This window comes from Eupeodes corollae, chromosome 2, assembly GCF_945859685.1.
Source record: "Eupeodes corollae chromosome 2, idEupCoro1.1, whole genome shotgun sequence".
In the NCBI taxonomy this organism is placed as follows: Eukaryota; Metazoa; Arthropoda; class Insecta; order Diptera; family Syrphidae; genus Eupeodes; species Eupeodes corollae.
The window spans coordinates 80877359-81021537 of NC_079148.1; the positions used below are offsets into that span (position 1 = coordinate 80877359).

The window sequence follows — 144179 nt, forward strand, 5'->3', positions numbered from 1 at the left end:
ATTAAAAAGAGCTGCCAAATTCTTTATGAATAACAGCTGTGCCTAACCTAGGTGTTAAATTTAAACTTAAGTTCAAATAGACTGGGGTTTAAAATATGACTATGAGCATGCCCCTTAAATTTACGTTCTTTCGATTTAATGTACCTAGCGTTGTCCGTTGAAGTTCGGAGTAAATACAAACACACCTTATCTGTCATAACATCGTAAGAGGTGTGCTTACATTCACGTCCCGTCTTACGTTAAAGTTACTACTTTACTTTTGACGAGCAAATTTTTTATTCAATCAAGAATTAAACATTTTGCGATCAATTTTTTCTTCCTTTCATTGTCTGAGAAATAAGTACTAAAAAAACAATTAAAAACCTACTTGAACTACTTCCATATCATAAAATACATAAGTTAAATATAAACATATAATAAACCCATGAGTTTAATTATCAATAATGTCGAATAAATGGCAAAATCGCACCGAAATTGGTGGCATTCTACGCAAAGGCAATTCTGCCTCATCCAACCCGGAGGCAAGAAGCGTGGATTTGCTTGTCTTTGGCTATGCCTGCAAAATATTTCGAGACGATGCTAAAGCCCGCGAAATTGATCAAGGAAAACATCTTATTCCATGGATGGCCGATGCGAACCTAAAGATCGACAGGTTAATATTTTATTTTACGCTAAATCAATTCCGAAACAAAATGTTTATATATTTTTTGCAGAACACCAATCTTATTTAAAAACTAGATTTTTATTTATTTTTTTAATAATTCTCATCCGAAGCATGCATGATGATTATCAAAGTGCATGAAAGTGAATTTGAAAAAGAAACAAATTGTGTGTTATGTGATTTAAGGAGGATCGGATATAGGATGTGCGGATTTAAAAAGAATGGAAAAGTGACATTTATTTCCATGAATGTATCCCCCGTCTGAATCTGGTCAACTGCCTGTAAGAAAGGTTCAGCTGTAAATTTGCATTGGGAAGTGCATTTTCTCTGGTCTTAGGTAGAAACTACCCACACATTTCCTTGTTTCACATTTTTGTTCCGCAATTTTGATTATTGCAACATCATTCTATAGCAGTTGTAGAAATATATGTTTTGATTTCTATGATAATAAAAATGTAAAACATTTTTATGCAATATAGATAATCATATGAGTCATAGACGAAATCGGTAATAAGAAACGTTTTATACACAAATTGTTCATGTAACGAGAACATTTACGTTTTTCAATGAACAGTTCGTGCTTTCTTATAGAGGCAATCAATAAAATCCAGAGTTTAAACTAAGATTTTATAAGAGAATAAAAACCATTCCTATTCCTTATCATTTAGTTCGGTCTTAGCCTCACTCACTAATCACGGTCGCGAACCGATGCATGGCTCCTATCGAGCACCCCAAAGCCTCATCCGTCCCCGTTTACTTCATCTGTCCAGAAGCATATTGTAACACGTAGTCGTCTACCAAAGAAAATTCTAAAAAGGACATGTTGAGATCATTGAACCTAGTTGACTTTTGACCTTGCCATAGGAATTTGTTTAGTCCCTGGAATCGCCCTTCTTTACGGGCCTGCGGACTAAAAAACAATGATATTGTGTAGTTGCATTTGAGTACTTGTGCTTTTAAATAATATATACACACTGATATACGTCTAAGAGAATAATAATAAATAAAAACATCCAACAAATTTAACCACTTGTTAACAACTTTTAAGGATTAGATATGCCCCCAAAAAAAGGTTTAAAATCAACGTTTTTAATCGTCTCTTCTAGACTAGTTGCTTTTGATGGTTTATATTTGCACCATTAGCAAAATTCAAGAATAACTAGTAATATAAAAGTTATTAAAAAAAGTTCTGCTGAACTTATCGTAAAAAATATACAACTAAATTTGATAAGGATCAATTTTTCAATCATCCGTTAAAAACGAGATTAATACAACTTATACTTAATATAATATAATAATAAGATTGAATTTCTGTTACTACCATTTCATCATTTGTATTGTTAAATTTAAGTAAATATAGGTCCAAATATTTTCTGGCCTCTTTTTCCTGTACAAACAAATTTTCTTTTTTCCTACGAAAAATGCGAAAATTAGTTAAAAATTGCTAACCTCAAGACGTCAGTAGTTCTTAAAAATGACACATGCTACTGTGATTGGTATTACAATCCTGCTGGAAATGGAGGCATAATATATTTGATCCAAAAGATAAGGCCTACCGCATTATAAGAATGACATCAAAAATGTTTATATTACCGTGATCTACGGTCGTTATGGTGTTCCTAGGATTTAGTCCATCATTCTTCTTCCTTCTTGCATAAATCCGGCCATCAAATCCAAACAAATTTATTTTGGTTTCGTCGCTGTACAAAATATTTTTCATTTTTTTTGACTCCTTATTTTTGGTTGAAGTTGCGAATTCAATGCTTTGCTTTATGTTTCTTTTACTTTGTTATCTATTCTTCCGTTTAATTATTTTCTTGCAAACGTCGGCGAATCGTTCGGGAGCTAACATCCAACTACAAATTTGTTTTTCCTCTGATTATTTTTCTTTCGAGGGAAAGTGAACTTTTCTTTGGACGTCCTGTTTCAGTGCGGTTTTTGTGTTTTATTTCGGTCCTTCAATACTGGAGCCACAACACACGGAGAACAATGATGTAAAAATTTCGTAACTGCTACTTTCATCCCTCAGTTGCAAAATCAAACGGCACTTTTCTTCAGAACAATGTCTTGTCAATAAAAATAACTGTGCTTTTTTTGAAAGAAAATCGAAAAATAATTGTAAAATTAGAAAAAAATTGTGGAGTTATTACGATAGAATTTTTATAGTAAAGAAAATTTGTTGATTCACTCTTATTAGTTTGGCCAACACTGTATATATTGGTATTCAATTTTTTCAATAACAAACAGTTTTTTGTTCAAAAAAAGATTGTTTTGAGTTGTGCCCTTTCTACCAATATTAAAATTTTATTTTTTTTTTATCACAGGTATCAATACAAATAAATGTACATATGTATATCGTCCGGAATAGATAGCGCAGGGCTGCTAGGCCCATATGGCTGTTAAAATAATAAATTTATATAGTGTTAAGAAATATGGTTAGTTGATCGTTTTGAGTAAAAAAGTTGATTTTGAAATGTGCATTATGTAAATAGGTTTACGTTTATTTAGTAGCGGGAAAAGCAGTGAGTTATCTGGATGAATAGTTGTATCTAGGAGTTCTTGTAACGGTGGGATGTTGTTTGCAAAGTGTATTCTTGTTAATGGGCATCTTTGAAGATCATGGTCTAAGGTTTGAGTTTCCTGACAGAAGCTGCAAAGTGGTGTAGGTTCGTTTTTATAAAGATGAACTTTGTTGAACAAGGTATGACCTAGCCTTAACCGAGAGAGCTGCACTGATTGTAATCGGTTCAATGACTCGTTGTAGGTCACTTGTTCTAGGGCTGTCTTATGTTGTCTTAAAAAGGAATTGGAGTTATTCCAACGTATTTCTGCTTTTCGTCGTATATTGTCTAAGACAATTTTGAACATTGAAGATACAAACGGGAGCATTTCGTTTTCTGGAATTCCTGTGTGTCTTGGGGACCATATTAAGTGAATTCTAGCGAAGTTTTAGTGGATAATTGAACGTAGAAGATGAAAGATTGATGTTTTGTTTTTGTTGTTGAGTATCTTGCGTATTTCACTCAGTCACTGCAAATAGCGGTTGTATCATGTCTTTCGTTGGCAATTTGGAATGCTTCAACCAATGCCATTAACTTTCCAACAAAAGGTCTTTGGTTTGGGGTTGTAAGTTTTTGTGAGAGGATCTTGTCACATTTCTTGTCGTATCTATATATACAATAACTTATTGTTTCTTCTGCTATCGAGGCGTCTGGTATAGTATGCAATTAAATTGTCCTGTAGTTTTTTTTTCAGCTAATTTTTTTCTGTAGATGTCGGGCGGTGTTCGTCCCTTCAGCGTTTTGGCTAGAGATATTTCAATGGTGCTTTTTGGGAAAAGCCAAGGTGTTGAATCGATGTCCTAATTTACTGTTTCTGGTATAGTGATATTAGTAAATGGTATCGGATAGAATTATAGAGTGCACTTTTTATTTTCGTTTTTTTTGGAAACTGTGCAACCAGATCTGCAAATTTCGTGTAGCAGATGTTTGCAGTCAATGAGGCTTTGTATAACAATTTTGGTTTGTGTACTTTGTTTAGTTTCTAAAAAAAATGGTTTTGTTTGTTTCGGCCAACAAAGCATCAATAGGTGTAGATGGTAGAGCTCCAATAGACTTTCGTAGTAGTGCATTCATTTTGATTTGGATCATCTGATCGTTCCCATTTGTCCAGTGTGAATAGATGGAAAGGCTATGTTGTGTGGCACCCCCTATGAGGGCTTGTGCTATATTTATAGATGTGTTCTGGTGCGGTCCTTTGTGTTTTTGGCAGATAATTTTGAGTAGATTCAAGGATTTATTGAGCTTCTCAGTTACAGCCTTCGCGTGTGCATGCAATTTCCAAGTTTTTTGAGCAAATCAGACCAAGAATTCTTAATTTTTTTTTAAGGGGAAAAGCACAGTTGTTAAGATTGATAGTTGTGTTCGGACAAGATCTTTTTCTGCATATATGCAGAACTTCCATTTTTTCATCAGGTAGTTTAGCCCCAGTATTTGTGCACCAAGTTTGTGCTTTCTGTATGATTTGATTGAGCGCATGGGCAACTTCTTCTGGGCTACCAGAACTTAAAACGAAAATGTTGTCGGCGAATGTTTAAGTTGATTTGATTTGTGGATCACCAGTGTTCAATTCATTTAAAAGCGAATTTACACACACCGTTTTCGTATGTGTTGTCTAATGAATAGTAGTCATTTACACGTACCTTTATTCTACTGTTAGACATGAAGGAATAGATCGCCTTCAATAAGGTTGAATATATTCCCCAGTCGTGGAAAATAAGTTACTTTTTCAAAAGCCTTTTCTGAGTCCATGGACAAGAGGACTGAATGGTTTAGTGAAGCTAGCTCTGTATGCATTGCTTGGTCAAGCATATGGTCTAAAACCGTGTTGTCCGTTGTTGAGACATTTTTCAAGTGTCCATTTGAGTCTATTACCAATTATTTTTTCAAATAATTTGGATAGAACGGAGAGGAGAGAAATTGGGCGGTAATTTTCGATGGCGCGTGAGTCCGTGTTTGGTTTTAGTATAGGGATCAGAGTAGCTTTTTTTCCATTCATGCGGAAATGCCCCGTTTTTCAAAATATTATTATATAAGTTGACCAATCTTACCATGACCTCAGCTGGCAATTTTTGTATCAACCTAAATGTTATTTTATCAGAACCTGGCGTAGAGCCTTTGGTAGAACGTAATGATTCTATAAACTCTGTTAGAGTAATAGCTGGACTCAAAGCGGTTAAAGAAAAGTCCATTGAAACGTGTTTTTTTGATGTAGGATATTATGGGAGCAATTTATATCGGAACTGTACCCAGCCCATTTCTCTGCAAAGAGTTGTGCGATATCGCTTTGATCAGTTACTAATGTTGAACCTTGTTTGACGGAGGTGATGCTACACCGAGAGTGATTTCCGTTTATAATCTTAACTCTATTCCAAAGAGTTTTGGATTCCATAGTTAGATTGATGGACGCCAAGAAATTTGTCCAGGCTCTTTTAGCTATTTGTTTGATTTTTGCAGCCAAATGTCTATATGAAATAATATTAGTGGAATTGGGATTGCTTTTTAGATTCCACCAAGCGCTTCTTTTCTCGAGGGTGCATGGTGGGTGAGAAGAGGGAATAGAAGTGGCTGCAGATTGTCTAAACATTTTTCTTACGTTTGCTGCTTCTTTGTTAATGTTTTCAGACCTAGGAAAAACGCTTGAAATTTGGCCTGCATTTTGTGAAAATTTGAGCCAGTCAGCTTTTGTTTCTTTTTTTTTTAAGGGTGTACGGTGATCCTGTATCAATTATTATTGGAAAGTGGCCACTACATTCCAACGAGTTATGGGTTTTCCAAGTGGCATCAGTTGCAATTGATGGTGATACAATTGTCAAGTCAATGGCAGTAAGTGTGTTTCTTGTAGAGAAATGCGTTGGTGTGGCTTATTAAAATAAGTAATGTAGTTTTAGTATTTCGATGGTGCTTTTTCTACAAAAATTTTAGTTTCTTGTAGAGCGATTACTTCGGGATTATATTTTTGAATAAGAATATCCAAGTGTGGAAGATTATTGAAATGTCATTGGATATTCCATTGAAGGATTTTTATATTAAGTTTTTTGTTCATATTGGTTGTTGGATTATTATTTATTTGAAATGTATTCGTTGTTGGCAAAATTAGTTGTTGGTCAATATTGATGGCCGTGGGCTTCTCTGACCGGAGGGAGGGCATGGGGGCTGTTCGCCTGGAGTCCCTGTCCTCTCCCCTGTCAGAGATGTCCACGACCTCCTATACGGAAATAGAGTTGAATTATTATTCATTTTCATCTGTATCTGATGTAGATATAAAATATAATTCTTTTTGTATTAAATTGTTTGATATAATTGAAATTTGAGAATTTTGTGTGGTGCTTGTTTCTGGGGGTTGGTTTGTTTTGTTAAGTATTGAAATAGTTTTGAGTGTTGGTGGCAGTGTTTCTGAATAATCGGTAGATTTGTAGGTAGTGGGGAAGTGGAGGCTATTGCTTCGGATGTAGGCATTTTCGGTGGTTTTGGGGATGAATTTCTTTGGACGGTTGTTTTGTAGTTTTGGTGGATGTATTTATGTGATTGTCTTTTGCTTTATTAGCATCTAGATTATGAGTTTCTGTAGTCGGAAGAGTTTTTTTTCAGAAATCTTAAGACTTTCTCTGGCTCTTAATGAGTACGTTCGGACTCTTAAGATTAGTTGAGTTGGGTACATTTGACTATAAGTGCGTTTAGCTTCTCCCATACTGCACTTGTTTCTTGTTTTAATTGTTAAGATTTCCTTGTTTTGGAGATATTTTGGACAGGTTTTATACGAAGAAGGGTGGGCTTCAGAGCATTAGCATGGTTCGAGTGCATTCGGTGGGTTCATGAGGTGGTAGGCTGAAAATCTCATGGGTTGGGGATGTACTCCAGAACTTTTGTTTTATATCAAGATTGTCGGAGGATATTGATAGCGATCGAAAGTGAAAAGCATAAGTCCCGAAGGACGTAGGCCGCTTTCGGTATTTTTTTTTGGAATTTCTAAACCTCGATTACACACAACTCCTTTTGAGGAATTTATATTGCCATGAAGTTTCACCGTTACAGGGATCTGGCCAAGATTAGAAATTCTAAGGAATTTATCTGCGATTGACTGTGATTTGGTAAGGATCAAAATATTCCCATCTCTAAGTTGGGAGATATTTTCATAGTCCTTACTCACAGCGTCAATTGCTTTATTAAGGATAAACACACTTATTGATGAAAGGGGTTGTTGTTCTTCTTTAGGAGAGATTATAATAAATTTAGGGTTCTTAATTTTTGAAATGTCTGGAAGTAGAGGGAAATTAGTTAGCGAAGAGTTTTTTTATTCTTTTTGCACTGGGCTTCGAATTCGGGGGCTCCGCCAACAAATAGAATCTATTCCCGTTTTTTTTTTTTCTTCCTGGCTCCGGGGCTATTTTAATTGATATGGAAACTTAACCTCGCACCAAAAATTAAAGCACGCGGTGTCAAACAAAGTTTAAGACAAGAGCCCTGTGAATGGAAAAAGAGAGAGATGGATATATCAGACAAGAAAAAAGGTTAGAGATAACCACTACACTAGGAAGGCCAATATTAAAATATGTATAAATTAAGAACGTTTTTAAAAAATAAAATCAGTAAAAACCTAATAGCAATTTTACTAATATTCTCGATCTGCTTTTAATAATTTTTGTCACAAATTTGAAGTTCACAGCAAACTTTACTTTTAGAAATAAAACCATTGAATATGTTTGAAATCTTTGGTCGGCTATCAGTAAAATCTATTAGTGAGAATTGAAACAAGAGCAATCTGAAAGGTTTTACTGATAAACGTTTATAGCAATCAGTAAAGTTGCGTCATTAAATTGGAGGTATTAAATCACCACTTCGTTTTTACTGTTGATTTCATCAGTATTTTGGTGAAGTTGGAAAGCTATCAGTTAAATGAAATATAATTTTGTTGCCACTTTGCAGTCTTCAGTAAATGTCAGGAATAAAATACTTACAACGTATTGATGAAATAAATTTAGCTTCAAATTCATTTGTCTTTTTGAAAATACTGGGCATTAGAATTGTATAGAATGAAAATAAAGCTTTAAAATGTTCAAAAATGTAAATAAAATTGCTGGAACGTTAGAATTATGCTGTTACGACGAAACCAAGGATAAAGCTTCACACAAATTTAAATTTTAAATCAATGAAAAACACGAAGACAATACTTTTTTCTATACAATTATTTGATATTAACATGAATTAAGCTATTGATTGCCTTAATTTTAATTTGCAATATTTTTTGGATATATGTATAAGATTATTACATCTGGGTGTTGCTTTTTTTATCGATGTTGATCGTCAAATAAAATAATGTCTCTTTTTTTGGATTTGTAAACTTATATCATTATCTTGTTACCAGGTGAAATATATCAATTGCTTACAATTAACCTGTTCAAATTCACCAATTACCATACATAAACCAGCAGTTGCATAGAATAATTGCGTTACTTAAAAAAAAACTCTTTTACACAATATATTCGATTATTTAATCAAACTGTCATTTTGAAATTTTATATATGTTAGTAAAATAATCATTTAGCCTTAATGAAATGATCTTCTGGGGAATATGTTTTATCGAACATTAGAAAAAGTGATTAATAATCAAACTGAAGAATAAACTAACGGATAGTTGAAAAATTGGCCTTAAGTAAATAAATAAATACATTTATGAATCATAATTAAAGTTTAAATATTTTTTTTAATTCAAAAGCTGAAAACTATAAATTTTGATCGACTTCTGTTTCACTTTTTGATTTAAATACAATTATTAATTGCCAAAAACGATTTTTCTTAGTCTCTTTAAAATTAAATATACATCAATATTTTCCTTTATGTTTTTTTTGTCAACCGCCTTTTATCAAATTTCTAGCACTTTTATCTAATTTATAAAAATTTGTTAAATTATTATAATTATATAGTTATTTTTAGTGTCCTGTTTGAACAAAATATATTAGTAAAGTAGATGGCCTTTTTTCTACGGTCCTAGTTTCCAAACAGGTATCCGATTTTGAATTTTGTTTTGTATTTTATTTCTTCTGGGTTGGTTGGTTTAGGTTTTTTTTCAAAATTGTTAAAAAAGAACAAACAACGGAATATGGAGTTGATGGAAATCCGGATCAAATATAAAATTTCATTCTACATAATCTTAAAAGAACACATGGCATACAAATCAGGCCAAATTACTGAAATAACTAACTAAATTTAAAGAAAAGGACATCAATTTATTCTAAATCCACTATCATAAGATTTTCTCTTGGGAGTTTAAAAAAAATGTTAAAAAAAGAACTTTATTATAACAATGCATTGAAATGTTAAAGCAAAAAAACTTTTGTCTTATTTTTAATGGGTGTTGCTAAATGCTTCCTTTTTTCTATGTAAACAACATACAACTTCAACAGAGTATTAAAATAAACAAATATTTACTTTCGCCTTCGAAAAGGAAGTGCGCTCAAAAGTAAAAATTAATATGTCCTTAAAAACACAGGATAAGTAAAATCTCAGATCTTCAAAATACTGGTTAATTTCGTAAACAGTAAACATATAACTTTAACTGTATATTTATTGCGTTCTGGGTTAGTAGGGAATATTTTAAAAGTCACTAAAAACTTGATAATTTTGGGTTTAAAAACACAAATAGATTGACCAGACAAAACAATGATCGATTATCATTCGGTTTAAGTTTAAATATTATTGAACTATTCGATACAAAAAAATACATGCGGATAACATTACAGAAAGGACGACGAATGGGCCAAAGGATTCGCTTTTGAATTTTTCAACAGTTTAATTATTTTTTTACAAACAGGTTATTAATCTTAAAATCGGCTTGGTATGTATTCTCCTTATAAAAAATATTTATATATATTTTTATTTAATCAATATTTTATGCGCGTTTTTGACAAAACAAAAAAAAAATGAAAAACAAAACAAAATAATACAAAATTGTGTGAACTTCAAACAAAAAACGCAAATGAAAATTCAAACCAAATTTCGTCTTTTTTTTATTCTAAAAATGTATTTTTATTTCGTTTACCTTCTTTTTATGATTTGTATAATGTGGGGACACATGAACACACACATGCAAATGCTAAAAAAATACCCTAGATATGATGTTAGAGGCGCTATATACGATCTAGCCCCATATGAGCCTCCACCTGGTGGCTATGGCAATCGTTTGGATTATCTCAGCTCTGAGGAACAACGTGCCGAACAACTCTGCGAAGAGGAAAGATACCTTTATCTCTATCGCAATGAACAGGATGAGATCTTGTACCAAGGTAAGTGTTACAAGTGCCAACGATAAATTTGCAAAAACAAAAAAAGAAGAATTTTTGAAAGGTTCAAGAGAAACAAATCATTTTAGTTTCCCTTAAATCACTTTTTAAACTTAATCAAAACGAACGAAAACAAAACAAAATTGCTGTATAAACCCGAAAAGCATATATTTTATGAATGAATGAACTGTAGGCCTTAAATCTTTGTAAGCACAGGCGCGTAAGTATTTCCAGGTAGAAGATAATATGGATGGGCTTTTCAATAGGATAGCAACACATATATCGAAAGATCGAACTCTCTTGCAAGGTAATTTTGTCGTTTTAATACATTCAATAACGTATATTTCCAGGATTTTACAGCACTGCTTAAGCCATCCGCTTTTGAAAGCGCAAAACAACCGTTTAGATAGTATCTCGACTACAGATCCGCACCTTTTGTTTTTATTTCAAATTCATTTATGAAAATAAATAAAAATCTATGCAAATACATCTTTTTTTCTCAAAGGAAACTAAGAAAACATATTTAAAAAAATTTAAAATTGAATCCACAAACCATACAATTAGTTAACACCTCTCCCATAATCCTTCCAATGCTCTCTATAACTTATCTCTAATTTTGCATTGGTCAACCTTATATTTTTGTTTTTATTTACAAATAAAAAACATTTTATAGAGGAGGAACTTAAACGTTTGCAACAAGAGAGCGGCGATGATTCAACATATAATCAGGTGCAATTCAATTATGATACACCATTGGGACCGAATCGAGATGAAAATCCTTCTGAATTTGGGGCCGATAATGAACCCGATAAAGTCTTTTTGCTGCCGAAAAATTTCGAAGTGCCAACTTCAATTCAACTGGTAAGTACGTTTTGTTTTTATTTTTATTTTGAGGAGACAAAAATACAGCTCTTTATCTTATGACATTTTTAAGGGGTTATCATTTATTCAAGTAATGTCTGGGCTATCAAGAGAATAGAAGCGATAGCTTTAACATTATATTAAAACATTAAACACGATGACTTTCAATAAACCTTACTTTGCTGACAGACGCGAGGTTTTTTTTGTAATTAATAGCAATTTTATGTTATCTCATTGAGTTGTTTTTTCCAGTTGTCTTATTTTATAAGGAAATGTTATGGCACGTGCTAAAAATTATATTTATCGATTTCAAGTTCTCCATCTAAAATACTAATTTAAATATGCAGTAAACAGAGTTTAAGTTTGAGAAAAAAAATGTATTCTAGGTTTAATCTTACTTTTCATCTCCGTCTTTTCTTTCCTTAAACGCATTTGCCTTTGAAGTGGCAATAAAAATACATTTATACATGTATCTCTCCGATTTTATTATTTTGAATTATTGTTTTTTTTCCTGTGTATTTGTTTTGCTGGCTTTCATATTTCCTGTTATCCCTGAATTTTAAAATTTGGTTGTATTGTCTTATTTAACAAGTCTTTTTTAATCTTTGAAAAATTGCACAGCTCAGGGGAAACATTTTGGATTATAATTACCCAACCGATTGTTAGCATTGACGTAAAAAAGTAAACATATTATGGAGATAGTTATACGTTGATTATTTTTAGCTGACGCATTTCGAAAATAGGAAATTATTTATTTGTTATTATTTTTTAGCACAATGACTTGACAATATTATAGTTGGAAAGTCCATCGAAAACTGATAGGTTAATTATTAACAATAAATATTATAAATAACAAAAAAATTTGTGTAATCTGCAGACATTTTATGTCACAACAGTTACAAGAGCCAACATTATTTCTTTTTTTTTTTGAAGCTAGAGCATGCTTTTGAATGTTTCTTTTTTATATTACGCACAGACTGAAATGGTTATTACTGTTCTTAAAAAAAAAACTAAGCACGGCTCTATTTTTATAGGAGATATTCATGTGCATTGGTTTTGAGCCCACTACCACTACATCCAAATATATTTTTACAAATATATAAATTCAATAAATTTTCTATCACTATTACGACTTTTACGAAAAAAGTTTATTATATAATGATTTTCTGTTAAAAGGATAATGAGCAAAAATTATGATACTTGGTCTACTTTGTGCCAAAAAAAGACTTATAACACTGATCAGGTACTATGCATTTTACGAACGTGCAAGTATTTTTTGTATCATATAGAATTAGAGTTGACTAAAATAAGCTATCAAAAACTAAGAAAAACGCTTTTTAAACTGATGAATGACCATCAAGAATTAAATTGTTGACATTGCAGTCAGCTAAGAGTATGAACATATTTTAATGTCAGGCCCAGTATAAATATCACATGAATCGGCCTTATAGGTTTGTTGATTGTACAAACTGTCTCATCGTACAAGACGACACCTTTTTGCTATTTAACTCAAAAATCATCTTTTAAATGGTGTAAGTATTATAAACTGCATGGTTGATAGACAATGTGTGTTTTTTCACACGCACACTAGAAATAAAAATAAAATACCAACATGAAAACATTTCGCTGAAATTTTATGTCTAATAATCAAAAGTGATGTTCTTGAACTAAGATTTCCAAAGTTGTGTATTTCAATTATGGGCACTAAATGCACAATTATTTCTATTCATTTAAATTACTAAATCGAATTAAAAAAGTCGAATTTTCATATTACTAAGAGAATTTTTCGTCAATCAATCAATCTATCATTGTTCATTTACTTTGAGGTCCATTTTTTTTTTCATCGAAAGTATTCAACAACATTTTAATGTGTTTCATTATTTCAATACAAAAAACTTTTATCAAACTTTAATAATCCATGATGTAGTCAGTAAGAAAAATTTCGTATTTTATACTATCAAAGATCTGTGAATTCTCAGAAATATAAGTAACATTTCGCATACAAATATTTCATTCTCCTGTTCTGTCAACCTTGCTGAACAATTTTTTAGAAATATGAACCGGCAAATCGAAAAATACTTTGAAAATGTTAATTTTCATTCATTCCAAAGGAAAACTAAGTTATCTATTTGAAAGGTTGAAAAGAATTAATTTTTCCACCATCCATTTTTTTTAAATCAAGTCGTTAAAAAGTTAGATAAGATTCGTTAGAAATTTGTGAATACACAACCTTATTTTTTCGAATTGTTTCGACATTGCGAAGAAAAATTATTTTTTGTTTTCAAAATATGTACCCAAATTACACAGTATCATCACAATACCAAGCATCAATTCTGAAATATATACTGGGTAACAAGAGTAACGCACATATTTGAATGGTGGCATTCATCAATTATATCGTTTAACATTAATCATAATCATGAAACAAATAAAACCATTGCAAAAACTATTTATTGTTTTACAAATCATGAATAAATTGATCGCTAACAAACATATTAATACAAATAAAACACATAAACTCAACGACAAAATATATCCTTAAAAACTCATGTTATTAAATAATTAAAAAAAGCTCTTCGCATTAGTATTCTAGGTCCTTTGCCTGCTCCCACGAGAAGCATTCTCTTCCAAAATGCCCGTAAGCACTTGTTCGTTGGTAGATCGGTCTACGTAAATCAAGATCGCGTACAATACATCCTGGCCTTAAGTCAAAGTTCATCTTCACAATCTCCAAAAGTTCTTTCTGTGATCGGTCTGATGTTCCATAATCAAACACACTAATCGAAAGGGGTTCTGCTACACCGATAGCATATGAAACTTGCACCAAACAACGCTTGCAGAGACCTGCCTTAACTAACGACTTGGCAACCCACCGAGCGGCGTAAGCAGCGGAACGGTCTACTTTAGTGAAATCTTTGCCAGAGAACGCACCTCCTCCATGAGCACCCCATCCACCGTATGTGTCAACGATGATCTTTCTTCCAGTTAATCCTGCATCACCCATTGGTCCACCAATAACAAACGTTCCACATGGGTTTATGTGCACAACAGTCTGGTCGTCCAAGTATTTTGATGGCACCACTTCTTTGACAACCTTAACTAAGACCTCTTCGCGCAAGTCATTAAGAGAAATTTCATCCGAATGTTGGACCGACACAACAATAGTGTGTACACGCTGGGGTATTGTTGATCCTTGCTTTAAAATGTACTCGCAGGTGACTTGGGTCTTAGAATCTGGTCTGGCCCACCAGAAAACACCGGATCTTCTTAGTTCTGCAATTTTTTCATTAAGCCTATGCGCAAGTACAACGGTCAGAGGCATGCACTCGCTGGTCTCATCAGTAGCATAACCAAACATAATTCCTTGATCTCCAGCTCCAACATCATCTTCTAACCTATTCACATGAACTCCAGCTGCAATATCGACGGACTGTTCTTCTAATGCAAGTAGTATGTTGCAGGTTTTATGATCGAATCCCTTTGAGGAATCATCATAGCCAATATGGTTGATTGTATCACGAACGACTCGTTGGTAGTCGACAACAGCCTTAGATGTTATTTCACCGCAAAGCAATACCATTCCTGTTTTAGCCACCGTTTCACAGGCAACCTTTGCATATGGATCTTGTTGCAAGTGAGCATCTAAAATGGCATCGCTGATTTGATCGCACATCTTATCTGGGTGGCCTTCTCCCACGGATTCTGATGTAAATAGAAATGGTCGACCTTCTTCTACATTGTGGATGTCAGTGATGCCATTTGTATGTAGTTTAATTTCAGATTGTGGCATTTTAAAGTTCTTTTTATCTTTAAATTATCTGTAAAATATAAAACAAATGCGAGGGAAAAATGAAACGGTTGGAAACGTTTACTGATGCTAATAAAGTCGATATAAAATTTTAATTTTTTTGTCTAATAAACAAAAATGTATTTCTTAAAAAATGGTCCTTTTCTTTAAATCCATCATTAATTTCCAATTTTGAAATGAATTTATTTTAAGACCTTTAAACAAATCTTCATTCTTCACGTTCTATTTTGTTTGTATGTTCTAAACGAATATTGAAATGCTGCAGGTGAGTACATTCAAGTAATGCACTAAATTTAGCATTTCGTCAATCACTTATAAATACCTACATTTTAATTATTTAATTATTCTAAATAACTTTTTCAAAAATTTAAGAAAAGCTTTTCGTTGGATAAAAACTAGACCTCTTCACTAATATTTCACACAATGTTTACTTAAAACGGCATTGACATACATTCTAAAGCAATGATTGACTTAAAAGTGACCCAGATGAGTTCGACAAAAAAGCAAAATAAGAAAGTGAAAACTAAGAAAAAACTGTAACATTCAAACATTTAATTCCCACTTAAAAGAACATCAAAGCTTATTTTTGAGATGTTTCATTAAAATGTATTTAAAATGTACTCCTTCCAACCGCTGTCCTTATTTTCAGTATAAACCTTATTTCACCCAAAATCCATCTTAAATCACATCAAAGATTCCTTTTAACAGGAATTAAATAGTTTTTAAAAAGGAATTAAAACTAAAATGCAATATTTAATTGAGGCAACTAATTTCTGTGAGAACACAACAATATTCAAACAACACGAATAGTTTTTCAGTCCTTAGTTAATACTAAATGCAAAGTCATTCATTTAAAACAACAACTAAACATTTAATAGCGAAAACAACTTACATTGCAAAACCTATATTATTATTCTTTATTCACTTGTTTCGCGATGGATGCTGTATGTATGTTTCCGTTGAATAACCTTCAGGCTCGCGATCGAACACACTTTTGATGAATAATATAAAAGTTAATCTATATATACCGAATTCTGAGGATCTCGCGGTCAAGCTTGCGAAAAAAACACTAAGGCCTCTCATTGAACTTTCTTCCATTATCAGTTGTTGTTTTTTTTTAAATTAAATTTTTTTTTAGTTCAATGATGAAATCTTTTTCCTTTATTTCCAGCCTGAAACGATGAAACAACACGCAATCGTTGAGAAAACTGCTCGATTCATATCAGCACAGGGCCCACAAATGGAGATACTGATTAAAGCAAAACAATCAAATAATCAACAATTTGATTTTCTCAATCTAAATAATACTCTTAATCCGTATTACAAGTTTGTGCTGAGTGCTTTAAAAAGTGGAACCTATCCTCAACCGGAGTGTGAGACATTAGAGTCTCTTAATTCTGATGAAAAATCATCGAATAATACAGCGAATAATGTTTGTGTTGAAGATCCCTTTTCGCAGCCTTATATACCAGTGCCTACGATTAAATACACGCCTTCAGCCAATTGCGCGTATACACAGTTAATAAGTAAAATTAAAGGTGTGCCATTGCCTCCACCAGAACCAGAAAAACAACAATCGACCATATATACACCCGTGCTCTTGCAACAAAATGCAAATACTGCAACAATTGTTACTTCTGAAAATGGTCAAGCGTCTTTAAATAATCAACAACAACAACAACCTCCAACAAAACTTCAACCGAAAAACGTGTCGAATGCATTAATGCTGGCGCATTACTGCTCTTCGGATACTGACAGCGAAGAACAAACAGAAGATGAAGAAACCAAGGAAAAAGGTGGTGAAAATAACGTAGAACTGTGCTTTCCCATTCCTCCTGATTATTTGCAAAATATTATTGACAAAACAGCTGGTTATGTGATTAAGAATGGTCGTCAGTTTGAGGAAACACTTCGTATAAAAAATGATGAACGGTTTACGTTTTTGTTCCCGGATAATGAGTTCTATTCTTATTATATGTATAAAGTGACTGGAGAAAACAAATTATACCACTCCGATGATGAAGAATGTGATGAAAAGCAAATAAGTGCTAGTGGTAAGTGAAGAACTTTTGAATTTGAGTACTTTAATAAAATTATTCTTATTTTTCTTAGGTCCAGTATCATTCTCAATCAAAATCAAAGATGAACAGCCGGTATCTGCTTTACGACAAGCCCTTCCACAAGAAACAAGCGACGATGAGACTGAAAACAAAATTAAGTCAAATGGCACTAGCATTCAGGTCGGTGATCAAGTACAAATGCCACAGCAGCAAGTACCAGCGCGTAGTGTACCAGAGCATGTTCAAAAAGCAATACAGCTAGTCGAAAGTCAATTGATGGCCAGAAATGCTCAGCTTGGAATACCCACGGTGCAAAACAGATCAAGATTTGATATTGATCAGAGCGGAACAGTGGCACCAAAGGTAATTCAACCCCTATCATCACTTCTTGTTGCTGTAGCAGAACAGTCATCTACAAATCAAGTAAAATCTCACCAAAAAGAACTGAAGAGAGGTATATCATGTCGAATACCTATATATATTTTATTTTTTTTAATTTTGCGAACTCTGGTTTTTATTATTTAAAATTTTTAGCGGAAGAAAAGGTTAAAGACAAATTAGCTCAAATTGCGAGGGAAAAATTGGGAGGACTTATTTCAAAGGAAAAACAATTGCAAATTGAACGAAAGAAGAAAGCGATGGCTTTTCTTAATCAGATTAAAGGTATTTAATATACATATTTTAGAATGTATTTAGTTAGTTTGTAGTAACTTTGATGTTAATTTTTAATTTAAATAGCATCTAAAGCTTTAACCACTTATATTAGGTAATACCTACCCAAACGTGCCTACATCATGTATTCGAAATTAATACTCTTCATTAAAATTTAGTTTTCTTACTATACCTTATTCGCCTCATTAAAATATGTACTGTTTTAAGTTAATAGATTTAAAGTTAAGCTTGTATAGCAAATAAGACAACGTATACAAATGTGAGAGGTCTTGGGTTCGATCCCTGCCTGTGCCACCTAAAAAGTTTTATTCACGGGTACTGCCTCTTGCGAGGAATTGACAAATTCTCCGAGAGTAATTCTTGTCATGAAAAAGTGCTTTCCCAAATTAGCCGTTCGGATTCGGCATATAAACTGTAGGTCCCCTCCATCCCTGCAATTACTCGCACACAGGAATGGTTGAGAGTTGTAAGTCACTAGGCCCTGGTTCTCCACGGACTGTTGCGCCACCTAATTCATTTATTTATTTAGTTACGTTTATGCATTTTAATATTATACACAGAAGAAATAAACATAGGTCAAGGTAAAGTATGTAACATAGGGATAGTAAATTAGATCTTTGTGTTTCGTTGTATTCAGTTTAATTAAAAAGTACGTCAATACAAAAAAATTGGACGTTATGATTCGAAACAATTACTCATTACGAATAATCGTAAAATGATATATTTTAGCTGCTTTTTGAAAATGACACTGAAAATGTTGTCATTTATGAAAATCACAATTTTTTACACTCTATTTTGCTCACAGAAGTGGAATGTTTTGTGTCTGAAATCTATCTAAAACCGATCGTTAATCAGTTTTTCTACTGAAACACACTTTTTTTAATAAGTTGATGCATCTTCGGAGTGACATTTAAAGAAAGCACTACCACTTTTACATTTAAAAATGTTTTTTTAATATTAATTTGTCCGTCTATTTTCTTTGTTTCAAGGTACGTCTCAATCAACAGTTGGTGAATCGAACACATTATTCGCAAAATCAACCGCCGTACAAAAAGACGAAGATGATTCCGATGCTTCATCTATTCATTCCATTCCCATATCATCGTATGGTGATGATAAGTCAGATAATGAAATTTCAACAATACCGTCCAACACCTATCCACCTCATGAAAAAGTGACAATTGAAGATGAAGATGACGACGACGAAGTGCAGTTAGTCACTGTAGAAACTAAGAAGCGACACTCAAGATCTCGAGTGCGTCAGCAAACACAAACTCCCGAAGTAGTTATCATCTCCCCAAAACATTTGCATTCTCATTCTCGTTCTCGGTCTCGCGCAAAACACGCAAAATCTAAAACTCACAAATCAAAAAAGAAGTCTTCCAAACATAGCCATCACCATGGTAAGAAGAAGTCAAAGAAGCGTTCCCGCAGTCACAGCACATATCGAAGCCAAAGTTGTTATTCAGAAGATGAAGAAGAAGCATATTCATCGTCGGATTCATCGAGTAGAAAACGAAGAAAACGATCATCTTCGCATAAAAAGAAGAAATCGAGCAGAAGACACGATAAATAGATATCGTCAGCAATGTTTTGTACAAAGAATCTAAAAAAAGTTTTAAACACAAAGTACATGTTTTATAAATTAATGAAAATTATGTTTTGTAATTTAAAATTGTACAAATATTAATAATTTAATAAAGTAGATGATATTGTATATAATAAAAAAAACTTTGTCCAGTAAATAAGGAGAAAAAGGGGTGAACATCGCATTATTTGACTAGAATGAAACAGCAAAACGAATTAACACAGAACCTCTGGCAATAACATTCAGCCCTATCACGAATGCCATCATAATCGGAAACTTTTACCGAAACCCGACAGAAAACTATTGCCAAATACGTCCGCAGTTCAAAATCTCATACACAGCCCTATCACAAATCCCATCGTAGTCGAAAACTTTTACGAACCCAAAACAAAATATTGTCTAATACGTTCGTAGTGGAAAATCATACAATTTAACATTACGGACAGATTTCTTATTTCGCGATAGGCCTGATTGTCAAAGTTTTATTCCGAAATAGAGCGTATTTGAGAAACATTATTATTACTATCTTATTAATATATAATTAATATAACATGGTAGCCTTAGAATAAACAAAATGAATTAGTTGAAAGATATAAGTTCTGATTACTAAAGGTGGATTTTGAAATGTTTCTTTTGATTTCCTATTCAGACTAAAAGATACATGTCTTGCTTAGTTTGGGGTTCGAAATTTTATATAATAAACAATGCTAATGAATTTTAAAATATTCCAGGTGTCAGGAAAAATGTAAGTATACATAATATAATCTAACAGGTTAAACAAATGAAATTCGTACATAGATATATTTCTTCCATTTAAATAATAATTGTAAAAGTGCAAATTTTCAAAGAATGGTAGTTGAATTTACAAATGTTCGCATCGAGATAACTGTAAGTGTTTCACATGGGCTTTGACGAAAATCGAAATTTTCTCTGGTTGAAGGAAGTGTTATCGTTAAATTAATAGCGGACTAATATAAAGAACTATGGTGCCCTTTTTTTATATAGAATTATTTATTAATTATGAAACTGGTAAAATTCGAAAGTATGACGTTAAAGTGTCTGTTAAAAATGCTGTTGAACGTATTATCCTAATAATCTTTAGTTTAATTGGTACGTTAAATTGTATTCTTTGAAAAATACTTTCTTATGTTGTTGTCTTAAAGTAATTATCATAAAAGTGTGAAAGGAACAATTTTTGAAATATTTAAGAAATCGTAAAAAAATGATAATAAAACACGACATTATCTGTTCTAATTATTTAATAGAAGTATTACTATTTACGAACAAAACTTGGTACCTTATTCGGAAATAAGAAACATTTGAGAAATGTTTTTTAAAGTCTCCACATCAGGGAAACAAAACAGAAGCATTGCTGAATTGTATTTTAATGAAAAATGGGGAGTACAAAATCAAAACAAAAAAATTGTATATAATTTTATTGGAAACGACCCTGCATGCATCCCTTACACAACCTAACACTAAATCAAATAATTTGAATTAAACTTTACATGATTTGATTATATTAATTTTTGTTATCTGTTATTTGTGGAATAATACCAAGTGTATAATTTATTATCACAGGTCATTATGCAAAAATTATTTACCAGCCACGCGAATTACGTCAAACAATAAACTCATGTGCCGATTTAATCTCTGCTTTGATAGTCATCATCATCATCATCATCAAACACTGAAAATATTTTTCTAAAGGTTAAATATTATTAAATGTCCTATTGTACATACATACATATGTAAGTATATTTATATTTATGTTTCTGAAAATAAATATAATGCTCCGCCAGTTCTATTTTAAGATACGCTTTTAAAAAAGCCTCCCGTTGTTGTAAAATGTATTGAAACTTAATTTGTCAAATGGAACTTTATTAATATTTATGTATGAATAATATTTATGTATGTACTCGTATGTATGAATGTACATACATACATATGTCTTCAATAAAAATAAAGGCATGCATTTAGAAGAAAGTAATAAATAATTGAAACTGATGTGTTAGATATTCAAATATAAAATTGTCACGTTTTTAATTGGTTTGCATGCAAAAAAGATGTAAACAAATCTTTTATTATTATATTGTGCCTTACAGCGTACAAACCCGTAATGATATAATATGAATATATACATTATGTTTGTATAATTCATAAAATTAATTATTACGTATTGTTCAAATTGATGATTTCCGAATTAATTCCTTATTTCGAATTACCAAGATGAAAAATAGAAATTGTTTTGCCGTGTATGTGGCGTATACTTAACAACATTCGTTAAAATTAAATATAATATACCTAGAAGAAATTCTCAAACATCGAAGACAACTGTTTTTACAACGTAATTTTATAAAACATGCAGGAACTATCCCTTATAAACATGCTTACGTACATATATATGTACATGTGTGCATATAGTGTGTACTTGAACTTAAAAAGAAACACCCAAGTCTCTTTAAACTTTTTCCACCAGACGAACTTGAATTAATAATTATATTATGCAAGGACTTTTTTCTATTGGACTAGCTGAGCTGGCAGACGTTGTTTCTGCTTACAACATTCACAATTTACAATAGGTATGTAAACATTATGCATAAGCTTTTATATTTGTGAAGCAAACATTAACGATAAATAAAACTAATGGCTCAAAAGACTTGGAATACAAAATTCATGAACGCAAATAAATATCGTTAATTTTGAACAACATTCTGCATTTACTTCATACACTTAGTCCAAAACATTAATTTGTGGTTGTTATTTTCAAAATTCTTGTTTTTAATATATTGCTATAGTAAATACTTATCTCAAAATCAACAAAAAGGAAGCTGCTGTACGGAGACTTTTTGTAATGTGTATTATGTACTTTACATTACAACTAATCGTAATGCCCTCTTGGAAAACAAAATTCTATACAATAATGGCAAGACTACAATTTTTCAGTTCATGATGTATCTACATTCTACATACATTATTTTATTATGCGTTTTACTTAGGAAATTAACTAAAATTGCAATTATTTCCTCTGTGACATAAACAAATTTAATTTTGGTCAGTGTAGATTTCTTATATGTCAAGGACACAGTAAATATTTGATAGTTCGGTAATATTCTGTATACAGAATATAAGGGTGGTTCAGATATTACGATTTTCGGATTTCAGCAATTAGGTACGGTTTCGAATAGAACATATAAATGTAACTTTGAAAAGAAAGCAATTTTAAGAATCAACTTATACGGACACTATTCTATAGAAACGCTGCTTAAGTTGATAAAGTTATGGGACATTAAAACAAATTTAAAATTTTTAAGTAATAAACTCAGCTTTTACTTAGCAAGAAATTGTGTAATCGCTTCAAACAAATAGGGCATTTAATGATTACCAATTACATTATAAGTTTTATTATAAAAAATCATAAGATTTAAGGTGTTTGCATGCATGCATGAATGAACAGCTTCCATTTATTAGTATTAAAGGTTTAAAACTATCTTTATGAGAATAGATAATGTATATTTTAATCAATTCGATTTTAGGCCGTTCAATAACCTTTACAATAAAGTAGACAAACAGAATAAGTCAGCACTTTCTATTTCATTTTGAAAACAGAACTTAAGTTAAAAAGCTGAATGTTGACCTATTCTTACCAAAAGGATTCAGATTAAGATTATTTTCAGTAAGTACCACTAGGCGTTTTTTATTTGGCGTCACATTGTTTTATTTCAACAAACATTATTAAAGAACGAAAAAATAGAATGTTTTACCGTAGAGCCGTTAAGCAATTGCGAAACATTTTGAAAATCGTACATACGAAATTTGAGAACTGCAATACTCGATCTTGAATTCTTACTTGTAAAACGAGAATTTCTCTTTTTACTGAATTTACTGATTATTTATATCTTACGAGGTGGAAACGTTGCACATAAGTTATTACTTAGATACTGTTTAGGTACGTACTAAAATAAAAAAAGTTTTTTTTTTTTTTTTTGAAAAGTGACAATGGTTTTATGCAGTTAAATAAAAAATTGTTAATAAAACTCAATGGCGGTAACAAGCGACTTTAAAAAAAATTGTTCTTGTGATCGAAACGCTACCCTGCTGCTTTTCGTTATGAAATAGCTAGTAAAAGTGTGGACGAGAAAAATATTGCATTACTAACAATAGCTAAAAATGTTTAAATTGTTTTTAAATATAATGTTAATGGCATTTTAATTTATGTATGAACATTTCACCAACATAAAATAATCACAAATATTTACATTATGTAAATTAACCTTAAATCACATATTTTAACAACTATTTAGGCAAAAATCCTTCTTTAACGTTTGAAACTTTAGTCTTTCAAAACTAGATATATAAGGTACTTGAAAACATGCATCAATTTATTATTGATATTTACATGTATTAGTTCGAACGAAGCTTGGCGGTTGGGCAAGTTAATTAAGAAGATTCCTCGAATGAACCTACATATGTACATTATCAATTGAGAATTTGTTATCAATCACTTTGTTGTTGGTGTTATGAATTGAAAGCATATTATTTTATTTTACTATAAAAGAGCAGCTCTTCCACACAAATCGTTTAAAAGTGTTTCAGGGCTTCTACTAAGTAAATCGACAGATTGTTTTTATAAAAATATACATTTTTGGATTTAATTTTCTTTGCATTTAACGTAAATTTTAAGAATACATTTTATTTTAATCAATCATTTTGGAAAATATGAAGTTCTTACCACAGGTAAACAAAAATAACATAAAATAATTAATATGTGTTACGCTATTTTTTTTTTTTTTTTCAAAATTGTGTTTAAACCTTAGCTGTGAAAATAATTGTTTACATTTTAAACTTAGGCACATGTTTGTTATTGCTTTGAAAATAATTGGTTTGTGTTTAAAACTTAGCTGTGAAAATAATTGTTTACATTTTAAACTTAGGCACATGTTTGTTATTGCTTTGAAAATGTTTTTGTGGAAAATAAGTGTGAAATCAGTTAGTATTTTATGTAGGTAGTACAACAATCATAGAAAATTATAAATTAATTTAATTCTGGGCTTCAAACACCACCTCTTTTGAATTCCCGAGAAAGCTGTCTTCACCATTTTTATATTTAATTAAATACTCTTGCATAAAGGTTTGAAAATTCCGTTTTTATTTATAGTGCAGGTACAAGGTTGTCCAAAAGCTGCAATTGATTGGGATTGTGAATGCATTATCTTGCTCTTACAACAAATCCAAAATTTCATGTCTAAGCTGATTGATCTAGTCTTTTTGAAAATTATAAAAAAACAAATAGATTTGTTTGTGTGTTTTTTTAAGAGTCGGTTATATACTTACAATACAAACTTACAAATGTACTTACAAACTGCAAAGAGAAAGAGGATGGTATTCAACTCAGAGTTCCAATTCTTATTAGTTTTTTTCAAGGTTTTCATTTTTTGTAAGAAAACTTTCAAGAAGATTCTTATTAAAAAAATTACATTTTAAAGAAGTAATTTTTCGTCTTATACCATTAATAAGAAGGTAATTAAATATACGAGCTGGGAAATTTATATTCTGAGTTTTTTTTGGATTACTAACAAAAGTAAAATTAAAACTTATTGAAGTCGATAACATAACTAGTACATGTTTGGAATCAACCAAATTTTTCCTTTCTTGATATAACTATTTGTGAAACAAAACTTATTTGAAATCGATACCTTTGCTTGTTCTTGATATATAGAGGACTTAAAGATTTATTCCGAACGTACATACAGGCATATGTTTCTAAAATCCGTCGATTAAAATTCTAGGTACTTGAAACGTCGAGAAATTCGACATATCGACAAGGATTGGGTTTCTAAAAATTTGAATATTATGTTAATAAACAATCCTTTTCTCTCGTTCAAACATAAAAACCAAAACAGTTTTTATGTTTGAAAGACCTATCAAAAAATACTTTTTTTACGACCGTGTTTTAATAAACGGTAAACGTGCTGGAATGTACACGAATTAAGGACAAACCACTGTTGAAAGCACTTAATGTGCAAGAGAGTTGATTGCCAAAGTTAAGAGGTAAGAGTACTCATTTCATTAACAGCCTTGTTGAACTCATAGGTAAATATCTTTTTTTTGGGTTACCAAGATTTTGCCAATACTCTCTGCACTCTGAATTATAGTAGGGGAGCCCAAGAAGGGATTTTGGCATTTACAACAGCGCGGCAGATTAATATACAAGGAGGTACCTAGTACCCCATTGATTACCTCCACCAAGTATTAGCCCCGTATATGTGGCCGCGCGTCAAGGATAAAGGATCAGATTAGTAAAAAATAAATTGATCATCTGAAATTCTCGAGCGCGTAAGATTAAGGTAGGGTAAGTTAGTTACATGCTAAAAAGTGTATATTCCACTAATCTGACAATTTTCGATTGACGATAAGAAGTAGGCAGGTTAGAAACTTGTAAAAAAAACGTCATCTTGACTTTCTCGAGCGTGGCTAAATTTTTTTTATTTTAAAAGTAATAATATATAATCTGACGATTTCCGTTAGCCGAAGTGAGGGGAGGGGCAATTTAAAAAAAATATTATTTAAAATGGAAAAAAATAATTAAAAAATAACGGTGATACTTACAATTTAAATTTATACATTTTTTTAAAGCCAACATTCTGTTTTATTAGCCAGTTTTTAATTCAAGTCAGAACTATGTGTAGTTTTTGAAAATTTTTATTTTAAACTCAAAATTTGAGTAAAAAAATTTAAAAAAAATGTTTAAAGTGTAATTTTTCAATACTTCAAGATTATCTACCATTGTTTTTATTTCAGAATTTATTGCTCTTATTTGTTTTTGATTAAAAACTGAAAACTAGATGATTTTATATCTTTTAGTTTTTGAGAAAATTGAAAATAACCACAACTACTATTAATTTATTTCTTTTTTTTTGCTTGAGTGGTCTTATTTTGATAGTAATAACAGTAGGTGTGAGTGTGGGTGTATACAACAGTGGGGTGTGTGCGAGTTTGGGTGTACGCCACACCGAGGTGTGTATGGGGGCATGCTGCCCCCTGCAACCCACATGCTTGGGCACACTATAGGATTTGGAGTGGGTCCAAGGTGCATTATGTGCAAGGTGGGGAGGGTGAAAGGCTCAATGGATGCAAGATGGTTTGCATGCAAAGTTTTTTTTGCATTTAAATAAATAACTCATAAATGAAAGTTTTGTACTTCAAAGAATATATACTGTTTTCCTTGCATGCTATATTTTTAGCTCTACAATTTGTTAAAAGATATGAAAAAAAAATCTTTCCATTGTCAGATTAGGCGAATCCCTTCAGATAATCGTTAGATTAAGAGACAACACGTTTAAGATATATACATGAACCATATATATCAAAATCTGACGCGCTCGAGTATTTCAAAATGGCGATTTTTTTTTCAAGTTCTAATAATGGCCGCGAGTTTGGGTCACATCCAAATCGTCAGATTATTACATAAGAGCGTTCTTTAAGGTTCACTTAACATCCCCTTCGAAAATCTGACGCGCTCGGTTAATTTTTTTTTACCGTTTTCAACCCTTACGTACGACCATCATGGAAACGGTCAGATTAACATACATATATTTTCAAAAATACGTAGAACATCGATGCTATTAATATCTGACGCGCTCAAGTATGTTCATGCAACTGTTTTTTTTTACATTTTTGAAAACTTATAGCCGCTCCCCCACCGATGAAAGTTTATATATGATATAACATTTTTTTGTTCCTATCATCTAAGCTTCGCAATCCAATAGGTCTTGACGCTCGAGTAAATCCCGATTTAGCATCCTGGGCTATACTATACTGTTAGTTGTAACTCATTTTTTGAAAAAAAGAAGATGTCTCATAATCCACTTCTGTGATTAAGTTGCTCTGGACTGTTATTCCTAAACTAATTTTAATTTTCAGGGTCAGATAGACATCATAGATCCATCGGAACTTCTCCGACCGGAAGCTTCCTTTGCTGATAAACAACTATCACAGTTCCGTGACTATAGTGTAGATGAAAACGATCCACTGAAAGAACGTGTAAGGCAAACTTATCGTGACATGCATCTTAATCAAACTGTTGATTTTGTCAAAGGTCAGTGAATTTTTTTCTATTCAAAAATATACAGTATATTAAACAAAATAATATTTTTAAGGTCGTCGTGAGAAATGGCTTAAGTTTAACACTTTTAAGGCAAATATTCGTGATGCTTTGGAGAAACTTAACGATCTTATTGACGAATCCGATCCTGATACAAATCTTCCAAACATTGTTCACGCTTTCCAGACTGCCGAACGTGCACGTGCAGAATTCCCTCAACACGATTGGTTACACCTGACAGCATTAATACATGACCTTGGCAAAGTGATGGCATTTTATGGGGAACCTCAATGGGCTGTAGTTGGTGACACTTTTGTCGTTGGATGTGAATGGGGAAAAAGTATTGTCTATCGTAATGAGAGTTTCGTTGGGAATCCCGATGGGAAAAATGCAAAATACAATACAAAATACGGAATGTATAAACCTAATTGCGGTCTTGACAATGTTCTCATATCATGGGGCCATGACGAATACATGTACCAAGTTTTGAAGCATAATAAATCCACTCTACCCGAAGAAGCTCTTAACATCATTCGATTTCATTCTTTCTACCCTTGGCACAATGGTGGGGACTATGAACACTTATGTGAACCAAAGGATGAGCTCATGAAAAAATGGGTATTAGTTTTCAAGTAAGGATTTTTTCTAATTTAGAAATAAAATTCGTATTTTAATTGATAAATATTTTTTAACTTTTTAGCCGTTATGACTTATACACAAAAAGTGAACGTTATCCTGATATAGATCTACTTTGGCCGTATTATCAATCATTGATTGATAAATATTGTCCAGGAGAGCTGGAATGGTAAAGCTTTAACCTTTAAGCGATGTGATTTTAATATGTATATATATATTTTTTTTAATGCTGTTTTCTATGCATATAAATTGTCTGTGGTGAATATAAAAATTAAGTCTACAATAAATATCCTTCAAATTGTGTAATTAAAAACAATAGTTTTACTATATCATTTGATCTTTAAAGTACCAGGTGCTGAAAATCTAACAAGTTTTGATTTACAGTGGTGGACACGAATTTATCACATTGAAAAGAGTACAAGTATTTTTCTACTTTCACTTCTTTATTACTTGCAAGTAACGGTTCAATTTTATGTTGTTACCATGCCTACCTTATATGGTAGAAAAAATGTGTGAATGATTAAAAAGTAAAATACCGTTTTGCGAAAAATGAAGATTGTTTGTGATTTGCGTTGTTTTTAGCTGGACATAAATTTAGCCCGTTTTACAATCAAAGAATGCTCCAGGAAGATGGTTTATAATGCCCTTCGCCATTTCAAAAAGTTTGGAGTGATTGAAAACGTTAAACAAAACCCCCGGGCCAGAAAGACAACTACAAATGAAGATCGAATTATTTATAGGATCAAGGATGCGTTTAGAACTCCAGTGCCATTTGAAGGGAACTTTCAACGAACTATGGAGTAACAGTTTCCTCAAGGGCTATAAGACGCCGATTAAATGAAAACAATCTACGTGGGTGCGTTGCTGAGAGAAAACCGCTTGTATCAAAAAAATCTGAAATCTAAATTACAGTTTGGCAAAGCTCACCTAGACAAACTAATTATTTTTTTAGAAAAACGTGTTTTGGAGCGATGAATCCAAATTCTGCCGGTTCGGATCGGATGGGAACAAATATGTATGGCGTCGAAAAAACAGGGAATATGATCCAAGGTTCACCAAGGTTCACAACACGGTGGAGGCAACGTTATGGTCTAAGTTGCTTTTTAATCGCTCGGCGTTGGCCCTATCGTAAAAATTGACACCAAAATGGACCAGAACCTGTACAGAGATATCCTGTTGATGGATCATATGATACCCTACGCAGAAGACAATTTGCCGTTATTATGGCGCTTCATGTACGACAAGGATCCTAAACACACTTTAAAGTCAGTGAAGTGTGCCTTAAAGGTGAATAAAATCGACGTTTTGAAGTGGCCAGCACAATCACCCAATCTTAACCCGATCGAGAATTTGTGGAATAATGTTGAACATCACATTGAACAAAAAATAAGCAATTTAACACAATTGTGGCAGGAGATTCAAAATGCTTCGTATGCAATTCCAAAGTGAAGTGAGGCTTTGGTTGAAAGTTTGCCAAGAAGAATTGCTTCTGTACTGCAAAATAAAGGGTTCCCTACCAAATACAAAGAAAAACTTAGAATTGGTAATGTAACCGAATTCGCTACACGAAATTCACGACGACCGTCGTCGGAATGAAATTGAAAGGCAGTGTGTACTTTGGTTTTTGACAAGAAATTAGGGATGAGAAGGACAGCATATGCTATTATAGGTTTTGATCTTTCTTCCCTTTCAAGGAATGGGGTAAATGGGAAATGCATGGACTTGGAATGGCCATATGTTCCTACCTACGATCTAAATGATCGTAAAGATTCAAATACTTTGGTATTAAGTAAGTACGTAGGAAATTTTTGTATTGCCAATGAAAGTACTGGACTGTTCGTTCGCGAGGACCAAAAGCGCCACCTATGTGTGAAGGCAAAACTTTCTTTCTCTGAGAGGAGACCTTTCATCCAGTGACAGGTTAACATGCAGTCAAGGAAAATATGATAATTCATTTGATTGTTAACCAGCAAAGTCACAGCAACTAGTGCTTAACATTGAAAGATCATTAAAATATCGCCAAATAACACTTTATTCTGAGAAATTAAAAAAAAAAAACAAAAAAAAATCCTTAACAAGCATTCGGAAAAAAACAGGTGGCGTTTGCCTAACACCGGCTGAAGGATTCTCAGTCCTTGGGGTAAGACTGCAAGTATATACATATATGTATGTACATATATATCATAACCCTTTTACAGAAGACCATCTGAAAATTATAAATTCAGAAAGTACGGCAAGTACTAGTCAAGGGGCTAAGACAATTCCCACTCAACTCAGCGACCAGTGTTCGAGTCGCAGGCAAAGACAATTTTATTAATCCATATTTTGTTTTTCTTTCTTTTTTTTAATTGCTTTGTAAAATCTTTTAAATTAGTTGAGTAATTGCAAAATTAATTAAATAAGATTTTAAGATGAAAAGTTGCCTTAAGGTTTAAACTCGAAGATTTTTTTTTGTATCGAGTACTGTAGATTACTCCAAAAGTATATGTAAGCTAAACAAGTGATTGCATGTGCATGTATTGGTGAATTTCGTCGAAACCGGAAGCAGTGGCCACCGCGGAGGAGACATCGGTGAGTGTTTAATACATACATATTTTGTTTTTATTTCATTGCTTATAGTTATACATATATACATAGAATAATTCGGGTAGTATTATTTTATTCAATTAAGAGAATTGGAGATTATTAATTTGAGTTTAGGATTTAAAAGCAACCAAGTTGCCACTTTAAATGAATTTTGAATTAATTTTATAGGTAATTTTTTTTGATTAAAATTTGTCAATAGTCGGGACGATAAGGTTTCTTTCGTTTGAAATATTATGTTTTTAAAATGAATTATTCTATAGTATAATGAACATTGTGAATAAAAAAGAAAAATGAATTTGAATTAGCGATTTTGTTTGAAAGGTAAAGATAAGAAGGATGAAGAGGAGTAAAAGTATGGGAAAGTAAGTAAGGATAAAGGGGTTATTTTAGCGAGATGAATAACCAAGTAGGGAGGGTATCGAACAAACGTTTTCTCGCGCACAACACCACCTAGTGCTAGAGCTGGTAATTTTATTTGTTTGTTAGCGAGGTGTCCTACGAACCACACCTCAAGCTAGTAGGGATGTACCAGCAAGGATAGGCCAAGAAAACCCGTTACAGTAACGGTAAGTAAAATTTGATCAAGAAACTGTTGAATGTGTTAAATTCGTTTCCAGGCGAAAAATTGATGTTCTACATTCCATACTTTTTTCTTCTTACAGATGCTAAACATATTTGAGAAGCACTATGAAAACATAGTGCTATGTACATATGTATATGTAATGTTAATAAAACATAACTAATTTCATTATAAGAAAACAAATTGAAAATTAAATGGTTTTTTTTTTCTTTAACAAGTGTGCCTAATTCTTGTATAATGTATGTAACGGCTGTTGGAATAAAATGAGTGGTTCTTATAAAAATATCCATTAATATTTGTTTACTATTTGTTTAATGTAGATATTATATAGTATATAATTGTACCCTCAAATGAGGCTTGTTGTGTAACAAAAGCAGTATCCATTCATAGAAATAACATAAAGGGATTCAACATCTTATTTGAATGCAATAAAAAAACTTAAAAAAACGCCTGTACTGCAAAACCAAAGCTGCAAACTGTCAAGAGTTAAATTTCTTTATTTGAAGAAATATTATGGATATTGGCAACCAACTGTTGTTGTGTGTCTTAATTCAAATTTGACCACGTCGAAACAAATATATATACATATGTGTGTACAAACTTATGTACTGTACATATATGAGAAACGAAGTTATATACTAAAATGATTCAAACTGTAAATATCTGAAAACAAAGATTTGTACTATAAAAAATCATCATCCAATCCATTGTTAAGCACTCTCTCGGTTTAATGCTAATCTTTCGTTCTTTGTTGTCCTTAAAATGTTTTAAAGATGCAAATTTTAAAATCCTGATGTTGATAATAACTAAGAAAGCAATATTAGAATACAGGACAACTCAATCCTTTCTTTTTAAAAAAAATTCTGAATGCTTGTTTTTAATATATCAAAACAAACTGCAAAGGAATAATGAATCTTATCTATGGGTTGTATGATTGGATAAGTAGGTGTAGAAACAATATAAATATAAATAATAACAATAAAAACATATGATTTATTTTTATTCTTGTTTTTAATCTATAACATTAATTATCTACATGCACAGATATGCATGAATTTTATGAACTGGGTGCTAAGCATAATCTCATTCTTAACAAATGTACTGCGTATAATTATATATACAGTTAAAATTAAAAATATTAATATAGATTAAAAACTTAACTTTTATACAAAATTGAAAATAATCACATAAGCTAGGTTTTAAAATATTTCCTATAACTAAGTTATGTATTTAAATATTGCTCCCTAAGTAAATTTTGAAAGTAAAAAAAATACAAATGTATGTATGTATGTATGTATTAAAATGACATGCTTCAGTTCTTTTTTTTTTAATTTAAAATCTTTGTGAGTCCATTCACATAATAAGCTCAAGAATTAGTTCCAAACTTATTACGATTGCTTGCTGCTAGTTGGCTGGCAGGATTTAGAGTAATTGTTGCGTTGGTCACGTCTGTTTTGTAACTACTGCTACATTGTGAGTCTGCAACAGACCGTCCATCGCCTTCATCTCGCCGGCAAAGTTCACTAAATGGACTGCTAGCTCGTTTTCCCACCATACTGCTCACTGCTTCAATATTTCCAACTGAGTTTGTAGTTTTGATTTTGTTTTGACGTTCTAGGATGTCAGCAGTTGTTAGATCACTAGCTTTAACGATACTCGATGGAATGTTGCTTAGCCAGGGTTTGAGTGTGGATTTCTTTTGAACTGTGGCGGCCTTACATCGACAAATTATATTGGCAGGTTCACCACAAACAGAACAAACTTCCTCATTATTTGATTTTGCATTTGTGCTCGTGTTTGATGTACTGCTAAGCTCCATTTCACTTACAGCATCCACAATGTTTTTGATAGCACATCCGGCCGGTGACATTTTACTTTCTGACTCATCATAATTTTTACTGAGAAGGAGTTTCGATAGAGGTGGTGCTAAGCCCAATCCCAAGTTTCTTTCATGATAAACTTCTGAAATAGTTGGGGTCATCTCTCGATTCATATGTCGCATAATAGTATCTTGAATGCTCTTGGTTGTAGGCTTGGTATTATCTTTGGAAGTGGCACCAATTGATGTACTTGCTGCGGGAAGTGTTTTCGAGCTGTGTTCTTTTTTTCCGTTTTCAATTTCAGTTTCTGCTGGAGCAAAATATAGACTTGAAGAATTGAAAACCAATGTGTTATCATCTTCTGGAAGAGTTAGAGGCTTTCTGCTGCCACTAGCATTTGCAACGTTTGAGGAACTTGTTGTAGAAACTTCTGTGCGAACGCTAAGGCGATCCATAAACATGGATGTAGTCTCTTTTAATCTGTTCGAAAGTAGAATTTGTGCGTTTCCTAGTTTGATTTTCGGCTTCATTCTAAAGTGAGCGAGTGATTGTGAAGGTATTTCAAGCCCCCTCTCAAACTCTGAGTCAGAGCTGGCCGCCGACTCCAATACATTGCTAATGCAAGTGGTTGATGGACCAGCACTTGGCAGATTCCCGAGATTATTGTACACAGGTGCTAACGGAGCTAGTGGTCGAAGACTATCAACCAAAGGTAGGTTCTGTCTTGGGGGTGGCAATGGGGGCATGCTTTGCTGCTGATTAGATCTTCGCAGAACAGTTGCATGGCCCGATCCTTCCCAGTCAGTAGTGGAACTAGCAGAGCTCGAACTATCTGGTCGGCGGGACATGCTTGGGGGCACACTCATCTCCGGAATAACACTATCCCCAAGGAAAGTCATTCCAGTACTGGAGTATAGATTTCGAATGCGGGTTTGATGTGCCAAGGCTAACGAGACGTTTGGATCTACAGCAGTTTGTGTTGTCACTGGTGGACTTGGTGTAAATGCAGCATCGCTTTCCCCTCCACCACCAGGCCGAGAGACTCGCACTGGTCCACGTAGACTTGAGTACCCCAAGCGTGGACCATTTGGTTTCTTGAGGTGACTCTGGGATATGTAACCATCTGAAAGCTCACTATCAGTGGTATTTGCCAAACTTGAATCTAGATTCGGATAGAGAGATGGTAGTCCTACAGTAAGGCTAGGATTTTTTGTAGTCGGAGCCGAAGATTCAGTATCAGTGCGACCTCCATCCGGTTCACCTCTTCGACGGACATACGAAATGAAAGCCCCTCCACCAGCACTAAGAATACGAGGTCTATTAATGGGAAGTGGTGGTAATGTCATGCCAATGCTCATTGATTTCACTGTGTCTGTTGGTGATACACTAGCTTGTTGCGATGTTGGCCCCGATAAAGAGCCAGTTGAAGCACTCATTGGATTCTCTGGTCGAATATCTTCATTTAGAGACTCACAACTACTGCTTGAGTCAAGTCCTAGTGTTTTTGGAGCTTCCTGGGTATCTATATAGCAAAAGTAAATTATTAAAAATTCAGTTTCAAATCAATAAGATCTTACCAAATAGAGCCAATAGAGCTTGAAGTACGAACTGACAACTTCTGCGGTTTGCTTGCTTGCCTGTACGAAGAGTAACCTGGTCTTGACCCACTTCTGTCAAATCAAATCCAACTGATGCCAAAAGCTCGTGGCAGCCTGAAACTCTCCAGAGCCTTACCGACAATGGAATCTCTATGCACGACTCCACTTCTGGACTTCCCTTTGGTGGGAACTGACTGAGAACATTTCGAATAACTGCTATTATATCATCGGCCACATCAATGCTGTTAACGAGCTTAGCCAAGGCCTGAAGGGTTATTGGAGTTAGAGCAAGCAGTGCTTGCAGACTTGCAGAGCACTGCGACAAGCGATCTTCCGGGTCAGCTTGTGGAAAAAATACACTTGAAGGTATTCCATTTGCTGCAGGCTCAAACCGAAATCCGACTGCCATGAGAAGGTCCTTCCATCCATTAACTGGCCCGGCTTTATTCTCTATGCTCTTCTGAGTGGTGTACATGGCATTTTTCTGTCCACGGTGGATCCTTTGGAGACTTTTTTCTACAAGATGCAAACACACTCGCAAGGCATCTCGACATTTGTCAGGAGTTCGTAATAACTCGCATAGGGCATGGCCCATTAAAGCTACTTTGTTTGAAAGCCTAACATTGCCCCCAACTAGAAGAAACCCGGCCCAGTTTGCAGGGTGAGCAAAATGTTTTGTGTGCTGCACTGTCTGCATTGCTTCTGCTAAAGCTCTTTACCGAAAAGAATATTAAAATTATACCAAATTGTGATAAAAATACAATATCTTCAATAATACATACCGTGCAGCTCTAGATCCTTGCAAAAGAGCCGAATAGAAAGCTCGTAGAAGAATCTTAGCAGCTGTTTCAGGAACCGGCCACAGTGAAATGAGAACTGCACCTGCTCCAGCACACAGCCAACTTCCAGCTAAATTTGCCACTCCAGCTCCTGTTATGGGCTCAATGGAATGATATGAACTAAGAACTACAAGTTTTGCATTTAATTTCATTGTCAAGACGTCAGCAGCAGAAAGAATGAAATCTGAAAGCGGTGGAATTTCAATACTTCCATTCGCTAGTTCATTTCCCTCTTCGTCATTCTCCTCATTGTTTGAAGTAGATTGATAGTAGCGTTTTTGTGATTGAGAATCGACAACATCACCGGGACTTAGCACTACTGCTCCTAGCTTCCAACTTAGATTTGCAGCAAAATGAACACACTCTGCAGTCGGCAATTCAGATACCACTGCTTCTTTAGTTGCGTTACAGCTCGCTAAGGCCTTTGATTGCAGCATGTCAGCTACCATTGCAGCTTCTTGTATAGAAGCTGGGGATTCTGACCACCCCCAAGTTTCCGATAGGGTCGACGGGATCCTGGGACCTCCAACAACTAGGGCAGTATTTAGGTTTTCGGCCAGTTCTCTAGTACGAATGGTTTTGCTCTTAAGGCGAAGAGATTGGAGTGAAGGAATTGTGATGATAGAACACCGTTCAGACAAGTATTCTCCATCTTCTTTTGAACTTCTCAAAATTGCAAATGGAACAAGATAAAGCTCATTTTCTAAAACAAGTATGAGCTCTTTCCGGCCTTGTCGAGAAACGGCACCTCCTGAAGGCAAAAGGTCATCAAATGGTTCCCAAAGAAGATTGTAAAGGGTATGTAAACAGCTTGGCCCCTGCCAGGTGGGTAACATTTGAGTGCGTCGAGACCTAGTTGAACCCTGCAAACTTGCGATAGATCTTGTGGAACCTTGTAAGCTCGCTACCGAACCACCCACGCTCCCTAAACTAAACAGTGAACTTAGGGAATAGTTGCTGGAGTTTAGTAAATGGTTTCGATTGACCATACGAAGAAAACCAGCTCTTTCAGTTGAAAAATCGTCAAGCAGATTCTCTGAACTAGAACGCCACCCACTGCCATCACCTTCATGTAGAACGGTGTCAGAGTTAACACCCAGACTGTCCCTTACCATATTTATGTAGATTTCCAATAAGTTTTCAGGACTCTCTTTTACCCCATTGTCAGTAAGCTTTTCACGGGGAATCTTTAAAGTATTTTCATTGATTTCAACTGAATGAAATCGAACGATTCCCTTCTGTGGTTGAAGAAACCACGCAAAAAGCTCGTTGCCAGCCAAACTGAAGTAGAGTACATTAGTTTTGGTCTTGTTGACGGTGTCGAATATGCTTTCGCTACATGTTATCATAGTTTTTCGGGAAATACTGTTTGTATCCGGGCTAGTTCGGGCCTTACATCTCTCAGCAGCCACTAAAGCCTCCTCGTTGCGGGACATAGACACCAGGATCTGCTGCAACATGTGATAGCAGGACGTTTGCAAATCAAACAGCACCGTCCGGCCTTCTGGCGATCTCTGATCGTAGCGAACCGATTCTAGTATTTGAGCAGCTGTTTCCATTTGAGTGCGAGCATTCTCATTATCACCGGAAGCACGTAGAGCAAGGCCTTGAAAGAACATACATATACAATAAAAACACAGTAACAAAACTTACAACTCAAATAGACTTACCTAACTGATGCCTTATTTTAGCTTCATCTTCCGATTTGTTAAGGGACTGTACAATAGCTAAGCCCTGACGAAGGAAATTTATGGCTTGAGCTGTCTGACCCATTTGATGGAAAACACGACCTTTAAATAAAAAAAAATACTTTTAAATTAAATTTATAATAATGAAAGAAAAAATTGGCAGTTACCTAAGGAACCACAGGCGTAGGCTTTGCTTAAACGGTCAGTTGTCAAGGAAAGTTGCTTTTCGAAAAACTTTATCGCATCCACGTAGCTTCGAATGCTTTCATAGACTGAGCCCAAGTTCGAGCAGGCCCTAGCTTGAAGAGACATCACACCAAGGGCTTCACTTATTTCCAAATCCATTTTGTGTAACTTTAGAGCACCATCGTGGTTTCCCATCTGATGGAAGACATTTCCTAGTGCACTAGTAGCATCAGAGACAAGAGCTCGATCACCTAATTCCCTTGCAATCTCTTTTTGATGCTCAAGGCAATTGACTGCTTGTTCGTGGTTTCCAAGGGCACAATGGATGTTCCCCAAGTCACCGTATGCAGCTGCTTTTGCTTCTGAACTTCCAAGTTCATGAGCCACAACAAGTCGTTTTTCTAGACAGACAAGTGCTTCCTGCAAGTTGCCCAAAGCTCTATGACTATGTCCCAAGCCACGATATGCTCTTTCTTGATCTCGATAACTCAAAAGAGCAGTGGCAAGCTGTAGGTGTCTTTCATGACATTTGATACCTTCTTCATAATCACCAAGAGCATCGTAGCAATCACCTAAGTGGCCTAGCGCTCGTGCCCTATCATGCTGGGTGGTTGAAGTATTCACCTGTTCTAAAGTGCCTAATTGCTGCTCTAGGTATCCAATAGCGTCCTCGTAATGACCCATATTCAATTTGGCAATTCCCAGATTACCATATGACTGTGCTTCAATTGCAGAGTCTTGAAGCTCTTGAGCTCGTTCTAATTGTTCTTGATAACACTTGACAGCGTGTGTGTAATTACCAAGAGCCATATGTACTGCTCCAAGATGACCGTGTGCCTTACATTCCCCTGGTAGATCAGCCATTTCTTGACGCAGTGTCAGCTCCTGTGTGTGGTAGCCAAGAGCCTTATCGAACTTTTTTATCAGTCGATGAGCCAATCCCAGTGCTCCACAAGCAGCTGCTTCCATGGGTCTTTCCCTTGCCTGTCGGGCTAAGGCCAATTGCCTCTGGTACATTTTTGCCGCTTCTTCAATCTCAACTGTGCGAATAAGAATATCCCCAATATTTCCAAGTGCTCGGAATTTTCCAGGTAAATGGTTCGTCATATGGGCAACTGCTAAAAAGTACTTTTGACATTCTAAAGCAGCTTGACTGTTACCCAGCGCCAAGTGTGCAAGCCCCAAGTTGCAGTAGGCCCTGCCCATATTCATTTTATCCTGCAAGTCCTTTGCTAATGCCAGATCTTGATCATAGTATCTAACAGCCTCACGGTAGTTACCAATGCAATAATGTGCATACCCCAGGAAATGACATGCCTTGCCCTCAGCCGCAACATCTCCCAACTCTTGTGAGAGCATCAGATACTGTTCATAGTAGGGAACGGCCTGCGCAAACTCCTGCCTAGAACTAAGGCAGTTCCCTAGATTAAGTAAGGCACAAGCTTCACCAGCGGTATCTTTCAGCTCTCTGGCAATATTCAAATGAGCGCGATAATGCATTAGCGCCATGTCATGAGCTCCCAACGCTTGATAGGCTACTGCTAAGTTACCGTGAGTGGAAGCTTCCGCACTGCGATCGTGAACTTCTTTGCTAATAGTCAGCTCCTGTTTATGGTATTTTATGGCAGCTTCATATAGCCCTGCCGCAGAGTAAGCATTCCCAATGTTTCCATATGCTCTCCCCATACCAGCTCGATCGTGTAGTTGTCGAGCTATAGTTAAATGAGCTTGATGCAATTTTAGAGCCGCATCATGTTCCCCAAGCAACTGATACACAATTCCAAGATTAGAGCACGCCCTGCCTTCTCCAACTTTATCGCGAGCGGCAAGTGCCATTTCAAGTTGTTTTTCATGCCACTTTTTGGCTTGAATCGCATCTCCAGCACATCGAGCTGCATGTCCAAGTCCAGCATACGCTCGTGCTTCGATATTCCGATCGCCAAGTTGTTGAGAAATTCGAAGGACCTGCTCATGAAATGTTATTGCCTGGGAAAAATTTCTACGGTAGTGGTGACTCGAACCAAGATTGCTGTAAGCTCGAGCTTCCTCAACTTGATTTCCAAGTTTTCTTGCCAAACGGAGATGTTGGGTATGACAATCGACAGCTGAATCGAACTCGCCCATTGCTAGGTAAACTGCTCCAACGTTTCCGATTTCCCTGGCTTCTTGCAAGCGATCGCCCATTTGTTTAACTAACTGGACACACTGTTTGTGGCTGGCTAGTGCATTCGGGTAGTCACCAATTGCTGTGTAGACGTGTCCCAGTGATGTTAGAGCAGCTGCAGCTGCTTGAGTATCTTTACATTTCATGGCAAGTACCAATTGATATCGATGGGCAGTCAAGGCCTCTTTATAGGAACCCTGACTGAAGTAGGCACTACCCAGGTTCCCATGTGCCCGACATTCGCCTGCAGTGTCTCCCAAGCTTTTGGCAACCGCTAGATCCTGCTGCATGTACCCAATTGCTTTGTCCAGTTGATTTAATGCCCAATGAGCAGAGCTCAAAGCACTGAACACAGATCCTCTTAATTTCAGAGAACAAGACCCAATTCGTAGAGCAGCCTCAAGAACAGTTACCGCCGAATGATATTGTCCAGCTTGCAGAAGCTCTTGGCCTACTACAGAAATTACAACGAATGGACTCTGATCCAAGCTCATAGTTCGTAGTTGCTGGAAGGTTGGCTCAAGGGCATGCTTTAAAGGACTCTTTATCGAAGCTTCAAAAAGGCCAGCAAGTAGTTGTTTATTTTGAGCGTCTTGTGCCAACCCGGCGCTAAATGATGCCAAAGCTTCTCCATATCGCCCCAGGCACTGCAAAGCAACCCCTTGTCGGAAATAGGCCTTCGGCCACTGAGGACAAAGCTCTCGAGCCTTGGTTGCATCTTGCAAGGCCAATGCGAACTGACCTTGCTTTAGGCGAGCCGCGGAACGATTACTGTAAAGAATATAATTTCCCGGATCCAATGAAAGTGCATCTGTGTACAAGGCTACTGCTGTAACAAAATCCCCGTTCTGGCAAGCTGCATTTGATTGGCGGACTTTCTCAAGGAACAACGCCCGATTAGCAGCTGGCAATTCCGGGGTGCAATCGGGTTCATTCTAAAAGCAAAAAAAAACATACATTTATCAGTCTCAAGTAATTAACGGGTTAGCTTCAATAAAAAATGTGAGAATTTCGAGGGAGGGTTAGATGTTCATTGATCATAATGTACGCGAAGCAATCACCCAAACGGCGAATGCAATTACCCCTAATGTCAGGTATTTCATCGTCCGAATGCACTGCACATGTTCATACCTGGCCAACCATCTTACATATAACATGGCGGAGATCCTGAAGCTTCGTCATTCTCATCATCATCATCTGCACCACTATCACCATCATCACCCAGTCACGTTCGAAGCGTTCTATTCGAGAGCATCGAGAAAAGAAAATCTTGTTCAAATTAACCAAAACCAAGAAAAGAGACTGATGATGACGGCGCGGTGCGGTGCGGCGACGCACGGATGGTATCATAGGTGCTTGTGTGGTGCTTTTGTGCTTCTTAAAAGGAATTTAACTGTCATCACATGTGTATGTTTCAAGACCTGAACAAAAACTTGTTGCTTGGTGCGATGCCAAGAATTCATTTCATTAATCGTTTTTAATCACTTATTGCGGATGAAAAGAGCTTGATAATGAAGTGCGGTGTGATGGCAATTGTATAAAATAGTTGATGGCTTATGCATAAGCACAGCACAACGCAGCCACATGTGGAACTTATTAAGTTCTTAGAAGGCCTTCGAGATTTTTAACGTTATTGCAATTGCACGAAATTATATTTTTGACGAAAATAAAATAATCTGCATATAAAAGCGTAGCTAAGGATTTTAGGTAAAATATTAATTGTCTATATCTAATACAAGTTTAGGAATGCAAATTGATAATACTGATGACTTGCAGTCGGTACCACTTAAATAAATGTGACACGAACTTGCTCATATATCCAAAGAGTTTGTTTTTTCTTGTATTTTAGGAAATAAAAATCTAGCTGGAAAATAAGTTTATCATCCAAAATTTAAATGTTATAATAAAAAAAAAAAAATCTTTTTTATCGTAAATTATGTTTCATATTTAATTTTTCACAATTTTTTCTTTAAAAATATTTTTAGAGAATGCAGTTACATAGTGCTTATAAATATACATTTTACGTATGAATTGTGTTAATGTTACCGCCTTTCTGAGATAACTCGTTTTCAAAAAAAAATATATTTTTTTGAAAATCAAAAAAAAAAAAAAAATAACAGCATTTTTGAACATCAAATATTATCAAAACAGTATAAAAGCTTTTCCAACCAGATTTTCGAAATTGTTTTGTTAGTTCTTGACAAAACTTAAAAATATAAAAAAATAGTTCTCCTGGTGCTTTTGTAACATGTTAGTATAATTCACAATTATGAAAATCTCAAAAGAATACATTATTATTAAAGTTAACTCTGTTTTCTGTTAAGGTATTCGAAGCATCACATAAATTTATAAGGATTTTTATGTGGAATTCAATTCTGGTAAAAAAAAACTGTCAATTGGATTATCATAGAAATTTCATCCTGTGTAGACATATGTTTTTTGTATAAAATTAAATAATTTTAAATTCAAGTTCTTCGCCTGTTCTCAATGTTTCAACAAAACTGACCACTAAGAAAAGAACACACATATTAATTTATCTGACTTATCTGTCAATGAATCGGTAAATTTTTTGTAAAAAAACATCTGCCAATCGTGTAAATTGACATGATTCGCCGTGGCATTTTTCTTTTAAAGAATAGCCAGCTATCCATCCGACAGTGAAATTATAAAAGAATTTTGGACAAATTCTGCCATGCTTGTAAAACACATACATACATACATATTTGTTCCTTGTTTTAGGCAAATGCCAGACCGCAGATAGATCTATAGGTCTGACTATATTATATGATCTGATAATCGTCTATACTTATCTTTAGCAAAAATAGATGAAAGTGTCAAAACCACTTTTTTACAAATATCCGCTACTCTTATAGGATAACTAGTTAACACCAATATTATTTTTGATTGTTGAATATCATAAGCTAACAAAGTTAAAAATCACATCCAGCTATTATATTATTGAGTAAATTTGTTTGATTATTTTATAGAGTCCGCCCTCTAACGTTTGTTTCCATCTAGTGCACTGAGAAAACTCAACCATGATTTTTTTAAACAGAAGGATATTTGACTATATGTTTAAATAATGCAAACAAAATTCTATTCAAACCTAATTAGAATCTGTTTAGATTTGGAAAAACTATTTTTTAATATAAAGTCGGTTTAAATCAAAATAATTCGTGTTTGATTTTTATAAAGCCTGTTTTTCATTTTTCTTATTTAAAAGTATTTAAAAATGAACGAGTTTGTCTTGAACATATACGCAGTTTAAATATTTACAGAAAAAACAAATTATGAAATGTTATAAGTCAAACTTAAATCTATTTGAATCTAACTCATACGGAGGAAAAAGAAACATACTTATGAATCTATTAACTCAAACGAAAAAAGATCGTAAAAATTAACTATAAAATAATCGTGAACGAGTTTAGCTCAAACACGAACGAAGTCAAAATATTTACGAAAGAACAAAATGAGTAGAAAAATGTTACATTTAAACTCGAATCTATTTAAATAGAACTCAAACGAAGTAAAAGGATAACTGTAATTGTCTTATGCTTTTTGGCGTTATTCTTAAAATCCATTGACTATAATCAAATGAATCTAGATTGTTGTACGGGTAAGTCGACTTTTTCGGAGTAAATTTGAGTATTTTTTAAAATTTTAGTGTCTTTTATAAAGTGACGATCTTATAAAGTGAGTTAAATTTCAGTAATTATTTAAAAATTAGTGATTCATTGTATAAAGTGATTATTTCATTGAAAAATGTCAAGAAGTAATAACATTGGAGGATTGTTTGAACACGGTGTACGTAATTGAGACAGATTCTGATGTGCACCAAGACTACAAAGGATTGAAGGATTTGCTTGAGGAGTGGAACTTAATTTCATTGTTTCCAGCTTTCTATGGTAAGTATGTTTAAGTTCTTACATTCACCATAATGATTGTCATTTGATATCAATTTTAACAAATTGTTTAGAAATCTTGTCATTTCATTCATTATAATATATTTTAGAAAGCGAAGTTACTCTTGAAAGACTGAGATTTCTTTCAACTGAGGATATTAAAGATCTAATTCCAAAAGTCGGTCCTAGGGCCGAATTTAGAGAAAGACTTCTCATATGGAAGAAAGAAAAGGTATTTACTGATATATACTAGAAATAAACTGAAAAGTAATCTGTATATGAATTATTTTGAAACGTTTGCAGTTTGATATCGATGATTCAACAATTTCTATCGGCACCAAAGTCTCTAATTGGATGTTCAGTTATAAATCGCCAGCAACATCAGCAAGTTCTTTTAGTCTAGCAGATGTAAGTAAACCAATTTACAATTTTAAAAGCCCAGCTACATATTGTATTAATATTTATTTTAGAATTTACTTCATATACTACATCAAACTGAAAAAGAAAAGGCAGTAATTTCTTTTCACGAGAGAAACGGCTGTCTTTTAGAAAAACACCGTCAAGACATGTTTGAGCAATTTCAATAGTGAGTTAATAGATTTCTATTAAAATTAAATAGAAACCGCTTCCATGCCAAATCATATGTGTTTGAGTTTGATTTGAACCTGAATATGTTTGAAATTTTTCTCAGTGTGCTTATTTCGTGAATGGTAACACTTAGTTCATGTCTGATTTGACAGATAATTAGTTTTATCCATCCGGGGAACAAATATTTTTTTTTTTACGCTTAAAAAAAAGGTTGGGAAATATTGTCTGCGATCGACTTAGAGAAGTTGCCGATTTTGCCAAAAAAAATCATCATTTCAGGTGAAGCTCATTTTGATCTTGGCTTGTTATGTAAACAAGCAAAATTTTCGCATTTGGGCCATAGAAAACCCGCACGCATAGATTAAAAAGGCGATACACCCAAAACGAGTCACTGTTTGGTTCGGATTTTGGTCCAGAGGCATAGTTGGGTCATTTGTCGAAAATGGCCGAAATCGGGCCATGTTTAACAAATTTTTGTTCACAAAAATTGAAGAGGAGGATATTCTCAACAACGCGCTACGTGCCACACAGCCGAAAATACACTCGATGTTTTGCGCCCTGTTTGAAAAGAAAAGTTATTTGGCGGAACCTGTATTATGTATCGTACAAAATAAATTGTTAAGAATGTTAACGAAAATTAAGTTGGTTAATTTCGTCTCGATATCGGTAACCAGAAAGTCTGTCACATATTAAGAACATTTGAATGTGAGTATAATTTTTGTTCATTTAGCAATCACACGATCAATCTTAGTGTAATTTTCCTATTAAAGATTTAACATGTTTGAAACACAGCCAAAAAAAAACAACATTTCATGAATCAACAAATTTCAACTTTATTGTAATCGATTTACTTCTAATTTCGCATTTAGGAGCCGCAACGCAATACCAATGCTCGCCTTTCTAAATTGAAAAAAATAGCTGATAGGATCAATATTACAAACGTACATTTTTCAATTATCAATTAAATTAACATTTATATGTTCTTCACATAATTGCGAGAAAAATTGTTTTTTTTTTCAAATAATCAGAATATTTACATTAATCGAATACACTTTTATGAGCACGAATTCAAGTAAATGTTTAATATTAAAAACTTAAAATAGACTCATTGGATTCATTGGAATTCCAAAATTAAAAATACTTAAGTAAAAAAAAAATAACTCAGACAGACGGAATCCTTTCATCGTGTTCCGCTGTCATGTACACCTCACTTAGTTACTTTGCGCGGACACAACAAATAGTTTTCTTCTCTCTTAGATGGTGTTTGTCTACCGAAAAGGCGCCCAGAGGCATTCAAAAGTCATGTACACCTTTCAGTTTAGTGTCCTGAGTTGGAGCAATAAAAACTTAAAATACCGAGCAAAGCTAAAGAAAACCTCAGACACTGTGTATACCAGTATCTGCCTATAGAAATACTATCATACATATGTACATATATATACATAGGTAGCAAACTTTCTAGTATATAAATATTGCATCTTTTAAAGAGGAGATTTTCTCCCATAAAATATTCAGCAATCGTTGGCGTCTGAGGCTGATGCTGCGGCTGCGGTGCGGATGCAGACTGCTGTGTGGCTGTGTGCAGTAGTAGTGTTCCGGCTGCATCAAAAGAAGACACAAACTTCTTTATTCTTTTAAGATACATACCTGCTTGCTTAGTTCTGCACAAATATATTATAATTTAAGACCGCAAAACATTTTTTAAGGAAAAGTAAAATACGTCACCGATTGATCGATCGCGTCGTACGAATTGGTAATGGTGACTCTTAAAAGTAAATGGAATTTCAATACATTTATCGATTTACCTTATTGTGATCAGATGCGTTAACTAAGGAAAAAGTCAGGTTAAATTAAAAAAACCTTTCTGATAAAACACATTTGAACTGCTTTAAGATATGGTCAATATTGGTTCTCTTTATCATTAGTAATTAAAGAAATTAAAAAACTTTGATCTAACATAAAAAAATCAAATCCCATACAACTTTTCAAACATTTTAGACCATTTATTTTGGATTCTGAAAGTAGATACTGGATTTTCTAATATTTTTTTTGAAAGTGGACAGATAAAATAATATACAATAGATGAATTCTTTTGAAATCATTAGTTGCAGCGAACTTTTATGGTAGGTACTCATCACTTTCTAGAATCCATTTTTAATCAATTTTTAACCAATCCCTAACTCACCTTTAAGATATCTCTATCACATCCCAATTTCAGTAAAAAAGTGCAATTGCAGGCATATTTTTTGGCCACATGGTGGTTTAATCTGCTTATGTTGTTGTTTATACAGCAGTCAGTCATACAAATAAACAACAATAGATGGAATCACACTAAGTGCGCAATAATGGCGTAAGTTTAATATAATATTATAAAAAATAAGGTCAATTGTAGGTTGTTCTTCCACATAACAAGTTAACGAAAGCATGAAATGTTTCATATACAGTAGTGTTCATAAAAATAGCAGTGCTGATCACATTTTATTAGATTGTCAATTATTTTAAGAATGGAAATTCTTACAAAAAAATTAACATGTTGCTTGCATCTAACGGTCTTTCGTTTTCATATTAGAGACTTTTAGCTTAAAGTTATACTCTACTTTTGCGGGTGTACACAAAATATTTCAAACTCTCTGGATAAAGAGTGTTTATAAAAATAGCAGTGCTTTTGATTTTATAATTAAGAAGGTTAAAAATTCAATTTTTTTTTTTTAATTTTTAGTAAGTAAATATTTTACTATTTTAAGTTTTAAGTATTATTAACATTCTAGTATACACAAAATTAATAAATATTGGCTCAAAAATAAACAATAGGACGGTCAAGACACTGCACCGAAGCAATTCGAAAACTTATCCAAAAACTGCGTATTGGATAAAAAAACCTACCAAAATATTCCACACATTCTAGGATGCTCAGCAAAAATGGTCAGTAACGCCTTAAAATGGCAAAATGAACCGAAAACGTGTGGGCCAAAAAGGATGACTACTGAAAGAACTGACAGAAAATTTGTTTAGTTAGCAAAACAGAACCCTTCCATAGGCTCTTGGAAAATAAGAAATGGTCTTCAACTGTCTATTAGCGCTGTCACAATACGAAGACGTCTTTTATAAGCGAAGTTACCAGCCTTAAGTCTACGCAAGGTACCATTCTTGACGAAAAGGTATGTGGCAAAGATGATGGAGTTTGTTAAAGCACATAGAGATTGGGCAAAAGAGAAATGGAGGTGGAAGCAAAGCCGTCCTTTTTGGCTCCAAGGGTCGTCAAGAATATGTGCGAAGACCCTAAAATGAAGCATACGATCCACGGTACACTATTAAAACAGTGAAGCATGGTGGAGGAAAAATTATGATATGGGCTTACTTTTCATATTACGAGGTCGGGCCTAATAATCCCATCGGGAGTATAAGAGATGCAACCGAGTATATGAAAATTCTTGAAGAGGTTATGTTACCCTGTGCTGAAGAGGAAATGCCGTTAGTTTGGATATACCAACAAGGCTATGACCCAAAGCATACGTCAAAAAATGCAAAATCATGGTTTGCCCACAAGAAGTTATCCGTTATGGAGGGGCCCGCTCAATCCCCCGACCTTAACCCCATCGCAAATTTGTGCGGGGATGTTAAGAACGCAGTTCATAAAACACAACCCAAGAATTCGAAAGAATTATGGGAAGCAGTGCGTGATTCGTGGAACGCAATTCCAGTCGAGAGGTGTCAGGTTTTAGTGGACTCGGTGCCATGTATATGCGAAGCATCATAAAAATCAATGGTTATGCAACAAAGAACTAATTGTAAGCTTATTACAGTTTTCCTTACTTCTTACGTAATAGATCTAGTACTTTGTCATGCACTGCTATTTTTATGAACAGCCATATATTTAAAAAACGTTTTTTTCTATGACAAAGCTAACGGTAAAAAATCGATAGTACTTAATTTCTGTTAAAATAAATTTGGCTCCATGAAATTACGCCAGAATTTTTTTTGGAAAAAACGCCAGAAAATTCTTCATACAAAATTCTGGCTTTTTTTCCTAGGAAAAAATCCCAAATTTTTCTGGCAAAATTTCGGAATCTCAGGCATTTTTTCCTAAAAATTTTATTTTGAAAAAAAAGCCAGCAATAAAATTTCCTTTTCATGTTTAGGAAAAAACGTCAGAAAACTGTTTGTACAAATAGTTGTAATAAATAAACAGTTTTAATACACATTCTTTGTCTCTATCATCTATTGTAAGAATTATTATTGTCCGCTCCACCCCCGCGCGTACATGTCAGGGGCTGTTTTTTCCTGTTGTGATAAAATGTCTACAATATTGACCAAGTAGCGACTTTTAAAATCCAAAACATTTTCTGGCTTTTTTTCCAAATTGATATTGAAATTAGGCCAGAATATATCAATTGGTTTTCTGGCCTTATTTCCATTTTGGTTTCTGGTTTTTTTTTCCATTTCTGTCTGGCACAATTTATAATGTTTCTGGCTTATTTTCCACAAAAAATTCTGCTTCTTTTTCCATTTTGAAGCAAAAAACATTTTTATGGCGTTTTTTCCAAAAAAAAATTCTGGCGTAATTTCCGGGAGCCAAATATTTTAGTTTGTTGTTCGAAGTTTAATGAAATATATTATGACGTTGAAATTGAAAGCCTTTTTGTTTTATTTGGAGAGCACTCCAATTTTTATGAACACAACTGTATATGTACATACATATAAAGTGTATTTTGGCAAATCTAACATTACTTCTATACAATTACTTTAAAGTGTTACATTTCTTTTGTTCCATGGTTCAATTGATTGTTTTTTGGTATTTTATTTTTAATCTTTTTTCATTGTTTGATGATAAACCTTTCATTAAAAAGGTTATATAAGACAAACAACCCTTAGAGTTTGATTCTAAAGATAATTTATATTTCAATACATTAATCGGCTAAGAAATATAAAGTTGAAAATCCAAATTATTAATTAACGAAATTATATAATTTGAATCGAAGCAGTTGATAACATTTCATTTTGTCCACACGTATTTAAAGAGGGTGAGGGTAATTGAAGGCACATTATATTATTTTTAACACCTTTAAGCCCAGGTCAAAATTTATCAACTTACTCAGCTATAAGTAGGTTCATTTGCATTCCATAACCACGAGAGTTTTGCACCCACTTTGCGTGCACTGATGCTATATTAAATTTTTTTGTTCAATTTGTTCATTAAATATGTATGGATATGATAAAAAACCTCATCAATACGATGATAATCGGTTACGTAAAGTATCTTTAACACAAACAACATCTGCGTTAATGCGGATTTAGTAAAAAGTGAAAGTCCATATGGCATTTAATATTTACACATTACAACAAAAAAGTCATTATCATCCTTGTAGAGACACATATGATGCTGTTGGAGTGTGCCTCGTCTTGAAAAAAATGAGAAAAGCAGTCGTTCAAATTTTATTGATATTTTGTCTTACACACTAAGAAGTGCACAACACTATAGCTGCAGCTTAATACCACTATCAGTCATGTTATAAACAAATGTATGTATTTATGCATTATTTTTGTGTAAGCATTTATACAACAACACATTTACTCCTTTTAAAATGTTAATTTCGTTCAAAAACGTCTTAGAACACACAGAAAACCATTTACGAGGCAAATTTTAGAAATTTTGCTATCGCGAGCTCTCTGCTAGAATATTGACAGTTTTCTTGCTGAGGGTACTCTCATAATTGTGTGCACTTGATAGATTTCTTCTGCTAGCATATTATCAGTTGGCCATGTTTTCTTACAAGCTTTAATTATCCTCACTGATAACTTCCCATCCCGTCTGTCGGTTTGCCTTGCTTAAAAGGTCTGTAGGTTTTCGTGTTTTGTTAAAAAAGTTGTCAATTGAATTATTCTAAAAGATTAAAAAATTACAATATTTTGCATTTGATGAAATAGTTTGATTTCAAAATCTATTTTTGTAAACGAGATTTTTATTCGAAAACCAATTTGTACCAATTTTAGTAGCATTTGTTAAAAGATTTTATTTCTTAAACAAATAAATACAAATTAGATCTAATTTAAAGTCAATATCTTCTATTGTTCACGAAATATCGAGAACCAAACATTAATTTTTAGCAAATATGCTTACTATTTTTTGAAGATTTAATTTTTTTTTATGAAAATATGGATTTATATAAGAAAAACTACAGAATATCGAAAAAAACATTTTCTGTTAAATAAAAAATGCTATTTGAGTCGAAAGTAACTTTTTACCACATTTTAGCATTATTTTTCAATTAGATTTTTCTCAAAATTTTACTGAATATTGAAAACAATATTTCCTTTAAGCTAAAATTAGTAAGAAACCATAATTTCAAATTTTTAAAAAGATATTTGTGTCGGAAATGAATTTTTACCAACTTTTGTAAAATTTTCTTTTAAGTTTCTATTTTTTATTAAAAAACTGTCAATTCGATTTTTCTCAAAATTTTCCCTAATGTTGAAAAAAATATTTCTTATAAGATAAAATAAGTTGGAAGCCATAATCTCAAATTTTTGAAGAGTTGTTTGAGTCAAAATTCAATTTTTAACAACTTTGAGTAATGTTTTTTTTAGGTTTTTATTTTATATAAAAAACTTTTTATTCGTACAATTTTCGAGGTAACAAATATTTTTTTTTCAGTTTTTTTTTTGATTTATAAAAAAACCGTTAATTTGATTTTTTATAAAATATACTTGTTTGGTATCAAGTTACAATATGCAATATAAAACTTAATTCACGTCTCTAATGTTTTTGATTCGTGAGATATTTGGGGTTAACCAACATTTTTACCTTTTTTTTAACTTTTATGGTAAAAAAACCAACACTCAATTTTCTTGAGATGCCTTTTCGCATCTTTCTGCATTATTATCTGTAAAACAAAATTTATTTGAAGTTGATATCTTTACTAGTTTTTGAGCTATGGACGACGAAAAGACTTCGAGAACGTACGGACGTACGGCATCTTTCTTAAAATCTTTTATTTCGACTCTAGGGATCTTGAAACGTCGAGAAATGTCAACATTTTCAATTTGACTAATTGGACCCATTACAATAACAATACAAAAGTAAAAAAAGTATTTTCAAATCAAATTTATATGAACAATAGACATAGTTTCCACTGATTTGCCATGTTTACTCTCGACAGTTGCTCGCAAAATACGAATTGTGTTGGTATTTCGCGAGCTTATCTCGGATAGTTGTAAGCACACGTGTCCACTTGCGAGTAACTTTCAAAAAGACCGAATGTCGAAAGTAATTAGTCAACTCTCTCCAGACTATGTTCACTTGCGGGATCGCTCTCGAGAGCAGCTTGAGAGCGACTCGCAGCACTTTTACTCTCAAATGGACACCCACCTTAAGATTTAAAAAATCTTATTATTAATACAAATTAAAAGAAAACAATAAAAAAAAAAAACACAAAACGCTACATATGATTGCTCAGAACTATAAGTTTTTAGTTTTAAGTATGATAAAATAAATATCCTTTTTTATGGAGATTGATGTGTGCAGCATTTTAAATATTATCGAAAAATTTTAAAATCTTTTTTAAATGCAAGTGAACAAAAAACTAATAGAGCGACTTGGTTTCTCCGTGCGTCGATCCCAATCATAAAATGTCATGAATTAATATTGCATTTGAGTTTATTTGTTTAAATTGGTGGAAAGATAAATCTGTTAGTTATCAAGGCTGGTGAAGGTGAGAATAAGAGAAAATAACCAGCGCCAATGAACTAGAATTTCATGTTCCATGAGAGTACCTACTATAGAAGGGAAGTGTGTTCTTTGGTTTGTATTAATTTTTTAATGTTCGAAATTTAAATGAACGGAAATGTTTTAAATTAAAATAACAAAAACATTTTTAACAGAAAGACACATTTATAAAGATAATTTTAAATCAAGTTATACATTATTATTAATTAAAATGTTAATAATGACACAACTTCTATATAGTACATTTGTATCTCACTTTACAATACACTTCAGAATGCTAGAGAGTAAAAGTGTAAAACAGGCGTCAGTCTACGGTCAAAGGTATATCAAAAGTGCATTTGTTAGTTGTTAGTAACACAACTTAGGCATATCACACGCACAAAATCCAAAATATAAAATATAAAATATAAAAAACATGAAATAATTGAGAAAAGAAAAAAATATATAAGAGGAGTTTACGAAGGTGCAGCACTGATTCTAAAAAATGATTTTAATCCACGTCATAGTTAGTTGTATCGAAATCTACATTTAAAAATTTAAATGTACGGAGGTGATGAGCACTGCCTCTTTAATTCAAATTAATACAAGATTATCAATTCTATTTCACTATTAAGGAGTTGATGGAGAAATATTAATCCATTATTAACACGCTCTTTGTGCTGAGATTTTATAAGAAATTTTATCCCAACGAAGACCCTTATTGAGTTCCTAATTTGAGCTGCGAAATACAATAATCAATTAAATTTATGATTTCTTTTAACTTCTAATAGGAAGTTGTTGTAATTGGTCCGATTTGTCGAATTGAAAATTTTGACATTTCTTGACGTTTCAAGGTCCCTAGAATCGAAATGAAAGATTTTTAGAGAGATGCCTGAGCGCGTGTGTGTACGTATGTTCGCGGAGTTTTGAGAGTCGTTAGTCACTAGGCCGTAGTTCTCAACGGACTGTTGCGCCACCTTATTTATTTTGATATACTTCTGAAATGTTGCCTTTTTGTAAAAAAAATTACAGAAATGGTGTGGACGCTTTAAAAAACATTTCTGAAATATTTCTTTGTTTGTAACTTATTTAGTAAGTTTTCTTCGTGAAAATTGATTTTAAGGAAGTAGCACTGATTGCGTTGTGTTTTATCATCATTAAAAATTAAAAACAAAAAGACATTGGCAAATACATATTTTTAAAACAAGAACTTAAGCTTTATCTTTATAATAATTTATCTTATTTTTTCAAATTTGTGGTATAGCATCGGCTTTTTTTATTTTATTTTTAAAGTATTCGTCAAGTACATCCCATAAAAAAAAACTGTTTTAGTAAGTGAGGTTAAACATGGAAAGACATAAGACATAAGGTTATTGCTGATAAATGACAATCAAAATATTCGAATTTGATTCATGTAAGGCGACAATTGGTACCTAAAAAGCTGTCATAAAAAAAAGTATTATATTCGTTTTCCAACAAATAAGTCGTTTCTGAATAGTGCTACCAGGCGTTTATACAAACGAATGAAATTTGTTTAGTTTTCTTTTAAAGAAAAAACATTCTTGTGACCGACAAAGCTTACCACGTTCGAAAAAGGCACAATAAAGATAAAAAATTTATTAAAATACAGCCATTGTAATACTTTTGTTTAGATATTTCATAGGAACCATTTTGAAATTGCACGATAGCCAAAATGAATTGTGACAATTCCAATCTTAAATTGTTCAACCGAATTGAATTGAGTTGAACCATCTTACACAGACGGAATGAAAATGATAGACTGTCAAGAATATAATAGTCAATTATCATCTTAGCCGATTCCACTTTTGATTTTTTCATAAATAAATACAATATGAAATTCCATTTTATATTAAAAGAAAAACAATTTTAGAAAATAATAAATATGTAAGATGACTATAGGGTTTTTTTGTTTTGTGAATTGAATACAAATTTTAAACAAAATTAAAATCGCTATAATTTTAAATACATATACAATACACATAAATGTATTATATACTAAGCAATGTATACCCAACTTATACAACATACAGGTACAAACTCTTAAAGAGCGGTACATAGGTGTTGTATAGTAACAATCCAGACAAAAATGATGTTGATCGTGCAGGATTTTCTGTGCCACAAACCGATAGACATCACTATAAACCTAAACTACCGCTTCAACCGGTAGGCACTTGGTCGTGTTCCTTATGCAGTGTTTTATTTTTTAAAACACTCCTTTAAGTTCTTTCTCAATTTGGATTAAAATTTCAATTTGAACAAAACTTGAAACAGTACGAATTACAAAAAATTAAAAAAAGAAAAAATAAGTCTTCTAAACCTAACTGGTGGTGTTATAGTGGTTTACCATATTAAGGGACCACCGATTTCGGAACTTTACGACCGTTAAGATGCAAAGAGGTTCCTTAACGATTATCACGAAAACATTTTTCAGAAAATTAACACGTAAGGCTGACATGGTAAAGTTATTTTTTATAATACTTATGTCCTTTCCAAAGTACACCAAATCAAAATAAAAGAGCTATGTGTCGAGCTACAGGTATTATATTGACTAAATTATTGAAAAGTTAAAGTTCAAAAATTTAAATTACCTATTCATCTAGACTCTGCAACTTGATTAATCTGACTACATATATGGGTTCCCATATTCGAAAAATGTAATTTTAACTTTCAACTTTCTTTAACTCATGGCCGATACAAAAATTATTCATACCTTAAAGAGTAATTGTCCGTGCAAACATGTAAACTCATCTCAATGAACAATATCGAGTCCAATCATCGCCAATAACGGAGACAAAAATTATCAAGATCTAAATCAATTAATACTGATGTTGATGTTGCTATATAGACTAGCATAATGTAAATAGATATATGATGGCATCAGAAATTCCAACAATCCAATGAAAACCATCTAAGTGATCTACGAGAGTATTGCAAGGCCCATGAGTAGATACTGGTATGAAGATCAGAGGCAACCAATTTATAAACAATCCAGTTCCAGATTTAGTGCGGAGCACGAGCAGTGCTGGGGCAGTGCAGAGCTCCTACATGTAATCAAATTGGATCAAGTTGCACTTGTGTACAGCATGACTTTCAATCCAACTTAAACATGCCCATCATCATGGGTTTTGTTGTTTTATAAATGTGTGTACCTAACCTACTTGTATAATTTTTATTCGATCCACCAATTTCTGATAACCACTCATGCGAAAATAGACGTTGACATCTTTCTGTTCTGAATAAGCTGTTTACAAAGGGCGACGGGACATGACTTGATGCGACGACCAACAACCCAACCAAGCACCGATGCTGACGATGCGTTGAGGAGGCAGAGGAACTTCTGGGGATGACATCGATACACAAATATCGGCGGTGAATGTTTGTCGGTAAAACAAAAAAGCTAAGCTATGTATATAAAGGTACAATGTATAGCTTGGGTCTACCACGATATCTAGAAATTAATGATCTAGAAAGTAGAAATCTCGAATATGAAAATCTCGAAAACAAAAATCTAGAATGGAAAAAATCTCGAAAACAAAAATCTAGAAAATAAAATCTCGAAATGCCAAAATCTAGAAAAAAAAACCTGGAATACCTTACTTAACCTTAACAAACTCAAAGTTGACAAGTAAAGTTATCAATCATACAATTGCACATTGCTACACATGCACCTTTCTTATTGTTTGCAACTATTTTTATTGCTCAGAAAATAAAATATTGGGTAAACTGGTGTATTTTTGTTTTATTGAGTTTTAACTGTTAAAAAAACAAAAAAAATCTCGAATTTTTATTTTTTTTCGAGATTTTTTTTCTAGATAGAGTCTTTCGAGATTTTTGTTAATTCTGGATTTTTGTGGATTCGAGATTTTTGCGTTCTAGATATTTTTTTTTTATTTTCGAGATTTTCGGCATTCGAGGGAGAGAAGACGAAAGAGTGATTTTAATATCTTAAAGCACAAAAATAAGATTGTTATGAAATTTAATTTGTAAGTTCTGCTAAAGAGAAAAATTGAAATGGGTTCTCAAACTCCGTGTATATTTTTGTATATGTTACCGGAAATGTTTGAAACCTTGGAATTATATACAATTCCTAGGAAATGCATACAGTGCCGAGTCTATTAAGGAAATGTATAAAAAGATTTATAAAAGATTATTTAAAACACATATTTCCTAGGATATGTATATATTTCATAGGAATTGTATACAACTGCTTAACAATGTGTTTAATTAATATTATGTACCTACTATATCAAAAATCTGGAAAAAGAAAATATAGCTACCAACTTAAAATGAATTAAAATGTTTTCTTAACTGTATATTACTTTATTTTTAAATGAAAGAACTTATTTATTTTTACAGGATAAGCTGGAGTGGCACTTAGAATTACATAATATTTTATTTTTGAATCAAAAACATTTTGATGAGCTATAACCCTTCTTGCAAAGACATTTTTTGAATCCTTGTCCAGTCCCAGTCGATTCGCAACTGTGCGTTTGGAAATGTCGGTATTAGGTACTTCTTTGGTATTCAGGATACCTCTTGGGCACACACTGAATTCAGATCTAGAATACAATGGTTTCATGATCCATTCTTTGCTACAATTGTTTCATGATTTCATTTTTTGCTACAATCTCATATATTTATCTGTTTTATTTATAATAACACCTATATTTTTTCGGGCGTCACCAGGAACGGAAACTCTTACAGAATGGACACATTCGGAAACTTCTTGTCCCTTGTTTTTAACATTTTTCATGTCTGTTATTTCAGGTTTTGCTTAGCAGAATGGCAATTTTTTTAACTACTAAATTTTTTGAACACATTAGACAAAGCAGTTTGGATTTTTTGCTACATAAAATATGTACTGGCTGAAAGTACAGTGTTGATCTCACACTGATCTAAATTATTACAGACTAAGATTGGTTCTATAATATTAACTTTAAGTTTAGCCGTTGATGCCTTAGGATTTTCTTCACCATTCTGTGGAAGGATTTCAATGATTTTCTCTAAATCTTCTTCAGTTTCGATTGCGTGTTTAGACAAAATAACAATGTTTGCTTGATCAGATAATTTTTATTGTTAGATACAAAATAGTTTCAGAATTCTAAAGAAGGAAACTATTGATTGCTTTATTGTCAATAGATTAAGCATTTTAAAATATCCCTAAACCATGTTTCATACATACGTACGTGAAGTCAACATGCAAATAAGCACAATTTTTTCTAATAATTTTGTTTTATTTAAAATTTTTGTAAGAGCTGAAATTCAAAGCCTTAAAAGCTCGTTAATAGTATTGTTCTAATGGAAGTATTGAAAATGAAGAAATGATCGAGTTCTGAATACAAAAATTTAATTATGTAATTTGGAAAATATATATCAGCGTGATCGCTGAAAATTTTGCTGAATTTCAGATTTTCTTACAAAAAAAGTACTCGATGATTTTTTTTGAAAATTGAGAATAGATACGTGAAAAGATAGACGTCCAATTTTTTAGTGTATGTTTTCGTTTAAGTGAGTGTTTTATAAATTTATAATTCAAGCATATTTATCGAAATATATTCCAAGCAAAAATCAGATCAGGGATAACATTTTCTGGTGCCAATAATCAGGGGAATACATAAATCCTGAAACAACACCACAAAAGAATTTAAATATTTTTCTTTTAAGTATTAAAATTATTAAATTTCCAGTTAAAATTTTATGTTAACATTATTATTTTTCTTATTATTATTTTTTTTTTTGTTTAACAAACATTAAAAAAAATAAGTGCATAATGTATATGTTTAATAATTGCCTAAGAAAGTACAAAACAAAAGATTTGACGTACCAACTTGATAAATGCAAAAACAAGAAAAAGCCACACTTTAGCTCATCTTAAATTATTTTTTATATTTAATTCTCAAGAAACTCTAACGATGGCTTTTCTAATTACTTCATTTAAAAAAAAAATGCATTTATAAGTGATCGGCATATTAACAAAAAAAAAAGTTCGCTCAGTCAAGCAGTTAAATATTTGTATTCAAAAGATATTTTGCAGATGAACCTAAATGATTAGACCGCTTTTTTATTCAAGGTAAACAAAATACACAATGATGCAGGCGAAAATCCGGTTAATGAAACATAAAGGGATCAGAAAAGAACCTTAAATAAAAATAAAAAACAGAAATACATAGAAAGACAACAACCCAGCTTTAACCAGAGCACAGTTTAGTTTTTTGATTTTTTTTAAAATAAGATTGAAATATAAGATTGGACAAAAAAAAACATAATACAAATGCAATGCAAGTTGACAGTGTTGCCACTTTGTTGGTTTAAATCAAGTGTTTTTACGGATTAAAAAATATTTTTGTATCAATAAGAATCCAGTTATTGGGCAGAACAAAATGGGTGTTACGAGGAAAATAAAAAAAAAATATATAGATACATTTCTAAGTCTTGTATATAGTAAATGGAATTAAATCACAAAAAAGACCCTCACTTATGTATAAATGGGAAAAACCATCTATGTACATATTCCATAAGAATTAAGCTTAAATTATTTCAGTCCGTAATTTGTATTTAGTTTAAAAGATCAATCTATATAAAAGTGAGAATGATTAAGTATTTTAATAATTGCGTATTTTATAACTAAAGAGGTTTCGATTTTGTATTGTTTGTTGAAGGGTAACCCCAGTACCTCGTCTCACAGAAAACTATATAAGAAAACGAACACAAAACTCTTCTGCTTTTGGATTTCATTTAACTTTTTTGTTACATTTGTTTGTCAATCGTGACAGACTTTGTGTGTTCAGGGCTGACGATGACGATAATGATGATGAGGCACTGAAATTTTAGCGTAGGATTGCAAACAAGCAGCACGTTGATTTTATTTTTTGTATTTTTAGTAAAATTATTGTTTTTTCTGTTTGAAGGGTTAATTTAATGTTGAAACAAATGCATGTATCAAAGTGTTTAGATTTACCTCTGAGAAATCCCGTTGAGACATATCTAAAGTTGAATGAGCCAATTTGAAGTTTTTTCTATTCCGTTTGCTTAAGCAAGATAGTTTTGTTTTGGGATCGAAGATCAAAAGTGGGAATGGATGTTTTACACGCCCCAACAAAAATATTACTTCATTTGATAAACATGGTTCTGGTGTGCTGCTTTGAAAATCAATTTATGATGTGTTGTGGATGGCACTCCCCTACATTATCTGAAAAAGAAAACATTATTATGGTCAATTTTTAAATTGCAAATTCAATACTATTGCAGAAAAGTGTTGATATTATAAATAAAGCTCAGTGAAAAAGTTGTATGTATTCACTGCATCTGTGCAAAAAAGATGTAAGGTACCAATTCCACTCGCAACCCAGAAGAATAAAACAAATAGAAAAATACGTTTCTTACTTTTACTTCTTATTTATTTCTAGGCATTTAACAATACTTATCTTTAAATTTATAATAAAACGACTATATTATTGTTTTGTTAAAAATGAAAAAAAAAAATTGTTGCTGTTTTTGAGGAAATGTAACTTTATTTTCTTGATAAAATTAAATTTTTGTTCTTATTAAAGTTCTTTTAAACTACTAAAATTTAGTAATATCAATTGTAATTGTTTATTAAATAATTATTGATTGTGGTATTCTTTTTTGGATGCATCTATTTATTTTTTATTACTTATAGAAATTCAATTGATTTAAAGAGATGTTTAGCATTTTTTTATCAATGAAATTGTTTTTCTTTTATTTAAATATTTTTCACTAGTATAGGTTTTTTTGGTTACAATCGCAATGTATAATATACCTCCAAAATCTATTATAAATGAACCAACAATCGATCACACAAACTCTCTTAAAACCTTGAACACCTATCTAAAAACACACAATACAATTTCTACAATTAATAGCCAAAAACAACCCAATTCACAACACCTTAATCTCCCCAAAAACTCTCAAAGTTCCACTGCAATAACGTCACCTTCAAATTTTAATTCTAAGAGTAACCTAAAAAAAACAACTGATTCATCTCTCATAACAATGGAAACCAAAAACATCTCCCAAAGCGACGATGTTGAAGACATCTAAGAATACAGTCGACTCCCTAAATAACGACTCTGTCGTCCGAAGGTCGAATAACTCAAACACTTCAAAGTGTTTCAATGATTCGACTTTGGGGCGACAGAGTCAACCAAATCACCAGATAAATTCACACCGCAACTTTTCACAGTATAACACCTTTTATACTGCACATAAGCCGCTCCTAAACTCAGCTCGAACAATCCTTAAGATTCTGCAATGGAATCTAAACGGATATCTAAATAATTTTCATGAACTCGAGCTATTGATAAAAGAAATAAGACCACGAATAATAGCACTTCAAGAAACCCACGTTTATGACAACCTTCCAATCAAGACTCCCAAACAATATTCTGCCTATTTTCATAATTTGATTTCTATTGACACTGCAAAACAAGGAGTTGGCCTGCTTGTTCACAAGTCAATCCCACATAAATTTATACCAATCAACTCTAACATTTCAACAATAGCCGTAGAAATAAATCTTAAATTTAAAATAACCATATTATCCCTTTACATTCATCCAAAACTAACTTTTTCTTCATCCGACTTAGAAGACATTAAAACAACAATAAATTCTCCACTAATAGTTACTGGAGACTTTAATTCATATGGAATACACTTTGGGGTTCGCAATCGACAAATAACAGATGTAAAATAGTTGAAAATTTTGTATTAAATACAAATCTTGCCGTACTAAACGACGGTAAACCAACACATTTCTCAACACACAAAACTTACACGCATGTCGACCTAACTCTGGCATCTCCAAAACTCCTCCCAAATATCACCTGGAATAGGTCCGACTTCCTGCACGCAGCGACCATTTTCCTATCTTAACATGCATTAGTTTTAATGATCAATTAACACAACAAATCACTAGAAATTTTTTTTGAAAATAAGCATTATTTATTAAAGGTCTTCGTTTCGCAGCCAACCTCGCTATCGCACAATCTAACAGCAAACCATCCAAAAAATTCGTCCCTTGGTGGAATCCTGAAATCGCTGCCCTCCGCGAAAAAAACAACACCTTTGGAAAATTTATGAAAAATATCCGAATATAACAAACCTTATTAATTACCGTAAGTCCAACGCAATTTTTCGCAGAAATGCCAAAGCGGCAAAAATCGAAAGCTTTAAAAATTTCACCTCAAACCTAAATCCCAATACATCTAGTAAACAAATTTGGTCAGATATAAGAACACTTACAGGCAACTACATACCCCATTCAATAAAAGTAATTGAAACCGGCAATGAATCCCTAACAGATACTTGATCGCCGAACTTTTTTCCAAACACTGTTCTGCTTATTGTAGTGATTCTAACTTTTCTACTCAGTTTCAACAAGCCAAATTAGCATCATTCAACTTAAGACCGACCCAAAATAATCTATCACTACAAGCAACACAATTAGAAGCTCTATTTAATTTACTTGAATTGGAAAGCTGTCTTAGTTCAGTCAAAGGCAAAACACCCGGATATGATCGCGTATCGTATCCGATGCTAAAAAATATGCCACTAAATATCAAAAAGCGACTGTTGGAACTTTTCAATGAAATATACAGCATTCTTGGAAAATTGCCACTATAGTTCTAATCCCAAAGCCTAACAAACACCCTACTGATATAAACAGTTATCGACCTATTTCCCTTCTACCCTACACAAGCAAAGTGTTAGAGAGAATGGTCGCCACAAGACTTTTTTGGTTCATTGAGAAAAACGAACTTACAAATCCAAATCAAGTAGCTTTTAAGCACACCCGCGGTACAATAGATTCACTTCTACATATAGACGAATACATATCAAATAGCTTATCATGCAAGAATCACATCTCAATCGTTTCAATAGATTTCGAAAAGGCTTTCGAACGTATAGGTATACACATAATATTGAACAAACTTGTCAAATGGAATGTTGAACCTAAAATGTTTTATTTTATTAAATCATTCTTGAACAAAAGATCTTTTAAATCCAAAGTTAATAATTGCTTTTCAAAAATCCATGCAAGCGAAAACGGAATCCCACAAGGATCTCCGTTATCGGCCATCATTTTTATTATAGCTTTTAATGACATCAGCGAAATAATATTAAACTTTAAAAATATCGATCATTCTATTTACGCTGATGACCTATATATAATGTCTAAATGTAATAATGTCATCCAATCTTTTAATTTATTAAAAGAAGTCATAAACGAAATCTGTAACTGGTGTTTACATTCTGGTGCGAAAATATCCTTAAATAAAAATAAACATCTACATATAAATTAAAAATGCAATTTAGATGCAAATATTTTTAAAAAGAATATCAAGAGCGGGGCTCTTAATTCTTGATCTTTATTGTTAAGGATACATTTTAGAACTAACTGGAACGTGGCAGACGACCAGTGTTTGAAGTGTATCTTTATTTACATTACTGACTTCGTCAGCATTTTTATTTCTTTGTTCTTTAAATTGATGACTGTAAGGGAATACGATATCACATTCATATTTGTTTGGAATATGAATGTGATTTCATTTCCGTTGTTCAAAAAATTCTTTTATTTTGTTCTGTAGTTATAACTTATATGTAGAAATATTAAATGTTCTAATTTTAATATTGAAATGAATCATGTAAATATTGAGACTGTTAGTAGTTTAAGTATTTTAGGCATAATATTCGACAGCAAGTTTAAATTTAAAAAGCATTGTATTGTATTAGTTAAAAAATTAGCTCCTAGACTCAATATTATAAAATATCTATAGCATCACGAAATAGCCTTGTTCATACCAACACACTCATTACTACAGCAAAAACAATTTTTCTATCAAAAATTGAATATGGGCTTACAATTTATGGCAAGTGTGCTCCTTCTAACCTTAAAATACTAAACTCAACCTACCACACAGCAATAAGAACAAGCCTCAGAGCTTTCCGTACCACACCAATCAAAAATATGATGGCCGAAGTAGAATTTAACAGTATCGCTGAAAGGAAGAACCTTCTTACCGCTCGGTTGGTACCAAAACTCTTTGAAAAGTATAGATCACCAATACACGCAGATTTAACTAAAATTCTAAGACGTAAGAAAATACCAAAACAGTCTTCAACCTTATACGCAGCTGTTTCTTCTGCAAGAAATCTCAATATCCATGCTAAAATAAAATGTACACCCATCGAAAAACAACCTCCGTGGTTACTACCACCCAGTGCCATCGACACTTCCCTGGCAAAATATCCAAAAAACATAACACCAATTGACCCATACACACAACTTTTTTTGGAACTCCTCAGCAAATATCCTAAAAGCAAATGGAATATTCTCTACACGGATGGCTCCAAGCGTGACGAAGGTTGTGGTTTCACAGTTGTCAACTAGCTTGGTGAAATTAAATCAGCTGCAAAAGTTCCGGTCTGTTTCTCAATATTTACTTCAGAAGCTCTGGCAATATACGAAGTCACCAAACTGGGAATAGCATCAAATAAAAAAAACGTTATTTTCACAGACAGTTTATCTACCTTACAAACTATCACTAACATCAAACGCCGCACACCTCTGATAAATAATATCCGTGATAATATCATATCACACAAGGATAAATTAAAAATTATCTGGATCCCTGGTCATACAAACATCCAAGCCAACGACTGTGCTGATAGAAAAGCAAAGGAAATATCAACTAACCCCAACATCGAAATATCTCAATTTAGTCCCACAAAAAAGGACTTAACTAAATACATTAAACAACAATTTCGAACACAGATCAAAGATAATTGGAGTTCATATATACACCACTATACCAGTTTCAACAAAGATTGCTCACCAATAACCTACCCATCAGATACGCCAACCAATATGAACAGATGCTTCATTCGACTTCGTCTAGGACACACCTGGTTAACCCATAGCTACATACTAAGAAGAGAACCCCAACCAACATGTCACATTTGCAAAAACAAACAAATTACTAACTATAAACAATATTATGACAGAATATAACACCATTAATCAACCTTGTAAACAATTAAATAAAGAAAATTTAAGTTTTCTGTTATCAAACTCATCTGCAAAACATATCGAAGACATTTATGACATATTGAAACACCTAAAGGTAGAAAAATTTATTTGATATTTGTAAATAATTATTTCAAAAAAGGGGAGGAAGTGAGAGGTCTCAGGTGATCGTGTACAATAATTGCGCTTTCACCTGACACCCCTGACTTCCTCCCCTCATATTTAATATTTAATTTTATATTAAGTATACATTATTTTTAAAAAACGTTTTGTAAAACTAATTTTTCACACCAGCCAAAAGCGTAGTGCTAGCGCTGTAGCTTGTATAAGATTAGTTTGTAACATTTATATTGCGATTAAAAAATAATAATAATAATAATAATAATAATAATAATAATAATAATAATAATAATAATAATAATAATAATAATAATAATAATAATAATAATAATAATAATAATAATAATAATAATAATAATAATAATAATAATAATAATAATAATAATAATAATAATAATAATAATAATAATAATAATAATAATAATAATAATAATAATAATAATAATAATAATAATAATAATAATAATAATAATAATAATAATAATAATAATAATAATAATAATAATAATAATAATAATAATAATAATAATAATAATAATAATAATAATAATAATAATAATAATAATAATAATAATAATAATAATAATAATAATAATAATAATAATAATAATAATAATAATAATAATAATAATAATAATAATAATAATAATAATAATAATAATAATAATAATAATAATAATAATAATAATAATAATAATAATAATAATAATAATAATAATAATAATAATAATAATAATAATAATAATAATAATAATAATAATAATAATAATAATAATAATAATAATAATAATAATAATAATAATAATAATAATAATAATAATAATAATAATAATAATAATAATAATAATAATAATAATAATAATAATAATAATAATAATAATAATAATAATAATAATAATAATAATAATAATAATAATAATAATAATAATAATAATAATAATAATAATAATAATAATAATAATAATAATAATAATAATAATAATAATAATAATAATAATAATAATAATAATAATAATAATAATAATAATAATAATAATAATAATAATAATAATAATAATAATAATAATAATAATAATAATAATAATAATAATAATAATAATAATAATAATAATAATAATAATAATAATAATAATAATAATAATAATAATAATAATAATAATAATAATAATAATAATAATAATAATAATAATAATAATAATAATAATAATAATAATAATAATAATAATAATAATAATAATAATAATAATAATAATAATAATAATAATAATAATAATAATAATAATAATAATAATAATAATAATAATAATAATAATAATAATAATAATAATAATAATAATAATAATAATAATAATAATAATAATAATAATAATAATAATAATAATAATAATAATAATAATAATAATAATAATAATAATAATAATAATAATAATAATAATAATAATAATAATAATAATAATAATAATAATAATAATAATAATAATAATAATAATAATAATAATAATAATAATAATAATAATAATAATAATAATAATAATAATAATAATAATAATAATAATAATAATAATAATAATAATAATAATAATAATAATAATAATAATAATAATAATAATAATAATAATAATAATAATAATAATAATAATAATAATAATAATAATAATAATAATAATAATAATAATAATAATAATAATAATAATAATAATAATAATAATAATAATAATAATAATAATATACCTATATGTATAAATTTTGAAATATGTAATCATACATTTGGATGCACAATGTTAAAGGAAATCAAATAAAAGGTAACCCTTAACTCGTAATATTCATTTTCAAAATCGTTCATGAAAAAAACGAAATATTTGAGCTTAAAGTTAGGTGTAAAAAGAAATAACTGTTTACTGACAAATATAAATATCTCTTTTCCGGTATACAAGTTTTGAAATAGTTGAATTTGAGTTTTTTAAAAACATCTTGTTTGTGTTTGCTTTTGTAGGCAAATCTTTAAAAAAACCATTTATAGCATACACGTGTATACTTTTGTTATTACTTAAATAAAACTTGTTTAAGGGCCTTTAATTTCACTTTTCAAAAACATAACTTGTAATACAAATAAAATAATCAAATTAGGTAGCACAATAGTCCGTAGATAGCTAGAGCCTTGTGATTTATAAATATCAACTATTCAACCGTTGGGTTTTTTACACACTGAAAATAAGTGAATGTTATTTATAATGCATTCCTGATTATGGACTATTCTAAATACTAGACAAATATTTTTGAAAATTTTTTTAATGTGAATCATATGACATCCAAAATAAACACAACTCAAACTTCCTACAAAAATTTATAATTTATTTATAGTTAAAAAGTCTAAATTTTCAGTCCAAGGTTTAATTTTTATTACGTAGCCAAACAAATCTTTTAATAATCCAGATTGAAACCAATGTTTTGGACATTTTGTGTAAAAAATAACTAGGAAAACCGAATTGTGTTGATTTTGGTGTCATTTGGTTCAGCTTGAAAAAGGCTTCAACTTCATGTACCATTAATATTAAGATTAACTTTTACTTCTTCAACATGGCTGTATTATTATAATTTGTATAATTGGGAAAACAATCTGTGTGGAATTTAATGCTTCCAAAACCCAATGCTGTTTCATATCGTTAAAGCGAGATATACCCTCTGTGCCACTATCTATGAGTGGCACTTGCATCAACGAAAATGAAAATCTGGACATTCTCGGAATGTGCATCAGCAACCACCCTTTTGTGGAGCGATCACATACGGTTTTTTTGAGACGAATGCAAGAAATGTTTCTCTCTGTCTGATCTAACTACAATCTACCAAAAATATATATGCCCGAAACTTGAATACAACTCTCATCTCTGGGTTGGTGCTCCGATAAGTTATTTAAGACTCTTGGACAGTATTCAAAGAAGAGCTTTTCGTGACATTCCACTCGATTATGTCACTCGAACATCGACATAGTAAAATAGCCAGTTGCATTCCTACCCTTGAACAATTTAACCGGTATACCCGCGATTCTAGGAACGCCTAAGTTTACCCCTCAGCCCAACTTCGGCCGTACTATTTACTAAGTACAGAGATTTATTTTTGGCCGTACTTCACGAATGTCGAATGCCTTGCCACGCTCTATGTTTTAATATCATTGTAATTTTCAGGAATTCAAAATCATTGTTGACCGACACTCCCTATCCAACCTTTCCCTCTTTTTCGAATGCTCACACTGTGTCTTTGGCATATTAAATGTATACAAAACCCTTTTCGTGTTCGCTTATTACAAAACAAAAATACGATTATGTTGTAGAGAATAAAATAATACGATCATATACATTTGTAGATGTCGTGAATTCATATATTTTGGTATAAAATATATTTCTTAGTGGTCCATTGGACATTTATGTGTATTTTGAAACAGGATATGATTTTTTCTGCTGAATCCAAAACAATATCACTGTTTATTAATTTTCAAGAGTATTAAAGATATCCCTACTTTTACATCACTATGCTATAAATGGCACATCCATTTAGTATATTAAATCAGCAAAAAAAAATTAAGTGTTATCTTTAATAGAAGCCTTCGTACGTCCTCTCTTAACTCAGCAGTTTAGATCTCACATGGAAATCACATTTTTAAATTCGAGTATATCTTGATACCTATTAATTGATCTCTCGCTTTAGCGGTATGACTTTTGAACGCCAGTTTTTTGTCAACTCTAATTGCTTTTAAAACTTTATTTTTAAAATATGTCAATATACATACATTGCTCACTACTTCTTCTGTTTTAAAACTTGAAAGCATAGTCTGTAAATTTGTATTGTTATAAAATAAACAATATTATACAGGGTGTCCCGTATGTAATGGATAACCCTGAAATGCCGCATAGTAGACTTTATGACCGTCCTGAAAATTAATAAAAAAAAGTTCTATCCCAACCACAAGAAAAGTTATATGCATTTTTTTGTTCAGTGCATTATTTTTTTTTTCTTAATTTACATTTTTGAATACCACGACTACAAGTGAATGAGTTCCATCATTTTTTTTTGCAGGAATAATCTAGAAAATAAAACATTGCCTCAAAAATTCAAACATTCATTTTGGATTTTTGCATTCGAGATTTTTTTTTCTAGATTTTGGCATTTCGAGATTTTATTTTCTAGATTTTTGGTTTTCGAGATTTTTTCCATTCTACATTTTTGTTTTCGAGATTTTCATATTCGAGATTTTTACTTTCTAGATAATTAATTTCTAGATATCGTGGTAGACCCGTCAAAAACGTTATTCTTTGTTGCATAACATTATTTTGGAGATAAAATCATTTATTGTTCGTAAAATATTAGAGGTGACACTTATTTTTTGTATATATAAAAAAACGTTAATTGGATTTTTTCCAAAAATATATTTGTTTGGTACCACGTTACAATATATAATATAAAATTTAATAAAAGTCACTAGTGTTATTGGTCCGTGAGATATTTTGGGTTAACCAAAATGTTCAATTTTTTTTTTATATTGCTGTGGTAAAAAAAACACCTACTACAATTACAGAGTCATTTCTGCATCTTGCTGCTTTATTACCTCTATAACATAATTTATTTGAAGTCGATTTCTCCACTGGTTCTTAGTTATGGACGACGAAAAAAAACTTTACGAACGTACGGACGTATGGACGAACGAACGAACCTACACACGCACGCACAGACATCTCTAAAAATCTTTTATTTAGATTATAGGGACCTTGAAACGTCGGGAAATTTTTAAAGTTTTTAACTCGACAAATAGGACAGATTACAATAACTTCCTGTGGGAAGTTAATAAAGAGAAATATTTAAAAATACTGTAATTAACATTTTTTTATTTTAATTTAATTTACAATAGATAATGTTCTTAAGCGATTATTAAGGACTACAAGTATTATTGACAAGGCGGGCGTATTAAATTAAAATTTAAATTCGGAGTCCATGGATAAAATAACTGTTACTTTCAGAATTGGCTTGGCAAAATCGCATCGTCACCTCCTCGTGGTGCCCGCTGGATAACCAACTAACGACGACCGTTGGATCCTTTGGATCCATGAGCTGAGTCACCTGAGTTATCTTTTCAGGAACTAGGAGCAAAAGAACAGAAATACCGCTCTGAATGCACCAGCTCGCGATTAAATCCAAGAGCGTCTGACACATATTGTGCGGCATACTGGTCAGCGTCTGTACCCTGTGGGTATGGATAGATAGAACTGACCTATTTATAGAACGAACACTAAGTTAACAAAATTATGGCAATGAACAAAACGACTAGATTAAATACCCCAGGTGGCACTCCAGTGAAACTGGTAAATCCACTCTCTTACGAATTCGGTCCTATGGATTCTGGGGAGGACCAATTATTGCTTACAAATATTGAGAGACGGAGTTCAAAGATGCAAAGAACTCCCCCAAAAACAAATTTACTTCAGGGGTTACATCATCGACAACCTCAAACAATACTATAGATGTTATAAACATCAGCGAAAAAGGAACCAAGATCAATGAAGAGATCGACATCACAGATCAACACACCTGAATATAACTGATGAAGAAGAGCTCTTGTTTGAAACTCAGAAAAAGAAAAATAAGCATATCATAAAGAAACGTAAACGTAGTCCCAAGACTATAGTTCAAGAAAAATGTACTAAAAAAGCTTGTAAATACACATCGTAAAACAAAGACAACTGGAAAGTCACAGTCGAAGAAGCTGACGAGTATAGATCTGTCACTGAAGAACTGAGCAAACACCAAATACAATGGCACTCATATGAGAACAAAGCTACAAGGTCAATAAAAGTGGTAGCCAGAGGTCTTCTTTCCTCGTGCTCTCCCGAAGAAGTAGTAGAAGATCTTGTACAAAAAGGCTTCCAAGCCCTTGATGCAGGCAATCTATTTAAGAATGAGACAAATTAAAAACTCCTCTGGAGAATCAATGACAAGTAAGAGATTGCTGCCTTTATTCATGCTGACTTTTGACTGCAAACAAAGTCTCGAGGAGATTTATAAAATAAGATAAATCTTGGGCATAGCTGTTCCGCAGTGCCAAGCTTTTTGTCATACCTAAAAATACTGCAACCGAGAGTTTGCTTGTGTAAAGTGCGAAGGAAAACATGCAACTAAAAATTGTTTTATGAGCAAAGATCAGAAAGCAAAATGTGTGAACTGCAAGGGTAATCACCAGGCAAGCTATAGAGACTGCCCAGTTGCCAAAAAATTCCAAGAGTTCAGAAGCAAAAATACATCTGCTAGAGACAAACCCAGAAACACAGTAAAAAACAATTTAACTGCTGAAAACAATACTAAGAAGGAACCGCCTAAAAAGGCTGTTCAATCTGAAAGCGATGAAAAGAAAGCCTATTCTCAGATTGTTAAAAATGTGCGGAAGAATGAAGAGACTTCCATAAAAGAAATGCTACATCTTATTCTTAAAAGAATTGATAAACAGGATTTGAATATCAAACTGCTAAGCGAAAAAGTCGCTCTTAAAAAACAATAATGGACAGAACACTTAAAATCGCTACATGGAATGCAAACGGTGTTATACAACATTCATCCGAATTAAAAATCTTTTTAGATCTAGAACATATCGATATTTGCCTGGTGTCCGAAACTCATTTCTCCAATGGGCCAAGTCTAGATAATGTAATAGAAAACTATTCATGTTACCACGCTCCACATCCAGCTGACAAGGCTACAGGTGGATCGGCAATTCTTATAAAAGAAAGCTTAAAACATTATGAAGTAGCCAAGTTTACTAGTGAAAATATGCAAGTAACAACTATTAGTATTGGTATGAAAAAGAAAGAGTTTAAGATAGCAGCTACATACTGCCCACCAAGGCGCTCCCCGACAGAAGATGACTATACAGATCTATTTAATATTCTTGGGCATAATTTTCTTGTTGGTGGAGACTTCAATGCGAAACACACCCATTGGGGTTCAAGACTTATATCAACAAAAGGCAAAAGATTTTTCCAAGCAGGCCGTTAATACAATTGCGAATTCTATTCCTCCAGGTCGCCAACTTACTGGCCTTCAGATACTAACAAAATACCAGACCTTATTGACTTTTTCATAGCTAAAGGAATCAAACGAAATATCATTAGTGTCGAAGGTAATTATGACCTGTCATCAGATCATACTCCAGTGATTTTATCACTAAGTGAATCGGAAGTACTAGAAAAAAGTAATCCAAAGCTTGTAAATAAGAAAACAAACTGAAATGATTTTAGAGAAAGGCTTTTAAGTTTTATAAATTTAAGATCTCCCATGGATACAATCGAGCAAATTGACCATGAAGTGGAACAATTTATTGCTGATGTTCAACAGGCCGCTGAAGAAAGTACTCCAACATTTTCTAATAGAAGAAAAAATTAAATAAAATATCCTTTAGAGATAAGAGAGTTGATAATAGAGAAAAGAAGAGCTCGAAGAAAATGGCAAAATAGTAGATTTCCAGATGATAAAACAACGTTTAACCCTATAAGCAACAATCTTAAAAAACAAATTTACAAATTCAAAAATGATTCACTCAGTACATTCCTTCAACCGATTTTTCGCTATGGAAAGCAGCCAAGCGCCTGAAAAGACCGCAGTTACAAAACTCGCCCTTGAAATCTCAAGTTGGGAAATGGATCGGTAACCCGAAAGAAAAAGCTAACCTTTTCGCTGAACATCTTGCGAATGTTTTTAAGCCATACTCATCAAACGCGTCTAAAAATAACTTACAATTTTTTGATAAGATAGATGAAAGTGACTTAAAGAAATAAAAAGTATGTGTTTACATCAACTACCAAATAAAAAATCACCAGGTTACGATCTAATTACTTCTCGGGTTATGAAAGAAATGCTATTGAAAGCCTTAAGCACCGGTATGTCCCACACCATTGGAAAATTGCTGAAGTAATTGTCATACCAAAGCAAGGTAAACCACCTACAGAAGTGACGGCTTACAGACCAATATCGCTTATACCAATTATGGCAAAAGTTTTTTAAAAACTGCTTCTGAAGACACTTAGCAAAATCATACAAGAAAGAAGGTTAATCCCAAACCATCAGTTTGGCTTAAGAAATAAACATTCCACGATAGACCAAGTTCATAGAATATCGGATGTAATAGAAAAAGCATTAGAAGAAAAACAAGTATGTTCAGCTATTTTCTTAGATGTTGCTCAAGCTTTTGACAAGGTTTGGTATGAGGGACTTGAGTACAAACTGCAAAGGGATCTTCCCAGGTAGTACTTTGAAATATTAAAATCGTACATCTCAGACCGATTGTTTAGAGTAAGGTACGATCAAGAATACTCGGAATTGAAAAAAATAGAAGCCGGTGTACCACAAGGAAGTGTCCTAGGTCCTACCCTGTATTTACTATACACAATGGATATTCCAGTTGGTAATCACGCCATAATGGCTACTTTTGCAGATGATACCGCAATTTTGGTACCCGACAAATGTGTCTCTAAGGCATCAGTAAAACTACAAAATGCCGTCGACACAGTGGGAGGTTGGACCGAAAAATGGCGTATCAAACTCAATGAAACAAAATCTTATAAAAATAAGATTATAATAAAACATATAAACTTTAGAAATAAAAAGATAAACAATATTCCAATAATCATTAATAATCAAGCTGTACCTTACGACAATACGGCCAAATACCTTGGAATGATTTTGGATGGAAAGCTTAAATGGAAAGAGCACATCAAAAAGAAAAGAGAAGAACTAAACTTGAAATATAGAAAAATGTTCTGGTTGCTTGGTAACAACTCTGATTTATCAATCCAAAACAAAATAATGCTGTATAATCAAGTACTAAAGCCTGTTTGGACCTATGGAATCCAATAATGGGGCTGTACAAAGAAAACAAATACCGAAATCATCCAAAAATTCCAAAACAAAGTCCTTCGTGGAATAGTTAATGCACCTTGGTACATAAGAAATACCGATCTACATCGTGACTTACAAATAGTAATGGTTGTTGTTGTTGTTAAAAAATACGCTGTATCGTAGAACCAGAGACTACAAAGTCATACTAATACTGAAATGGAGTGCGTTTTGAATATAAGAAACCATGTTCGGAGATTAAGAAGAAACAAGCCTCATGAGCTTATGGTCTAAAAAAACATGGGAAAGTATTACAAGTTTAAACTTCCCCCAAAGTGATTGTACAAAATTAAGAAAGAAAAATCGGAAGTCGATCCTTCAAGATTGGTCCTGATGAAGAGGTGGTTTTAGTGGTTAAGTCCCACTCTAATTGGTGTCGAATACTGCCAAGTGTCTTTTGATGATTTCCTCCTGTCAAAAAAAAACTTTCAGAATTTTAACTATCTTGTAATAACACTCTTGTACAAAAAAATGCAATTTTTTTCCAACGGCTTTATAATTTAAAAAAATGCTTGAACACTTCACAAAAAACTAAATATTATTATATTATAATAAATTGGTTACCTCCTCATTTTGAGATAAAATTTGTTTCTATTCTAAGCGCTAGTAAGTACATAATTGCTAAACATCCAAGTTTACATACAATACATAATCTGAAACCAAACGTTTTTTGAGCACATAACTTTCCAATTATTGACTTTACCAAATGGAAATGCAATTCATGAATCTTAAAAATTACGTTTTTTAATTAAAAATGGCTTCGTTCCAGGTAAATCAACAACCGATCACATTATTACCCTTAGGCACGCAATGAAATAATGTTTAAAATATCTATTTACAGGCTTTAGGACCGTCTTCGATAGCAAAACCAACGCAAATAAATTGACACAGCTATGTTGCCAATGACCAATATAACAAGCCAAGTTAAAATAGCCAGATTGCCATCCAAACCAATGAACATCTTCAATGAACTCCAACAAGGGGATGGTTTGGCCTGCCTCCTCTTCAACCTGTTTTTGGAGAAACTCACCCGTTACTCTGTTACGTCAACAAGAGGGATCATCTTTAATAGGTCCAGTCAGATACTATGTACCTCAAAGCTGATATTATGAAAAAAATCAAGCTCGGTACGCAATAGTGGGTTTGACATCTAGCTCGTATTAGTGAGAAGGAACCAGCTCGGAAAGTCCTCTGTAGGCGATTGGTGTATACCAAGACGCACGACGCCTGAAGTCTGGGGTGTGCAACGGAATAACGTCCGCTCACGATCGAGATAATAAGAGAGGGTCAGGACTGTATCCCGGTTGGCGATGAGCTGACAATGATGATAATGATAATTAAATCACCTATTAAAAAAGGTGATTTGATGACGTTTCTATATTTGAGAGCAGTTTTTACGTATGTAGGTATGTATTGTATAGTTTTTAAACATCCATCGTATAAGAAATCCTTTGTCAAAGTATGATTTCTGAAAATTTTTCGTCTTATTATTGGCACGGTGATCCAGCATAAGCATAACACGAAGAATATAATCTATTTGAAGCTTTAATGTATTGATAAACAGTGGCGACAATGCAGTTTTCAAAATCATCTTATAGTTTGTTATGTTTGGTGGCAGATGAGGTTTTTTGACGAAAATCTTTAAAGTTTTTCAATTATCTCATTTTCATTACCTTCCCATGTCTGTGCTGCATATCCCATTAATTTCAAGATAATTGTAGTCCTTCGTATTCTTTGCCACCAGATCGATCACTTTCAACTGAGTAATTTGTAGAAATAGTAAAAAGCATTACGGATTAAATTGCAAACAACTCCGATTTATTTTTCCCATTCCAAACTGCCAATTTTATTTTCTCTGTATATGTTTTAAAGGAGTTTTGCGGACTTTTAGCTTGTTTAGCTTGTAAATAAAATAAATAAAACGTAATCAACAGTATCAAAAGTCGTTTTGAAGTCAACCAAGAGAACATATAATATTGTACTTTTTGCTAGAAAGGGCTCAACTAGAACAAATAAATGATCAGCTTTGGAATTAACAGTCTAAAACCTGTAATTAGTCCAAAGGATTTCTTGAAGCTATCCGGATTTTAAGACAATTCTGAACAGTTGAAGTGAAAATTGTATACGTGACGTGAAGGAAGAAAATACCTATATAGTTCGATGGAACGATAGTGCTACCTTTTATATGAATTGGAAAAAATTACACATTCGTTAAACTGATTTGGAAATATTTCATTAGTTCTGTACTTATAAAACTCTGCTTCTGTCACCACCAGCTTTAGCAAATGAAACCCCTTCTTCCAAAAGGGGTGAGTCCAGAATTTGATCGGGGAAGCTAGTTAGTGCATAGTGAAACTTAAAACTGTTTGTAGGGTTCTGACAACGACAATATATTTCTTACCGTTTAGCATGATAGCTAGGTTCCAAAACTCAGAAGAGTTTATCGTATTATACTTAAAATCTAAAACTTAAATTAGACTGTTGAAAAATATTAATTTGCAATTTATACTTTTTAAATTATCATTTGGTGAATTAATGCAAGAGTAAAATTTACCAAAAATTTCAATTAATTGATTTAAGTGGCTAGTACACCATAGTTTGATGTGCTAAAATTAGTATACAATGGTTTCTGGAGTCTTATACTTGAACGACTAAAACTAAAGTTTAAACTACCAAGAACTAATGGTGAGTATTATTCCAACAATAAAACAAAACTGCAAGTACATCGTATGAATTGTCAAAAAAAAAAGATTTATAGGAGAAAGTCTTTGTGAATAAGGCGGTAATGTTTGAATATCATGAAACCACGGAAGGGATCGTAGACAAAAACGCAAAAATCTTTTCTGAATGGCTTCGAGTCTTATGACGTGTACGGCGACCATACTGTACAAGCATATTCTAGGACTGGTCTCACAAATGAAACCACAAGTAATTTCAAAACATATGGATCACGGAAATCACTGCCAAAACTCTTATTTGCTTTTTTAACTATGAAGTTAATATGTTCATTGAATGTTACTATAGAAACCCAAGTCAGAAAATACACACTCTCTACTTAAAGGACAAGAATCAAACATGTAACTAAAAACGATTGGAACTTTTTTGCCTGTAAAATTCATGGTTTTTCATTTGTCAATATTTCAAACAAAATGATTTTTATTGCACCATCCCCTGAATAATAGTAAGTCTTCTTGCAAGAGGAGACAGTCAGATGTAGAGCTATTTTTTTTTAAATTTGGATGTCATCAGAATATTATATTAGGACACACGAATTTTGTTTGATCGAAACCAAGTAATTTGTAAATAAAATAAATAGAATAAGATCAAGGTTACTACCCTCTGGTGGACACCAGAATTCATAACAAATGAACTTGAACACTCATTACGAAATTTAAAAGTATAACGTCTATCTTGCAAATATGAGGAGATCCAGTTTATGAAAGTGTCGTTAAAACCTTGCTGAGATAGTTTTAAAAGTAATGTTTTATGAATTTGTATGGAATATAGTAGGAATCGTTACTTTCTACTTTAATATCAATCAAAACTAAAGCAAATGCAAGTTCCGGTCTAGTACTTAAAATGCCTTTCGAGGTAACCATCGTCGATGATTCAATGTCAAGTTTGAAAATATTAAAAATCGGTAGGAGTTTTAAGTAACGTAATCAAAACTATCCAATAAAGTCTAATTCCTATTTTCAACCATTCATTATTTATGAAATTGCAAATAGAATTGGAAGTTATTATTTGTTTATTTATATTAATACACACAATAATAATGTGAAATGGATAGTGCGATATTATCAAAATCACTGGTATTATATTAGTTTTTTAGAGATAAAACAAAACAAAATTCAAATGTTCTTATTTTCGTCTAGAGATTTTGCAAATCAATTTACCTCAATTGGTTTTTGTTATCATGCATCTCTTTTAATTAGTCTTTTTCTAGACATTTTTGAAAACTTCAGAGAAAATTTTGTATGCATCCCCCAAAAAGAAAACAATTAAAAGTACTTCATCGCATATAAATGACATGCAATTAATTTTTTGGGACGCTTTTATCAATCAGTTGATCAGAGAACTACCTTAAAAAATGTGTTCGATTCTTAAGAATTCCTGTTACTATAGAATAGAGCCCAATGTTTATAAAAATAAAGTTAACGAAAACCCCGACGAGGGATTGAGTTTGTTCATATGAATTAACAAATTAAGAGCACAATTTTTATTTCAATTCAGTCCGAATAAATTCTGTTTATGTTAAAAACTATAAAATTAAAACTCTACAATACAAATTCACTAATTAATTAATAATAAATATAGATATTTTAATACATTCTTTTGTTTTCCTATTCTTATGGTAAACCAAGCATGTCCACTTAGTTTTATGAATCAAAAGTTGCTTTAGTCTTTTATTTAAAAAAAATTGAGAGTGAAACTAAGACTACATCTTAAATATTATGTAAATTTAAAATTTGCACACATTCTTTTTTGTTTGTTGGTTGTTTGTTTTTATTTGCACGCACGAAAGTGAGTTTGTTTAAAATATTACACATTTGTGAATAAAATCAACACAATGATTATGGTTTCTTAAACATAACATATGAATTCCTTCATTGAAACTTACCAGAAATGTAATATAATTGTTTGTTTATCCAAAATATAGAATAGTTTTGTATCATATGAACTTAAAACCCGGAAACTGCTATTCCAATAAGTCTTCTGCTTCAGATTGATAGATTAGACATAAACCGTAATTTTTTTAACCAACTTTATTCGGGGTAAAATTCATAAAGAGAATATTTAATAGATTAAACATAAACCGTAATTTTTTTTAACCAACTTTATTCGGGGTAAAATTCATAAAGAGAATATTTAATAGCACATATCTTTACATACATATACATATTTTTTTAGGTATTCGTATTACATTTCTATTTTCAAAGGCAATACAATTTTCTGTAACTTAATTTTGTTTGCATAAAATGCATGCTACACAGATATGTATATTCCACAGCACACTAACACACAGTTAAAGAAAACTTCAACAATAACACAAGATGAAGATTTGTAAATTTAAAAAATGAAAAACACTTATTTTTCACCACTTTTTTCACTTTTTTTAAATTTCCATACACTCAATTTAAAAAAGGATATACATTTTATTTGAATAAGTATGTTTTTGACCAAACACGATTTCTTAAGCAACTTCAAATAAATGCTTCTTTGAAAACAAAAAAAAATACTGAAGGCAAAAGGAACTCCCCACACTCGTGAACAAAAAAACAAGCTCCACAACTTTACACGGAGAAGCCTAACAACAACACCACAGACATAATCAACAAAAAAAAATTCAAAACCATGGTGAAAATTCCAATGTGCAAAAGTTGAATTAAGAGAGATGATGGCCAATTACGATCATGATAATGATGAAGAAGAAAATATTTTTTCCAGGTTTTCACATTTTAAATTCATATTTATCGCCTCTTTAAACTTTAAACATTCATTTTAGTTTACTATAATTTTAGTTAACTATAATGATTGAACTTGAGAATTTTTATTACAGGAATGTAAGAATTTGTATTTATTTCTCTACCCTTCACTTCTTATAATTTTCTTTTTTACAGGGAACGCGGTGTTGCAAGGCAGTTTTGATACCCGTGAATATATTTTCGTATGTAACTCGCAGTTAATGCCAAAGCGAACTGAAGTAAGAAATGATCAGTCCCATTCCAAAAGAGATTCAGTAAGTATCTTGTATGGTTCATTAGATTAGAACAGGTTGTTGTTCAGTTCCACTTTTGTATTAAATGAAGCCGCAAAGGTGGAATAAAATGGAACCAAAAAGACAGGTAAAAGATGGCCGTAGGGAATATCAGCTATGGATGGAATAGAGCGGTGTACCTAGCAAAACAACAAAAAGAATCCATGCAAAGAAAACAGCTTACATGGTTTTAAGAAGATTGGATTGAGTACAGAAAAACAAAATGAAAAGTGAAACGTCAAATGATAGAATATCCACAAAATTTTATAGTTCCACAATTTATCCTGAAAATAGTTGGCAAAATTACTTTATTTTTTAAATTTACAAACTTATAACAAATAAACTTAAGTAATTTTGATAAGAATTTTTGTTGTGTATTTTCTTTTAAACAAACTTCCCATAGGAAATTATTAAAATCTGTCCGATTTGTCGAAATGAAAATTTTGACATTTCTACTTCTAGTTCGTACATTCGTCCGTCCGTACGGATATGGACTTCAAGTAAATTATTGAAAGATGGTAAAAATTGATGCTCGATTCGAAAACCTTGACAAAATTTAAAGATATTGGCTTCGAACTAATTTAATATAATAGTTATTTTTTACATTCAGTAAAATTTTAATAAAAATCCAACACACAGTTTTTTTTCATCAAAATTAAATCTACAAAAAATACTTTACAAAAATGGCAAAAATTTAATTTGGATATCTCGTGAATAAATGAAGGTATTGACTTCAAAATCATTCTTCTTTCTATGATGATTTGTATTGTTAACGTAAGATTATGGTCTTAGATAAATCCAATCTGTATTTTTTATATAAGAAATAAAAACATTAATACAAAACAGTTTTTGAAATCAATATTATTTTGGGATGGGAAATGTGTTAGTAAAATCCCATTTTTATTTCTTATGTATTTAAATTAGGTGAATACCAGCTTAACTGATTTCGTTAACATTTTAATTTAATTTGAATTCATAGAATTAGAAATAAAACAGTTAGATCATTTGATAGTATCAACATTTGATTACTAAGAAAATGATGTACCTAACAATAAAATAGAATATCACAAATAGTTAAATTAAATTAATAAGCTTAAAGTTATATAAGCACACAAAAAATTCTAAAGTTTACTAATATTATGATTTAGAACAAGTAGATTAGAAAAAGATAAAAAAATAGATGGAAAAACTTAAATATGTGCAAATCTTCTTTCTGAAGGTAGCTTGTGAGGAAGTTCTTTGAATTTCAAAAGGATCAGATTCCTACCCTGACAACAGAAACAGAGAAAAACATTCAGCAATGGTATGTGTAAAGCGCGGTAAAATTATTCATTCATAGTTTTATTTTATGAAGAAATAGAACGTTTCGATGCAAAGCATCTTTATTCAAATTAGTTCGTAATAAATAATTATTCAAAAATGAAACACTTTCATATCTGTTCATTAGGCAGCCATTAATACAACACGTCATTTTTACAATCATAGCCAAGACAAGGGTAGGGATGTTCCGATGCTTTTTTTTTTTTGTTAATTGTTTATTTGTGTTCCCTTTAAGTATAAAAATTTGTATCTTAGTTAAATAAACCTAAAAACTATTACATTATTTTTTTTCTTTAAAATTATTCGTACGAGACATAGAGTTCTCAGTTGGCGTTTTTCTTTTTTAGTTCAGAGCTGAGCTCTGAGTAGAGTCTGAGCGAGCAGAGTAGAGTAGAGTTCTGAGCAGAGTATGTTCAGAGCTCTCTGATTTAATTATGAAACAATCTGAGCACTAAACTGATTTTAAATATAGTCTGTTTAAAGGCGTTCAAAACTTTGTTTAATCAAATTAATTAATAAAACAGTCATAGCGTTGGTCCATTTGACGCCTGAAATAAATTTGATTCATAAAAATGATATATGCAATTAGTTTTTTTCTAAATTATCTTTCCCTTTGCACTAAAGCAACTAGCCTCTTCCGCCATTTTCATTGTTTTGACGATAATTTTTTTTAATTTCCCGGCATTCAAATATCAAATTGTTTGTGTTCAGCATTTTACTCCGTTTACTCTGTTATTTTATTCTGAGCTCACAGAGCGTGCTCTGAACATGTTCAGAAGTAAAAACTTACTTACTTACTTAAGGTGGCGCTACAGTCCGGGGCGGACCTGGGCCTCAACCAACAAGCGTCTCCAGCCAGCTCGGTCCCTAGCTAGCTGTCTCCAGTTTCGCACGCCAAGTTGGTTGAGGTCCTCTCCCACCTGGGTGCGCCACCTGAGTCGCGGTCTTCCTCTACTGCGCCGTCCCTCGGGATTGGATTCGAAGACCTTCCGGGCTGGAGCGTTGATGTCCATCCGCTCTACATGACCTAGCCATCTAAGCCGTTGGACTTTGATTCTGCTAACTAGGTCAGTGTCGCTGTACAGCCCGTACAGCTCGTCGTTATATCTTCTCCTCCATTCTCCATCTATGCGTACGGGACCAAAAATCGCCCGAAGAATTTTTCTCTCGAAGCATCCTAAGACGCTCTCATCTTTCTTTGACAGGGTCCAGGCCTCAGCGCCATAAATGAGAACCGGGATGATGAGTGTCTTATAGATGGTGATTTTACATGCTCGAGAGAGGACTTTACTTCTCAATTGCCTTCTAAGTCCAAAAAAGCAGCGATTTGCAAGAGTTATTCTTCGTTTGATTTCAGCGCTGGTGTCGTTGTCTGCATTAATAGCGGTGCCTAGGTAGACAAAGTCCTTAACTACCTCAAAGTTATAGCTGTCCATGGTGACGTTTTGTCCAAGACGTCGTCGTTCAGTGTCCTTTTTTGATGACAGCATATACTTGGTCTTGCCCTCATTGACCACTAAACCCATCTTCTTCGCTTCCTTCGCAATGCTCAAAAACGCTCCACTGACATCACGCTTTGATCTTCCAATTATGTCAATATCATCTGCGTATCCGAGTAATTGGATGGATCTTTGGAAGATTGTGCCTCTAGTGTTTACGGTTGAGTTTTGCACAATTCTTTCCAGAACGATGTTGAAGAAGTCGCATGACAGTGCATCGCCTTGTCTAAAACCTTTTTTGACATCAAATGCATCGGTAAGATCTTTTCCGACCTTGATAGAGCAGCGTGCATTCTCCATCGTCATTCTGCACAAACGGATAAGTTTGACAGGGATGCCAAAACTAGACATTGCTCGGTAGAGCTCTTCCCTATAGATGCTGTCATACGCGGCTTTAAAATCGATAAAGAGATGGTGGGTATCGATTTGAAGCTCCTGGGTTTTTTCCAAGATCTGCCGTAGTGTGAATATTTGGTCGATAGTGGACTTTCCTGGTCTGAAGCCACACTGATAAGGACCAATCAGGTTGTTGACGAATGGCTTCAGACGTTCACATAATACGGCAGAGAGGATCTTATACGCAATGTTAAGGAGACTGATGCCTCTGTAGTTGGCGCAGTTTAGAGGGTCTCCTTTCTTATGTATCGGGCACACTATGCTGAGATTCCACTCATCGGGCATGCTTTCTTCCGACCAAATTTTGCAGATGAGTTGGTGCATGCTCCCTACCAAGTCATCGCCTGCTGCTTTGAATAGTTCGGCGGTGATGCCGTCAGCTCCAGCAGCTTTGTTTGACTTAAGTTTAGATATAGCTATCTTCACTTCGTCAAGGTCGGGTAGGCGGAATTGTTGATCTGCGTCGCCGAGGTTGAGTGGTTCTATCTCCCTTACAGCGGAGTTCGGTTCGTCATCGCCGTTATATAATTTGGAGAAGTGATCTTTCCATATTCTCAGCATCGACTGTGGTTCTACTACGATGTTCCCTTGATCGTCTTTACAGGCTTCGGTTCGTGGCTGGTACCCTTGGGAGGTTTTTTTTACCTTTTGGTAAAACTTACGAACCTCATTCCTGTTGTGACATCCCTCTATCTCCTCGATCGCGCGCTTCTCATGCTCTCTTTTTTTTCGTCTAAGAAGCCGGTGTTCCTCTCTCCTCTTCTGCTCGTAGAGCTCGCGAGCAGCTCTAGTCCTTTTGTGCAGCGCCGTTTTGTATGCCTCTTGTTTCGCTGCGTGCGCTTGCCGGCATTCGTCGTCAAACCAGGGGTTTCGCTGTGGTGGCCGTGTGAAACCTAGCACTTCAGAGGCGGCATCTCTGATGGCTGCAAGGCAATGTTGCCACTGGTTTTCAATGCTTAATGCAGGAAGCATAGGAATCCTTAGGAGGTTACTAGAGACTCGATCGGAAAAGGACATGGCAGTCTCTTGCGATTGTAGCCGTCTAACGTCGAATCTTCTCACAGTACCTCCTTGTTTTGGCTTGGATCGGGATATCCGTAGCCGTACCTTGGCTACAACGAGGTAGTGGTCCGAGTCAATGTTGGCCTCTCGGAATGTTCGGATATCCTGGATACTGGAGAAGTGTCGTGCGTCGATCGCAATGTGGTCAATCTGGTTGACGGTTGATTGATCAGGAGATTTCCATGTCCCCTTGTGGATATTGAGATGCGTGAACTGCGTACTAGCTACCAGAACGTCTCGCCCCGCAGCGAAATCGACCAGCCTGAATCCGTTGTCGGAGGTGGTGTCGTGCAGGCTGTATCTCCCGATTATGCCACCAAAGATGTCTTCTCTTCCTAGCTTGGCATTAAAATCTCCTAAGACAATTTTAATGTCATAGCCAGGGCACTGCTCATATGTCTTGTCCAAGAGCTCGAAGAACATATCTTTGGTGTCTTCATCTTTCTCCTCTGTTGGGGCATGCGCGCATATTAGGCTTATGTTGGCGAATTTAGCCTTGATGCGGATTGTCGTGATGCGCTCGCTCACACTGTTGAAACTCAAGACTTTTTGCCTGAGCCTAGTTCCAACAACAAATCCACACCCAAATAGACGCTGTCTTTGTTCTCGGTAGCAGTCGCCGTAGTAGATATCGCAGTCTTTTAGTTTGCGTTTACCCGGTCCATCCCATCGCACTTCTTGGATGGCTGTAATATCTGCCTTGCAGCAGTTTAGGGCTTCCGCTAATTGTTCGGCTGCACGTGGTCTGTTAAGGGACCTAACATTCCACGTACATATCCGAAGTTCGTTGTCCTTATTTCGTTTGCGTGGGTTGTCAACAGTGAATCCGTCCGTATCCGAGGCTTGTTGTTGCTTCGAAACTATGATGTTTTTACGTGGCCAGGAAGTCACCCCGACGGCACAACCCCCAACCTGGAGGGCCAGATCCTTAGTATAACTCCAAGGAAGGGGAGCCGGATGAACCGCTCCTTATAGGCCTGGGCTCCGAATATGTCGAAGAAGCCCTATAAGGTGTTCACTAAGTAGTTCGACCTTACTGGAACTGTAGACGCCACCGTTGATTCTATCTCGAGAATTCGTCCGCTGCCGCCTGGATAAGGAGAGGTGCCTTAGTAGAAACACCTCTCCCCCCCTCTCTCGTTTGCTGCCCCCAACAACTTTCCACTGGGGTTGGAACCCAATCTCCAGTTGAGGTACTAGGCACCCGATGTTCACCGCGGGGAGGTGAGAGTAGGAGTTGATAGATAGAAGTAAAAAAGAAACACGAATTCGAGGCACTGAACGATCAAAGCTCAAAAAGAAACAATTATTCTTTTGATAGTTCGAACTCTGCTCTGAACTAAAAAAGAAAAACGCCAAGTACCTACTTATTTATCGATGTTCCGATGCCCATTCAACTATCGATACCTATTCATTTCGATAGTACTCAATTCTTTTTTCGATACTACTAAAACAAGTACTCCTAAAGTATCGATACTTACTGATATCGTTACTTTTAGCAGTTTATTATTTTGTTTTTATTTTGAGAAAACTAACAATGAATGTGAATTACAAAAATATTTGAGAAGGAAACAAAATATTTTATTATAAACGTTGTGCGTCACGTTAAGTGACGATATTTTGTTTACGATTGATACATACATATATGATAGCTCACATTTTCGAGTACATTGTAAGATATTTAAAAATTTCAGAACTTGACTAACGAGGTAACATAGTATTGATACATGTTATACACAGTTTTGAAAGTATTATAATGAAATTTAATACAAATTAATAAAAATCTCTTAGGCTTTAATAATGATCACTTAGTAATAATTAAAATTAATTATTAATATGTAATACTGGGAGAGAATACTATATCAGTTTTAAAAACAGACTTTCGACATTAAAGTAACGTTATTCACTTATCTTTTACTACTTTCACATAGTTTTACTAAATATTTCTAAGCATCCAGTCACCGACTAACCTTCGAGACGATAAGATCGATCTCAAGCGACGGTGCGTTGATTTTCTGCCTTGTGCATTCAAACCTAACTGGTTTTACCGTTTGTTTTCATTCTATATTTTTTTCTTTCGCTTATACATATGTATATACATTATGGTGTGTTTTTTATTTTGACTGTGCGGCTCTTGTTTAACTAAAAATGAGGGCCTCCGGGCCGAAAAGAAATGGAAATCAATATTCGCTTCTCGCGGAAAACGATTATCCATACGAACAAAACCCATCAAAAAAACAAAAATCAGCATCATCTATATTTACGGACCAATACTCAGAATTGCCTACTACTTCAAGTTTTAAAAATCCAAGGTTTGTAGTTATTTCTCCTACTGATAAAGAAAAACCAATATCGTCTTTAAACCCATTTTTGCTAAAAAAAAAAAAGCTATAGAAAATATTAGTAAAGTGTTGGAGCACGTTTCGCAATTACGGGATGGCAACTTGCTCGTTCTTGTAAAATCTAAAAAATTGCGGGAGATTTTCTAAAAGCCAAATCACTAGCAGGCATGTGTCCCATTTCAGTGAAACTTCACGATCAATTAAATTCCACCAAAGGTGTAGTTTTTGCACCATGTTTAATGAATGTCGCTGAGAGTGAAATTATAACTGAAACGAAATCACAAGGAGTGATGGATGTCTATAAATTTAATAAAACCGAAAATGGCAAACAAAAACCATCAGGCCTTTTATTGATCACGTTCGATCTATTCAATCTACCAAAATCCGTAGAGATTGGATTTTACAAGGCTAAGGTAACGGAATATATCTATGCGTTGCAAAAATTGTCAACTCCTCGGTCACACATCGAAACGTTGCACTAATGATCCCACATGTGTTAACTGTTCCCTTCCGACACATTCACCTGAGATCTGCACACGCACTATGTGCGCTAACTGTAAACAAAAAACAATGTATATTGTGTATAAGGTTTACTTTATTTTAATATGGTAAAAATAATTCAAAGGAATTTAAATGGTTTTTTTTAATAATTTCCATGAGCTGCAATTGTTAATTAAAGATCAACACCCATCAATTATTTCACTTCAAGAAACTCTAATACCAAACCACTCAGATCTAACAAAATTTAAAAATTACTCACCTAAGCAATATAAAATATATTTCCATAATTTACCAACAAACATCACAGCTAAACAAGGTATTGTCTTTCTTGTACACAAATCAATTTCCCATAATCCCATCTAAATAAATTCAAACATTTCCACACTTGCAATTGAATTAGAATTGAAAATCAAAGTAACAATTATCAATGCATACATATATACCACCAGACCAAACATTTTCTTCTTCGGACTTAGAAAACATTGTCAATGTAATCCAAACCCCTGTTTTGATAACAGGCGACTTTAATTGCTGGAGCCCTTTTTGGGGTTCTTCTTGTAGCAACACTAGAGGTAAAATATTTGAACATTTTTAAACAAGCACCAACTTTATACTTCTGAATAACGGAAGTCCAACCCACTTTTCAACCCACAAAACTTTAACTCATATCGACTTAACCTTAATTTCACCACAATTATACCCATCTACAACCTGGTCAATTCTCTCCGATTTATATGGTAGCAACCATTTCACAATCGTGACAAATATAACCCTTGATTCAGAGCGTACGAATATAAAACCCCGCTCAAAATACCAAGTCGGCAAAGCAAACTGGAACCTTTTCAAAACAAACGCCACAAACTTAACGTCTACATATCATATATCCCCAAACATAAATCAGGAAGCAGCCAGAATACTGAAAATAATCAAAGTTGCAGCTAATAATTCAATTCCACAGTCGCAAAACAAAAACACAAGAAAGCATGTCCCTTGGTGGAACAATGAAATAAGTGACTTAAGAAACAAAAAACAAAACGCTTGGAAGATTTTTAAAAGACATCCAACTGATGCTAATCTTGTCTGCTACCGCAAAGCCAACGCGTATTTTCGTAAACCTGCCAAATTGGCTAAGCAAAATTGTTTCGAAACGTTCATTAACAATATAAACCCCCAATCTTCACCTAAAAAACTATGGTCGGACATTAAGACCCTCACTGGGAATTATAGTCCATATACAAAAAATATAATTAAAGCAGATTCAAAAACACTTTGCGCATCCTCAGATATAGCTAACTGTTTCGCAAGTTGTTGGGCTAAACAGTCAGATGATAGCAGTTTCCCTCCAGAATTCTTGCAAGCCAAAAACACCTCTCTACAAATAATTCCATCTACAAATATGTCGAAATCCGTCAAGTTTTTTGAATCGCCAATTAAATTAATTGAATTTGAAAACTGTCTACATCTAGTCAAAGGCAAAACACCGGGTTTCGATCGCGTATCGTACCCTATTCTTAAAAATTGTCCGCTTCCCCTGAAGCTTCGCATTTTATCTCTTTATAACAAAATTTTTGATAATAGTACTATCCCACAAGCATGGAAATGGCAACTATCATACCACTGCCCAAATCGAAAAATAACCTTCTCGAATTTAGCGGGTATAGACCAATATCCCTGCTTCCTTGTATGGGAAAAATATTGGAAAAGATAATTGCTAAAAGATTACAGTGGTTTATTGATAATAACAATTTTATTAGTAACAATCAAGTGACTTTTAGACATGATCGTAGCACAACAGATGTCCTCTTATGCATTGACGACTATATACCGTCATCATTATCAACAAAAAACCACATTTCAATTTTATCAATTGACTTTGAAAAAGAATTTGATAAAAGTGGAATCCACGTTGTTTTAAATACATTAATGAATTGGAAAATAGGACCGAAGATTTTCGGATACATCCGATCGTTTTTAACTAACAGGAAATTTCGTACTAAAGTAAACAATGTTTATTCAACTTTTTATGAACTTAAGAATGGTATACCCCAAGGTTCATCACTCTCAATGGTTATTTTCATTATAGCTTTTAATGAAATTAGTGACATAATGTCCAAATACCAAACGATCCAACATTCCTTGTATGCAGAGGACTTTATTATCCTTCTTAAATGCAAACAAATGCCAAAAGTTGTCGAAATTTTTTCAAATATTCTTTATGAAATAGATGATTGGTCCAAATATTCAGGATCAACTATGTATAACATTCTACATATACATATGTCGAAAGACAAGTTGTCAAAAAATTATTAACCTAAACTTTAAAAACATTGACATTTGTAACGTTGAATATTTAAATATACTTGGTGTCATTTTTGACAGTAAATTTAGTTTTAAGTACCATTTAACATATCTAAAAAAAATCTTGCTACCAGGACAAATATAATAAAATACCTTACAAGAAAAAATAGTTGCTCTCACATCAACACTGTTATAAGAATTATAAAATGTATTATATTATCAAAAATCGATTATGGTTTATCTATTTACGGTAAATGCTCAAAATCTTCTATTCAGCTTATTAAACCAGAATACCATGCAGCAATACGACTGGCACTCAGGGCTTTTAGAACTACACCGATCATGAATATGTTGACCGAATTTGGCCTCCCGTCCATTGAACATAGACAAGCCTATGTTACAGCTCATCTAATAAACAAAATAACAACATCAACCAATTCACCGATAACTCCAATATTAATATTCAAATCACCTTCAACACAGCAAAAGAACCGTCATATCCACCATGGTTTCTTTCACAAAAGTCAATCATCACCGAACTTAGTAAGCTACGAAAGGCACCACTAGCAAAGAAATCTATAAGGCTGCATTCAATGAACAAATTTCTAAATACAGGGACGAAAACTGGTACTTTATTTACACCGATGGTACTAAAAACGAGAATGGTACAGCACTCGCAGTAGTTGATGAAACTGAAAACTTCCTCTGTAAAAGTGTGCTCCCAGAGTTTACATCTGTTCTATCTGCCGAATCCAGTTCAATCCTCTCAGCAACTAAACTTAACATGAAACAGAAAACAAAACTTAAACAATAACTCACCAATTATACAACAGATAAGGAATAAACTCATTGCAAATAAGGACAGATTGAAACTATTATGGGAACCTGGGCATACAGGTATTAAAGGCAACGAATTTGCCGATGAAATTGCAAAACAAGCAGATAGAGAACCTCTTTTAATGTCTTATGTACCAAACAAATTGACATAACAAAAATGGTGAAAACCCATTTTTTAAGACAAGACAAATCCAATGGAGGAATTACCAACACTACTACACAAATATAAATCCAGAAGGCCAATCGATTTTATATCCAACAAATTGCTCAACAACCATGATTCGGTGTTTTCTACGACTCCGAATGAGCCACTCAAATATCACCCACAATCACCTGCTGGAACGAAAAGACCCACCAAGATGTCACATTTGTAATCGAGAAGTATTTACCATCTCCCATCTATTATATAATTGCAATGCAATAAAGCCGATTATTTATAAATTTATCAAAAATAAATCTTTGCTAGACATATTAAAATTTCCATCAGAAGAATATATAAAATTAATCTACAAAATCTTAAAAACTTTGAAAATAGATAAACTTATTTAATGTAAACCTTTGATAGTCCTGGTATCTACTGCTTTAATTGTATTATTATGTAATTAATTATATTGTAATAAATAATAATAATAATAATAATTTCTAAGCATCCAACAAACAATATAAACAAATTCTAAAAATATTCATCTTAAACGTACTAATGATCATGAAATGAAGAACAAGAACAATATACCTGACACTGGGCTGACGCAATAGCTCTGACGAAAAAGACGAAATTTGAGATTATAATTATAAGGACTATTGTTTTTTTGTTTGTAATTTCGAATATCAACAAATTGTGCGTCCCGCAACTAACTTTATTACCAACTAGGGATGTTGCGAATATTCGCATCCGCATCCGCAATTGCGGATTATTCGCAATAATTCCAACATCAGCATCCGCATCCGTATCCGCATAAACTGATGCGGAGTTTGTTGCGGATGCGGATGTTTTTTAACGCTTTTTTTCAAATTCGAAAAATAGCAACAGCACGGCATATACTACCCTTAGTAAAAATGTTAAATTAAAAAATCGCGGTCCCAAGTAGGCGACGACAAAAGCAACAACAAGTCATATGCAATGGTCACAGATTTGAGGATATAAAAGCTCTTGCTAAGTGGCCAGAGGACACAGTTTATTTTTATATATTAAGTGAAAAAGTGATACAAATACAGAACATAAATGCCACCACCAACAATAAGCAGCATCTGGATCTATTTTAATTTGAATAAAAATGATCCTGACAAGCCCGAATCCAAAATATGTCGTAAAACATACTCACGAAAAGGACGCACGACTTCTTCGTTGAAAAACCACTTGAAATCAAAGCACCCAGAAGAGTTTGTTTTAACAATGAAAATCTTTTTCAAAAAAAGAAAGAAGATGCAGGTATGATATTTTTTTATAAACATAAAACAAAGGCTTGCTTCAGAAGCGATATGGAAATGATGCTAGATTCATCAACTGAAGACGAAGCTGAAGGAGAATCTGATAACGCTATTCAAGAAGCACTTCTTCGAAGGGAGTTAGCATGTTACCGAAATAAAAAAAGACTAGAATTGGATAATAATCCACTTTATTGGTGTAAAGTCCATCAAACAGACTTTAAAAGGCTCTCCAAAGTTGCACTGAGGTATTTATCACTTCCACAAGCCAGTGTTCCCAGCGAACAATTATAAGAAACAACACAACACTAAGAAACAGATTACAGTCTGAGAAAGCTGCAATCTTGCTTTTTATTAAATATAACTCACCCATTTTTAAATTTAATTATTAAACGCAAAGATAGTCAATACAATTTTCCTTTATTTACGAACTTAAAATTGTTTTTATGTAATAAATTCTAAAATCCGTATCAGCATCCGAATCCGAATCCGCGGATGCGAGTCTAAAAAAATCCGCACCCGCTTTCGCGGATGTCAGAATTTGTACATGCGCAACAACCCTGTTACCAACATTAAGATTCAAAGTGGGATTTGGAGTTGAGTCGCGAATATTTCGCACGAATTTTAAATTTACACACAACACACAATGGACTGAAGAATACAATTGAACACAAAATTTCTTATTTTTTTTAAATAAAGTGGAGAATAATGCATTACAAAAGCAACTGAACACAAAATTTCATATTTTTTTTTAAAATAAAGTGGAGAATAATGCATTACAAAAGCTTCAGTATACATATATAAAACTATATACATCATAGATTGTATTGAATTGAAATTTTTTTCAAATCAATGGTAATGTTTAATAGACAGCCACTTAATTGTTGGTTTTCTGGGTTGCGACATACCAAAGGACTGACTTTTTAAGAACTAATTGTATTTTTTTTAAACTTTGTATTCAAAATGAAGAGCTGAAATTGAGTGACTAAATTAAGGTCTTTCCACTGTTTTAAAATAAATTGTAATCTTAATAAAATATAATAAGACTTTGTATATAAAGGGTGATTTTTTTGAGGTTAGGATTTTCATGCATTAGTATTTGACAGATCACGCGGGATTTCAGACATGGTGTCAAAGAGAAAGATGCTCAGTATTCTTTGACATTTCATCATGAATAGACTTACGAGCAACGCTTGCAAATCATTGAATTTTAGCCCCTAGAAAAGTTGGCAGAAAATCCGCTTTTTTATCGACAAATTTTGTTCAGCGATGAGGCTCATTTCTGGTTGAATGGCTACGTAAATAAGCAAAATTGCCGCATTTGGAGTGAAGAGCAACCAGAAGTCGTTCAAGAACTGCCCATGCATCCCGAAAAATGCACTGTTTGGTGTGGTTTGTATGCTGGGGCCTTATTATGAATTACGAAACGAACGGCAGAAGAAACGAAACTCGAAGAAACGAAAGTCATGGTGAAGAGCGATTATAAGATACGAAAATAGAAAGCAAAAAAAGTTGCCAGGCAAAAACGAAAAATGATAATTTTTTAAAGGAGCAACTAACTTCACTCCTATTAACAAATGTCAAAATATAAATAAAGTCGAGGAAGTTTCAAAAATAAATGTAATTTGCATAAATTCTATAAAATGTTTTTTCACTGCGACTATTTCCTTAAAAGCGAAGATGAATCCCAAACTAACAAAAAAGAGGAAATGCGTATAAAAAAATACAAAATGTTCACTATTATCTGTATGTGGCTCAGTATTTTCATTGTTGTCTGGTTGTGGTAAAGAGTCATCGTTGAATATAACGAGAAGTACTTCCTGCTCATCTGCTTCTTCCAAAGTCACATTAACACTGGTGCTGCTGCCGGCCGCCACTTGAATATTCGCATCACTCGGATCACCGAATTGTTTCCCTGATAAATTCCCTGACACGGCCTCATTTAGGTCTAGAATCGCAATTACTATTTTTTCATTTTCTGAATATTTTTTTTGCTTATTCGGGCCACCCCCTGTGCCACTTCGATAGAGTAAATTTCCACGCATTTTGTGCTTAAGATTGTACCTAAAATCTTTCCATACCTAACGAAGAACAGAATTAATCATAAACGCAAAGTTTTGTTTTAAGGAAACCTACACTTTTCCAACCATCCATTGGTTTCTCTGGAGCACCGCATGCATTTAGCTTATCAGTCAAAGCCTTTCAAAGAATTTTGGATTTGGCTTTAGCTTGGCTCGTCGGCAAGTAATTTTTTGCTATGTTTGGATTGGTTTCCATAAAAGCTACCAGCAAATCCAACTGCTTAGCATTAGTTGTAGGCCTAGAAGGTTAGAAATAACTTATTTGTATGTTTTTGACAATTTTATTTATTATTTACTTACATTTTTTTGCGCACTTAACAAAACAAAAACCAACCAAACAAAAAAATAAATGACATTTGACATCTACCCCCAAAACGAAAGCTGAACGAGAGCTGAAGGCACTCGTAAATAAAAATACGAGTATCGTCATTTGTGCCACTACAATCGTTTTTTCTAATCGCAATTTAACGAATAAGCGTTATTTTGAACGAGTTTCGTTTTTCATAATAACCCCCCTGGTGGAATCATTGGACCGTATTTTTTCAAAGATGCTGTTGGACGCAACGTTACGGTGAATGGCGATCGCTATCGTTCAATGCTAACAAACTTTTTGTTGCCAAAAATGGAAGAACTGAACTTGGTTGACATGTGGTTTCAACAAGATGGCGCTACATGCCACACAGCTCGCGATTCTATGGCCATTTTGAGGGAAAACTTCGGAGAACAATTCATCTCAAGGAATGGACCGGTAAGTTGGCCACCAAGATCATGCGATTTGACGCCTTTAGACTATTTTTTGTGGGGCTACGTCAAGTCTAAAGTCTACACAAATAAGCCAGCAACTATTCCAGCTTTGGAAGACAACATTTCTGATTTCGGGCTATTCCGAAAAAGTTACCCAAAATTGGACTTTCCGAATAGACCACCTAAGACGCAGCCGCGGTCAACATTGAAATGAAATTATCTTCAAAAAGTAAATGTCATGGACCAATCTAACGTTTCAAATAAAGAATCGATGAGATTTTGCAAATTTTATGCGTTTTTTTTTTTAAAGTTCTCAAGCTCTTAAAAAATCACCGTTTATTAGTTGATGACATCGAGTTGCCCAACTTTTGTATAATCACCCATACCTACTTAAAACAAAAAACTCTTTAACATCAAGATTGCCCAAAAACACTAACTATTCGCTGTATTTTTGACACAATCTGTTTCTTGTTTGAGACATTGTTACACCGTATTTGGAAAGGAGGCACTCGCTAGGAACTGATGTTGCTACAACAATTGAATATTGCTGTGCATATGTGTACAGACAACGAAATATACCATTTACTCGTATTTACTAGTTAAAAAAGTATTCTGTTGTCAAAATTCTGTGAATAGGCTGAAAAATAAAAATTGTTTACACACTTTGAAATACAGTATTACAAGATACATTATTTTAAATACAGTATTTTGACACCAACCCACCTGAAAACCATGGGTTAAAGTCAATTTATATCAACAAAGATCGAACTCAGAAAAAAATTGATTGGCAATAGTGTTTCATTGAAATTACAATATTGGTCACTTTTTATCAACTTGCTAATATTATGGTTGACGAATCATTCTTTTAATTTTCTCTTAAGATTCCAATTTGTTTTATTCGATTTAATTATCAACTTAATTTAATAATTATTGCACTTATTGGAAAATGCAGTTCAAAAGTAAAATTTTGATCATATGCGTACAAAGAACTGTTGACCATGGGGTTAAGGGAGTAAAACATATAACGTAGAATATTCTTCTTTCAACATGCAATGACAAGTTTTAATTCATCACAATGTAAAATAACAGCTGATACAAAGGTTTTATTTTCATATTGAAATATCGAACGTCGAACGATAGGAAACTAAAGCTTAATCCCATTCTTTTACTGAAATCCCAAACAACAGATTTTGGAGGTAATCACATATTTAAAGTTGTCCTTTTATCAGAAAACTAAAAACCCAATCGACTAGTCGAAGTGAACTTAAATTTTTAATTTTCTTTATCAAAATTGGGATTATGTATGCTAATTTTTCAAAATCTTTTGGCATAAACAATTTGATTTGCATTTAACATAAAATAACAGATTTCTGACTTTTAAAACCGGTATAATAGTTTATTGCAAGTTTTGCGTTGGTTTTTAATAGTTTGCAAAGTGGAAACTGACTTGGAGTTCTTTAAAGTCGTCGTCTGAGAAAATTATTGTCGTATGTGAAAAAATGCGATTTTCAGGTTTTGATGCGGTTGGACAAACAAAAAATAATCTTTCAAATGCTGTTTTCCGCGTTTTAATATCTATTACAGAGATAATTTGTATTAATTTTGTCGTATGTGCAAGGTCGAATGCGTTTGGGTATTTATTTTGTCGTATGTGTTTAATTTTTGCACATATGTTAATTATAGTTAAAAGTCCTGCACATACGACAATTAATTTTGTCTCCGCCGGAATTACCAACAGAACTTATTGCGTAAGTATTGTGACTTAAAACTCAGCTTGGGTGCAAATTTTCTTTTAATGAAACTGTTTATACTTATAACAGTTTAATAAAAAAAAAACAAAAGGTAAAAAATCTGCTCAAAATGTAGTAAATAATGATCTCATTTGGCAAAAAGAACTGCGAAGCGCTTCAGCGAAAGCAATAGATATAAAAAAGAGAGCAGACATTAAAAGTATGATTCCATATCTTCCTGATGAAGACAAAGCTTATTAGCAATTTTTAAGTTATAAGCACCGTTTTAATTTGTTCTATGTATTTTATCAATATTTTTAATTAATATCATTTTAAGAATAAGAATTTATTTATTTTTTTATGAAGATTATTATTTTTTTCTTTTTTTAATGAATTTGTGATTTATTTCTTAAGTTCCTATTTTGTTTTGTTAATGTTTTGTTAAGTTTATTTGTTTACAAGAAAATAAAAATGGAGTTTATGTTTCATGTTCAAAAAATGTTTGGTTTTATTTTAGTTTTTTGTTCCAAACCCACTAAAACTTAATTCGTTCTGAACAAATGGTTCAAATTTGAAACAATTCTACTTAGCCGTTTCAAACATATGATTTTTTAAACTTTGATTGCGATTTCCCTAACATTACGAAATGCTACATACGACAATAATTTTCTCGGGCAACGAAGTGTCTTCCTGGTTACAATAGAATTATTGGTATTATTAAATAAAATAAATATTTTAAATTATAAACCTACCATTCACAAATGTGTTCATAAAATAGAATTCACTTTTGAGCTCGACTAGCTGCTTATCGTAATAAGTAATCGACTGAAATTATATATAAGTATGTATTTTATGTAAAATTATATTTATAAATATAAAAAGTAAATGCTTAAGGTTATAATAACATACACATTTCTTTTGGAAATCGGAAATTTTTTTTTTAATTTGCAAAAACTCACCAAAAGACTGAATTTTGTATTCTTACCTGAGCAAAAAATAATTATTCATAAACCAATTACTATTAAAGGGAAAGTTGTAAAAATTAACTTTAAACATTTCTAGTCCTTATTAAAATACAAAATTATAGTGTAGTGAAATTGTAACATAAAATTTAGCTTGGCATAAGTGACACTATTTATTTATTCTCGATTAATTCCGATAAGCATAACTTATGATCATAAAACGAGCAAGTTGCCATATAAAGATCACCATTGTTTTCTTTGTTAGTGTCCATGCACCAATCAGCTCCATAGCATATACTTTCGTGCTCGTTATACTCGCCGACCAATTTCATATCGCTCCTTCCATCTAGTAATTCAACAATACTGAAATTTTTATACATACAAGCCGCCAAAATCAGATTTCTGTCGTACGGATCAGGCTTCAATCTCCAGATACCCCCTTCAAGGTTAATATCGGAAATTGGTTGCTTCATTGACCGTGTGTCAAAGATTCTCAAACGTTCATCATAGCTTCCGGTTAAAAGTATATGTTCCTGTTTTGGATGACTCAATAAACACGTTACACCAGCAATATGCGACTTGTTTGTTAAAATTTTGTTCGGCCCCCGGATGTCGAAAGCATGTAAAAATGTGTCGTCGCCACCTGTGAACACACGATTAAAGTCCCATTTGTCGAAAGCACATATCCACGCTTCAAAACTGTGTGCTGACCATCTATTTAGTTTTGTTAATCTATTTTCGTTAAATTGTAATAGTGTGATGTCGCCTTTAGAGTCCGACGAAAGTATTTTTCGATTATCAACCAGCTGCGATGAACTGTTCCAATCCCAATCCAAAGACAATGCCAGTAAATTATGAAACTCTGTATTTAGATCAAAGGTAGATTTTCGTATCAATTGATTTTTTTCTAACGTGAAAACTTCAATCTGTCCAAGTGCATTTGCAGCAGCGAGAATAGGAAATTCTAAGTTTTCTTGTTGCAGCCACTTCATGTCGAGTATAGCCGCTGTTTCAACTCGATGTAATTCAACAAAGTCATTTGTTTTTGCTTTGAATTGGAACAAATAAATTCGTCCTTTTCGCCGACAAGGCGGCGAAGATGACTCCGAAGTATTGCCCTCCAGCTGATATGTTCCACAAACAAAGTACGTTAAGAAATGTTCATTTGGACACCATTCAATCGAATCAGCTGAGTATTCAGTGTCTAATGAATGAAGAGTTTTTATTTCCATCTACAAAAATAAAATAATAACACTGATCTTAGTAAAATTATATTTTTAATTTATTGTATAAGGATATATTTTAACTTTGTTCACCTTATCTATGGTCCACATTTGTTCATATATGAACTTATCTTGGAATTAATTACCCTTGTTTCAGAAACATAATTAATATTTTGTATTTTATATTGTCAGAGAAATATTTTGAAGTCAAAAGCATTGTAAGAGATTTGTATAAGTTTTCAGTAAGGCCTCCAAAGCTCTACGTTCCTCTGTTATCATATTATATACAATTTAAACTCCCAAAATCTGATAATTTTTTATTCGATTTCAAATTGTAAATGCAAATATGTATTTCAAAACCTAAAAAATACGGACTTAGGAGGTTTTAAAAACACGGCGATGATTTATTAGAGCAGTTTACTTATTAATAATATGATTAATAAAACACTATTTTATATTATTTCTGAGATTAAAATTAATTTTAATAAAAACTTCAATGAGGCAATTTCGACTAAAGGCTACATCTAGTACGATTTTTTGAATAATACCGATCTTTCGTTGTCGTTGGCCTTTAACGACCATTTCTACATTCAACGGTCTGTAGCCGGTATATGCGCGATAACTTTTTCAAAACCTTTATCTTTAAAACGCGTGAACCGGTTGCATACTTTTTAATCAGACGGCAGTCTTTAAGCAAAGGTTTTGTTTTAAAAAATCCTAGAACCAAGATTGAGTGATTTTTCAAACGAAATCTAGGCTTTTACTCGACCACCGAGCATTTTCATTTCAAAAACATCAATTTAATATTTATCTGACACAGTCCTTTTCTTATTTCAACTTCTATTGGGTTTAATTTGTTCTAAATGTATCCTCCGTATGCTGAACATAAATTATCGTCCCAATTAAATCACAATTTTAATTTTGTTCATACTTCTCATGCAAGATCTAATCAAGGTTCAAATTAACCTTTAAATTTCATGTGCATTTATTTTGAATGTTATTTTATCTGTATTAATTTTAATTTATAAAAAATTGTTATCTATGTATGTATTATGTAAGTATTTTTATAAAATTGGTTTTCTTTCTTCTTTTGCTGTTCGTTTTTTTTTTATTTACTATACATTACTTTAGTACCCGTGGCATGATGGTTAGTGCGTTGGACTGTCATGCAAGGGGTCTTGGGTTCAATCCCTGCCTGTGCCACCTTAATTTAAAAAAAAATAATTTTCGCGGGTACTGCCTCTTGCGAGAAATTGACAAATCCTTCAAGAGTAATTCTTGTCATGAAGTGCTTTCTCAAATTAGCCGTTCGGATTCGGCCTACAATTGTAGGTCCCTTCCATTCCTGACAACTGTACTCTACTCGCACACAGTCACTAAGCCCTGGTTCCCAAGGGACTGTTGCGCCACACAATTTATTATTTATTTATACATTACTTAACTCTGTACTCAACTTCGACATAAGTTTGCAGTTAAAATAATAAATAAAATTATGAAAATTTTGTTCACAATATTTTAAAAATTATTTTAAATGAAATTTAATTTTATAGAAATCTTGAGACATAAAATCGAACAACAATAATAACGAATCAACCCAAGGAAAAACCATGGGCCTAGATTATGTGAACCATTTTTCAATATTCGACTTTACTACGTTAAGTCAATATTTAAGAACGAGTAGTAGTGCCAAAATATCCACATTTGCAAAATGAATATCCGATAAACAAGCCAACTCTTGTTATTCAATAAAGGATCAGTATGGCAATAATTGATTTTTTTTTAACTTACACTTTCTGTACAAAAATTGATGTTGTCAAGGAAATCTGCGTCAACCCTTAGTTACGGTCAACGAATGAAGCTATTGTCTTTAATAAATTGATTTAGAGTTAGACTAATAACTCGTCACGTGATTGATTCTAATAGCAGTGTTTAAAAACGAAGTCATTTAAATTCTGTGTTTAAAATTTAGGAAAATGTGAAGAAAACTATGTAGCTCGGAAAGTTAAAAAAAAGGTTCAAGGTAGAATTTTGAATACCTTTCAAACTAGTCTTTTTTTCAATATATTTTTTACTGACTGTCATGTCGAACCGTAACATTACAAATCTGTCAAATAGTTTTTCTTAATTGAGCGGTTCAACAAATACAAAACAAAACTTGAAACATTCACCGGCTTTCTAAACTCCGAGCGAACAAAAATATTTGGGTGAAACTCAAAAATAATACGGCTGAATGTGACACCATATTATAATCATTCTATATAATTAGTTAATAACAACGAGATTCGACTGAATTCGAGCAAAGACCTGAGTTAATAAAAAATGTATAACATTATCTTTTAACCCAAAAAAAAGAAACAAAATAATTACGGTGCTAACTTACATATCCACTCATCCTTCTTCACTTTGATAGATATGACCATTGATATTCTTATTTCCTCTTGTTGTTTGCGATAACTATGAACTATAATAATGGTGACCATCCATCGAATATCTTCTAAGATTTTTTTTATACATAGCGACACAGTGTGAGCATTAGCAAAAGAGGGAAGGGTTGGATACGAGATGTCGGTGTACATTAATTTTGACTTTCTGAAAATTGCAATGATAGGGAAAGATAGAGGTTGGCAAGGCATGCCACATTCGCGTAGTACGGCTAAAAAATGAATCACTGTACTTCATAATATGGCCGAACTTGAGCTCAAGGGTATACTGACATGGGCATTCCTAGAAGCGTGGACATTACGGTTAAATTGTTTAAAGTAGTATTCACATGAGCGCGACCAACGAACGACGAATGAATTACAAAATGTGAGTTTATATACGTTTGAAGACATATTTCCACACAAATTCTTAACAAAACGATAGCAATATTGTTTCCATTTGATTTATGATGCATACTTTTACTTTTCAATATCATATACACATTAATAAAATTAAGAAAACAAATTTATTCGTCGCGAAAAAAATTGTAGTTGATACGGACTGCCAAACTTTATTCGCGTTCCACATTATCCACACTCGCAACGAATAAAATAATCGCGCGTACTTAACCTAAAAAAATCATTCTTGTTTTGGTTTCGTGGTGGTGTTCGGCTGTGGCTCATTCGCGACGAATTAAAAACTCTCAGGTGAAAAAAATGTCAAAATCGACGAATATTCGTTAATTCGTTGGTCGTGCTCATGTGAATAATGCTTAAGGGAAGGAATGCAGTTGGCTATTTAACCAAAACAGAGTCCGTTAAAAAAGCTCAAGACAAGAAACTTTATGACGATGTTCGAATGGCGTAATCGAGTTGTCGACGTTATTAGATAGTGCTTCGTTGAAAACATTTAAAACTTTACATTTGGATATTTTTGTAGCAGAAGTCTGCAGTCTTAAATAAATCTAAGCTACATTTAAAGCGATGCGATTAAACGTTCTTATTAAGGGAAGATAATGACAGCTATCATTTAGGCTATAGCGTGCTATCGTTCTTATTTTACGGAATAACTCCCAGATGATTTTTTAATTTATTGAAAGAAAGCTTTTCTTATTACCAGAGAATAAGAAAACCAAAACAAAAAGTTTTAATAAATAATAAAATATAAACTGATTTTAATTTGGAAACAAATTAAATTGTGTATATATTTTTTGTCCCAGTTTAGCTCTTAGAAAAATTTCACTGTACTATAGTACATTTCTTCTTTAGAAATACAAAAAATCAGAATTAGTTTGTGCTGAGCTGTTTCTTTTTAAGTAGTGTCTTAAATATTAATTTTTTGATAAGGTTTTTACATCATACAATTTAAAATTAATAAAAAAAAACACTCAATTCTACTTTTAAAAAATTATTGACTTTTGTTTTATTGTTATACTTTTTTTTCTTTTTCTATGCATTTTACTTATTTGTTTTATTCTCCCTACTTTTACATACACATTAGTTAGTCACTACTTAATCACCTAAATACATATATTTGTATTAATTTTATGCTTTATTGTTATTTTTTAAACTTATTTGCTCTTGCATTTTTAAAAACTGTATTTCTTAAATTTTACTTAGTTTTCATAACTATAATGGGTTCTAAAATTTTTAATACATCGTTATTTTCAGACTGACCAAAGTCTTTGCCGGGATTCTTTCCGAAATCCTCACCACTGCCACTGCCACCATTAGTTATAACATTAATTTGTTGTTGCAGATGGTGTTGTTGTGCCGAAGACGACGATGTGGGGTGGAGTTGATGCTGGAGCATCATTAAATTATGCTGCTCCTGTGATATATTATTCTGTGTGCTCGTTAGTGTTAGTTCCTGCTGTGTGGATTCATCTGGCATTGCCATATTGTGCAATTGTGCGTACAATTGTTTAGCACGCTCCTCAATTATTTTCTTATTTTCGGGGGCTTGTGACCGTAGTCTTCTTAAACGGGCATATTCTGCCTGCTTTGCAAGTCTGTGCTTGCGTTCATTGTCAGTTTCTGTGGCTCGCACTTGGGCACGCTTCATGCGTGCTCGAGCACTTAAATTTCTCAGTCGAATTTCTCGCTGATCGAGGCTCTCATTAGCACGCACAGCACGCTGATGAGCAGCCATTCTGTCTAATCGTATTCGTCTTTCTTCATCTGATTCTTGACCACGTCCGCGGCGCCTTCCTTGCTTTGTATTTGATGTTGTTGTTGTTGATGATGCTGCTGCTGCTACGGCTAGCATTTGGTTGATCTCTTGTTCCAGCAAAGAATTGGCTTTTTGTTGCCTGAGAATTGCTTCTTCGTGCAAATCAGTTGACAGGCTATTGTCGGCATAGAGTTTTCTAGGGCGACCGCGGACCGGCTTTGGAAAATCCTGAATCAGTTGTTGTTGTAACTGTGGAGTTTCTGAAGCTCGTGTTGATGAAGTAGTCGTAGCGGTTGTTGCTACAGCCGCCAGAGTTGAGTTTGTAAGCAGATTGTACGGGCTCGGCGACTGCGACGACGAAGGACTTGGTGTTTGTGAAGACCCTTGCGGAAAATGAACAGGCGTAAAGGGTGGAGGCACAGTATTCGGTGCTATGGCTAGCTGAAAACCATTATGATACATTGGATAGTAGGCGGCAGGTTGCTGGGTGCTTGATGGTGTCGACGGACAAGGCGAAGTTGTTGTCCCCTGAGGAGGATTTAAAACCGAGCCACCGGGAAATGACGATAAGTATGAAAACTGATTATAGAGTGGTGTTGGCGGGTTTTGAATTTGCTGCTGTTGTTGCTGCTGCTGATGCTGAAAGTTATTGGCCTCGTCGGAGTTGGGTGAACTTTTCAGTTTATTCAGCTTCTCTTCATCTATCTGAAGCGGAAGTGGGAGTATTTTAGCATTGCTGCCATCTTGATGTTCCTGCTTTTTTATGAATTTGTTTTGGTAGTACTCAATTGAACTGGCAAGTGTGCCAAAAGCCGAAGCGTGTGGAACCTTTGATAGCTGATGATGCTGCTGCAAACTCTGCTTGTGATCATCATATAAGCTTTGTTGGAACAAACTATTAGATTCAGAATCAAGTGATAGACTATTTGAATTATACCGCAAGCTTTGTTGATTTTGATGCTGTTGATGGTGTTGACTTGGTGATGGTGAATCTTTAGAGAGTAGCACATTACCGGGTCGTACTGACGGGCTCATGAACATGTTTTGATAGTATTCAATTGAATTTGCCAGGGTCTGATGCTGGTATTGCGAAGGCAATTGTTGTTCTGACTGATGTTGGACTTGCTGTTGATCATGCTGTCGATCTTGCGTCAGAAGGGATGTTCTAGGACTAGAGACCTCCTGATTGTTAAAATTTCCAATATTATTAACGCTATTTGGGTTGAGCTTTAAAATTTTTTTCTTTTCTCTGACCTTTTTTGCATACTCGTTCAATTTTTTCAGTCTTTCCTTGCGCTCGTCTGTCGTCTCACTAGCAATGCGCTGTCGGGCGCGGGCAGCCATTTCTGCAAGCCGCATCTTCCTCTGATCCGGGCTTTCATTTGCTCGATAAAGACGCATTCGCTCGGCCAATTTCTGTAGACGTTTAGCGCGCTGGTCGGGCGTTTCCATAGCACGCCTTAATCTCTGCCGGGCAGCATTTCGCACTAGCCGCATGGCACGTTCCATTTCCGATTCGTTTTGCCGTCGCATTCGATTTGCTTCGGCATTACGCGATAGACGCTTGCGATACTCGTCGTCAGATTCACGTGAACGTCTTTCGCGCATTCTTTCAGCATTTCGGGCTAAACGACGTGCTCTGGCTTCAGGGCTTTCGTTCCAGCGTTGTTTACCTGACGCTGAAAGTGGAGTAATACTACGATATGGCGATAGAGATGATAAACTGCTAGGCCCTGGGGGCAGCCCAGAAACGTTGTTTTCAATTGAACTTGTGCTTACATCCAGCGGTGGAGGCAGCGGGGGCGGTTGCTGATGTTGATGGTGTATCGAATGCTGCTGCAGTTGATGTTGTTCCTGCTGTTGCTGTTGTTGTTGCTGATGTTGTTGTTGTTGGTGTTGTTGTTGTTGTTGCTGTTGATGTAATTGCTGATGGTGCTGCTGAAGATGTGGGGGTAGATGATGATGCGATTGTGCGGCAGCAAGCGACAACAAAGTGGATGGATGATCAATGATAAGGCGCCCATTGGCGCCATTCAAACCTAGCAAGTGCGAATATTGTTGTTCAGTAGGCGGTTCGATCTTTATCCCATTGGGATCAGATTCCATAATTTGTATCAAACACTAGATAGCAATATCTTATTCTTTTGCTCAAATAAATGTTTTAATATGATTCTATTTCGCTTTTCTATTTTATTTTGGCTCAAGTTCTTTCACAAAAATACTTGAATAACATTAAAAAATAAAATAAAAATAAAAAATAACAGCGAACGCGCATGTGATAACTATAGATTGTATTTTAGCGCCCTGCCATCACTTATCCACTAATATTTAATTTTCTGTTTACAAAACACAACGAAATACATTTTTATTGCAAAATATTATTATTTTTTGGAGCCAAAGAGCAGCACTTAAAAAATAAAAACAAGAAAAAGAAAATACACTAAAGATGACAGCAATAATGAGTAAACTCTGTTGTTCGATTTGACATTTGACACTTTGCAGACAAAAACCTGAGAGAAGTGTACTTCTTCGCTTTTTTTCTTATTGGAATCTTGGAATGAAAAATGGTTGGTTTTATCGATTTTTTTACTTTTCTATATGTTTAAATACATAAAATACTTTTTGTTTCTGATCTGAGATATGTTTATTTACAATAACGGAACGGAATTCACTTGTTTTTAATTAATAGCACAAACATCGGCGGTCGCTAGGGCTATTGCATAATGTATATTTTATATTAGATAAATATATATGTACTTTGCCGACTAGATTATCCCAACAACCAACAGAATACGCAGAGCGAGACATTTCTGATGAGATATTTTATGATTCTTTCATGAATTATATACCGGCGGTGGTATAGCTTTCTCACTTGTTTGTATTAGCAAGTGCAAAACAAAAACACATATGAAAGAGACCATTGCATAGATTTATTATAAGACGATAGGACGACCGAGCTAGCTAGACGGATTGGTGGATGGTTACGAGTAACGACGAATTCATTTTTGCAAAGTATATTTTTTTCTTTCACATTTGAGATGAATGATAACTATTTTACTTTTTGCATCAAATTGGGAGATAAAGTTATAGTTAAAGTGAAGGTGGGTTTAAATATCGACATTTTCATTAGGTACTTATAAATGATATTTAATAGATTTAAAATTAATTGATTATTGCCTTTTTTACAAAATGAAAAAATAAAATCAATGTGCGGGTGTGAGCGCAAATTATTGGAAAATAAACTAGAAACTAGATTAACATTAACGACTTGCTTCTGGGGAGTTTTAAATAGAGATAGCTAGCTCGTACATATATGTACTTTGGAAAGAAGAGCGAAGCTATATATTTTGTTTACAGATTACGTTTTTGTAGTAGATTAGCTGATTAGACTTGTTTGTTTCGGTTTTCAACATCGATACGATATCGCAGCTTCTGTGATGGGTTGATTTTCGCCAATTTCTGTGGTCTTTTCCCCTGAACAATGCGCAGTAAGAAATTGGATTACGCTTTCTGTATTAATAAGAGCAGCAAACGTGCTAAAATGAGTAAAGTTTGTTATACCCGAATGAGGTATTTGGCTTTCGAGCTCGTCAATTTAGCTTTGTGGATTTCTTAATCAATTCGGGAATGACCTCTATACGACTGCTTGGTCGTGGCTTTATGTCGGCAACTAAAAGTTCCTACTAGTTTTTTATGTTGCCGGCCATTAAATCACTTTGTATTGCCCAGGTCTATGGGTGGATCAAAAATGTATAGTTGCTTTGGGTTGCCGACAGAGAAGTTACGCGAGAAACTTTAACTTCCCACGGCACATTTAACTGCAAAATGGAGTCGCAATACTTTTATGCTGTAAGTATTGCGAAAGTAGAAAATAAATTCACGATGAAGTGACGTCAGTAGAGTTTTAGTGAGAACCACATTTAGCATTACTGAAACTGATTTTTTTTTAAATTAAAACTTAAAATTCGACATTTTTTTAGGGACTAAATACATATGCATGTACATAATTCTGTTGTAAAACAAGTTTTACATGTTATATTTGGCTTGAAGCTGCCTCGAATTTTCCTAAAATGCATACCTACTCTTAAACCATTTAAAGAGCAAAACATGCAAACAGTTACTGAAATTCAGAACATCTAAAATAAAGAAAACCACCGATCATAACGATAGTAACTTTAACAGTAAATTCGAATAAAAGTTTTTCTTTGCAATGTTTTTCTTCCAACTTACAAATATTAAGATATTCACATGCTGTTTAAAAACTAATTTATTATTTTTCAGTAGTAAGATAAATTTTGATATCATATATTTGATTTTAAAATATTGTAAACTCTGTAACTTTATCTTTGCCAATAAAAATAAAATATCTATCTATATAACTAACAGTTTCAATTTGCTTTATAAACCTATTTAAGCTCTATATCATACTTAAATTTAAAAAAGCGGATCGACTACATTTTAAAAATGGTTACTATTTTTTAAGTAAACAAATTGACAAATTTTAGAATTCGAAAAATTCCTTTTTTTGTTAAAAATTATGAAGACAACGAAAACTAAACAAAGTATTCGCAAAACATTTCCGTATTTACATAATTTCTTGTGTAAATGTTATAAGCTTCCAAAGAATATAATAACTTGGATTTTCGATGTTTGATCAAACCAAAAAACTACAAAAGGAAGGTAGTTTTATGTTGGTCATGTATCTTATGTCTGTTTTATTTCAGAACTCTATACTGTTTGCGACTAAATCTTATTAAATGTAAAACATCAAGTTCCTTACGTCTTACAATTTCATGTTATATTCTAGTTTCACTCCCTTTTTATTAAATACTATTATCTATAAGAAAAATTTCCTATATTGGGTTTTGGTCTAGGTGCAAGCAACAAAAGTTTTAACCGTGTTAAGTTTTACTTAAAAGAAAATATCTGGATCGTTGCATTTTAATGCCATTTGCTTTAAGATGACCAGAATCCATAAAATAGGTTCTTAACAATTATTTGTAAACGACATTGCATTAGTCTATATTTTCACTGTTATAAACTGTATTCTAGATGAATAGCTTATTACATTTCGTGCTTACATTGTGTTGTATTTTTGTAAACTTATTATAAAGTAATATACAAAACTTTTATAATGTTATACGAATTGTTTAACCGCCTCAAGAAGTGAAAAATCCTCCCTCAAAAAAATTGCACTGTATTCTTCTTTAACACCAATGTGGGATTTTTGACTCTATTATTTCCGTAAACCCTAAATACCATTGTACTTTAGAGAAAAAATTATATTGTAAAAAAAGACACATTTTTGATCAAGAAGAATACAATATTTATGAAAAATTGTTTCCGACAGTTTTGTTTGTTTATCTTTAAGGCATTCCGTAACGAAAAAGCCAAAATATTTTTTCTAATAGTTATTGTTAAAATTAAATACAAATTAAAAAACGCACTGCTTACCAGTGTAAATCTAACAAAATCTAGGCCACAAATTGAAAATTTAACGTTTGATACTGTATAATTGCAAGTCTATGTCTGGAGAATAAAACGAGGAAATAGTGTCATATATTTGTATGGGGCGCTATCCTCTACATTATTACAATTAAAGGTGTCTTGAAATTATCTTTTCTCGGAAAAACCAAACGAAAATTTGGTAAAATTAAAAACTTTTCTAAGGATTCAATTGACTTCAATTCTGATTTTTAGCTCTACCAAAATCAGTAGAGAGCCTTGTGTGACTTTTCTCTCTGAAATGTATCAATTTTCCATTTTCAGTGAAAGCTGAATTTTTCTTCATTCATACCAACAACAGCACCAAAAAACAATTTTTGTTTGTTATTATGAGGTCTTTAATTTAAACATGTTCAATCCAAACAAAAGTCCGAAACATCCTTTTAAAATAATTGTATCGTCATACTAATGGTATACAAATACAGACAGCAAATGTCAAGCATTGATGAAAAATCGATAATTTTCTCTTTGTACTGTAAAAAAAAGCTCTAACAACGAAAAGGTGGAATAGTTAATAAACTAAATGCATTTTGTTTTTCTCAAGACCTTAAGATACTTTATTATTATTTTATGCTTACTTCTAAATATTTCTAATAAACATGATAAAAACGTAAAATACAAAATTTTGTTCAACAAATAATTTAGATTGGGGTTGGGGTGTTTAGGGTAACTAAGGAACAATATCGCAAGAAATGGGGAAATACAATAGCTTGTCAAAGAAATCCAGACTAGATCAATTACTTTTTGGGTAGATAATACTTCTTATGTTTCTAATTTTATATAATTTGTTACACTCTTATGAATTACTGTTAATTTGTGTTGAAAACCACTAAAAGGCGCTGGCTGATGCAACTTATGCTTCAGATACACTTGCACTCGGCTAGTAACCTTTCAGGCGATCAGCCAGAGGCGGTTTGTCGATTTTGGGTGCATTCGCTCGAGCCAAACGCATTCTCTCTGCAGCCTTGGCTAACCTTTTAACCCGCTCCTCAGGTGTTTCGCTTGCCCTTCTTAGCCGTTGTCTAGCTGCATTTTTCATCAGTCTTAGGGCTCTTTGTACTTCGTTCTCATTTTGACGTCGAACACGGTTAGCTTCGGCATTTTTCGCTAAACGGGCTTTATATTCATCGTCACTCTCCTTCGAGCGTTTGTCTCTCATTCTGGCTGCGTTCCTTGCTAAGCGTCGTTCTCTAGCTTCAGGCGATTCATTCCATCTGGTACGTGTTTTAACGTTCTGATAGGTATCCAAGTTAAGAAGAGTCGACGAATAGTTGTAGTCGAAACGAGAATTATGGAAAGCCTGAGGATTTTGCTGCAGATTATGGGAATGAGATTCAATATCAGTGGCGTATTCGGCCTTCACAAGCTCCGTCGAGTGTCCGTGCGGTGTAGTTGCAGGATTTATAATGACAATATGGTGTTCAACGCCACCACCTCCACCTGACATCTGAGAAAAAATTTTCCCCACAAGAACAAAAAAAAGTAAAAGTCCCCAATCACTTTAATCTTTCCACTGCGCCCAAAGTGCACCGTTTACGTGAGTTTATCATTGAAACTTTATAATTTTTTTTTTTAATTTCTATCTAACTTTAATGATAATAATAGATTGAAAAACGAGAGATCAAATCCTTACTTTTGGTGGCAAAATTAAGAAAACGATTTTTGTTTTTTTTTTTCTCTCAACCCTTTTTGTTAGTGGCGATACACACAAGCGCACACGTACGAATTTAACGAATTTTGACAGTTTTATTGGATGGGTGTTTTTTAATAGCTATTGTAAGGGGTTTTTGGGGGTGGTTTGGAAACTTTTGAATGAGAAGTTTTGTGGAGTTTTTTAGATTGGGTGCTATTAGAAAAATAGTAATAAATTAAACTTACCATTCAGTACAATTGCTTGAAAGCGGTAAGTTTAAAAAAATTATTATTCGCTGAAGTTACAACACTCGCGTGCGAATAAAAATAAAAACATAACAAATACCGACAGATTCGGTTTGAATGTCATTTCATCAAGAAATACGATCTTACGATATAATTTCAGATAAGGCTGAACACACATCTCGGTTTATTCGGTTACTCTACTTATTTTGATTTGTTGAGGATATAAACCATTGTCATACCAAATTACTTTAAATCGAACAGCAATGTTGACGTGGTGGAATAGTCTAATGTAATTTTTGATTAGTGACAATTAAAATGGAAGAATTTGATTTACGTAAGATGATAAATTGAATGTTTTTTCCGTTAAAAAGGAAACATTCTTGTGATCGATTAAGCAATGATATTCAACATAAAAGAACAAGGAAAACAAGAATATTATCACAAGACATTCAATTGGTACTTTAATTTAGATATTTTATTAGAACCACTTTAAAATTTTACCATGGCAACAGGGTATAATAATGGTAAAACATTTCTCATTTATGCAGTAATGCTGATTCTGTATGCAAGTTTGTCTGTGTCGTAGTCTATTGAATCGTGCTGGTTTTTAGTGGTTATTGTTACTTCACAAATTTAATTCAAGGCAACTTTCATTATTGTTGATTTACAAGCTCAAAATCATCTTCTAATCTTTAATACATATTTTTTTCAAATGGGTATAGTTTACTTTTAAAAAGAGTTAACACTTATTCCAAAACTTATTTTCGTCGAGTAGGTGTTAAATGCTTAAAAATTTAAGCGAAAGGATTTAAAAGCCATTCGTCAACTAAATTATAACACAATTATTTATTACGCAATAAACAAATGTTTTCTATGATTCATCTTTTCTTCAATTTCTAAATAATTTAATTTATGAAATGTTTTATTATTTATCTCATTAATTTGTATAAAGATTTTCAAGGAGTTAAGAGCAGCGGTGCAATTGACTAAGATGATTTTTGATAAACGACAATCAAAACTAACGAATTTGATCTATGTAAGGTTCAAAGTCAAAAAGCTGTCACATAACAAAAATGTCATAGCCAACAAATGTGTTTTTTACTAAATGGAGCTACCAGACGCTTACACAATCGACTTAAAAATTGTCTCAGTGGGCTATCAAAATGTGATACTTACTTATCCGATTCCACCAAAGGTTCAATGTTGTTGAGTTATTCATTTTGTGATTCACCGTTGTAGAAATATTTTTTTTTCATTTTCAATATTGGTAGTTTAAATGATCAACATTTCCCAACAATTTTCGTTTTTAAATGATTTTACATAACAATTGCTTAAAATAGTTTAAACGAAAAGCTCACTACCAAACTCTGCTTCGAAGAAGAAGAAAAACAAGAAGTAGAATTTTTGGAAAAAGTGCTTCATTTTTTTATAATGGTGTTAGTTTCTGCAAAGCTAAATGTATTCAAATAGGGATAGTGTGATTTATTTTTATTTTCTTAGTGTATTTATTTATCAAGTGTATATTTAGAACTTATAAATTTATTTATTTTAGTTATCGTTTTTCTAATTGATTATATTATTTATATTACTTTGGAGAGTAGTATAAAACATATATGTATATGAACGCACAAAACCCGAACATATGTCAAAACCCGAAAATAGGAGAGAATACAGAGGTGGTTACACTTTTTTACTTACTATAAACTGCTGTAACTGCTGTTTGCTTTAAGATTAATTTGTATTTTCTTTAAAATTTCTTTCTGGAAGATGATGATAGGCGACAAATAAACATTGAGCTCGTTAAACAAGCATAGCTGATAACATTTTGGAATTAGCTTTCTAAATAAGCATCAAAAACTTTTAAGTAAAATTTTCATAAAAATCATTTGATATTTTTTGAAACTAATTAATATACAAATAAATTTGATCACGTTTAACTTTTTGAAAATTCAAAAAGTAAATACTGCTAATGTTTTCAAATCGCTTATTCTATTTTAAAATTTCAGAAAAATCACTTGAGATTTTTTAAACCTAATTAATATACAAATAACTTTGATGGAACTTTTCACTTTCAAATACTGCTAATATTTTTGCAGTTGTTTATGCCATTTTAAAATCTACTCGACGTTTAAACAACGAGAATCCAATTCTCTTGCCATAAAATAAATAATAATTATAGCAATTTTAGAGCGAAGAAACATTTATTTCTGTTTTAAATTTATTATCAAAATTCACTTTTTCACATAAAACACACGCCAAAATGAATGAATTTGACATTTCACTCTGTTTTTTGTTCAATGTTACAGTACTTGTTTTTTTTGTGAATTCCTTTGATTTTAGTGTTCAAATCCAAAAAGTACTTTGCATATATCCAAACTCGCACTAGCCCCAAATCCTATACTGAGCAATGCAGGTTGCAGGGGGACAGCATGTCCCCTTACATATCTCGCGGCTAGTACACCGTATTATCAATTACAAAAAAAACTTGTTTTAGACTCAAAAAACAAAATACAAAAAGGGTAGGCCGAAAAATAATGGCTTAACGGTGTTCCGTCGCCTTAATATTTAAAATATGTCCTATTGAGACCCCAACCTAACTTATAATACAAATCAAAGCTATTTGTGTAAAGCTTGGATAGAAGCATTCTCCATTTTTATCTTTACTCTGTCACATGTAAAAGTCAATCTATTATATTCCACTTTTTGAGCGCGGTTGAGTCAAACCAATCCTTCTTCAACTCTGGTTTAAGCGACCTTAAGCTTATGTCACTACACCCTTAAAAATAGAAGGTCCGTTCACGTTTACGACACACTTCAACCTGCTCTTGCAGATGTGCTGAATGTCTGATCTGATTCAGAAAACCATGCTTCCCCATCTAATTGGAAAAAATGCTCACAAAACTAGTTCTCGTGTGACATTTGAATGGAAATGGATGTCAAAATGCATCTATTTGCATTTTATAATTTCATTTAATTTTAATTTCCATTTTACAAAACGGAAAACTCAAATATTTTATTTCATACATCAGCTAAACAAGGCGAAAATAATTATTCCATCAATTGTGTTATTATTTATATTTTAAGTACAAGTGTTTTTTGTGTTTCGTTAATTTAAATCTTGGAAAAAATAGGTGCGGAATACTCAAATAAGTTTGATTGTATAACAAAGAAGAAAAATTAAAAAAAAACCGAATGATATTTTAAAGTGCACAAGTACAAGAAACTTTTTATTACAAAAGTACAATTTTTTGTTTCTTGGTCTTGTGCTGCCTGCTGCGGAGACGGCGACGGTGATGCTTTCCCACCGTTTTCGTTTCATATTTCGTTTCTTTCATTTTCTTCGTGTCGTTCGTGGTGTTCCACGGTATATAGAGTATTAAAATCATTAAAAATTCTATTGTTGTACAAGTACATACATACCTCTACATTAGTTTGATTTTTTTTGTAGATGTCGGTCGTGTGTCGTTCTCGTTGTTGTCGTTGTCGTCGACGGTCGACTATCCAATCACCACTTTTGGTTTTGGCTAGTAATTGACTGAATAAAAAAAAATAAAGAAGGAAAATTACAATCATATCTATTTTATCCCCACATTTTTTAAGTGTTTTTCATTTAGCAATAAAATTGTGTTTTAATGAATTGTTTTACATTTACATTGAACGAGTATTAAAGACGAAAATAAATAAAAACTCGTTTGCCCGGAAAAGTCAACAACTTGTGGAGCAGCTAGTACATAGCATAGAGCATAGCGTTTCGTTTACTGATCCGATCCGATCTAATCCCAGAGGTATCTTTGGGATTTTGCAGTACTTTTAAGCTTCTTCGTCTACCTGTGAACTTAGCTTGTAGTAATTTCGTGTGCGGTAATTATTTTTGCTGGCAAAAAATAAACGCATAATTTGCATCAAGCAAATGAAGAAAAATGGATGAAAATATGCAATTGTGTCGAATTTGCATATCAAATTCGGAATGTGCGACCATGATTCCGATATTCGGCGAAGATCTTTTGTGGAAGAAAATTACAATGCTAGCCGATGTAAAGGTACGTTTGGTTATCGTTTCTCTCCCTCTTTTTCTCTCGCCGACTTCGGCTCTAAATAGTGAATACTAAAAATATTGAATTATTGGATTATCTTTCACTATAATCTTTGGGTTTGCCTCTCGATCTGTTACGATCGATCGAGTCAACCATAAGCACCCACTTTTATTCATATTGGTATATTTACAGTTATTATTTATTAGCTCTTTTTGATTGTGTTTTATTTCAAATTAAAATTAAATATTTTGTATGTGGCATATTTTTTAAACGCTAATGGGTATAATACTCGTATATTTGTTGTTAGGTTGAGAAGGGTGATACACTGCCGCAACAGGTGTGCATGGTGTGTGCAAAGTCGGTTGTCGGTGCGTGTATGTTAAAAAAAAAATGCGAAGACGCAGACAACTTCTTTCGCCATCATTTGCAAATGATGCGAAAAATGGAGCAATTCCAACGGGGTGATGGTGGCGGTGTTGATGTGATTACAATTTCTGAGGGCTCAGACCAAGATCCCAATGACGACAATGTGAATTTAGTTAATAGACATCTAATGACCGGCAGCAATATTGGCCTGCAGCTGATGAACGGAAATAATTCGAGTAGCAATGTCGGCGGCGGTGGAGCTTTACTTGAACAACAAATTGACAACAAGAACAGCTATGACATGAATTCGGTTCGTATGATGATGAACAATTTCTTGTTAGAACAGCAATCTAAGGAAGCTGATGCAATGGCAGCTGTTAATGGTTACCACAATGAAGGTGAATTCGCACCTCCATGTGATGCTTCCATGGACGATGATCAGTTGCCTTTGATTCCGGAAATCGAACTTATTACACCGAATGATGACGGTGGGACAGTGATGGATAGGCAACATATTGTCAATAGTCAACAACAAGGCTATCAATGCAGCGTATGTTATCAGATATTTGTAAGGAAGTTTTTACTAAAAGAGCATATGCAGAGCTGTCACGGCAGATCACCCCCGGTTTATGAGTGTACAAATTGTAAGAAGAGCTATTTGTACAAACGTTTTCTCGAAAAACATATTCGTAGGGGGCGTTGTGTTAAAAAGCGAAGGAATCAAACGTAAGTTTCAACTCTTTTGACACATTTACTTTTACAATACAATTTAAATGCAAATATAAATCAAATTAAATATACTACATTTATTGACTTCATTATTTTCTTTGTATTTATATTATAATTAGCAAACAAGTAAATATAATTCGGATTTAGTTTTGGCGTATTGCAACTTTCTTAAGTACATATAGTGTATCAAAGTAGAACTCTTACAATACTACTATTTTTTTATAGTAAACGGGCAATCAAGGGGTTATTAATAACCTTAACATGTTTAAAGTTTATCTTATTTTGTTTGTTACAAAGTCTATTGCAATCTTCTTTTTTTTTTCAACAGGTCTATGGTAATTCAAATTGTTTTACTTTAAATGAAAATAACTAAACGCAACATTATTTTAAGTTAACTTGTATTAAAGACAATTTAAAATTCACATCATAGTTAAACAACATCCATTCGGCTATAAAAAAAGAAGACAAAATGAGGCTAGTTATAACCGATCCGCCACCATGCTCTTTATTGGGTTTACGAAAAACATCTTTTTCATCTGAGCCTAAAAGGTTGAATTTGCTTTCATCGGTGAAAATAGATGTCTTCCAAGGGCTAAAATCAATCTTTTTAAGGTTTTTCTTTAGCGAAAGCAACTTCCTGGGTACAATCCCGTTATTTTTGTTTTATTTTGTAATAATCCGACAGGCTTTCTTTTTTTCTACGAATTTCGTAAAAACTCAAATATTTTATGTTTGAAAAAATTCACAGTAAATAAAAATAGTGGTACGAGTTTAAGTTTGGGGTTTTTTTTGTTGACCAATCAAAAAATCCTTAAAATAATTTAACAGTACATTTGAATTTATTTTTCTTAAGAAATCACGAGTAACAGTTTAAACTGTAAAATTACTAAATCTATTTTAAAATATAATAGTTCCATATACATAATTTCTTCGTTTTCATAAAAACGAATGTTTTGTAAAAGTTTTATTTTGATACACTATATAATTGATTCTCAAAATGAAAATATTATTAAAAAAAAAAATAAAAACATTATATACTTCAAGGGATATAAGTAGGAAGGCTATACTGCGCCTAATAATATGAACAGTATGCCAACCTTATCGCTAGTGCCAACTACCAACAATTAATAGTTTAAAAATATTAAAACATATTTTCAAGCGGCAGTAACCGGAAAAAAAACTTTTTAAGGTGATATAGGCGGTCATTGAAGCCACACCAATATCACACAAATATGATCCGAAACAAATTTGTATCAATACCTGATATTATATTTCTCAGATTGCCATCTCCGTGCTCTGTTTCTGCTAAACATGTCTAGCTAACAATAGATTTGTGGAAATCTTATTGTTTGAGATCTTTAATCTCATTACTTCTACAATAGTTATCATAACTGAACACTTTCTGGAAATCAAAAGTTTATTTAAATGAATGCTGGTAAAGATAGCATTTGAAAACTGCAACAGAAAATTCATAGTACTAGCACAAGGCTGGAATTACATCATAAGATTCCTTTATTTGTAATACGTTTTCTACAGTCACTGAAAATCGAACCTTCACTAAGTAGCTTACCAAGCCGATGCACTATGCATTTAGTTGAGGAAGACAAAATTTTACTTAAAACAGCCATACCAGTTACTCACTTTAATTCATTTTTAATTTACTACGTTTAAGTTTTCCGACTTGAAATAGGGGATTATGAAAAGTTGATTTTAAAATTAGCTTTAACTAAGTTTAAATCAGTACTCAATAATAGGACTCATATTTCTGAAGTAATTTAAATTGTAATTAGAAGTTAGGCATTAATTTTACACGAAGATTTTTGTATACAATGTTTTCTGTCTACTTTTAAGCAAATATATAAAACATTTTTTGAAAATTTATAGCCGTCCTATGGAGTGCACAGACTGTCATGTTCTTTTTCCAACAGGACATCATCTTGGATGGCATAAGCGAACTGGTTGCCCGTCTCGTGCTTCAAAAGTGTAAGTTATTTAAATAATTATTATGTTTTGTTCATTTTCATAATTGTAAATAAATTAATGTCTTTTTGAAAAACAATATAGGCCCTTACAACAGTTATTTAAACAAAATATCGTCCAATATAATAATTTTCCAAAACCTGTTATTCCACCACAAAAACCAGATAATGCCTTGTATATACAAAACAGAAGGTGAAGTTAAAGATTTTCTTTGTATCTTTATTTTTTGTTTTATTCTTGGTCTCTTTTGATTTATAGGATCCTACCGAATACTTCTAAACGCAAGGGACGAACTCGAATAAAGCTAGACGCAAAAAAGATCGCTTTGGCAAAAATTTTAATTCTTAATAAAGCGACAACTACTCAAATCGCTCAAGAGCTCGACATATCGCGTACTTTCGCTTGGCGTTTAAGGAAGAACTTGGTTAACGGTGTAAGTCTTCATGAACGTTTCGTTGATCAACAATCATCTGAAGAAAAGCAGGATAGTATCCCAAAGGCGGCAGCAGTAATACCTGAAGGGACTAATCCACCAACTGAAGAAGTAAACTTAGACATTAAAGTGGAACAAAATGAAGAAATCGAGCATACAAACGCTGAAAGGACTGTGGTAATAAAGAAAGAGGTTCAGGATAATGATGAAGAAGAAGAAGATGACGAAAATGATGATGACGATAGTGATGATGACGATGACGACTCTGATAGTGATAGTGACAGTGACAGTGACAGCGACAGCGACAGTGACGATGATGAAGATGACGACGATGACGATGAACAAGAGGAAGAACTGAACAAGAACTCTTCGGAACAGAATAATCAACAACCTGACGAGCTGTTAGCGAGTAAGGAGCAAAACTACCATTGCAGCTATACCAACGGCGCCAGCAACCAGATCCAACAACAAATCGAACAGTCGAATTATAATGGGGTCCAACAAACAGCACCTAATACAGAAACGCCTGCATCAAATCAAATGAATATGCACAATGAAAATGCTGAATCTGATTCCGAAGATGAAGATGGTGATGACAATGAAGACGATGACGATGACGATGACGACGAGGATGAGGATTCAGAGGAAGAAGGGGAAGAAGAAGCAGATGAGGTCGAAAACAGCGAAGGACAGCTACAAAGATACAAACAGCATTTGATGCAAACTTTACCTTCGGTGTTTCATATTCCACAGTGAGCTATACAAATATATGTTTTATTACTTGGGTGTATTTATGAAATAAAATATCCATTACTTACATTATTTTATAGACCAGGATTTCCCCAACCAGTTAATTTGTCAATCAAGTCAATGCAGCCTCAAACCACTAATCTAACGTAAGTTAATAATTTGAGAAAAATGAAAATGTTACAAAAATTATGATCAACAGGCCAACAACAAAGAAGCCTCGAAAGCCCAATGTATTCATTGATGACGAGAAGTATGCGACAGCTAAGATCCTCGTATCACAAAACTCTTCCACAATGGAAATCGCCCGACAACTAAACGTTTCACAAATGACGGCTTGGAAACTTCGTGACGCTATCGTAAAAGGTATACCCCTATCGTATCGTAGCAAACGTGAAACGCGTCCAAAAGCCGATAAACTACAAAAACCAGAAGCGTCAAGTACTCCAAAAGTGAAGTTGCCCCGGCGACGACTCAAAGCGGCTGAACGTGAACAGCGTGATAGAGAAATCACTCGAGAAATACTTGAAATGATAAAGGAAGATAGCAACATTCAATATTGGAAAGTTTCGGCCAAATTGGCTGAAAAAGGTTTCGCAATATCACCCTCTTCAGTATGTCAGAAATTAAAGGCTTTGGGAATACATCGCCGCTGGAAGCCCGGTGATAAGCCGCCTATACTTGATATGGACAGCTTAAAAAACAATAGCAGTATTGTTGGAGTAGGTATTGGTGGTGGCGCCAGTGGCGGCGGTGGGTTCGGTGGAGGAACTTCAACTGACAGTTTTGAGTTCAACAATGAACATCAATTCGAACTGGGTGGCGCACACTTTTTAAGTGCCTTTACGCATTAGAAGACGTAAATTCAATTTAGTACTGAGTTTCATCTTCTATCAGCGTATTTATTTATTTTGTTTCTCTTCTTGAGAAGTGGGCCGGTGAACAATTTGTATTAATTATTAATTTAGAGCTGCATTACGTGTATATTTAAATTTTGCAACTTAAGTATTGTTTATTAGAACAAGCACACCCACCCTAACCCAAATCAAATAGACTATATTTGCAGTTGATTCTGCTTGTCATGAAAACATTTTAACAGATAATTTAAAAGTTAAAATTATAATTCTTTTTACTTAAAGATTTTCTGTTAAGTTCGAAAGTATTTTATTTTATAAGCTAAAATCTACATTCACATGTATTCAATATTTTTATTTTTTCGTAAAAAAATGGTATAAACCATTTTAAGTTAATTTTACACTAAAAGAACTGAACAAAAATCTACAAAAAAAGTATGTTATAAACGTCTATGTACTCTGAAATTTTAAGTATTTTTTATTTCGTTTGTCTTGTGATCTAATCAAGATTTGTTAATATCATCACTTATCTATTTTAAACTTGTTTTAACTATGCCCTAAATGTTTATTCAATCGACTGAATTAGATCAAACAACAACAAACAAAGTGTAATCACCGAAACGTCATATTGTTGTTTTGAAAATTCCATATTATACTCAATAAAAAATTAGTTAAGCTATTTCCTTAAAGGTATTACATAAAGTACAAAGCATAGAAGTAAAACAACAACAAAAAATACATAAACTGGAGCATAATTATGTTTTCAGTAGATACGTACGTATACATATCTATTATCGTTTTAAGAAAAAATCATATTGCCTACATTCATACATATTTATATTTTATATTTACATCAAACTTAAATTCAATCACTTCAAAGAAAATATGATACTGAAATTAATGACGTTTTAATTGAATAAGAATATATATTTTGCATTTTGTTGCCCCTCTGTTTCTAAAAATGTTCTCACTTCATATTCAAATAAAAGCACTCTGATAAATCTCCTCTTATCATCAAATGAATTGTCCTTCCTTTTGGAACAATGACAACATAAATTATATTTTGAGGTGTCTCTCAACATGTTTTAACTACCGTACAAAAATTCTCCACTGCGATTCAGGATTTTTATATAATGATTTATGACTGTAGAAAAGTTTTTTGAGAAAACATCACTTTGTCGTTTTAGCTAGAAAAGTTGTAATGCAAGTAAAATACCCTTTTATTAAGTGAACCAATTTAAAAATGAAGTCCTTATTTGTCAAATAGTATTAGCTGCTCTCAGTGACTTGCATTGCCGATACCTTTAAATACCGTCAATCGGTGTTAGTTTGACACACTTAGCCAACGCATTGCATGAAATGTGACACAAAATTGGCTTTGCATATTAAATATAATTAAGTGATATGCGGTGCAAAAATGTAGGTACTTTGCAAACCCAGGTCCAAAATAATAACCTCTAAAACCAATTTATATCTCAATATTTCCTATTGTTTCAACTAATCGCAACTATGTCAAATAATATAGTACGTCCTTCGTTCAGTAAATAGTTCCTTTTATATAAATTTTCTGCAACAAATATCATAAGAAATTCCAGGTCCGTTGCACATTCAAGTTTTTGCACTGTACGCATTTACCTTTTATAAAATCAAAAATTGTGGAATATACCATTTAAATTTCCTATCAAATTTAAATTTCATCTAAAGCATATTCTTCATTCATATCGTATACAAAAGTCGGGCAAGATTTGTTCGTAGCTTTTCACATGTTATGAGAGATTGACTACATCAGTTTTCTTGAATAAAATGATTTAAAAATGTGAGTAAGTAAAAATACCCAACAAATATTCGCAAAAATTATTAACAGGCCTTCATGATCACATTTTAATAGTACATTTGTTCCAAACGTTTTTTCCTGCTGAAACATTCTTATAACTCCAATCTTATTAACCATAATTAAAATACGATTTTCAAATAATAATAATTCGTTTAATGTATATTCTAAACAAGACTATTTTCTTAACAAACAAACCGTTAAGTATTTTTCCCAAAACACTCCTTCATATGTAAATCATTATTTTCATTTTAAAGAATTTAATTCTTTCATAAAAAAACTACCTTATAAGCCTTTTAAAAAATAATCCTTCCTTTACTCATTCATGAAAATGAAATAAAAAAAAACAAACAAGCAACTATGTATACCACATGTATTACGAAATAAAACACGTATTATAAAAGTTTATAATATACATACATATTCAATAAAAAAATATAGTAGTTATATACAATATTAAATGTTTAAAACAAACAAATTAAGGCTAAAATATATAGTATATATTTTATAATAAACGTTTCTAACACGCTCATATGCAATACACTCCATTTTGTAGACAGAAATATACAAACATAAATATATATATACATATATATTATAAATTATATACTCGAGAAGATTTATTGAGAACAAAAATAAAAATATAAACGTATAAATATATTATAACAAATATAAAAAATTCTATTTTGAAGAAAATTGAAGTGAAATAAAAAAATTGTTTTAGATTTAAGCCACTGCAATCAAAAAGCATCAATTAGAACAAGTAGTTTATAGCTTTAATTTAAGAAGATGAGTTTTTATTAATTTTACTAAAAAACACAAAAATGCAATATTTTGCTTAAAGTAAAAAAGGAAAGTCGTAAACACATAAAAGACATACTACATACAATATTTTAAAATATTTAAGCTAAAATTCATTTAAATTATATAATTTATGTTTGAAACATTTCCATTTGCCGACATTCTACGTATAAATGTGTTAGTATTTTTTAGATAAATAATTTTTTTTTTGAACACACAATTGTGCTTTAGATACATAATGCATAAATGTAATGTTTAATTTTGTTTTATTTGGCGAAGCTCATTTGGCATTACGTTTCGTTAAGACAGAAATTAAAAAACAAAGTAGATAAATAAATAAAACATTGAATATTTTATAAAAAAAGTGTTTTTATTAACTGTAATTCTGTTAAAAATTAAAAATAATTTAAAAATTCAGTTATCACTGACAATGGGTATTTTCTACATACAGTATTTAAGTTACCACCAGTTATTCTTAGAAGATATGCTTCTGCTCTTTCTGAACCTTTGACAATTATTTTTAATAATTCTCTTTCTAAAGGTGAATTCCTTTCTTGCTGGAAAGAATCTTTTATAACTCCGATTTACAAGTCAGGTTCAAAACAGGAAATATCAAACTATCGCCCGATTTGCAAACTGTCAGCAATTCCAAAACTATTTGAAAAAATAGTGTACGACAAATTGTCATTTCTGTTGAAGGAAATCATTTCACCTCACCAACATGGTTTTGTTGCAGAAAGGTCTATTTCAACCAATCTTACTTTATTTTCTAACTTTGTCCTTAATAAGCTTGAAGAAGGTTATCAAACAGATGTAATTTACACTGATTTTGCTAAAGCTTTCAATGGAGTTAATCACTCGATTATTCTTTTTAAACTAAAAAACTTAGGCTTTCACTCTAGCTTATTACTTTGGGGTACCTCCTACCTAACAAATCATTTTCAAAAGGAGCGCATATATAATGTTAACTCTGTTTCAATTTCAGTTTCTTCAGGTGTACCACAAGGTAGCCATCTTGGCTCGCTGTTATTTTTAATTTTCATTAATGATATGCCTATTATTTTTAAAAATTCATTTTGTCTTCTTTTTGCTGACGATTTGAAGATTTATATATGCGTCAAGTCTTCTATGGATTGTTGTCTTCTCCAAACTGATATAGATCAGTTGGTTAGTTGGTGCACAATAAATGATTTAAGTCTGAATGTTGCTAAATGTCAGTGTCTTACCTTCAGTCGTAATTCCAACCCGATTTTCTTTGAATACAAAATAGGTGTCAAGAATTTAGAAAGGGTTTTTGAACAGAAGGATCCTATTCGACCCAAAAATGAATTTTAGGAAACATACAGAATACATCGTCGCAGAATCTAACTCAATGCTAGGCTTTATAAAACGTAATTCTCCTAGTTTCACTGATCCCTATACTCTAAGATCACTGTACAATGCATATGTTAGATCCATCTTAGAATATGGGTGTGTTATATGGAATCCATATTACGACATTCATTCTAAAAGAATTGAAAATGTGCACAAAAAGTTCACCAGATTTGTTGTTTGGAAACTCGGCTGGAACACTGATTTGACATCTTATAAAACAAGATGCCAACTTATTGGTCTCCAATCCCTTGAAAACCATAGGAAAATGTATGCAGTAATGTTTATTAGTGATATTTTGTCTTACCGTATTAACTGTTCTTTTCTCCTGTCTTTAATAAATTTGTATTCTCCTAGTAGTCATTTAAGAAATAGATTTTTATTTTTTGTAAAAGATCATACAACCAATTATAGTTTTAATGAACCTATGACTAGTTGTGTCAGAGAAATAAATCGTTTATCTGATGTTATAAATTTTGATTTTTACTCTAGTCGATACATTCTTAAATCAAGTCTAAATCCTTATTTCCTAATTAATTTTTAACTTATTGGTTGTTGTATTGTATTTAAAAAAAAAAATAACTTTGCTTTGTATTCAGTAGTCTGTAAGATGTATTGTCTAATTGATGAAATAAATAAATAATAAAATAATAATAATTTCCAGACCTGCCTTGAAAGTCCCAGACCTCCCTTGATTTTTTAGGCCTCCTCTGAAATATATTTTCAGACCTTACTTGAAATTTTTAGACCTCCTTTGATTTTTCCTGACCTCCCTTTCAATCTCAAGACCACCCTTGATTTTTCTATACCTTCCTTGATATTTCCAGACCTCCCTTGATATTTCAAGAACTCCCTTGAAATTTCCAGACCTCCCTTGAAATTTCTAGATCTTACTTGATATTTCTAGACCTCCCTTGACTCCAGACGTTCCTTGAATTTTCAAGACCTTCCTTAAAATCTCCAGACCTTCTTTGTTTTTTCTGGACCTTTCTTGATATTTTCAGACCTTCCTTGATATTTCCACACCTTCTTTGTTTTTTTTGGACCTCTCTTGATATTTTCAGACCTCACTTGATATTTCCAGATCTTCCTTTATATTTCCAGACCTTTGATTTTTTTAGACCTCCCTTGATATTTTCAGACCTCCCTTGATATTTAAAGACCTTTGATTTTTTTAGACCTCCCTTGATATTTTCAGACCTCCCTTGAAATCACCAGACCTCTCTTGACATCTCCAGACCTACCTTGATTTTTCTAGACCTCACCTGAAATCTCCAAGCCTAACTTGATATTTCCAGACCTCCATTGATGTTTCCAGACTCCCCTTCAAATCTCCACACTAGACTTACAACGGGGAAGACATTGTCCTGATCCAAGAGCCATGGATTGTAGAATCCGTTGTTCGAGGACTCAGGACTCCTGGATACTACACACTTTGTGTGACAGATAAAATTGAACCTAGATCTTTCATACTAGTGAAACGTAGCATTAATGTATTTTTACTCCATCGTTTCAGTCTCAGATAGTATACACCATATGATCTTGGACTGGAAAGTATCTAGTTCAATATAAATGTGGATGATAACCCGAGTCCATTGACTTTTCGAAACTATCGGAAAACTGACTGGACTTCATACAGGAACTCATTACAGAGTTTACTAGAACCTGAACTATCTAGTCCTTCCTCTAATGCTAACGAACTTGACAACAAAGTCAATGACCTTACCTCAGCTATGAACAGAAATTGCTTGAAAGAAGTCCTCACAGCTTGACTCGCTCAGGAAGGAATGCAGGAAACTCTCATTGGGACTCCTACAAAGAATCCCTAAGAATCTACAAGAAGGCACTAAGGAAATCCAAGCGATCTTCTTGGCGATCCTTCTGTGGCACGATAGAAGAAACTTCTGAAGCCTTTAGGTTGCGGGAAATTCTTTCAACTAATCCAGCTATACCAAGCTGCTTGAAAAATACAGACGGCTCCTGGAAAAATTCAAGTAATGAATCGCTGAACTTACTATTGGACACTCACTTTCCTGGTAGTTCTTTTACCGAAACTTGCAACAGTTATATACGTTCAAGTTTAAATACAACATATCCACAAGGTCTGATCAGAAGGGATAAGCTACAATGGGCTCTCAACAGCTTCAAACCATTTAAAGCTGCAGGACCAGATGGAATAATACCAGCCGAATTACAAAAGACTTCTGATATAATTGCACCAATCCTTGAGGCAATTTTTACCAGCTGTCTTTACCTGGTCCATGTTCCCTCGGCATGGAGAAAAGTTAAAGTTGTGGAACAACATCACCACGTGTCAAGTCACATAAAACATCTGGCCAACACTGGATTTAAAACGTTCAATTTGCTTGCTCTCTCTAAGCAGATCACGTATAAGCTCGATAATAGGTGTCATAACCGGACAGTGTCTAATAGGAAAGCACTCCACGAGACTATTCGTATTCTCAAATGACTTTCACAGAAGCTGTATTGATGAGGAAGAGGCTCTCGCTCGAAAACGCAAGAATTACCTAGGAGAATTCTTCTTTAACGATCTAAATCATATCGGTATAATCAGCCTCTCACGTTTCGTAAGGGACTCAAGCTGGTTCCATTGAGCTTAGGAGGAAGCCTCAAGATTCATGCGGTATCACAATGGGCCATTAAACTGGCCTAAGTGTGTCCGTTTCTAATCCTAACCTACATTGATATTTCCAGACCTCCCTTGAAGTCTCCAGAACTCCCTTGAAATTTCGAGACCTTGAAATTCCCACATCTCCCTGGAAATCTCGATATTTACCTTGATATTTCCAGACCTCCCTTGATATTTCCAGACCTCCCTTGAAATCTCTAGACATTCCTTGATATTTCCAGACCTAACTTGAATTTTCCAGACCTCCCTTGAAATCTCCATACCTCTCTTGATATCTCCAGACCTCCATTGAAATTCCCAAACCTCCCTTGATTTTTCCAGACGTCCCTTGCAATCTCCAGACAACCCTTTGTTTTTCTAAACTTTCCTTGATAATTCCAGTACTCCCTTTATATTTTATGACCTTCCTTGATATTTGCAAACCTTCCTTGAAATTTCCGGACCTCCCTTGATACTTCCAGACGTTAGTTGAAATCTTCAAACCTCCCTTGATTTTTCAGAACCTTTCTTAAAATCTACAGACCTCCCTTGAAATCCCCGGATCCCTTGATATTTTCAGACTTCCCTTGATTTTTCAAGACCTTCCTTAAAATCTACAGACCTCCCTTGAAATCTCCAGACCTCCCTTGATATTTTATGACCTTGTTTAATATTTAAAAACCTTACTTGAAATTTCCGGACGTCCCATGAAACTTCCAGACATCCCTTGAAATCTCCAAACTACAGACCTCCTTTGATATTTATAGACCTGCCTTGATTTTTCAAGACCTTCCCGAAAATCTACAGACCTGTCTTAAAATCTCCAGAACCCCCTTAATATTTCCAGACCGCCCTTGAAATTTCTAGACCTCCCCTAAAATCTCGAGACCTCCCTTGATATTTCCAGAATCCCTTGCAATCTACAGACCTTCCTTGATATTTCAAGATTTCCCTTTTTTTAGAACTCCGCTAAAATCTCCAGACCTCCCTTGATATTTCTAGAAATCCCTTGATTTTTCAAGACCTATCTTGAAATCTTCAGACCTATCTTGATTTTTCAAGACCTTCATTGAAATCTCCAGACCTTCTTTGATTTGTTCTCCCTTGATATTTCCAGACCTCCCTTGATTTTTGTAGACCTCCGCTGAATTCTCCAGAACTCCCTAGATATTTTCAGAATACCCTTTATTTTTCAAGACCTATCTTGAAATCTTCAGACCTATCTTGATTTTTCAAGACCTTCATTGAAATCTCCAGACCTTCTTTGATTTGTTCTCCCTTGATATTTCCAGACCTCCCTTGATTTTTGTAGACCTCCGCTGAATTCTCCAGAACTCCCTAGATATTTTCAGAATACCCTTTATTTTTCAAGACCTCCCTTGAAATTTTCAGACCTTCCTTGCAATCTCCAGACAACCCTTGACTTTTCTAGACCTTCCTTGATATTTACAAACCTCCCTTCAAATCTGTAGACCTCCCTTGATATTTCCAGACCTCCCTTGAAATTTCCAGACCTCCCTTGAATTTTCAAGACCTAACTTGCAATATCCAGACAACCCTTGATTTTTCCAGACCTCCCTTGATATTTCCAGACCACCCTTGCAACTCTAAGCCACCCTTGATTTTTCTAGACCTCCTTTGATATTTTTAGATCTCCCTTTAAATCTCCAGACCTCCCTTGATATTTTCAAACCTCCCTTGATATTTCCAGACGTCCCTTGAATTTTCAAGACCTTCCTTAAAATCTCCAGACCTCCTTGAAATTTCCAGACTTCCATTGATATTTCCAGACCTCCATTGATTTTTCAAGACCTTTCTTAAAATCTTCAGACCTATTTGAAATGTCCAGACCTATCTTGATATTTCCAGACCTCCCTTGATTTTTCTGTACCCCCCTTGAAATTTCCAGACCACCTTTGAAATCCCCAGTCTTCCCTTGCAATGTACAGAACACCCTTGATTTTTCGAGACCTCCCTTGAAATCTCCAGACCTCCCTTGATTTTACTAGAATTCCATTGACATCTCCAGATCCCCCTTGATTTTTCTAGACCTCCCCTGAAATCACCAAGCCTAATTTGATATTTCCAGACCTCACTTAATATTTCAAGACCGCCCTTGATATTTTTTCAGACCCCTCTTGAAATCGCCAGGCCTCCCTTGATTTTACTACACTTTTGACTTTTTTAAGACCTTTGAAATCTCCAGACGTCCCCTGATTTTCAAGACCTTCCTAAAAGCTCCAGAACTCCTTGAAATCTCCAGACCTCCATTGATATTTCCAGACCTGTCGTGATTTTTCTAGAACTTCCTTGATATATGCAGATCTTCCTTGATATTTCCATCCTTCTTTTGAAATCTCCAGACCTACCTTGAAATTTCGAGACCTCCCTTGAAATCTCCAGAATTCCCTTGATATTTCGTGACCTCCCTTGATATATCCATTCTTGATTTTTTATAGCTCCCCTGAAATCTCTAGACCTCCCTTGATATTTCCATACCTCCCTTAATATTTCCAAGCCTCCCTTGATTTTCTTAGAACTCCGCTAAAATCTCCAGACCTCTCTTGATATTTCCAGAATTCCCTTGATTTTTAAAGACCTATCTTGAAATCTCCAGACCTATCTTGATTTATCAAGACCTTCTTTAAAATCTCCAGACCTCCTTTCATTTTTCCTGCCTTGATATTTCCAGACCTCCCTTAAAAAAAATGAGCGTGAATTCCAGTATAAAATAATAAATTTCCAGATTATTAAAAAACAGAAGATAGAGAAAAATGTATACAAACTCAGCGAAAGTTCGAAAGAGTCAATGAAAAGATATTTTTGTTATAATTTATTATTTATATTCTGTATATAGTGGTTTTTTGATTGGTTGATTGGGAATGAAAAAAATAAAAAAAGAATTAGAAAATAATCTTTTTGTGGTTGTCAATTAGAAAGTTTTCTATTGTTGTATGTGTTTGACCACTTCTTTTTTAATACTTATTTATTGTGTTTTATTAGGCTCTTTTGGTCTTTTTGTTTTTTGGAATGCGAATAAATAAAAAACTATTCCATTCTTTTACCCAACGTTTCGTAAGAATTCCTTACTTCTTCAGGGGATTTTTTTGTTCTTTATTCAATACTTGTATTAAATCTCAAGTACCTTAAAATTAACCTATGATATAAATGTCTTTCTCGTCTAGTTTAATAATTTATTTTTTTTTGCTTGTTTTATTTTATGTTGTATTTGTTATTTATTTTAAATTTGTGTCAGTGCTGTCGGGAGGATATAATATGGAGTTTTAAACAATTATAATGTGATTTAATACTTGTAGTATTGAAAAATTGACGTGTTTTCACGCATACATAGACACACTTCCTGAGGTTTTTGGGGAAATTTAATAAATAAGAGGAGAAATTACACGCACACTATGAAAAAGTTTATGAGGCTGATTTCCGGTTTAGCTTGTAGGCAAACCAAGATGTCTACCGGGGATTTATATCTTTATATAGAGTGTTTTTGATTTATATCTTTACTAGAGTGTTTTTGCTCTGCAACAAAAACACTCTAGTAAAGATATAAATCCTTCGTACGTATCACCCTCCAAAACCCATTTGTTTACATTGTTGTATTTGTAATGTGGACGAATTCAACGAGAAAAATTGACGTGTTTTCACGCATACATAGACACACTTACTGAGGTTTTTGGGGAAATTTAATAAATTAGAGGAGAAATTACACGCATACTATGAAAAAGTTTATGAGGCTGATTTCCGGTTTAGCTTGTAGGCAAACCAAGATGTCTACCGGGGATTTATATCTTTATATAGAGTGTTTTTGCTCTGCAATTCCTTCGTCCTCCTTTTATACCATCTTCTTTATCCCTATTCTTTACTTCGATCTCTTTTTCATGACATAAATGTCTATTTCATCCCTAATTGTCATGTCAGATTGTCAGTGATTAGAATTAGAAAATAGAAGTTGCGTGCGCCGGAAAATAAATAAACATAAAAAACAACTCCAAACAAAAACACAAAACTAAATATAAAATAACTAATTGGACTGGGTGCAAACCAGAGTCCCTAGGTAAGTTGTTCCGCTTGCCTATTCTGACCAGAACTATCGACCTGGGTCTTACCCAGTCCATGTCCCTGGTCAGCATTTTAGGTATTCTCTATAATTTTTCCTAATATTTTTGAATTTTCCTTGCAGGAATGGTGACTCACCTAGCACAACTCTGACCTATCGGTGGCCACAACAACTCCCTATAATTAGAATGACATTTTTTGTAACGTGATTAATTAAATAATTAAGTAATCAAATGACGGACATACATACAAACCCATTTTTAAAAAGCTTTTAAAAGTGACATTTTAGTTCAAGCGAACATTAAAATGTTCGTGAAAATCAATAGTTTAAAATAACGAAAAAATTGAAATAAATGAAAATTTTATTTCAATTTCGGACAAAATCTTAATTATGAATGAAACTAGGTACCATTTTTTTATTAATTCAAGGTAAGTCTAGAAGGCGACAATAATTTTAAACTTTTTACTTAAAAAGGATTTTTTTACAATGCCCTTTTTCTTAAGAATACAAACAACTATTACACTATCTTTAGCCATTTGTCCGTTATTTATTAAAATGGAAGTTGAGGATTGTACTTTCTTAAATTAATTTTGTTACTTTTTTGGTTTAATACATTTATTTAATAAAATTATTCCCTAGAAACTTCCTTTTATATACGCAACAACCTGCCAACATAAACAGATATTATCGTACTCATTCATGTACCTTAATATTGAAACTCTGGACCTATCTACTTCCAAAAGGATAAATACAGAAAAATATTTCACAAATATGTAGATACACATGCATAAATTCTCAATTCTTTTCAATTTTAACACAGTTGTTTTACACTGCGAAATATAAAAGAAAACAAGTCTGAAGCTACTTTTAGAAGGTCAACGTAAACGGTCAACGCGTTGACTCTTTGACGTAAAAAAGACGTCATTTGTAGATCTACAATTAAAAACCACACAATAATTATATAAGTAATATAAATAAATAAAATAAAATAACGTAACGTAACGGCTTACATAAATATTATTTTGTCTAATGGTGTGATAGTCAACGTCTTAAGCATTGACGCTTACGACAGTCAACGCGTTGACCCTTTAAGTTGATTGTTTAATTCTAACTTGAGTCATGCTTAATCCCAATCACGAAACTACTTATGTAAGTCCTTATAATTCAGCTTAGTACACACCAACCTATTAATACTTACTTTTCTACATCACTACCCATCGACTAGGTACCCACATCACAATAAAAAATACAAATTAAAAAAAAAATACCTACGAATGTATTTGCTAATGAAAAATTCAAATCAATGAAGCATTGTATCAAAACTTAAATTTGGAAACGTTGCTTTTAAATTTTCAGATTTCACAAAAATACAAAATCAAATGAATACAATTTTCTGCTAACAAATCTAAAACGCATACAATTAAATGTATTTATATGCATACATTCTATACATTGATAGGTATGAATAAAAAAATCACAGGTAACGTTGGCAACGACTGATTTTTGTTTACATTTGTGTAAGTTATTTTATTTATTTATTCCAATATTTTTATACTTCCAGTCGCTCTTATATTCCACACTTAATTTTCGTACAGGCAGCGCCCCCATGGTCCGCCTTCCGTAACAAAATTTTGTGTTTCATGATAGTACTATACAAAAATTAAAATGGATTTATAAATTAAATAAATCTTTAAATACATTGTTTCTTTTTGAAAGAAATACTTGAATATAAAATTCATCTTATTGCATCAGTCTTTTGCTAGAAATAAATCTGTAACATGATCAAAAACTAAAAACAAAAATGTTACTGATGGATTTCACTGATTGCTATAACCGGCCCCTATGTACATATATGCATGTAGCTATCAGTAAAATTTGAAATGTTTTACTGTTGATCGTTTATAGCAATCAGTGAATTTACGTCATTAAATGTTGTTTGCTTTCGATCATAACATCGAGCTTCGCATCTCAGACAATTTGTTTACTGTTGCTTTCTATTTCTTTTGAATGTATATTTCGAGTACCAAGCAAAAAATTCAAATAACAGACTATGATGGTTTATTAAGCGATAACTAACAGATTTCATGAACATTTTTCGAAACATGCATGCATTTGTTAAACTTATTTTCTTTTTTAAAAACAATCGGTTTTAATTGCTCCGTCCAATTTTTTCATTTCTTGTTTTACAATAATATGAATTCAAAGCTACATATTGCTTTGCTATCAACTGGCTTTGCAAAATTGATTAAATACATTTTTTTTTAAATAATGAAATATTTATTAAATATTCAAATAAATTTTATTATCAGTAACATGTTTGTATGCATGCATACAACTTAGGAACTGTGGAGGTTGGCGTCTTCAAAGGCTGAACTTATTTTTTAAGAAGTTTCTTTGAAAATTTTCGATCGAAAACTTTCATCTACAATTTTGAAACTAACAATATGAACGATGCAATTATATATGTTTTGGTTTCTTTCAAGACCCCTTTAATCGCAGTATTCCGCCTGCCGATTCATTATAAGATGAAGGTTTACTGGAGATTTTGAAAGTATGTATCAACATACAAACATATTAACATTTATGTTGAAATCAGCGATACGTGTTCCATGAAGGTATCGCTTATAAGTATTTGAAGTAATATTAAATCAATCGAAATATAGAAGCCTGAACATTTCACTTGAATTTCAATTTGGGGAACTTAGCTGATTGCTTACATCCACCCAGGCATCTAATTCGTTAAAAAGTATGCCAGTTAAATCCGCTATTTATCGACAGTAATAACCGTCTTTGACTATTAACTTCACAAATGGGCGAAGCCATCAATAAATGTATTTTAATTTGATAGGTGGTAAGAATCATTGAATAGGTAAAACAAAAAAGAAGACAAAATTGGCTCAACTGGTTTGCTTTCGAAGCCTTATGTGTTGTACTTTTATTCGAATATCCATAGGTAACTTATTATTTTATTAAAGGTTTATTACGGAATCGTCTTAAATTATAATGTGAACTACACTAATGCATACAACCTCCTCATTAGTGTTTTCATTTAATGAAAACAATTATGTATAGAATTTACTACCCAGTTCATTCTTCAAATGAGCTCGAATGATCATTCTTCATCATTTTTTCCTGACTCTCTGTCCATGCTTTGGCAATCATTTGCTTTGTCTGGGCATTTCCGCTCTGAAACATTCGCTTCATAAGGTTTACAATAGCATCATCGCCTTTCATGTCGTTTTTCATATCTGCGTCTTGCTTGTCTTTCAGACGTTTTTCAATAAGGGTCAAATGCGACCAAGATTTCGCTTCTTCTGTTTTCTTCATGTAAATAGCCACAATGCCGATTTTTATTTTGCGATAGCTTTTACCTACATCGATTGGATGCAGTAGGTTATTTATAGTGAGACTATAATCTTTGTTGTTCAGATTTTGCACGTGCAAAACCATTGATTTGTCGGTGAAGGTAACATTGACATCGGCTTCGGTTAGATTTTGGACACCGTCCAATGTCACAAACAGTTTAACGAATTTATCACTTTGATCCCAAGCATACTCGTTCAACTCCACAAGATATCTATAAAGATATAATATTTACCATATTTATCAACCTTTAAACAATTCTAACAAAGGTTTGCTTACTTTTTTGGTAAGGGTCCTCCTTGCGAGGGATTTGATTCATTGCAAGAGATTTTGGTTGGATTCGCAGGTTTCTCTATAGCAGCTTTAGCTTTGATTTCAATGTTTACAATTTCAGTCTCTATGCGGTGCTTTTCAACCATGAGAACATTTTTAACACGCTGCCTATTACTCTGTGCCAAAAATTTGGTGATTTCTTCGACATCTAATTTCAACTGCGTTTCACCGAAAGAAAAATCTTTGTTTCAGTAATATTTCACACAAAACAATGAAACTAAAATCTTACCTCTTCAAGAGACATTTTAATTAAATTTCAATTTTATTTTAACTTGTAAGGCAATTATTGATGATTAAATAGTAAATATTGAACGAATTGATTTATAAAAAACCGCAGTTTTTACAAATAAAAAATAAAATTTTAAATTAGCACTTTGGCACGCTCAGCTCAGTTGTCAGTCAGCCTTCCAGAATGTTCAGAATCAGTCACATTTACTTCATTACTGCAAAGACCTATTCACAATAGCATTTTAAATGTCAATTATTTAACGTGTTTTCAGGTATTAAGATCCGTTCGCTTACATCTAATTTAATTGTTTTCTATGAGCAACAAAGCATATATACCGCGTTTACAAGGAGAATTGAATCAGGATTTAGTGCCGAATAGACCTGGATCGGATCGAAATAGGATAACTCGATTCAATCGAATCGAAAATTTGTTTGCAAACCTGAATCGGGGAATCGAGTTATTGGTGTGTGAGGTTTTGCTTGAGTGCGTGCGATAAGTTTTTTCCCTCTTGATATTTGATATTTTTGGTTTTAACCTGAATTTAATTTGGCGCTCGTCTTTGTATTAAGAGCATTGTTAGAAAATTTGAAATTTATTGCACGTAGCAGTACGCACACAAATAAAACCCAAATGTCATTTCGATTCCTCGATTCAGTGCCACCATATACCTTCGCATACAACTTCGCGTTCTGTCAATGGACTCTTACGAGGCAATATAAAATGTTACCTCAGGCTTTATTTATTGTTTATCAATTCATAGTTTAAAAAAAAAAAATGCAATAGTATTTCATTTCTGCTTTGACCTATTGTAAAACGTCAAATTAATGCGTTGATATACTATAGCAGAGCGAGAGTTAAAAGACGCGTGTTTATTTGAAGAAAGTAGAAACAAGAGGTTTTATTAAAATAACGAACATAACGAAAGTTACGTAAAATGAATAAATAAATAGATCATAGGGTGTGTCTAACACTCCTCCTTAAGCTGGAATTCATTAGTGAATAACCATCTGGTATCAAAATGTTTCGAGCATGGTTCTGTCCAGCGGCTTCGTGAGTGCATCGGCTGTTGGTCCATGCTGACGTAATTTAGTTGTATTTCACCTGCAGCTAGAGTGTCTTGTATGAAGTGATGACGGATGTCGATGTGCTTCGTTTTCGGATGGAATCCATTGTTTAAGGCAATTGAAGTGGCACTTTGATTGTCACAGTTATTGAGCAATCCCACCATATAGCCTCTTGTAGGGTTGCTGATAATGCAATGTATTCAGCTTCGCAAGACGAGAGCGCAACTGTTTGTTTGTTGCTGGTTAGTGGAGGGGAGAGGAGCGTGGAAAAGGATAAGTCGATAAGGCGGGGAAGCTACCATACCGGGACAGGAACATCTGGAAAAGGAAAGAGGAACGCCAGGAAAAAGGGAAAGAGTATCTACTCCCGAGAACGTGGCCTGCTTGCTGTGTGCAGCGTAAGCTCGTCGGATGTGGGGGGATCTTGTTCCTGGAAGTAAACCTCACCAGCAGCCAAAAACAGGTTACAGGCCGGTTTACTAAAAATTGGACGCGGACGGACGTTCACCACCTCAAGGGCACTGCCGGTGTTATTGCAGTGTGGCCTATACCCACCCAACCATAAAAATCCTTAGGCAATGTTTGGATTTCCCCATTCGCTATTGTTCCAGTGGAAATTAGGTCCTTACGCTCGTTAAAAAACTGGTACCATCGGCACCCCAGTAAAGTGCTTTAACAAATCATCGTTTCACTCAATCGAAACCGAAACCAACCAACAAAAAAAACTAACGCTTTCTTCTGTTCTCATTATAGGTGTCAAGTTTTATTATCACAATTAAACATTTTTGAACACAACTAAGAAAAAAAAACAAAACGCAACGAAAAATAATTCTTTCGAGTCAAAAGAAACTAACCAACAGGAAAATTACAATACCCTATTTTGGTATTACTGATACTCAATTAGCAAAAAAACGTCCTAGGATCACCTACCCCTAGGGAGCTCTGTGAAAGTTGGTTCTTACCTAGAAAAACCATCAACACACATTTTTTTTTTGCGTTGACATCTTCAAAAACTTTTTTTCATTGGCTACACAGTAAAATTTAAATTAATTAAGAATTTTAAATAGTAAGTTAATGAAAATGATATTTAATAAATTAATTTTGACGCCAAAAAAATAGATAACAATAAATAAAGACAAACACAAATACATAGATTGACTTATCCGTCCGAATAATGTCTCTTCCTGGGTGCCTCTACACGGACCCGCGCTCAAGGGAAATAGGGTGCTTCGATGGACCAACAAGACGTTGAAAAACAATTTAATTTGTATATTGCGGTGGCTCAGTCCTTTTAAAATGACGATATGGAACCGCCAATTATCATTCGCTTTTAACTGTTTTACCAATTTTTTTATTTGGTTCACCACATTCGTATCGGGAAATAAATTGCGTTCAATTGCGTTCAATTTAATTAAAACTTGTCACCACTTATGAGTTTTAATTTCTATTCTATAAATTTTGTTGAATTTAATTCAAAATTTCCAAAAAAACTATGGCAACACTATTTTACCCGATTGCTTTTTTTTCAAGAAAAAAGTTCTTTACACCACTCTCGAATTGTTTTGTTTCTTTTTTGAAGTAAATCAGATTTTCTTTAAATTAGCGTTTTTAAATTTTCGTTTCACACAAAAACTTTGGCAGCTATATCACCACCGAACTCTTTTTGGTCGAATTAAAAAAAAAAAACTCCAACAACTCAAAAAGGTCTCGTCTCTTCAAAAAAATACCGATTTCAACGGCGAAAAGTCAAGAACAACCTTCCTTCCGGAACTTTCATATTTACTAAAGCTAAAAAAGGAAATTACTGGTTGTAACCTTCAACCGATAGATGGTGTGTAAGGTTAAGGGTCTAATTACATTAAGATATATTCAACTTAGAATTAAGCACTCCATACACAGTTCAACTTGTCTTTCAATTTAATGTCAATTTCATCAAATCAACTCGTGTGTGGGCTTGAATTTGATTTTTTTGAAGGTTGACGATTGAGTTGGAAGAAAATCAAAAGATTTTGAATTTGTTCAAGTTGATGTGAATGTTTTCAACTTAGTTGAGGTGTGTGTAGGCACGTCATTTGATTTACTGTCAAACCAAACGCATTCCATCTCTTTCTTAGCAAGAAATTAAATGAGATAAAAAAACAGAGACGTGAATAATCTCAATAGAATGATCTCAGTTGTCATGTCTGATGTCTCGTCTCTCTGGTTTCGGTGTGGTTTTGTATTTGTTCTTAAAATTTTTTAACGAGAAAAAAATGATGTTTTGACAGTTGAAGCAGAAGTCTTTCAACAACGTTTATGTAGTGTATGGCAAGTGGCAAGCATCAATTTAGTTGACAACTAAATTGAAAATAAAATTGAATCGTGTATGGAGTGCATTAGACGTTTTAACTTTGTTTTGTACGTAAAACAATACCAATAACTGGACACATGATTATAACGAAAAGTACGTATTGAACAAATAAAAACAAAAAAACGACAGATGTAAACGTTCATTATTGTACTGTGTCTCTATAATTCATCTCTTTCCTTACAAATCTCTATTTAGCTTCAGAATTGACATTTAGTCGAAAACTCGAAATGGTCTATTCAAATTCAAATCAACCCAACAATCAACATGGTGGTAGGTAAATAATTCTTGGTTTGTTTACTATTTTATGCATCGGTTTATTATTTACAAACCTAATAATAATTTTTGTTTCTTTCTTCTTCTAACCAATCTTCTTTTTGCATTCTAGGTCTGGGAGGCAGTTCACCAGGCGTCCGCAACATGTTGCCTCTAAGAACACCATGAGATTGCTCCTCAATAAGCTAAAAAGATATAGCCGGTTGTTGATTTTCTGTCATCGGCGTTTGCTGCCGAATCTGCATCTGTGTAACCGGTGATGAAGCTCTGGTTATCATCCTTCTTGAAGCGTAGTTTCATCTTTGATGTCCCACGGAGATATCGAAAAAGATGTTTGGCAGCAGACCAATGACGTAATCCGGGGTTATTATTATAACGACTAAGGTTGTTCATGGCAAAGGAAATATCACGTCTAGCGCATTGTGCAAGGTACAGCAAACATCCTATTGCTTCCTGGTACCGAATTTTTCGCATTTGTTCAATGTCTTCGACTGTATTTGCACCATCTTCCTTCCTGAGTTTCTCACTTGAGTTAATTGGCATTTTGACTGCTTTGGCGTTCTTCATGCCAAACTTTTCAAGAAGGTTTTCAATGTAGAACTCTTGATCGATTAAATTGAACCATGTTAACGAGTTATTCTCATTCCAAGAATTTGTTTTGCATCGCCAAGGTCTTTCATATGAAACTTTTGGCTTAAGTGCTGCTTGATGTTTATGAGTTGTGAATCGTCATTACTAAACAGAAGAAGGTCATCAACGTAGACTGCAACCATGAGTAGTTTCCTGTCTTCTTGTTTATGATATACGCAAGGATCAAGAATTGACTTAGTCAAAAAGCTTCAAGGGCATTATTTAATTCCAAGTTACAAATTCTTCTTGACTGCTTCAGTCCGTACAGTGCTTTGTGCAGGCGGGAAGCTTTCAATGGATTGTTCTTGTCAACATACAATGGTGGCTGCTCCATATAAATTTCTTTATTTTGTTGGCCTTGAAAAAATGCAGTTATTGTGTCCATTTGTTGAATTTTAAGATTGAGCTGTGTGGCGATTGCAAAAAGGTATCTCAGGGAACTAAGACGTACTACTGGGGAGTATATCTCCTCATAGTCTACCCCCTTTCGCTGAGAGTAGCCTTTTATCACCAATCGTGCCTTGTAGCGATCTATGCAGCCAGTTACGTCACGTTTGGTTCTGAATATCCATCTGCAATTTGATTGCCTTGCGGGTTGGTGGCAAGTCTGACAGCGACCAAGTTTCGTTGCCCTTAAGCGACTGGTACTCCTCTTCCATGGCCAGCTTCCATTGTTTCGCATCTGGCCGTGACAATGCTTCTAATGGTGTTACTGGATCGTTCATGTTTGTCTGTAAAAGCTCTACTGCAGATATATGATTTTCAACTAAATTTAAGGGATACTTGCGTTGAAAATCGCGCCCTCAACGCTAGGCTTGGACACTTGTTGATTTTTGGTCAAAACTGGTGATGTGATGCGATGGAGGCGCAGCAAGTCCGGAAAATCCATTAAAATCGCTTTCCGCCGACATCGAGTTACCGTCTGCTACGATTGTTGGTTGTTCTTCGTCTGATTCACAAGATTTAAATGAAGAATCACTTTCAGGATTGATGATGAAGCTTATGCGTTCGCTACGTCGTATTTCTTTTGGTTGATTTGACTTTGATGAGGATGGCATATTTTGGGCTCTTTGTTGATCATCGTAGGTCATGTCAATGTTGTGTGTCATATCCGGTTCATTTTGTTGTATGAGTATTTTGTTGTGCTTTGTCACATCTGGTTTAATTAATATTTTGTTGTTGTTTGTCGCGTCTTGTTCTTCGCATACTCTGTTATGTTTGGGAAAACTTTCGTTCGCTGTTTGTACTAGCTGGGACTGAATGACGTTAGTGTTTTCATTTATGAATGACACATTTCGGCTTTTGAATATAATTTTTCTGACAGGATCGCAGAGACGATATCCGTTTGTGTGTTCGTCAAAGCACATTCGTGTGCTTTCGCGTCCCATTTAAGACGATTGTTTTTCGGTATGTGAACCATAGCTGTTTTTAAAAACACTCTGATGTGTGACAAATCCGGTTTTCTTCCACTCCATGACTCTTCAGGTGTCATTCCCGTGCCTTTCGAAGGTCAGCGGTTTAGCAAATAAACAGAATAAGCAACGGCTTTGGCCCAGAACACCATTGGTAAGTTAGCATCGGCAAGCATGCATCCGGTAACAATTACCTTATGATTCCGATCAAACACTTGGACACCTGTATTTCCGAACACGACTGTAAAACCTCGTTTAACAATTTGACTTACAGAGAGCAAATTAGTGCTTACATATATTTGGTATATACTGCACGTCGTTAATTTCAATTAAATCGTCACTATCGTTCTTTTTTACTCTTAACATCAGTTTAAAGTTTGCTATTGCTAAATAAATCTTGGCATAAAGTCATATGAGATGTTGCGCCGGAGTCAAAAAATCAATCATTTTTATTGCCAAAACCAATAGTTGAGAGCGCGGCACCAAATGCATTACATTTTCTATCATCGTTGTTAGAATGCGTAGATTTTGTTTGGCAATTCTTCGCGATGTGGCCGAAATTATGACATTTTCTACATTTTGGACCTTTTCGGTGTCGATTTGTTGTCACTTGTTATTGTTATATTTTGCGGTAAAAAATGAGGAATCGTTTTCACTTGGCTGCATCTCTTGCAGGAGTTTAGTTTTGATGGCGTCTGTTGTGATTTGTATGCCAGCTTTTTCTAACGCCATGATCATTGGGCGGTAGTCTTCAGATAGGCCAGCTAGCAATAGCGTTCCTACCCAGTCTTCATCAATCGGAAAGCCTGTGATGTTTACGTACCGTTCCATGGAACCGCAATTCGATAAGGATGTGTTTATCAGCTTACGCAGTAGACATACACGATGAGTAAGACCATTGTCTTTGAAGGCATCTGCTAGCCTTTGCCACATTTCAAAACAAACTGCAAACTTAATCGATCGACAGCGTAATAGTTTACTCCTTGTCTTCCTGTCTTTATCTACGTCGATTGGAGGTTTGGGCATACCATTCTCATCAACATCGTACTCGATAATTCCCGGCCATAAATTGTCCAAGTCCAGAAAAGCTTGCATGGCAATTTTCCAGTTGGAGAAATTTTGTCGTCCTAGCAGCTTTTTGAAGGAAAATCCATTGTCGAATTTATCCATGGTTGAGTTTTCAAAAAAAAAAAACTTTTTTGTAAAAAATGCTTACGCGATTTAGATTTTATTAAAGAAATAAAAAAAAATATTCTAAACGTTTAATGCTGGGCCCATAACCTATAACAGAGCGAGAGTTTAAATACGCGTGAGTAACGTATATTGACCTTCCAAGAAAAGTGAATTGCAACCACTCTCATGGTAAGGTAAATAAACACCTCACTTCCGTTGCTTTACTAAAAAATCAAATAAAAAATTAATCAGCATAAATAAGTTTTTAAGTCATAATACCAATTGTACATAGTAAGCATTAATTTAAGATACATACATACATTTGTAAATAAAAACCTTTTTCTTTAATTTGGCAATAAAGAGTTGAGTTGAGTTTGGAACTCTAAGCAATACAGTCGTTTTTCTATTCTACTTTAAAATATATAACTGGCGCAGTCGGAAAGAATCCAGACATAAACAAAATATATACTTTTACCGAAAGTTGATACGAAGTGGTCAAAATAAAATTTAGTGATCGCGAAGAAACGTATTAAAGTAAAGTATTTAGTGTATGTCCTCACCCCTATCGGTAGTCAAAAGAAAGCGATTTAATAATTGTATTTCCAAACCAAGTCCACGCCTTCACCCTATTGAAGAAAAAATAGTAAAGTGTTGCTTGTATAATCAAAGTAGACAGTACAATAATTATCAAAGTAGACAGTATAGAAATGATAATAACACAGCTGGAGGACAAAATAATTCACAGCAAACCAAACAAAGTTCTGGTCATATGTCAGTAGATGCTTTAAGCACTGATGACACATTTTTTATCAATTAGCCTCGGAGAAAAATAAAATATATGTAAGACTCACATTTAATCAAATACATTATGCAACTCTATTAGATACTGGCTCTACAGTTAGTCTTCTAAATTCAAAAATTGTTCCGAACCATCTATATGAAAACATGGGAGATGAAGCCCATATAAATACAATAGAAGGTAAAGTTCAAATAAAAAACAAATATGTTAAAACAAAATGTCCTGATGAATTTAAACAGGAAATAATGCTAGGATAAGATGGGTTGAAATGAAATTAGAAAATCCATATGGATTCTTATTAGGAATGGATTGGATAGATAAAAATGTAAGACTAATAGATATCATTAATGAAGAAATAGTTTTGAATAATAACGAACGCATTCCTTTTTTAAATAAGAAAGTTATCAATGAGGTTAATATGTTAGAGCAAAGTCATTTTGAAAATATTGAATAAGATCATTTAAACGAGGAATAAAACAAGGTGTAACTCAGTTAATGTATAAATATAAAAATTTGTTTTATAAAGATGGTGATAAGTTAACAAATACCACAAGTAGAGTCCACGAAATCAAAACAACAACAAATGAACAGATTAATTCTAAACTGTATAGGTATCCACCTCAGCATGAGACAGAAGTAAGAAAACAAATGAGGGATATGGAAGCTCAGGGCATAATAAGAAAAAGTAAAAGTAGATATAGTTCACCTATTTTTGTCATACCTAAAAAGGGAGATAATTCTGGCGTCCAAAAATTCAGGATAGTTGTCGATTACAGGATGACAAACAACCACTATCCAATATGAACAGCATATTGGACAAGTTAGGAAAAGCTCAGTACTTCACTGCAATTGATTTGGGAAAGGGTTACCACCAAATTTTAGTAGCGGAAGAAGTCATTGAGAAAACAGCTTTTAACACACCAGATGGCCTTTATGAGTTTTTAAGAATGCCATTTGGCTTAAAAAATGCTCCCGCAACATTTCAGCGTTTAATTAATGAAATATTAAGGGATTGCATTAATGTAATCTGTGTTGTTTACCTTGACGATATTCTAGTATATTCAACAACTCTAAGTGAACACCATAGAGGAAATATATTATCTAGAGTCCCGACTTAATGGGTTTGCTCTCTTTCGGCCTACAAGCTAAATTGGGAGGATTTTGTCCATAAGGATAAGCATGAGTTAGTTGTCCCGTGCATTTCTTATGGGACCAAGCCATTTTGAGTGTAGTCTTTATGGAATTTGTGCCCATATTGCTTAACCGCGGGGGAAAAAACTATGAGGTGAACTCAGCCGTTCAAAAAAGAGATCCGTTGAATTCAAAAATTGAAAAATTAATGCAATATTTTAAGAAAAATTATTTTGCAACTTCTCTTTAGTGAAAAAAGTGCTAAAAATAATATTTTACTGCTTTTGGCAACCAAATTCTATCATTTTCATTTTCATATCCCGATAGCGAATTTGAGAGAGTTTACCTCGAATTTGAGAGAGTTCACTTTGAATAAAATTTGAGGGTGTTTCAGGTAGGACGGGTACCGGTCGGGACTCTAGATAATATATTTCCTCTATGGTGAACACTTTAAATCTTTAGACAAAATTTTCAAAATTCTATCTACACATAACTTAAAAATACAAGCCGATAAATGCAGCTTTATGCAGAAGGATACTAAATTTTTAGGGCATATTCTGACCAAAGATGGTATTATGCCTAATCCCAGTAAAATTGAAGACATTCAAAAAATTGTGTTACCAAAAACTGAAAAACAGCTAAAATTTTTTCTTGGAATTACGGGATTCTATCGAAAATTTATAAAGGACTACTCAAAGATAGCATATCCACTTATTAAGTACTTGAAAAAAGACATTAAAATTAATACCAAAGATCCTCAGTTTATAGAAGCTTTTGAAAAGCTTAAAATTCTTATATCTTCACATCCAATCTTGAAATTTCCAAATTATGACAAACAGTTTACGGTTACAACAGATGCTAGTGACTGTGCCATCGGAGCGGTTCTCTCACAAGACGGTCATCCGGTTTGTTACGTCTCTTGAACTCTTAATAAATACGAACAAAAATACAGTGTAACCGATAAAGAATTTTTGGCAATAATTTATTCGGTTACATATTTTCGGCCATATTTATATGGTAAAAAGTTCAAAATCGTGACTGATCATGCCCCAATAAAATATTTAAATTCAAAATATAAAGGAAAAGAATTTTCCCAAAGAAATCAAAGATGGATTCTCAAATTACAGAATACAACTTTGATATCGAATATGTAAGAGGGAAAGAGAACACTGTAGCTGATTTTCTAAGCAGGCTAGAAAATAGTCCTAAGATATGTGATGGAAATAGTAGTGAATCTAAAATGGACCTATCTGATACCATCCATTCAGTATCATATTCAGGATCATATTTGTATAAAAGAAGAAATTATTAACAAGTATAAAACACAATTTATTTTAACATATAGTCCATGTAAAGAAATGAAGAAACTTCATGGTAGAAGAATAATAGAAATTAATCCACAAAATGAAGAACATGAAATTAAAGAATTACTAGTCAAGTATGTTAAACCAGGGAGAAATGGAATTTGTTCTTATGTTGAAGATAAAGATTATAATAAAATTCAGCAGTTGATTATACAATTATTTTCGAACAAAAGAAAAATTAAAATTATGAAGACCACTAAAAAGGCACAAGAAATAGAAACAGAAGAAGAATGTCATGAGCAAATTTCCTTGTATCATACTATTGAATCTTTACATAGTGAAATAAACGAAACGCACTTAAAGATAAAATTTAAAGATACAAATTTAAAGTTGCAGCAACATATCCAGCTTATAATAATAAATTGTGACAAATGCCAAGAAATTAAATACGATAGAAATCCTATCAAATCAATTATGAATATAACAGAAACACCAAAAGCTAAAAGCGATATCGTTCATATTGATATTTTCCACTATTGTAAACAAACTTTCGTTACTTTTATTGATAAGCTAACTAATTTTGTTGTTGCTTATTTAATAAATGACAGGAATTGGGTTAAAATGACAGCTATTCTAGAAGGATATTTAGCTAGTTTTATAAACCAAATAAAATTATCATAGATAACGAATTTAAATCAGAACAACTTATTCAATTTTTAAAGGACAAGAACATTGAAATACATTGGACTAAACCAAATAGTCACAATGGAAATGCTGATGTTGAAAGGCTTCATTCGACATTAATTGAAAAAATTCAAGCGATTGAAGAAGAAATGACACTTGAACAAAAGATCCAAAAAGCAATTGGAAACTACAATGACAGGATTCATTCCACTATAGAAATGACTCCAAGACAGGCTTACAGAATAAATGACACTTTGACTATGCAAAAATTAGTAGATCGTGTAAAAAATAAAAAAATTAAAAATATTACAAAAATTAATAAAAGTAGGGAAATTATATGTAGAAAACAGAACTAAAGGTTATATAAAAAATTATAACAGAGTTAGGCATAAGGACCAACCATATTATAGGAAATTCGGTTTACAAAATGTACA

The 144179-nt window shown here is 33.0% G+C and overlaps 10 protein-coding genes and 1 long non-coding RNA gene across 18 annotated transcripts; 4 read left to right on the forward strand and 7 right to left on the reverse strand.

Moving 5' to 3' along the window:
• Positions 1-231: 231 nt before the first annotated feature.
• Positions 232-19631, forward strand: LOC129947850 (protein suppressor of white apricot). The gene is made up of 7 exons (XM_056058587.1): positions 232-652; positions 10330-10502; positions 11173-11360; positions 16340-17222; positions 17281-17682; positions 17763-17891; positions 18890-19631. The coding sequence occupies exons 1-7, from the start codon at positions 444-446 to the stop codon at positions 19474-19476; spliced, it is 2571 nt and encodes an 856-aa protein (XP_055914562.1). The 5' UTR covers positions 232-443; the 3' UTR covers positions 19477-19631.
• Positions 13794-16238, reverse strand: LOC129947851 (S-adenosylmethionine synthase-like). The gene is made up of 2 exons (XM_056058588.1): positions 16061-16238; positions 13794-15178 (listed from the first exon to the last, which is right to left on the reverse strand). Exon 2 carries the CDS (start codon positions 15148-15150, stop codon positions 13942-13944), a length of 1209 nt encoding a protein of 402 aa, XP_055914563.1. The 5' UTR covers positions 15151-15178; positions 16061-16238; the 3' UTR covers positions 13794-13941.
• A 4434-nt stretch (positions 19632-24065) lies between the features above and the next one.
• On the forward strand, positions 24066-28544 carry LOC129947387 (inositol oxygenase). Its single transcript, XM_056057923.1, has 4 exons — positions 24066-24225; positions 27412-27586; positions 27648-28224; positions 28293-28544. The coding sequence occupies exons 1-4, from the start codon at positions 24208-24210 to the stop codon at positions 28399-28401; spliced, it is 879 nt and encodes a 292-aa protein (XP_055913898.1). The 5' UTR covers positions 24066-24207; the 3' UTR covers positions 28402-28544.
• A 3823-nt stretch (positions 28545-32367) lies between these two features.
• Positions 32368-78671, reverse strand: LOC129944296 (tetratricopeptide repeat protein 28). The gene is made up of 7 exons (XM_056053643.1): positions 77621-78671; positions 58861-59091; positions 37507-40624; positions 37322-37441; positions 35595-37257; positions 34792-35525; positions 32368-34736 (listed from the first exon to the last, which is right to left on the reverse strand). Exons 2-7 carry the CDS (start codon positions 58882-58884, stop codon positions 32761-32763), a joined length of 7635 nt encoding a protein of 2544 aa, XP_055909618.1. The 5' UTR covers positions 58885-59091; positions 77621-78671; the 3' UTR covers positions 32368-32760.
• A 12396-nt stretch (positions 78672-91067) lies between these two features.
• Positions 91068-93030, reverse strand: LOC129945068 (uncharacterized). Its single transcript, XM_056054729.1, has 3 exons — positions 92574-93030; positions 92165-92518; positions 91068-91088 (listed from the first exon to the last, which is right to left on the reverse strand). The coding sequence occupies exons 1-3, from the start codon at positions 92589-92591 to the stop codon at positions 91068-91070; spliced, it is 393 nt and encodes a 130-aa protein (XP_055910704.1). The 5' UTR covers positions 92592-93030.
• Positions 93031-94512: 1482 nt separating this feature from the next.
• LOC129947548 (diphthine methyltransferase) lies at positions 94513-109290 on the reverse strand. Of its 4 annotated transcripts, XR_008781729.1 has the most exons (4): positions 109154-109290; positions 95978-97186; positions 95745-95817; positions 94513-95682 (listed from the first exon to the last, which is right to left on the reverse strand). XR_008781729.1 is itself a non-coding variant. In XM_056058150.1 (2 exons), exons 1-2 carry the CDS (start codon positions 109154-109156, stop codon positions 96128-96130), a joined length of 1062 nt encoding a protein of 353 aa, XP_055914125.1. In that variant the 5' UTR covers positions 109157-109290; the 3' UTR covers positions 94513-96127. The 4 variants fall into 4 exon arrangements, 1 of the variants encoding a protein (XP_055914125.1); XR_008781728.1 differs by having other exon boundaries at positions 94513-95817; XR_008781727.1 differs by having other exon boundaries at positions 95745-97186.
• On the reverse strand, positions 100990-105020 carry LOC129947547 (probable serine/threonine-protein kinase yakA). Of its 2 annotated transcripts, none has more exons than XM_056058148.1 (2): positions 102708-105020; positions 100990-102650 (listed from the first exon to the last, which is right to left on the reverse strand). In XM_056058148.1, exons 1-2 carry the CDS (start codon positions 103874-103876, stop codon positions 101210-101212), a joined length of 2610 nt encoding a protein of 869 aa, XP_055914123.1. In that variant the 5' UTR covers positions 103877-105020; the 3' UTR covers positions 100990-101209. The 2 variants fall into 2 exon arrangements, with proteins under 2 accessions (XP_055914123.1, XP_055914124.1); XM_056058149.1 differs by having other exon boundaries at positions 100990-102952; positions 103025-105019.
• On the reverse strand, positions 107804-109003 carry LOC129947549 (uncharacterized). The gene has a single exon (XM_056058151.1). It carries the CDS (start codon positions 108720-108722, stop codon positions 108156-108158), a length of 567 nt encoding a protein of 188 aa, XP_055914126.1. The 5' UTR covers positions 108723-109003; the 3' UTR covers positions 107804-108155.
• Positions 109291-112062: 2772 nt separating the features above from the next.
• Positions 112063-120516, forward strand: LOC129947546 (zinc finger E-box-binding homeobox 1). Of its 4 annotated transcripts, none has more exons than XM_056058144.1 (8): positions 112063-112284; positions 112602-113193; positions 113495-114279; positions 116167-116265; positions 116347-116454; positions 116521-117447; positions 117526-117591; positions 117645-120516. In XM_056058144.1, the coding sequence occupies exons 2-8, from the start codon at positions 113074-113076 to the stop codon at positions 118294-118296; spliced, it is 2757 nt and encodes a 918-aa protein (XP_055914119.1). In that variant the 5' UTR covers positions 112063-112284; positions 112602-113073; the 3' UTR covers positions 118297-120516. The 4 variants fall into 4 exon arrangements, with proteins under 4 accessions (XP_055914119.1, XP_055914121.1, XP_055914122.1 ...); XM_056058146.1 differs by having other exon boundaries at positions 112754-113193; XM_056058147.1 differs by having other exon boundaries at positions 112768-113193.
• Positions 120517-128471: 7955 nt separating this feature from the next.
• Positions 128472-129370, forward strand: LOC129947099 (uncharacterized). Its single transcript, XR_008781685.1, has 2 exons — positions 128472-128997; positions 129124-129370. It is a non-coding gene; the product is annotated as an uncharacterized LOC129947099 (long non-coding RNA).
• Positions 129371-131897: 2527 nt separating this feature from the next.
• LOC129947748 (calcyclin-binding protein) lies at positions 131898-133113 on the reverse strand. Its single transcript, XM_056058429.1, has 3 exons — positions 132926-133113; positions 132643-132854; positions 131898-132577 (listed from the first exon to the last, which is right to left on the reverse strand). The coding sequence occupies exons 1-3, from the start codon at positions 132938-132940 to the stop codon at positions 132088-132090; spliced, it is 717 nt and encodes a 238-aa protein (XP_055914404.1). The 5' UTR covers positions 132941-133113; the 3' UTR covers positions 131898-132087.
• Between the last annotated feature and the right edge of the window lie 11066 nt (positions 133114-144179).

What these genes read in the sequence shown, in the direction of transcription:
- LOC129947850 (XM_056058587.1), top strand. Translation starts at nt 444, where the DNA reads ATGTCGAATAAATGGCAAAATCGCACCGAAATTGGTGGCATTCTACGC. An exon ending in GGATGAGATCTTGTACCAAG is followed by an intron (nt 10,503 to 11,172) that starts GTAAGTGTTACA and finishes AACATTTTATAG; the next exon opens with AGGAGGAACTTAAACGTTTG. An exon ending in AAAGCAAATAAGTGCTAGTG is followed by an intron (nt 17,223 to 17,280) that starts GTAAGTGAAGAA and finishes TATTTTTCTTAG; the next exon opens with GTCCAGTATCATTCTCAATC.
- LOC129947851 (XM_056058588.1), bottom strand. Translation starts at nt 15,150, where the DNA reads ATGCCACAATCTGAAATTAAACTACATACAAATGGCATCACTGACATC.
- LOC129947387 (XM_056057923.1), top strand. An exon ending in AACTGTTGATTTTGTCAAAG is followed by an intron (nt 27,587 to 27,647) that starts GTCAGTGAATTT and finishes AATATTTTTAAG; the next exon opens with GTCGTCGTGAGAAATGGCTT. An exon ending in AAATGGGTATTAGTTTTCAA is followed by an intron (nt 28,225 to 28,292) that starts GTAAGGATTTTT and finishes TTAACTTTTTAG; the next exon opens with CCGTTATGACTTATACACAA.
- LOC129944296 (XM_056053643.1), bottom strand. Translation starts at nt 58,884, where the DNA reads ATGTCTCAACGGGATTTCTCAGAG. An exon ending in CTCAACGGGATTTCTCAGAG is followed by an intron (nt 40,625 to 58,860) that starts GTAAATCTAAAC and finishes TTTTGCTTTTAG; the next exon opens with AATGAACCCGATTGCACCCC. An exon ending in CTACGCCTGTGGTTCCTTAG is followed by an intron (nt 37,442 to 37,506) that starts GTAACTGCCAAT and finishes TTTTATTTAAAG; the next exon opens with GTCGTGTTTTCCATCAAATG.
- LOC129945068 (XM_056054729.1), bottom strand. An exon ending in CAGATAATAGTGAACATTTT is followed by an intron (nt 91,089 to 92,164) that starts GTATTTTTTTAT and finishes TGTATTCTTCAG; the next exon opens with TCCATTGTGTGTTGTGTGTA.
- LOC129947547 (XM_056058148.1), bottom strand. Translation starts at nt 103,876, where the DNA reads ATGGAATCTGATCCCAATGGGATAAAGATCGAACCGCCTACTGAACAA. An exon ending in CAAAATCAACAAAGCTTGCG is followed by an intron (nt 102,651 to 102,707) that starts GTATAATTCAAA and finishes GTTCCAACAAAG; the next exon opens with CTTATATGATGATCACAAGC.
- LOC129947549 (XM_056058151.1), bottom strand. Translation starts at nt 108,722, where the DNA reads ATGTCAGGTGGAGGTGGTGGCGTTGAACACCATATTGTCATTATAAAT.
- LOC129947546 (XM_056058143.1), top strand. Translation starts at nt 113,074, where the DNA reads ATGGATGAAAATATGCAATTGTGTCGAATTTGCATATCAAATTCGGAA. An exon ending in CCGTCTCGTGCTTCAAAAGT is followed by an intron (nt 116,266 to 116,346) that starts GTAAGTTATTTA and finishes AAAACAATATAG; the next exon opens with GCCCTTACAACAGTTATTTA. An exon ending in CCTCAAACCACTAATCTAAC is followed by an intron (nt 117,592 to 117,644) that starts GTAAGTTAATAA and finishes TATGATCAACAG; the next exon opens with GCCAACAACAAAGAAGCCTC.
- LOC129947748 (XM_056058429.1), bottom strand. An exon ending in GGAGGACCCTTACCAAAAAA is followed by an intron (nt 132,578 to 132,642) that starts GTAAGCAAACCT and finishes ATATCTTTATAG; the next exon opens with ATATCTTGTGGAGTTGAACG.